General features: G+C 47.7%; 4 protein-coding genes and 4 pseudogenes across 4 annotated transcripts; 5 read left to right on the top strand and 3 right to left on the bottom strand.

Moving 5' to 3' along the window:
- The first annotated feature begins 4,486 nt into the window (after window positions 1-4,486).
- LOC141998325 (olfactory receptor 5J3-like) lies at window positions 4,487-5,431 on the top strand. The gene has a single exon (XM_074971066.1). It carries the CDS (start codon window positions 4,487-4,489, stop codon window positions 5,429-5,431), a length of 945 nt encoding a protein of 314 aa, XP_074827167.1.
- A 10,378-nt stretch (window positions 5,432-15,809) lies between these two features.
- LOC141998881 (olfactory receptor 6F1-like) lies at window positions 15,810-16,750 on the top strand (annotated as a pseudogene).
- Window positions 16,751-39,799: 23,049 nt separating this feature from the next.
- On the top strand, window positions 39,800-40,816 carry LOC141998227 (olfactory receptor 5B21-like). The gene has a single exon (XM_074970913.1). It carries the CDS (start codon window positions 39,800-39,802, stop codon window positions 40,814-40,816), a length of 1,017 nt encoding a protein of 338 aa, XP_074827014.1.
- Window positions 40,817-45,785: 4,969 nt separating this feature from the next.
- LOC141998141 (olfactory receptor 14A16-like) lies at window positions 45,786-46,739 on the bottom strand. Its single transcript, XM_074970783.1, has one exon. The coding sequence runs from the start codon at window positions 46,737-46,739 to the stop codon at window positions 45,786-45,788; it is 954 nt and encodes a 317-aa protein (XP_074826884.1).
- Window positions 46,740-62,056: 15,317 nt separating this feature from the next.
- Window positions 62,057-76,413, top strand: LOC141998880 (olfactory receptor 6F1-like; annotated as a pseudogene).
- A 3,997-nt stretch (window positions 76,414-80,410) lies between these two features.
- LOC141998238 (von Willebrand factor A domain-containing protein 5A-like) lies at window positions 80,411-98,944 on the top strand (annotated as a pseudogene).
- An 11,135-nt stretch (window positions 98,945-110,079) lies between these two features.
- Window positions 110,080-111,521, bottom strand: LOC141998237 (olfactory receptor 5B21-like). The gene has a single exon (XM_074970927.1). It carries the CDS (start codon window positions 111,519-111,521, stop codon window positions 110,505-110,507), a length of 1,017 nt encoding a protein of 338 aa, XP_074827028.1. The 3' UTR covers window positions 110,080-110,504.
- A 19,559-nt stretch (window positions 111,522-131,080) lies between these two features.
- LOC141998184 (olfactory receptor 10A4-like) lies at window positions 131,081-132,000 on the bottom strand (annotated as a pseudogene).
- Between the last annotated feature and the right edge of the window lie 11,632 nt (window positions 132,001-143,632).

Here is a 143,632-nt window from a genome sequence, read left to right as displayed (position 1 = left end):
CTTTCATGAGCTACAGCTCACTTCATCGATGCATCGATGCATGAAAGTTTATGCTCAAATCAATTTGTTAGTCTCTAAGGTGCCACGAGTACTTCTTTTCTTTTTGCAGATACAGACTAACTTTTCCTTATCTGTTACGTTCCCCTCAGCAGTCGTGCCTCGGGAGACTGCACCTTCCCACAAAAGGATATATAATGAATCAGAGAAGACATTCCCCATTTGGCGCAGGGTGTGATGCACAGGACATGTTACCAGACATAACAGAGCCACGGTAGCTGTTCTGGGATATGATGTTCTGTGTACTGTGCACATGGCAGTATATGAATGTGGTGGAGAGAGAAGATGGACTGAATAACCTGGATCCTGGTCCCAGAAATGCTGCGTGAGGAGGTGACATCAGATTCAAGTTTGTGACTCACCCGCCTTAGAGGTAAATCTACCTTTTCCTGCCCACTCCTTGACTCTTGAGGTTTTTGAAGCAATGTAAGTTTGTTGGATTCCCATGAAATTAGTTACCTAAGGGGAATTTCACAATGATCTCTCTTTAAACTCTCTACCCAAAGCAATATGACTGAATTTGGAAAAAGAAAATATCTCTCGGGTCACTGCTATCCTAGCTCCTTGTATGGCCCCCATCACCATGGTATCTGGGCACCTCACTGTTTTTAATGTATCTATCCTCCCATCACCCTGTGAGGTGCTATTATCCCAGCTTTACAGATGGGGACCTTACACCCAGAGGGACAGATTTATAGAGGTGTTTCAGCACCTAAAGACACAGACACCCCTAGTGGGATTTGTAATCGATGGGCGTTAGGTACCACACCTACTCAGGCATCTGTGTGCATTTTTACATACATATCGGCGTTTGGAAATCTGGCCTGAAAGTCACACAAGGAGTTTGTGAAGAAGCAGGGAATTGAACCAACATCTCTCAAGTCCAAAACGAGCTCTTCAAACACTGGCACATCCTTCATTCCGCTTTGAGCTTCCCTCCATACTACATACAGGACTGTGCCCTTGATGGCAGCTCTCCCCTCACTGGGGTGTTGAGAGCATTAGTGAGATGAGGTGGGTAAAACAGAGCTGATATTTGCTGCTGTGCTCAGAGCTCAGGGTACAGACATTGGCTATAAGTAGGATTGGCAGAATTTGCTTTTCTTTTTCTTTTGCCCTTTTGATGATTAATATTGGGATTTTTACCTTTACGATTATTCCCAATTTTTCACTATTTCAATTATTACAGTTACAGGAAATCCAGTGGTGGTAGGTTGGGGTCAGGGTTAGGGCAGTGGGGATGCGGGGGGCTCCCAGCAGTGACAGCAGGGATACAGTTCACTTTCTGCCAGCTGAGGGGTCCAAGACACCAAAGTGAGAGGGGCAGGGAAGGCGGCTGCTCTGGCTCAGTGGAGCAGAGATCCATGGCCAGGGCTGCGAGCGTGTCACTCATGTGACAGCTGGGTGCAGAGGGCTCTTGCGCAGCTGCGGGGGCAGTGACACCCAATCCTGCAGGTGTAAGGCTCAGCGGGAGGCTGGACTAATGTCGACTGTTACTGATCTTTCTTGTTGTTGATTTCAGTGTCTCAGCTGATATTGACGTTTACCAACATCTATTGACTGAAATCAAATCCTGCTGAGCTATAAGTGACAAAGAAGGCTCAAGGAAATCAATGGGCCCCATCCCTGAAGTCAGTGGAGATTTTATCTTTGACTTCACCGAGAGAAGGCTCAGACTGAACAGAATTATTCCCGATTTGTAAAATTAACTCTGTGCATAGCTGTACGCAGAATCAGGTCCTTACTTAGCAGGTAATAAAGATTAGTAAATTGGTCCAATAAAAGATATTACCTCACCCACCTTGCTTCTCTAAGGATTAGTAATGGCAAGAGAGATTGTGGCTCTCTCATCTGCCATTACTAACAAAAAGATGGGGGAGAGAGAGAATTAATATTTTTAACCACTGTTAAAGAAGAAGAGGATAAGAAAAGAGCAGAATTTTTTTTCAAGTGGAATATTTTTGCATCAGAAAATGTCAGTTCATTGAGATCAAAATGTTCCATGGGTACATATCATGGAGCAGGTCCTCAAAGAATCAATCCTGAAGCACTTACATGAGAGGAAAGTGATCAGGAACAGTCAGCATGGATTCACCAAGGGAAGGTCATGCCTGACTAATCTAATCGCCTTTTATGATGAGATTACTGGTTCTGTGGATGAAGGGAAAGCAGTGGATGTATTGTTTCTTGACTTTAGCAAAGCTTTTGACACGGTCTCCCACAGTATTCTTGTCAGCAAGTTAAGGAAGTATGGGCTGGATGAATGCACTATAAGGTGGGTAGAAAGCTGGCTAGATTGTCGGGCTCAACGGGTAGTGATCAATGGCTCCATGTCTAGTTGGCAGCCGGTGTCAAGTGGAGTGCCCCAGGGGTCGGTCCTGGGGCCGGTTTTGTTCAATATCTTCATAAATGATCTGGAGGATGGTGTGGATTGCACTCTCAGCAAATTTGCAGATGATACTAAACTGGGAGGAGTGGTAGATACGCTGGAGGGGAGGGATAGGATACAGAAGGACCTAGACAAATTGGAGGATTGGGCCAAAAGAAATCTGATGAGGTTCAATAAGGATAAGTGCAGGGTCCTGCACTTAGGATGGAAGAATCCAATGCACCGCTACAGACTAGGGACCGAATGGCTAGGCAGCAGTTCTGCGGAAAAGGACCTAGGGGTGACAGTGGACGAGAAGCTGGATATGAGTCCGCAGTGTGCCCTTGTTGCCAAGAAGGCCAATGGCATTTTGGGATGTATAAGTAGGGGCATAGCGAGCAAATCGAGGGACGTGATCGTTCCCCTCTATTCGACACTGGTGAGACCTCATCTGGAGTACTGTGTCCAGTTTTGGGCCCCACACTACAAGAAGGATGTGGATAAATTGGAGAGAGTCCAGCGAAGGGCAACAAAAATGATTAGGGGTCTAGAGCACATGACTTATGAAGAGAGGCTGAGGGAGCTGGGATTGTTTAGTCTGCAGAAGAGAAGAATGAGGGGGGATTTGATAGCTGCTTTTAACTCCCTGAAAGGTGGATCCAAAGAGGATGGATCTAGACTATTCTCAGTGATACCAGATGACAGGACAAGGAGTAATGGTCTCAAGTTGCAATGGGGGAGGTTTAGATTGGATATTAGGAAAAACTTTTTCACTAAGAGGGTGGTGAAACACTGGAATGCGTTACCTAGGGAGGTGGTAGAATCTCCTTCCTTAGAGGTTTTTAAGGTCAGGCTTGACAAAGCCCTGGCTGGGATGATTTAACTGGGAATTGGTCCTGCTTCAAGCAGGGGGTTGGACTAGATGACCTTCTGGGGTCCCTTCCAACCCTGATATTCTATGATTCTATGATTCTATATCAATTTCTACAAAATTTTGTTTAGGAAAAAAGTTATTGTACATATTTTATAAAATAATAACAAATGAAATAAAATATAAAAATAAACTAATATAAAATAAATTTAAATTATCAAATAGGATTCAAATGAAATACAATAAATATATAAAATAACATAAGTAATATAAGATTAAAATAGTCAAGAAATACAATTAAAAATAGATAAATACATTTAAAAAAAGACAAAGTTGGAATGAAAACCAACATTTGAAATCATGGAATTGTTGATGAAATGGAAATGTAGGTTCCACACCACTATCATAATATGAAAATAGCAAATTGTATAAAATTAGAAATTGGTAAGGAGAGTTTTTTCTTGCAATAGAGGATAAATTTCTACCTAAAATGGTGGTTTCTAGCTGGATTTTTGTTTGTTTGTTTGTTTGTTTGTTTATTTTTAATGAAGATTGGGTCTCCGTGTAGAGCGTCCCACTGCAGGACAATGAAATATTGTCCTAGGGAACGACAGGTATTTGCCTGTTTAGGATAAAAACTTTCAAAGGGCGCTAATAGCGTTAGACTGTCCATTTCCACTGCAATTCACCTGGAGTTGGCCGCCCAGCCACTGCAGTTCCGAGCCTTATTTGCTTGGTTTGTTTCTTTGTTGTGGCTTCCCCTAAAATATAAAATCCTGACCCATTTCAGCAGTGGAACTCCAGCCTGTCAAAGGACACTGTTCTGCTTTGATAGACCAGGAAGTGAAATGTATGACTGTTTGAACCAATATCTATCTGTGTTTCTGTACTGTTGTACATGAGACCCATCACCACAGTACTTAGGTGCTTGGTGTGATCTGTCCAGTTACTACACAGGTTTCAAGAGAGATTCACGTTTTGTTTAACCTGCAGTCTGATCAGATGTGAAATCTATCCCAGGGGTCAAGTGAGATGGTTTTTTCCCCATTTCCCATCCCCTAGCCTCCACTCTCTACTTAGCTATTGTTCAATAGCCAGCTGGGGGACAATGAAAACAATGGTAACGTTTTATTGAGTGAATGTTCTTCATTTATATCCCAGAGTGAATTTCTTTCCCGTAGACACAACCTATGATGAATCCAGAACAGGGAAATCAAACGTCCATTGCAGAATTCATCCTCCTGGGTTTCGGCACTCTCCCTGAACTGCAAATCCTTCTTTTCCTGCTGTTTCTAGTGATCTACATTGCAACCATGGCTGGGAACATCCTCATTGTGGTGCTTATTGTGGTTTATCGCCACCTTCACAACCCCATGTACTTCTTCCTTGGGAACTTGTCCTGCCTGGAGACCTGCTACACTTCAACCATTCTGCCCAGCATGCTGGACGGTCTCTTGAGTGGGACCAAAACTATTTCATATAGTGGGTGTCTCACACAGTATTATTTCTTTTCTTCTCTGGTTGCTACAGAATGCCTTCTCTTATCAGTAATGTCATATGATCGGTATTTAGCAATATGCAATCCAATGCACTATGCAGTCCATATGAGTGGCAGGTCTTGCCTCCAGTTTATAGGTGGCTCTTGGACAGGTGGCTTCCTATGTACTAGCATAATAATATTGCCAATATCCCAGTTATCTTTCTGTGGCCCCAATGGTATTGACCATTTCTTTTGTGATCCTATCCCCCTGATAAATCTCTCCTGTAATGATCCTCACCTGATGGAAATGTTGGCTTTCACACTCAGCTTGATTTTCTTACTGGTCCCATTCCTAATTACCTTGATGTCCTACATCTGCATCATTGTGACCATCCTGAGAATCCCTTCCACCAATGGGAGGCAAAAGGCATTTTCCACCTGCTCCTCCCACCTCATTGTGGTGACCATGTATTATGGGACTCTACTGTTTGCCTATATGTTCCCAACAACCAACACACTGAGAGACTTCAAGAAAGTTGTCTCTGTCATCTACACTATCCTGACTCCCCTGGTCAATCCCCTCATCTACAGCCTGAGAAACAAAGAGGTCAAGGAGGCCTTGAGGAAAGCTAGCAGTAAATTCATGTTTGGATGATGCTAACCCATCAATTTCCATAGGTTAAAATAAAATAAACATACCATAGGCTGGTTTACGGCCTGAACTGAAGCCTGGTATAGTTCAAGTTCGTGTTTCCATTAGCTCATTAGGCTTCCCCCTGTCATACTCTTACAGAGTCACAGCCATAGGAGAAAGTGGAGACAGATAGGTCCTAAAAAAATGGGGTCACAGGTTTTAAGAGGTCTATGTAAGATACCACAGGTGAGTACTACTGAGCTGGTGGGAGGTTGGAACTTGTGGCTGCTCTAAGTTCAGACAATGAGGGGCGATTGTGCTCAGTGAGAGGGTGCAGGGATAATGGCCTCACTTGGAATGCTGAGCATCCATTCCTTGTACGGTGAGAGATTTATATAAACACACACACACATAAAAATACATGATTCCTTCATTATAAAAATATGGAGTTGAAACATCACCATGGAATGCTAATGTTAGGAAATTGTATAATTAAATTGTGTTTCTTATAGTGTATTTCATCCCCAGGATTCCTTCAAAAAGAGTAGAAAAGCAAAAGGAAACCCTCTAACCTGTGCCACAGAACACAGGATGCCCATATAGTGCCCATCTATAAAAAGGGAAGTAAGGACAACTGGGGAATTGCAGACCAGTCAGCTTAACTTCAGTACCTGGAAACATAATGGAGCAAATAATTAAGCAACCAATTTGCAAACACCTAGAAGATAATGAGGTGATAAGTAACAGTCAGCATGGATTTGTCAAGTACAAATCATGTCAAACCAAACCTGATAGCTTTTGTTAACAGGGTAACAAGCCTTGTGGATGGGGGGAAGTGGTAGATGTGGTATATTTTAACTTTAGTAAGGCTTTTGGTATCATCTCACATGACCTTTTCACAAACAAACTAGGGAAATACAACCTAGATGGAAGTGAGCTGTAGCTCACGAAAGCTTATGCTCAAATAAATTTGTTAGTCTCTAAGGTGCCACAAGTACTCCTTTTCTTTTTGCGAATACAGACTAACACGGCTGCTACTCTGAAACCTAGATGGAGATACTATAAGGTGGGTGCATAACTGGTTGGAAAACCATTCTCCAAGAGTAGTTATCAGTGGTCCACAGTCATGCTGGAAAGGGGATAACGGGTGGGGTCCCACAAGGATCGGTTCTGGGTCCCGTTCTGTTCAATATCTTCATCAGTGATTTAGATAATGGCATAGAGAGTACACTTATAAAGTTTGTGGACAATACCAAGCTGGGAGGGGTTGCAAGTGCTTTGGAGGATAGGATTAAAATGATCTGGACAAACTGGAGAAATGGTCTGAAGTAAATAGGATGAAATTCAATAAAGACAAATGCAAAGTACTCCACTTAGGAAGGAACAATCATTTGCACACATGCAAAATGGGAAATGACTGCCTAGGAAGAAGTACTGTGGAAAGAGATCTGGGGGTACGACCTTGATGATTACTCCCTGGGAAAGGTTTTCCAACCAGTTATGCACCCACCTTACAGTACCTCCATCTAGCCTATATTTCCCTAGTTTGTTTCTGCATTACAATGGAATGCTGATAATCTGTTCTAATCTACCAAGTTAAAAGCAGCCGACTGACGGAAAGAGAGGCCAGAGTGACTAATTCACAGTTTAGACACTTGCGGTGCATCTACACTGCAGCCGGGGGTGGGGGGGTGAATGGCAACTTCTGTAGACGTAGCCACTCTAGCTGTACTCTAGCTAGCTCGCTAAAAATGGAAGCGAGAAAATGGTGGTATCGGCTTCAGTGCCAGCTGCACAAGCAGAATATACCCTGGGCAAAGGGGCACTGCGGGCAGCAGAGACTGAGGGATGGGAAAGGGGCAGCTCTGCTGTATCATGGATACTAGGGATAGCAGAGGGTGAAGGCTGGGAAAGGGGTGGCTATACTAGAAAATGGGCATTAGGGAAAGTCAAGGTTAATGTGACACATGTTTTATGCATCCTTTCTAATGATCTCTAGATGGCAGCTGTTCATATGGAATGGCAAATAGTCAGTAATTGTTAAATCCATGACTTCAGTTAAGAAATATTGCTTAAGTCATTAAGAGTCAATAATCTGGGAATTAAAAATTTAAGCCACAGTGTGTGAAGATTCTGGTCCATCCCTGTGTTAGAGCCAATTTTCCGTTTAGACATGTATCCTTCAAAGTGTTAGGCAATGGGATTTCCTCGCTGTCTGCAAGTTTTGCCGGAGATTATTTAAAAAACAAAACAAAAAAAGAAACCTCTTTTTCCAAAATACAATGATGTGAGCCACAAATGTTCCACATTTGGGCATTATGAACAACAAAGCTTTGTGGACGCACAATTATTCACACTGGTGATACATTGGACTGAGACCTTAGGACATGGTTAGGGAGCAAATTATGCTAGGAGAGGACTGGGAATAACAATCTGCTAGTTTGTTTTGCTTTCAGAAATAAGTGCATATTTGTATTCTTCTGTAAAGGCTGGAACAAACCTTTCCTTCAGGACAAGAAGCACAGTTTTGTAGTCAAGTTGCAGTATATATTGCAATACACATAACTGAAATGATTATATTGACTGTACTCAGATCGGACCATGAATTGGCTAGTGTCATAAATATAAAGGGAAGGGTAATCACCTTTAAAATCTCTCCTGGCCAGAGGAAAAATCCTTTCACCTGGAAAGGGTTAAGAAGCTAAAGGTAACGTCGCTGGCACCTGACCAAAATGACCAATGAGGAGACAAGATACTTTCAAAAGCTGGGAGGAGGGAGAAAAACAAAGGGTCTGGGTCTGTCTGTGTGATGCTTTTGCCGGGGACAGGACAGGAATGGAGTCTTAGAATTTAGTAAGTAATCTAGCTAGCTTTGTGATAGTTTATGATTTCTTTAAATGGCTGAGAAAATAGCTGTGCTGAATTGAATGGATATTCCTGTCTGTGTGTCTTTTTTGTCACTTAAGGTTTTGCCTAGAGGGATTCTCTATGTTTTGAATCAAATTACCCTGTAAGGTATTTACCATCCTGATTTTACAGAGGTGATTCTTTTTACTGTTTCTTCTATTAAAATGCTTCTTTTCAAGAACTGAATGCTTTTTTCATTGTTCTAAGATCCAAGGGTTTGGGTCTGTGGTCACCTATGCAAATTGGTGAGGATTTTTACCAAATCTTCCCCAGGAAGTGGGGTGCAAGGGTTGGGAGGATTTTGGGGGGAAAGACGTTTGCAAACGATGTTTTCCTAATAAAAATAAACCCAGATAAATGTTTGGTGGAGGCAGTGGAAGTCCAAGGGCAAGGGGTAAAATAGTTTGTACCTTGGGGAAGTTTTAACCTAAGCTGGTAAAAGTAAGCTTAGGAGGTTTTCGAACACATGAGTTATGAGGAGAGGCTGAGGGAACTGGGATTGTTTAGTCTACGGAAGAGAAGAATGAGGGGGGATTTGATAGCTGCTTTTAACTACCTGAAAGGTGGATCCAAAGAGGATGGATCTAGACTATTCTCAGTGATTCCAGATGACAGGACAAGGAGTAATGGTCTCAAGTTGCAGTGGGGGAGGTTTAGGTTGGATATTAGGAAAAACTTTTTCACTAGGAGGGTGGTGAAACACTGGAATGCGTTACCTAGGGAGGTGGTGGAATCCCCTTCCTTAGAAGTTTTTAAGGTCAGGCTTGACAAAGCCCTGGCTGGGATGATTTAGTAGGGATTGGTCCTGCTCTAGGCAGGGGGTTGGACTAGATGGCCTCCAGAGGTTCCTTCCAACTCTGTTATTCTATGATTCTATGATCTGTACCCTAGAGTTCAGAGTGGGGAAGGAACCTTGACAGCTAGTGTCAACATATAACACTGTCCTCTACAGGACAGAATCTGTACTGTTCAGTTGCTTATCAAACATTCCAACAGACCAATTAGAGGCCTACAGTTCTGGTACAAGATTATCTAATTTGTACAACTGCTGTGGCACTGAAGATCAACATAACCCTGAAATTTGTCAGGGTTTTGGGAACAAACTATTTGCATTTTATAATCCTGGGTCTCTAACCTCCATGCTTCCATGGTCTGGGCTTTTTGAAGAAGCCTAATGTAGTTAGGTGCCAAACTCTCATAGCAATTCCGTGGGAGATGGGTGTTTATTGTATACGTTACCAGCCTTTGAAAATCTCAACCTAAATGTATAAAACACCTTGTTGCAGCTGCATTTTATTTGAGCAGCAGCCAGCACGTCTCGTTTTAGAAATGCCATTGAGATAAGGGTAACATTTTCAAAAAATCTTCAGCAAACTTCAAAAGTGACATAAGAGCCTAAATCCCATTGCCTTTCAGTGAGATTTAGGCTGGTAAGCCTTCATAACTAAACACTTTGGAAAATGGGGTGTAGGCTCCTAAATCACTTAGACTCTTTTTAAAGTGTTACCCAAACAGATTGAATGAGCTTATTGGATGGGGACTGGGTACACGTGTGCTTGCAATGAAGGGCAACAGGAGGTTTTATTGCAGAAAATGAAAGATCAGCTAATGTTCTGCTGAGATTTTAAAAACTTTCTAAGGGAACTGGATGGGAACTCAGTGTCTAAATCACTTAAGTGGCTCTGAAAATCTCAGGTGTAAATTTTATTTCTAGGGTTAATGCGTTATTTCTTGACAGTCAGCGTAGCATTTGCCCAATAAAGAGAGAGATTTGTTTTAGCATTAGAAGTTTCTTCCCTCTCCAGGACTTTCCCTTTGAGATTAGAAGTTTGATTCTACTGACACAGTGTTTGGTTTATTTTTAGACAAACTTTTCCTTGCTTGTTACGTTCCCCAGAACAGAGGTGCCTTGGGAGACTGCACCTTCCCACAGAAGGATGTATAATGAATCAGAAAAGACTTTCCCCACTTGGCGGAGGGTATGAGGCACAGGGCACGTTACTTGACATGACAATGGCACCTCAGTAGCTGTTCTGGGATATGACATTCTATTTACTGGGAACATGGAAGTACGTCAATGAGGTGGGGAGAGAAGATGGACTGAATAACCTGGATCCTGGTCCCTGATATGCTAAGTGAGGAGGTGACAACAGAGACTCCAGCTGCTAATAGACTCGCCTTAGAGGTAAATCAACCTTTTCCTTCCTACTCCTTTCAGCTCAAGGTTTTGGAAGAAACATAAGTTTGTTAGATAACTGATTCCATGGGAATCCAAGGGGAACTGGGCAATGATCTCTCTTAAAGTCCCAACCCAAAGCAAAATGACTGAATTTGGACAAAGAAACGACCTGCCAGGTCACTGCTATCCTAGCTCCCTATCTGGCCCCCATCACCATGGTATCTGGTCACCTCACTGTACTGAATGTATCTATCCTCCCACCACCCCTGTGAGATGCTATTATCCCTGCTTTCCAGATGGGGACCTGATGCACAGAGGGACAGTTTTAAAGAGGGGGTTGGGCACCTAAAGATACAGAGAAAGTCTTAGTGGGCGTTAGGTACCACACCTGCTCAGGCATCAATCCACATTTTTAGGTACCTACCGGCCTTTGGAAATTTGGCCTGACAGTCACAGAAGTTGTTTGACAAAGGAGGGAATTGAAGCAACATCTGCCAAGTCCACGGTGAGCTCTTCAAACACTGGAGCATCCTTCATTCCTCTTGAGGCTTTCCTCCATGCTACACACAAGATTGTACTTTTCTTTCTGGCACAGACCTCGCTGGAGCATTGGGAGGGTTAGTGAGATGATGTGGGTACAACAGAGCTGATATTTGCTGCTGTGCTCAGTGCTAAGAGAGCAGACACTGGCTGTATACAGGCTTGGCAGAATTTGATTTTATTTGTACAATTTCAACAAATATTGTTTTGTATTTTTAAGTTTCTTTGTATTTTTAACTATTTTAATTGCAGGAAATTCAGTGGTCGGGGAGGGTTGGGGTCAGGGTTAGAGCAATGGAGTTGCAGGGGACTCCCAGCAGTGACAACAGAGGTACAGGTGGCTCCCTACATGGCCGAGGGGTCCAAGACACTGTGGTGTAAGGTGCAGGGAAGGTGACTGCTCTGACCCAGCAGAGCAGAGATCTGTGGCCAGGGCTGCGAGGAGGAGGAGAACTATGAGCCCTGGGCCATAGCAGAGGTAACCCCCGAGTTGAAAGGCTCCATGTATGGGTAGAAGCCATCCAGCAGCAGGGTGGCCTTCCCCACTGCCAGGGACTCATCCTCCTCCTCGCAGACCAGGCTGTGTCTCTGGGTTCTTTCCCTCCAGGACCACAGCCTGTCCTGCACCTTGCACCTGCAGGGATGGGTGTCACCGTGCTGTGAGAGCTGGGGGCACAAGGCTCCCTGCATGTCTGCGGGGCCGGTGACACCCATCCCTGCTGGAGCATGGCATAGGGGAGGCTGTGCTAATGCTGCCTGTGACCGATATATTCTGTTCTTGGTTTCAGTGTCTCAGCTGACAGAGACGTTTACCCACATCTATCAATTGAAACCGAATCCTGCCGAGTCGAGCTATAAATTTCAAAGAAGGCTCAGAGCATTAGCTGTCCAAATCCCATTGAAATTAAAGTATCCCATCCTTGAAGTCAGTGGAAATTTTATATTTGATGTCCGTGACAGAAGCTCAGACTGAACAGAATTATTCCTGAGGTGTAAAATTAACTCTGTGCATAACTCTGTGCAGGGATCAGGTCCTTTCTTAGCAGTTAATAAGGATTAACTAAATGTGTCTAATAAAAGATATGACCTCAACCACCTTGTCCTTATGAGGATCAGTAATGGCAAGAGAGACAGTCATCATAGAATCATAGGTCTGGAAGGGACCTCAAGAGGTCTTCTCGTCCACTCCCCTGCATTGAAGGTAGGACTTAGTATTATCTAGACGATCCCCGAAAGGTGTTTGTCTAACCTGTTCTTAAAAATCTCCAATGATGGAATTTTCTCCCTAGCAATTTATTCCAATGCTTAACTACCCTGACAGTTAGGAAGTTTTTCCTGATGTCCAACCTAAACCGCCCTTGCTGCATTTTAAATCTATTGCTGCTTGTCCTATCCTCAGAGGTTAAGAAGAACAATTTTTCTCCCTCCTCCTTGTAACAACCTTTTATGTACTTGAAACCTGTGATCATGTCCCCTCTCAGTCTTCTCTTCTCCAGACTAAACAAACCCATTTTTTTCAGTCTTCCCTCATAGGTCATGTTTTCTTGACCTTTCATCATATTTGTTGCTCTTCCCTGGACTTTCTCCAATTTGTCCACATCTTTTCTGATATGTGGCGCCCAGAACTGGACACAATACTCCAGCTGAGGCCTAATCAACCTGGAGTAGAGAGGAAGAATTACTTCTCCTGTCTTGCTTACAACACTCCTGCTAATATATCACAGAATGATGTTTGCTTTTTTTGCAACAGTCTTACACTGTTGACTCATATTTAGCTTGTGATCCACTATGACCCCAGATCCCTTTCCGCAGTACTCCTTCCTAGGCAGTCCTTTCCCATTGTGTATGTGTGCAACTGATTGTTCCTTCCTAAGTGGAATACTTTGCATTTGTCCTTCTTGAATTTCATCCTATTTACTTCAGACCATTTCTCCAGATTGTCCAGATCATTTTGAATTTAAATTCTATCCTCCAAAGCACTTGCAACCCCTCCCAGCTTGGTATCATCAGCAAACTTTATAAGTGTACTCTCTATGCCATTATCTAAATCACTGATGAAGATATTGAACAAAATCAGACCCTGAACCAATCTCTGCAAGATCCCACTTGTGATGCCCTTCCAGCTGGACTGTGAACCACTCATAACTACTCTCTGGGAACTGTTTTCCAACCAGTTATGCATCCACCTTATAGTAGCTCCATCTAGCTTGTATTTTCCTAGTTATGAGATGCCTTTTTAAAAGTTAACATATACCAAAAGCCTTATTAAAGTTAACATATACCAAATCTACCCCTTCCCTCCATCCACAAGGCTTGTTATCCTGTCAACAAAAGCTATCAGGTTGGTTTGACATGATTTGTTCTTGACAAATACATGCTGACTGTTACTTATCACATCATTATCTTCTAGGTGTTTGCAAATTGATTGCTTAATTAGTTGCTCCATTATGTTTCCGGGTACTGAAGTTAAGCCGACTGGTCTGTAGTTCCCCAGTTTGTACTTATTGCCCTTTTTAGAGGTTGGCACTATATTTTCCCTTTTCCAGTCCTCCGGAATCTCTCCCATCTTCCTTGACTTTTCAAATCTCATTGCTAAGGGCCCAGATATCTCTTCAGTCAGCTACTTGAGTATTCTAGGAAGTATTTCATCGGGCCCTGGTGACTTGAAGCATCTAACTTGTCTAAGTAATTTTTTAACTTGTTCTTTCCTATTTTAGCCTCAGATCCTACCCCATTTTCACTAGTGTTCACTATGTTAGATGTCCAGTTGCTCCTAAACTTTTTTGTGAAAACAAACAAAAATGTCATTTAGCACTTCTGCCATTTCCGCATTTTCTGTTATTGTTCCCCCGCCACACACAGTGAGTAACGGGCCTACCCTGTCCTTGGTCTTCCTCTCACTTCTAGTGTATTTGAAGAATGTTTTCCTGTTACCTTTTATGTCTCCAGACAGTTTAATCTCATTTTGTTCTTTGGCCTTTCTCATTTTGTCCCTACATACTTGTGTTATTTGTTTATATTCATCCTTTGTCATTTGACCTAGTTTCCACTTTTGGTAGGACTCTTTTTTGAGTTTCAGATCATTCAAGCTCTCGTGGTTAAGCCAGGGTGGTCTCTTGCCAGACTTCCTATCTTTTCTACACAGTAGGATAGTTTGCTCTTGTGCCATTAATAATGTCTCTTTGAAAAATTGCCAACTGTCTTGAACTGTTTTTCCCCTTAAACTTGCTTCCCATGGGATCTTACCTACCCACTCCCTGAGTTCGCTAACATCTCCTTTCTTGAGATCTATTATCTTTATTGTATTGTTTCCCTCCTACCTTTACTTAGAATCATGAACTCTGTCATTTCATGATCACTTTCACCCCAGCTGCCTTCCACTTTCAAATTCTCAACCAGTTCCTCTGTATTTGTCAAAATCAAATCTACAGCAGTCTCACCCCTAGTAGCTTTCTCCACCTTCTGAAATAAATAATTGTCTCAAATTTGGCAGATTTGAAAAAATGGCAGATACGACAGCCACAAAAAGAGAGAGAGAATTAATATTTTTAACCAAATGTAAAGAAAAGAAGAATAAAATGTAGAGCTAATAAAAATGTCTCTTGGAATATTTTCCATCAGAAAATACCAATTCATCAAGATCAAAATGTTACATGGAAACCAATTTATTTCTACAAAATTTTGTTTGGGAAAAAAAAGTTGTTAGATTTTTTTTATAAATGAAATAAAATAAAATTTCAATAATTTTAAAACTTACAAATAAAATGCAATAACAATAAAAAACCAAGTAATCTAAAATAAAAATAATCTAGAAATAAAATTAACGATAAATGCATTTTTAAAAAGTCAAAATTGGCATGAAAACCATCATCTGAAATCATGGAATTACCCATGAAATGGAAATTTGGGTTCCTCACTGCTTTACTAATATGACAATATAACATTTCTTAAAAATTTCCAATAGAAATCATTTATACAAGAGAGGGTAATTTTTTTTTAGCAAAATAGATGGATTCTTGCTTTAAAAGGAGATTGGGTAACTGTATGAGCAGCAGTAACATTTCCAACACTGGGGGCTAACTGCAGGGTTTTTCAAATTTCATTCTTCCTTGCATAAGATGGTCACCTGGCTGAGTCTCTGTGTGTGGAGCGTCCTACTGCAGGACTCTGAACTATTGTCCTAGCGAAGGACAGGCGTTTCTGTCTGTTCAGCAGAACCTTTTCAAAGGGCGCTAATAGAGTTAGGCTGCCAATTTCCCCTGCAATTAACTTGCAGTTGGCTGCCCACCCATTGCAACTCCCAGCCCTATTTGCTTGGTTTCTTTCTGTGTTGCGGCTTCCCCTCAAATATAAAATTCTGACCCATTTCAGCCGTGGAACTCCAGCCTACTTTTTCTGCTTTTAGACACCAGGCAGTGATATCTGTTACTATTTGGACCGATACCTACCTAATCTGTTTCCTCTATCTGTGTTTCTGTGAGGTGGTGTCTGAGCCCCAACACTATAGTACCTGAGTGCTTGGTGCCATCTGTCAAGGTACTACACAGGTTTCCAGAGAGATTCACATTTTGTTTAACCGGCAGTCTGCTCAGATCTGAAATCTGTCCCAGGGATCAAGAGAGATGGCATTTCCCCACCCCTGTCTTCTATTCTCAGCTCAGCTATTTTTTCGGTAGCCAGAAGACGGAGACAAAGAAAACAATGCTGACATTTACTGAGTGAATGTTGTTCATTTATATCACAGAGTTAATTTCTTCCCCATAGGCATGCGTCATGGTGAGCCCGGAACAGGGAAATCAAACGTCCATCACAGAATTCATCCTCTTGGGATTTGGGACTCTCCCTGAACTGCAAATCCTTCTTTTCCTGCTATTTCTTGTGATCTACATTGCAACCATGGCCGGGAACATCCTCATCGTGACCTTAGTTGTGACTCATCAGCATCTTCACACCCCCATGTACTTCTTCCTGGGAAACTTGTCCTGCTTGGAGACCTTCTACACCTCGACCCTCCTGTCCAGGATGCTGGCCAGTCTCCTGACTGAGGACAGGACTGTTCATTTAGTGGGTGTCTCACACAATATTATTTCTTTGGTTCTCTGGCAGGTACAGAATGCCTTCTCTTATCGGTGATGTCTTAGGATCGGTGTTTAGCGATATGCAATCCAATGCACTATGCAGCCCGTATGAGTGGCAGGGCCTGGATCCAGCTTGCAGGTGCTTCTTGGATAGGTGGCTTCCTAGGTAATGGCATAACAACATTCTCAATATCACAGTTAACTTTCTGTGGCCTCAATGATATTAACCATTTCTTTTGCGATCTTATCCCCCTGATAAATCTCTCCTGTAATGATCCTCACCTGATGGAAATGTTGGCTTTCACACTCATCTTGATTTTCTCACTGCTCCCATTCCTATTTACCTTGATGTCCTACATCTGTATCATTGCGACCATCCTGAGAATCCCTTCCACCACCGGGAGGCAAAAGGCCTTTTCCACCTGCTCTTCCCACCTCATTGTGGTGACCATTTTATATGGAACTCTGCTAACTGTCTATATGTTCCCAACGACCAACACACTGAGTGACTTCAAGAAAGTTATCTCTGTCTTCTACACTCTCCTGACTCCCCTGGTCAATCCCATCATCTACAGCCTGAGAAATAAAGAGGTCAAGGAGGCCCTGATGAAAACTTGGAGAAAATGCAGCTTTTGACAATGTTAGCTGATCTGTTTCCTTAGGTTACAATGAAATAGATATAACATGGGGTGATTTGGGGTCAGTATCAAAGCCTACTAAAGTACAAGGTCACGTTTCCATTCGTTTCCATTGGTTTCTTGTCATGCTTTTGCAGAGTCACAGCCCTGGGAGAAATGGAGGTGCATAGACCTTTTAAAAACCCATGACCCCGTTCTTTTTTGGACCAATATCAGATGCCATTGGTGGGAACTACTGGGCTGGTGGGAAACTTGAACTGGTGACTGATCGAAGTTCAGACAATGTGGGGAGATTGTGCTCAGGGAGAGGGTGCAGGGTAAATGGATGCAGTTGGGATGCTGAGCATCCATCCCTTGTAGGGTGAAAGATACACCCAGACACATACAACACCTACATTATAAAAACACACACAACACCTACATTCCCATCTTTAAAAAAGGGAAGAAGGAGGATCCGGCGAACTACAGGCCAGTCAGCCTCACCTCAGTCCCTGGAAAAATCATGGAGCAGGTCCTCAAGGAATCAATTCTGAAGCACTTCGAGGAGAGGAAAGTGATCAGGAACAGTCAGCATGGATTCACCGAGGGCAAGTCATGCCTGACTAATCTAATTGCCTTCTATGATGAGATAACTGGCTCTGTGGATGAGGGGAAAACAGTGGAAGAGTTATTCCTTGACTTTAGCAAAGCTTTTGACATGGTCTCCCACAGTATTCTTTCCAGCAAGTTAAAGAAGTATGGGCTGGATGAATGGACTATGAGGTGGATAGAAAGCTGGCTAGATCCTTGGGCTCAAGGGGTAGTGATCAATGGCTCCATGTCTAGTTGGCAGCTGGTATCAAGCGGAGTGCCCCAAGGGTCGGTCCTTGGGCCGGTTTTGTGCAATATCTTCATTAATGATCTGGAGGTTGGTGTGGACTGCACCCTCGGAAAGTTTGCAGATGACACTAAACTGGGAAGAGTGGTAGATATGCTGGAGGGAAGGGATAGGATACAGAGGGCCCTAGAGAAATTAGAGGATTGGGCCAAAAGAAATCTGATGAGGTTCAACAAGGACAAGTGCAGAGTCCTGCACTAAGGACGGAAGAATCCCATGCAGCGCTACAGACTAGGGACCGAATGGCTAGGCAGCAGTTCTGCAGAAAAGGACTTAGGGGGTACAGTGGACGAGAAGCTGGATATGAGTCAACGGTGTGCCCTTGTTGCCAAGAAGGCCAATGGCATTTTGGGATGTACAAGTAGGGGCATTGCCAGCAGATCGAGGGACGTGATCGTTCCCCTCTATTTGAGATTGGTGAGTCCTCTTCTGGAGTACTGTGTCGAGTTTTGGGCTCCACACTACAAGAATGATGTGAAAAAATACTCCAAGGTCCTTCTCCTCCTCCGTTACTTCTAATTGATGCGTCCCCAGCTTATAACTAAAATTCTTGTTATTAATCCCTAAATGCATGACCTTACACTTCTCACTATTAAATTTCATCCTAAATTTCATGCTCTAGGGCCAGTTCCTGAGCTGGTGTAAATTGATGTGCTCTATGGTGACCGACACCAGCTGGGAGTCTGGCTCCTAGCGGCCACTGAGGACTAGGGCTTTTGACTGGCTTGAAAAAAAATTATATTGGCTTTATGTGAGTTCACGGAAGTCTCTGTTTTTTCTTCCAGGGGGCGCCGAGTGCGAACTCTGCCCCAAGGACTGGTGGGCGCACCAGGAAAAGTGCGACTGGGATTCTAAAAGGAGTCAGATCTGGACCGAGAACCGGAAAGACTGTGAGTCGAGGAATTCACAAATGCTCAAGATCCAGGACCAAGAGGAGATGGTAAAGTGAAATGCACAAGGCCAGTTCCCCAGCTGGTGTGAATCAACGTAGTGCCACTAATTTTTTACTCCTTCACCACTCAGCAACTCTCAGGGAACTGGTCTATTCTTCAGTACCACTGAAGCTCTCCAGTGAGAGGGTATCATGCAGTGTGCTGGCCCCGTTGGGTCAGAATCCATTTTAGTTGCATGTTTTGGGTCTCTGATAGATCTCCTGGGGAGATGGGGGAGCGGGGGGTCTCTGTATATGCAGGGGGCATAAGACCCAGATGCTTGCTTTACACGTCTGGATCAGCCTGAACAACACGTCCCACACCAGGAACTGGAGCTGGGTGGATGGCTCCCCTTTAAATCAAACACTGTCAGTGTTGCCTGAGAATTCACTGTGACAAAGATACATTTTTCTGAGAGACACAGAACTTAGAAGTCAGAATGGAGTTCTCCGCACTCCTCCTTGCTCTGACTCAGGGGTACAGTCCTTGCTGGGTGCATTCGCCCCCTGCACTGATTTGGGGTGCCGTCCCTGCCAGGTGCATTCCACTGCCCCTCACTTGCACCATAGCTCATTGCAAAATCCATTCCTTCCCTCCCTCTCTATCTTCACAGATTGGGGTTTGCCGTCACGGTCAGGTCAATTGCTCACTAGTGCCTTGCCTAGAGAGTGGGGCACTGTCACTGCAGGATGCACTTACTTCATGCATCTGGGAAGCCGGGAATATTGTTGCCAGGTGAACCTCCCGGAGGTGGGCAGATGTTGTAGTGCACGAGGTAGCAAGGGTGGAGTGTTGTTGTTTGGTTCCTTCAGTCAGCTGCGGGCATTGTGAGGGAAGCATGCTGCCCTTGTGGGATATTTCCCAGCATCTTGGTCCAGGAGGCTGCTAACAGAGGCTGCCTCTTGTGTGCGAGCCTTTAGCCAGAGCCGGGGCAGATGCCTCCTGAGGTGGTAGATGGTTGAGCAGAGCAGCCGGCACCAGGGGAGAGGGAAGTCTGAACGCTCCATACAGAGGGAGGGGAGGGGTATTTGTTAAGATTCAGCCTTAACCGATGTCAGGTGGGGGTTACCCAGGGTTGGGGAAGGGCAGGGCCGTCCCTAGCTATTCTGGGGCCCTACACAGCCTCCCCCCCGCGCGGGGGTGTGTGGGGGGGGCCCAGGCTTCCAGGGGGGGAGGCTGGCTTGGGGGGCAGGGGAGAACTGCCCCCAAGTACTCACCGGCGGCATGGCTGGGGCCAGGTCTCTGCATTTCCCGCTGCCGGGGAGTGTAGGCCCGGCCCTGCTGCAGTCCTCAGGGGAGTGAGGGTGGGGCTGGGGCAGAGCAGATGTGGGAAGATGTGGGGCTGGGGCGGAGCAGGGGTGGGGGCTTTGGGGAGGGGGTGGAGTGGGAGCAGGGCTGGGGCGGAGCAGCAAGCAGCTGCTCAGGGCACCAGGAAATTTGGTGCCCCAAATTTCCTGGTGCCCTACGCAGCTGCTTACTTTGCATATCAGTAGTGACGGCCTTGGGGAAGGGGTCCCAGCTCCCATCCATGCCCCTCGGCACAAACAACAGCCCTGACTCTACGGGGGTCAGAGTAACCTAGAAAAGCACCACTCTTAACAATCCCACAATGCTTTTATTTAACCCAGGCAAGCCGGGAGCAGACCCACTTTAGGATCTCTAGCAGGGGGCACACACATTCCCTCCCCCCGGCACAGCATACAGAAAAACAGCTCTCCCCACAACCGTCCTGGCTAGACACACATAGACTCTCTACACCGTGCCAATGCAATTCCCTCCCCTGCCTGGGTCAGTCCAGCCTCTCCGAGCTCTGCTCTGGTGCTGGCGCCTGGTTAACACCCCACTAAGGTGCATGGGGCAGCACACAATTCCCACAGCTGCCTAATGGGACTGTATCCCACTGCAGCCATGGCTCACAATCTATGCAAGACACTAGTGCAGAGTTAACCTGGGGTAAATGAAAGGTTCAGTCTGTGAAAGCTGAAAATTAACTTCAGAATCACTTTGTTGCATTTTCAGTATTTTAGCAAAATGTTTCTATAAAAACCGACAAAGGAAAGCAAGAAGTAGGGTTCAAGGGGCATTTAAAGGATGCACAGGTCTTGTAGGGAGAAGCAGTTGCGTGGAGACAGACTGTAGGATGGAAATATAGAAAATAAAGAGGAGAAGAGGGGACTGAGGCTGGAGAATCAGAACAAAGGACGATAGCAACGTCTAGTTCTCATGGAGTATTTCTCGTCCATCGATCTCTTTATAGGTGGGGAAGAAGAGTCACAAGGAAGCCAAGTGACACCCAAAAGTCACACCGCAGCCCAAGGCTTAGAACCCCCATATCCCAAATGCCAGTCCAGCACTCTATGGCACGATACTACACCACACTGTCCCCCACAGCCTCTGGAGACTGTTTCTGTGTGGAGTGTCCGGCGCGATGGGGCCCTGATCTCAACGGGGGCCTCTAGGCGCTACAGGAACATGCACAAACACCAGCCTGGCTTTCACACAAACGACCCGACTGATATATCAGAAGCGAGCACCTGCACTATGCACCATGTGACCCACTAGACCCCATTCCCCTCCAAGAGCTGGGATAGAACCCACGAGTCCTGGCAGGGTCTCTCTCGCTAAAGAGTTAGTAACAAAGGAACAGCAGAGATGTGGTATCTGCTAGTTTTCCATAAGTCTCTCAGGGTTACCCAGGATAACTTTGGGGATCTCTGTCTCGCATCTGGAATGTTCCCTGAAAATGTTCAAACAGCTCAGAGAGACAGAACCATTCCCTGGATCCATTCTTATAGCTGTCTTCCCCGGAAAGCAGTCTGGCAAGTGTTCCTGTCAGCTCTTTGCTAAGTTATTGGCCAAAACATGAGAGTTTTCAGGTGCCTAAGTAGCCCCTGGAATCATGATGAAATTATCCTCCCCGCCACCACCAAAATTGGAAATGGTGCCCCTGAATGCACAGAACCCTACAGTGTTCCCCCAAGGGAGCTGCATTAACAGGCAACTCTGCAAGTGACCCCCATGCCTCTCTATTTCCTTGGCCACATGTATCCTGTCCCTATTCTGGCAGCTAATCCAGAAAAGGAGGGAAAATGCTCACCACTGCTTTCACCTGAGGGAGGTGTTGGGTTGAGATCAGCTGGTCAAAGCAGGTAATAGGGACAGAATCTGAGACTTGAAGCTCCTCGAGTGACCTCTGCCCTTTCTAGACCTGCCCTTCAATCATACACAGCGATTTGTAAAGTTGAATGTGATTGTAACTAGACCCATTTTAACCCCTTCACCACACAAGACGAAGCCTGTAGGATTCATCATGAACTGTTTATTGCTCCACCCCTGGCTCCCTACAGCCACCAGCCACTTTCAAGCTTTCCCTCTTCTCTCCCAGGCTGTGCTCACTTGATTGCAGGAGCTCAGTGGATTCTCCAGCTTTGCTCTTTCGCTTCCATTCTTCACTTCTTTGGATGGCTGCATTGGCAACTGAGCAGCCTGATGGAAATACTGAGTCCTCTGTCTCGGCAGGCAGGCCCAGCAGCTAAAGCCAAAGACTCATTGAGAACAGGGGGAGGTTCACCTGAACTCTCAGGAGTGGAGGCTTGGCCCATAGGGTAGGGTTACCATATTTGAACTTTCAAAAAAGAGGACATTCCATGGGGGGGGGAGTGGTAGCCCTGCCCCCTATCCACTCCTTCACACTTCTCGCCCCCTGACTGCCCCTCACAGAACCGCCAACCCATCCGACCCCCCCTGCTCCTTGTCCACTGGTTGCCCCTCCCAGGACCCCTGCCCCTAACCGCCCCCCGGGACCACACCCCCTATCTAAACCTTCCTTCTCCTTGTCTCCAACTGCCCCCTCCTTAGACCCCCCCCCAACTAACTGCCCCCCTAGAACTCCACCCCCTACCTCTCCCCTGATGGCCCTGTCTCCTGACTGACCCATCCCCTGTCCACAGCCCTGCCCCCTGACAAACCCCCGGGTCTCCCACACCTATCCAACCTCTCCCTGTCCCCTGACTGCCCCCACCCAGAACCCCTGACACATCTAACCCCTCTGCTCCCTGCCCCTGACTGCCCCCCCAAACCTCCACCCCATCCAACCCCCCCTGCTCCCTGTTCCTTGACTGCCCCGATCCCTCTCCACACCCCCGTCCCCTGACAGCCCCCTCCAAAACCCCTGACCCATCCAACCCCTCCTGCTCCTGTCCCCTGACTGTCTCTTGGGACCCCATGCCCCTTCTCCAACCCCCCAACCCCCTTACCATGCTGCTCAGAGCAGTGTGTCTGGTGTGCAGAGCATGGACAGGACTAGTTGATTAAGCACCAGTGCTCTCCCTCGGAGGGAGAGACATCGGAGTAGCCTCGTCCATTTCCAGAGCCGCTCTATCACCCCGCCTTCTAAATTTTGCCAGTTCTCCGGCGGAGAAGGGTGCGTGGCAGAAAGGTAAACGCCTAGGTAGAGCAGCGGACCCGCGTTCCACCGGATAGTCTGAAGCGCGGGTGGGAGGGAGCTCACCTGTCGCCAGTCTCCCACCACCAAGCCAGAGCTCTTGACCCAGTTCACTCGGGCAGAGGAGGCTGCCAAATAGATGTCCTGGCAAGCCTCCACCTGCGCCAAGTCGCCCGGGTCCTGGACCACGAGGAGCACGTCATCGGCGTACGGCGACAGGACCAGCCGCAGCTCCGGCTCCAGCAGCACCAACCCTGTCAACCTCCTTCGGAGGAGGCAGAGGAAGGGCTCGATCGCCAGAGCGTACAGCTGGCCCGAGATGGGGCACCCCTGCCGCACTCCTCGCCCAAAGCTGACCGGTTCGGTGAGGGTCCAGTTGAGCCTAACCAAACACTCCGCAGAAGCGTACAGCACCCGGAGAAAACTCACAAACTGAGGTCCGAATCCAAACGCCTGCAGAGTGCCCAGGAGGTACCCATGGTCCACACTATCGAACGCCTTCTCCTGATCGAGAGACAGGAGGGCGAACGACAGATCATCTCTACGCCCGAGTTCAAAAATGTCTCGGACAGAAATAGTTCAAAAATGCTGCGACCCGGGACAGTGTAGGTCTGGTCTGGGTGGATCATGTCCGCCAGCACAGACCCTAGCCACAGCGAGACTGCTTTTGCTATGATTTTGTAGCCCGTGCTAAGGAGCGAGACGGGACGCCAATTTCGTAAATCGCGGAGGTCCCCCTTCGCCTGCATGAAAGAGGGAGGACCCCGCCCTGCAAAGACTCGGCCCAGACAGTGGCTAGGTCTGGGCCAAGGATGTCACAGAACGCACGGTAGAACTCCACGGTCAGCCCGTCCATGCCCGGAGATTTATTGGTGAGCATGCGACGGAGGGCTTCCGAGAACTTGGCCAGGGTGAGAGGCAGTTCTAGTTGGTCTCGGTCGCCCGTGCTGACCACAGGGAGTTCCTCCCAGAGCACCCTGCAAGCGCCAGGATCGGTCAGATCCGGGGAGAAAAGGCTTGTGTAGAAGTCATGGGTCCTCCCACACATCTCCACCGGATCCGTGAAGGGGGTGTGGTCTTCTGCTAGAATGCAGGTGATATGTTTCTTGGCCCCCCTCATTTTCTCCAGGGCGTAGAAGAAGCGGGAGCCGTGATCCATCTCCCGAAGGAGACGGATGCAGGATCGAACAAAGGCACCTCGGGCCCAATGGTCCTCGAGGGCCCGGAGAGCAGAGCTGGAGAGCAGAAAAGGGCACTGGAAGAATTGGAGAAAAGTCAGTGTGACGGCTGGGTCATGGGCAGCCAGACCTAGTGGTCAGAGGCAGAGTCCACACTCACAAGACAGGAGTCGAGAGTCAGCTGGGTCAGGACACTGAAAGAGCAGAAGCAAAAGACCAAATTGTGTTCAGAACCTCAAATCAGATGAGTCACCCTGAGTCAGGATGCCAGAAAATCAAGACTGGGGAGTGGGAGCAGGAACAGTTAACACACAGTCCAGAGGGGGCAGGGGGGAGCTCGGGTGTTCAGACAGCTTCTTGTTCCTGCTGCTGGTTTAAGGAGGTCCTGGGGGCCGATTAGATGCTCTGGGACTCTGCCAATAGGCCTCAGGGATGGAGCCTCAAACTGGGTCTGGACTTCCTTAGTCCTAGGTAAGCAGTTTTTCGTAGGCTTCCAGGTGGCGTGCTGGAGTTGGCTGCTCCCAGGAACCCTGCAGACCCGGGTTAATGACCCATGGGTCATGACAGTGAGTGATCTCTCCCCACTCAAACCTTCTGCAGGAAACCGTCTCCAGGATCCCGGACTCATCCTCTGAAAATAAAAACCACAGTCATGATGACAAATAGGCTATGTAACAGGTACCCCCTCTTTGTTGCAACAGCCCCAAGCACCCAGAAAAGTGCACGGTTCTTACCTCCAGGAGATGCCTCGGCTCTTCTATGTAAGCCTCAATGGGACCCCTGTTGCTTGGTTTGACAGGATGAGATCATCTGTGCCCACTGCTCCCTTCTCTGGGCTGGCTGCAGCACACATCTGTGTAAGAGGCTGGGCCAGAGACTGGAAGAGAGATGTTACAATCAGGGTCCAGGCACCCCAGAAGGAGAACTGAGGGTCTGAAACCAAAAGACGAGGCAATCAAATCAGCGGATCGACAGAGAAGTTTTGGACTATACAGGGACATCAAAGAAGTTCTGTTAGGAAAGCTGAGATGTTAGTCTGGAAACTGCTAAGGCAAAGATTGTGACTTGTTAAGATTCAGTTTTAGTCACTGCAAAGTGTGTTGTGTTTTGTTTGTCTGTTTGAAATTTGTCTCTTTCTCTTGCTTAGTATCACTTAAATCTCTTCTTTGTTACTGTGCTTCCCAAACCAGCTCAGTGTTGTGTGTTCGAGTGAAGTGTGAGTCTCCAGCCTACCTAACAGGCTGAGCTGTGCCCTGTCTCTTTGAAGGTAGTGAATAATTTCTGAGTGGTGCTGGGCCCAGTGTCCAAGGGCAGTTCACCAGACACTGACCCATGGGCACTTCCCAGAGAAGAGGCTACACAGGGCTCCAGACACAGCCAGCAGGATCCCTCCCACAAGCTGGGCCATGTCCTTCTCCTCCCAGCCCCACAGCTTCCTCCCCATCCCAGACTCAGGAACCCCTCCCATCTCCCTGCTCTCCCCACCCACTCTCCAATACCAGGCTCTTTCCAGAATGGAAGCAGGTTTGTACCAGAGTTCACTCACCGCTACATCCTGGCCAGGCCTCATGTCACAGCTTTCTAGCTGGGCTAGCAACCCCGCTGAGACTCACTCTTGCAGTTTGTTGGCTGGGAACTCAGCCCTCCAACCAGGTGACTGTCCTTTAGTCCACTCCTTCCTGGGTCATGCTCCTTCCAAACAAAGTCCCAAAATGTCTTGAACAGCAACAAGGCCTTCCACCCTCGTGGGGAGCTCTTCCTCAGCCTGATTTTGGCTCGGCCTCCCCTTCTTGGGTTTCTGTGGTCTTCTATGTCCCCTTCCTTAGGGACGGTGAGAGAACCCAGTCCTACCCTGGACTCCAGGTTTTGGCCCAACGCCGTCTACTGAACAGCTCGCTCTGCTTCTGTACTTTTGCTGCTGTTTTCCCTTGTTTCCTCTCAGGTGGGGCTCACTTGGTCATCAATTTGGCCTAGCTCCACGCTTGGCAGCCACAGGCCAAGCCACCCTGTTAGATACCCTCCTCCTTCAAATCCGGTCCAACCCGGCTGACAGGTTTGTTGAGGGGATGGTGAAACCCCATTGCTGATCAGAAGGAGGTCAGAGTCCGTTCTCTAGGATCTGAAGGTTCATTTATCCTGCTGCGGGAAGTGGAGCTGGAGAGCGGAGATGTTATGTGAATGAGACTGCATGATGCAGTTGCAGACTGAGGGACAGGAGCCTCCTCCCAGAAACGCTCCCAGCCAGGCTAAGCTGCAGGGATCCCATTTCTCCCGCAAGAGACCCATATGCCCAAAGAAATCAATGGCTCTTACCTCCATGAGGGAGCGGGGTCTTCCCTCTCAGCCTTTTTGAGAACTAGCACTGCTTGGTTTCCTAGGACAAGGTGACCTGTCCCCACTGTTCCCTGAGGTGGCTCAGCTTCTGACTGCACCCATCTGGAAGGCTGTTACACCACCCCAGGGCCTAGAAGACACAGGGGGAGGAGGCTCCTATTCATCTCAGACTCTGAGAGCCCATAGAAGGGCCAAAGAAAGAATAAAGGGCAGGAGATGAAGCTAGCCCTGAGCCTCTGTCCCATCCTCACCTCCTCAAATGTGGAGCTTCCTGAGCTTCAGTTGGGCAGACAGTCTGTAGCCCTGACCCAAAGGTCCTTCTGCACCATATGGGGCAGGAAGATCTCTGCCTGGGAGCAAGGGGAATGGGATGGGGGTCAGATCAAGGAAAGAGGGGAGGGGTATGGGTGTGAAGGAAAGAGCTCCTGCCCCACATGAAGGAATTTGGGGGACCGAGAGAAGGACCCAGCTCCACAGAGAGGGGAGAGAGTTTTTGTGAGTGCCAGGGGCCTCCATTTCCGCTTCCACTAGCCCCCCATTTATAGTGAGACAGAGCAGTACCTGCAGCAGGGAGGAGGAGTTGCTGAACATGGGAGGGGAACCTTTAAGAGCACCAGATGAGCCACAGCCCTTGCAGCGCCTCGGGCATCTGGCGCAAGTGCCGGATGATGTGGAGCTGGCACATCACCTTGGCTGTGACATCCTCGTGCTGCAGGGGAACGAGAACATGTCAGAGACTGAGACACTCCCCAGGAATCAGGGAGGATTAAGGGCACCTGGAACCAGCACCATCATTTCCACCCAGCAGCTGCTCATATCTGAGTGGTGGATTCACCCTCCTGACCCCCAGGATGGAGGCTTGCTGTCCTCTCTAGTGACCTCCAGTGCCAACCCCCTTCCTTGTCGGGTGAGCTCCTGCCACCTCCCCATCAGTGCCCCTGACAGCTGTTCCACCTTCAACCCACCTGGGGACACCGCTCAAGTTCATAGAACCCTCTGCTCCACCCCTACCTCCATCCCCTCCCAGGTAGAGCAGGGAGGGGGCTCTAGCAGGGCGGCGGGGGGCAGGAGGGATTCTGGCAGCAGTGAAGTGGGATGGGGAGAGGTTGAGACCTTTCCCCAAGTCACCCCAGTGACAAAAACTGAAGCCACAGGATGGCAGCCCTGGTGAACGGGGCAGGTCAGCAGCCCCTGCTGACTGAATCCTCCCAATCTCTCGAGAGCGGGTCCAGCCCTACCAGCAGCAAGACCAGCTTCCCACACCCATGTGCCTCAGCCCTGCCTGGTCAGTCGCCATCACCAGTCAGTCCTTGGCCTCCCAGGCTGCCAGGAATGGGAGCCACTCCAGATGGTGGCTCGGGTGACATGGACACTAGGCCATGGGGAAATGGATGCGGCTCTATGGGGCAGGAAAGGTTCACAGAGGGCACGTAGGGGACTCTCCTGCCATTCCCAGGAGTGATAGCAGAGCACCATATCCTAAGAACAGAAGTCCATGAAGCCCAGAAGTCCCCACTAGGCTCCTTACTCTCAGGCCTGCAAATGGCGATAGGATGGGAATGAGGCCCTGGGCCCCACCCCAAGCTCCTGAGTTGATTGAAGCTGCTTACCGTGTCCCCCATCAGCTGCTGGGCTTCCCCCAGGAGGGAGTAGACTAGCACCAGCCCAGCCTGGCTGACATGCAGCAGGGGGTCGTGGATAGCCAGCACTGCTGTCTGCAGGAAGGATCTTTTCTGCCCAACAGAGAAGAATTTTCCAAAGACCTAAAACCAAGAGGACACGTGGCTCGAGCAGATTGCCCAGAGCCAGCCTCCAAGTCCTGGCCGTACAATGGCATCACCGCCCAGTGCCCCAAAGGGTGGGTAAGAGAGCTACTGCAGCAAAGGCAGTTCATTCCCCAGGAGGCTTTCAGGGTCCCAGGGAAGCCCCTTTATTAAAAGGTCACAGATGCTTAGGGACCAAAGCCTCCAGCGGCTCTTTCTGGAGGGCAATTTATCGCAGGGGCCACTCTAATGTGTGTGAGCAGGCCCACTCTACTCTGCAGTGCACAGAGATGACAGAGGACTTTGTGTTGCATCCAGCAGAGAGATCTCCTGCACCTCAGTGGCTAGAAGAGTGTGCTTTTGTTTGGACAAGTGGTGCGGGGTTGGCGCTGACAGACCAAAGGTCTCTTCCCCCCAGCTTAGTGATTTCTGTAGTCGCTGGGTATGGCCTCTGCAGCTCCTTGGTTTCTTTCAAGGGGAATCCAATCTGCAACATAACAAAGATAAGGAGACTCATGTCCCAGTCCCCATCACAGACACTCCTTGGAGACTTTTCTTCTGCTGCAGCAATTCAGCTTGTGGGAGGCGGGACAAGCTCACACAGTCTCTCTCACAGGGCATCTGTAGAGCAGCATTCTGTAGATGCCCTTGTCGATCCAGGAGCCACCTCTTCCCGCCCCTGCTCAGACCCCTCTCCCTTTCCTTCCCTCCTTGGTGCCCTGAGACACACGCTACCCCAGCTGCACTCTGCAGCCCAGCTGAAGAGTGAGAGTGTCTGGGCCTGGATTTTGTGCAGCACCCCTGGTGCAACAGAACAGCTGGAACTCAATGCTCCCAGCCACGCTCTGCAGTGTCGCAGCTCGGCCCTGTTAGGGGCAGGGCTGGGGCATCTCAAGGGCAGAGTAGGAAGTGAGAGGGAGCAGGATATGCACAGCTGCGGTGTGTGCCTGAGAGCACCCCGGCTGTGCTCCTTCCCACTATGGCACCGTTTCCTCCCTACATGAGATCCCCAGGATCTGACTAAGGGTTTGTCTAAATGGAGAGTCAGATCGTAGCAAGCTGGGGGGTGAATCTACAGCGCACTAGCCTGCCACGTACTAACACGCTGTGTGGACCCTGCTCCAGTGCACTAAACATTCCCTAGTGCGCATTGACCTACCCCCATTTCAAACAGCGCTCGGGCAAAGGCCACTAGGGGACTTTTGGTGCTTGATAGCGGGATCCGCGTGGCCCCCTTCTGCACAGCAACCTACAGCACGGTAGATTTCCACTCCAGCTTGCCACGCACTAACTCCCGGTGTGGACTTAATACGCCACCTTAATAACCCCACCTCCACAAGCAGCGTAGAGTCAAGGTCGATGTAGTTAGTGTCAATGTAAACACTGCATTGCTTATGTCGATTGTAACTGGCTTTCAGGAGCCTTCCCGCAATGCCCCACACTGACGGTGCAATCCGTGCACATGCTGCTGGTGAGATCATGCACCGCCGACACAAGGAGCAAAGTGCAGACACGCACAAGTGATGTAATTACTGCGGCGGCTGTATGCCGATGTCAGTTAGGTCGACTTAATTTTGTAGTGTAGACATGTCCTGAGTTAGAGAAAAATGAGTTCCTTAGGATTTGGCCTGTAGAAGTTATTCTTTGCTGACTGTCTGGGCTAGATTGCCTATTCCGGGATGAATTAACAGGAGTGTTGTATGTAAGACCTGGGAGGTAATTTTTCTGCTCTACTCGGCACTGGTGAGGCCTCAGCTGGAGTAGTGTGTCCAGTTCTGGGTGCTGCACTTTAAGAGGGATGTGGAAAAATTAGACACAGTCCAGAGGAGAGCAACAAAAATGATAAAGAGCTTTAGAAAACCTGACCTGTGAGGAAAGGTAGAAAAAATCGGGCCTGTTTAGTTTAAAGAGAAGAGAAGGGTAGGGGGGCTGTGATAACAGGCTTCAGAGCTGTACCAGGTTGTTAGAAAGAGGGTGATGATCCATTGTTCTCCATGAGCACCAAGGGTAGGACAAGAAGGAAACTACAACAAAACATGCCGAGGAGTGGGGAGGAGCACTGTGGAATCACAGAGCAACTGTGTGGCCCAGTGGAGAAACCACTGGATTGAGACTATTCCCAGCTCTGTGACTGGCCTCTTGGATGGACGTGGGCAACTCACCTCACCTCTCTGTGCCTCAGTTTCCCATCTGTAAAATGGGGATAATGATGTCAAGCTCTTGGTGATCTGCTGATGAAAAGCACAATATAAAAACTAGGTCTTTTGATTATTACCGAGCCACAGTAGCACATCAATTGCAAATCTAGGTGAGAACGACAGCTGTCTAAACAGCCAGTAACTCCCACCAACAAACATTGCTCCTTCTGTTTAAAAAACTAGGAAATAAAATGTCACAAAAAAACATTGTTAATGCAGAGTTAAGGTCCCCGGTGATAGCTAGGGCCCTTCCCAAAGGCTGAGTTCAGCAGAAGTCTGACTTCTGAGAACCAGGAAATACAGAGAGAAGATAAATGCCCACACAACCTTAACACTGCCCTATTTGTGCGAAACTCCCAAATACCCATACCACACACTCCCACTCTACCGTGTCACTGCAGTGGGCAGGCGCTCCCTGCCCTGGCCCTATGTTCAAACACTGATCCCACTCCCCCAACAGAATACCACACTTGTAAAGTGTAACGGCCACTTCACACCCTTTTCCAGCCCCTGAGTTGCTGAAGACACGGGAGAGTATTGTCACACTTTTCAAGACCACCTGGCTCACTCATGCCATCCCTGATGACGGGGGAAGAAGAGCTGTCAGGCTGTCTGGAGTGGCTGAAGAGCACGGGTACCAACCTCAGGGCAGACTGTTCAGAAGCAGGGCACAACCCCCACACTGGTTGTGAGTTCTAGATGTAGATTTCACCAACCAAGTATCAAGTGGATCAATCCTTAAGAACTACAACCTTAACAAGGAGTCACAGACAGTCCCCTTGGGCACTCCAGTCTGTCTTGCCACCCAGGTGAGCCTGCCTTTGCAATAGATGGCCCCTTACACCAAAAATCACAATATTCAGGTTATTCCCATTCCCAAAGGACCAGTCACTTACCCCAGGTCAATTGCACTTTAGATATTACTCCAAAGATGATGCTTGTAGCCGATCCTACAGTAAACTACCTAAGGATTTATTAGCTAAGAAAAACAAACATATCTATTCAGGGGACACCATCATAGGGCCTAATCACATCAGCCACACTATCAGAGGCTCGTTCACCTTCACATCTACCAATGTGATATATTCCATCATGTGCCAGCAATGCCCCTCTGCCATGTACATTGGCCAAACTGGACAGTCTCTACGTAAAAGAATAAATGGACACAAATCAGATGTCAAGCATGATAACATTCAAAAACCAGTAGGAGAAAACTTCAATCTCTTTGGTCACTAAAAGTGGCAATTCTTCAACAAAAAAACTTCAAAAACAGACTCCAATGAGAGACTGCTGAATTGGAATTAATATGCAAATTGGATACAATTAACTTAGGCTTGAATAAAGACTGGGAGTGGATGGGTCATTACACAAAGTAAAGCTATTTCCCCATGTTTATTCCCCCCCACACACACACTGTTCCTCACACATTCTTGTCAACTGCTGGAAATGGCCCACCTTGATTATCACTACAAAACGTTTCCCTCCCCCGCCTCCCCCCCCGCCTCCCCCCCCACCCCGTTCTCCTGCTGCTAATAGCTCACCTTACCTGATCACTCTTGTTACAGTGTGTGTGGTAACACCCATTGTTTCATGTTCTCTCTGTATATAAAATCTCCCCACTGTATTTTCCACTGAATGCATCCAATGAAGTGAGCTGTAGCTCACGAAAGCTTATTCTCAAACAAATTTGTTAGTCTCTAAGGTGCCACAAGTACTCCTGTTCTTTCTACAAGGGAAGAGGCAATTCTTGATTTAGTCCCAAGTGGAGCACAAGATCTGGTCCAGGAGGGTGAATATATATGAACTGCTCAGTAACAGTGACCATAATGTAATTAAATATAAACATCCTTGTAGGGGAAAACCCCCACAGTAGCATTTAACCTCAAAAAAAGAGAACTACACAAAAATGAGGAGGCTAGTTAAATGAAATTAAAAGGAACAGTCACAAGGGTGAAATGCCTGCAAACTGCATGGAGAGTATTTAAAAACACCATAATAGAGGCTCAAACTAAATTTACCCCCTGCCCCTCAAAGAAAAAGTAAAGAACACCAGAAAAATGGCTAACAGCAAAGTAAAAAAGGCAGTTAGAGACAAAAAGATATCTTTTTACAAATTGGAAGTCAAATACTACTGAGGAAAATAGAAAGGAGCATAAACTCTGGCAAGTCACGCATAGAAGTATAAGTAAGTGAGGCTAAGAAAGAATCTGAAGAACAACTAGCTAAGGACACAAAAACTAAAAGCAATTTTTTTTAAGTACATCAGAAGCAGGAAGCCTGACAAACAGTCAGTGGGGCCACTGGACAATCAAGGTGAGAAAGGAGCACTCAAGGAAAACAAGGCCATTGCGGAGAAGCTAAACAAATTCTTTGCATCAGTCTTTACCGCAGAGGGTGTGAGGGAGCTTCCCACACCTATGCTATTCTTTTTAGGTGACAAATCTGAGGAACTCTCCCAGATTGAGATGTCAATAGAGGAGGTTTTGGAACAAATTGATAAATTAAACAGTAATAAGTCATCAGCACCAGATGGTATTCACCCAGGAATTCTGAAGGAACTTTTATGAAATTGCAGAACTACTAACTGTGGTATGTAACCTAGCACTTAAATCAATCTCTGTACCAGATGAATGGAGGGTAACTAATGTAACACCGATTTTTTAAAAAAGGCTTCAGAGGCAATCCTGGCAATTACAGTCTGGGAAGCCTAACTTTACTAACAGGCAAATTGGTTGAAACTATAGTCAAGAACAGAATGATCAGACACACAGATGAACACAACGTGTTGGGGGAAGAACCAACACAGCTTTTGTAAAGGGATATCATGCTCCCCCCAATCTATTCGAATTCTTCGTGGGTGTCAACAAACATGTGGAAAAGGGTGATCCAGTGGATATAGTGTACTTGGACTGTCAGAAAGGCTTTGACAAGGTCCTTCACCAAAGGCTCTCAAACAAAGCAAGCAGAGAGGGGATAAGAGGGAAGGTCCTCCCATGGATCAGTAACTGGTTAAAAAGATAGGAAACAACGGGTAGGAATAAAAGTCAATTTTCACAATGGGGAGATGTAAATTATGGTGTCTCCCAAAGATCTGTACTGGGACCAGTGTTGCTCAACATATTCATAAATGATCCGGGAAAAGGGGTAAATAGTGAAGTGGCAACATTTGCAGATGAGAGAAAATTACTCAAGAAAGTTAAGTCCAAAGTTAAGAAGGTGCATAGGAATCTGCCCCCAGAAAAGTCTGGAGAAGCAGCTGATAAGTAATTGAGAAACTGAAGGGCAAGGTCCCTGAAAAAACAATGAGTTCTCAGAGAGAGAGAGAAAGAGAGAGAAAGACAGGAAGCGAGAAGGTGAGGGACAGACAGAGAGAGGATGAGTAACAAAGGAGATCTCACAAAACTGGGTGACTGGACAACAAAATGGCAGATGAAATTAATATTGATAATATTGAAAACATAATCCCAATGATGCATACAAAGTGATGGGGTCTAAATTAGCTGGTTCCGCTGAAGAAAGATCTTGGAGTCATTGTGGATAGTTCCCTGAAAACATCTGCTCCACGTGCAGCGGCAGTCAAAAAAGCGAACGACGTTAGGAACCTTTAGGAAAATGGTCGATAATAAGCCAGTAAATATCTTACTGCCTCTCTATAAATCCATGGTATGCCCACACCTTGAATACTGCATGCAGATGTGGTCGCCCACTCTCAAAAAAGAGATATTGGAATTGGAAAAGGTGCAGAGAAGGGCAACAAAAATGATGAGGGGCATGGAACAGCTTCCGTATGAGGAGAGATTAAAAAGACTGGGACTGTTCAGCTTGGAAAAGAGACGACTAGGGGGGGATAGGAGAGAGGTCTATAAAACTATGACTGGTGTGGAGGAAGTGAGTAAGGAAGTGTTATTTATCCCTTCACATAAAACAAGAACGAGGGGCCACCCAATGAAATTAATAGGCAGAAGGTTTAACACACACATATGGAAGTTCTTCTTCACACAACGCACAGTCAAGCTGTAGAACTCATTGCCAGGGGATGTTGTGAAGGCCAAAAGTATAACTGGGTATAACTGGGTACACTGTTTTAACAAGTAACACAGCATCAATTCTCCTATGTAGGGAACCCAGAGGATCACCGGCAGCAGTCCCAAGGGAGATCCCAACAGCAGCAGCAAGGGCCAGGGGCTGGCTGCTTTCCCTGATAAATACTGCAAGAAACCAGAGCAGGAGACATTAAGGGTTTGTGTGATGCCAACAATCAACCCAGGCAGCGAAAGATGCCGATCCCAGCAGCCACAGGCTGCCCACAAACTGGGACGAGAAGGCTGACTAACACCAGACCCAGTCACTGGCAATGGGGAGCTCGCTGCTTCATGCGAAGGTTTGAAGGTAAGTGTCACTAGCCTCGGGACAAATCCTCAGGTCCTTGTTCATATGCAGCCCTTGCTCTGAGACACCCCCCTTGGACAGTGTCCTCACGCGCTGGGAGCTCTGCCAGAGTAAGGACTTCAGAGTCGGTTTCTTTGTGGTTCACAGCTAGAAAAACTGATGAATCAGAACAGAGACCCAGCTGTCATCTCTGCCCTTACACATCCCTCTGTCTGTCCTCCCCTCACCCTCTTGCTCGCTGGCTGGCTGTGCCAATCTCTCTTTCCCTGACAAATCATTGTTTTCTCAGGGACCTTGGCCTTCAGTTTCTCAGCTACTTATCAGCTGCCTCTCCAGACTTTTCTGGGAGGCAGATACCTATGCACCATCCCAGCCCAATCCTCAGATGCTTTATGTCTCATGCTGAGTATTTCCTCCTTGCATTTCTGTGGGATTTGAGGGCCCTCAGCATTTCTTGGGCAGTATTGAGCACCCCACCGAAAAAGGGTGTACGTTAGAAATGAACTGAATGGAGACTGGATTCCTTACAGATTAGGAAACTTTGCCCAAGCATTTACTGCTCTACCTTAATTTTTTTCCAGAGGATAAGGTACTACAGCGGTTAGGGCACCAGCCTGTGACTTAGAAGACCTGGGGTCTCTTCTCTGATCAGCCGCAGCCTCTTTGTATGACCTTGGATAGTCACTCAGTCAATAATTAATATTTAACAATAATCAGTAATAGCTGGCAATTCATTATAAGCAGTTTCAGTGTTTCTGGACTGGTCACTAATGGGATATGAATGAGAGGAATCTGAGTATGCATCTACTCCAAGGGGTGGTTTCATCTGTGCCTTGGGCACGGCCATTGGCAGAGTCACTTTCCCATCTGTGCTGTTGGTCATTGTCACTCCCTCATTGCAGGCACTGACCTGGTGCAATCTCATTCCTGCCCTTCTCTGGGGAAGCTCATGTGTCTGACCCTCACCCCCATCACATTGTTAAGCTGGAGCTCAGATTACAGTGGACAAGTAACTCATCTTCAGCTCCCAGCATGATGCTGCGGGGCAAGGGCTGATGCGATCCACCATTTACACTAGTTTAATCTGGCAAGTGACCTGTGCCCCGTGATGCAGAGGAAGGCGAACCCCCCCCCCCACCCCAGGGTCTCTGCCAATCTGACCTGAGGAAAAATTCCTTCCCAACCCCAAATATAGCAATCAGTTAGATCCTAAGCATGTGGGCTAAACCCACCAAGCAGATACCTGTGAAAGAATTCTCTGTAGTAACTCAGAGCCCTCCCCATCTCGTGCCCCATCACCAGCCACTGGAGATATTTGGTGCTATCAGTTGCAGATCGGCTACATGCTATTGTAGTCAATCTCATCAATCCATTCCCTCCATAAACTTGTCAAGCTCAGTCTTGAAGCCAGTTAGGATTTTTGCCACCACTGCTCCCCTTGGAAGGCTGTTCCAGAACTTCACTCTTGTGATAGTTAGAAACCTTAATCTAATTTCAAGCATAATCTTGTTGATGGCCAGTTTGTATCCATTTGTTCTTGTGTCCACATTGGCACTTAATTTAAACAACTCCTCTCCCTCCTTGGTGTTTATCCCTCTAATGTATTTGTAGAGAGCAATCATATCTCCCCTCAGCGTTTTTTGGTTAGGCTAAACAAGCTAAGCTCTTTGAGTCTCCTCTCATAAGACAGGTTTTCTATTCCTTGGATCATCCTAGTAGCCCATCTCTGCACCTGTTCCAGTTTGAATTCATCTTTCTTAAACATGGGAGACCAGAACTGCACACAGTATTCCTGATGAGATCTCACCAGTGCCTTGTATGATGGTACTACCACTTCCCTCTCTCTACTGGAAATACCTCACCTGATGTATCCTAGGACTGCATTAGTCTTTTTCATGGCCGCATCACATTAGCAGCTCATGGTCATCCTGTGATCAACCAATGCATCCAGGTCTTTCTCCTCCTCTGTCGCTTCCAACTGATATGTCCCCAGTTTATAGCAAAAATTCTTTTTGTTAGTTCCTAAATGCATGACCCTGCAATTTGCACTATTAAATTTCATCCCATTTTGAGTACTCCAGTTTTCAAGGTCATCCAGATCTTCTTATTTGATATTCTGGTCTTCCTCCGCATTGGCAATACCTCCCAACTTTGTGTCATCCGCAAATTTTATTAGCACACTCCCACTTTTTGTGCCAAGGTCAGGAATAAAAATGTTAAATAAGATTGGTCCCAAGACCGATCCTGGATGAACTCCACTAGTAACCTCCCTCCACCCGGACAGTTCACCTTTCAGTATGCCCCACTGTAGTCTCCCCTTTAACCAGTTCCTTCTTCACCTTTCAATTCTTATATTAATCACGATCTTCTCCAATTTAACTAATAATTTCCCATGTAGAACTATATCAAATGCTTTACTGAAATCCAGGTAGGTTAAATCTACTGCTATTCCTTTGTCTAGAAAATCAGTTATCTTCTCAAAGAAAGAGATCAGGTTGGTCTGGCACAATTTACCTTTTGTAAAACCACGCTTATTTTATCCCAATTACTGTTTACCTCTATGTCCTTAAGTACTTTCTCTTTCAAAATTTGTTCTAAGATCTTGCATACAATTGAGGCCAAATTAACAAATCTGAAGTTTCCTGGCTCACTTTCCCCTTTTAAATATAGGCAGTATATTTGCAATTCTCCAATCCTAGGATATGATCCCCAAGTTTACAGATTAATTAAATCCTTGCTATTGGGCTTGCAATTTAGTCCCATTAAACTGTTTAAGTTTAGCTTCCACCTTGGACGTGGTAATTTCGACTTCCATATCCTCGTTCCCATTAGCCACCTTGCTACTACCCCTAAGCTCTTCATTAGCCTCATTAAAAACTGAGGCAAAGTATTTGTTTAGGTGTTAGGCCATGCCTAGATTATCTTTTATCTCCACCCTCAGTGCTTAGTGGTCCCACTTCTTTCCTTCTTTTCTTCTTATTTATATGGCTATAGAACCTTTTACTATTGGTTTTAATTTCCTTTGCAAGGTCCAACTCTGCTTGCCTTTTGGCATGTTCAGTTTATCCCAACACTTTCTGACCTCCATGAGGTAGCTTTCTTTGCTGAACCATCCCATCTTCCATTCCTTGCAGGCTTTCTGCTTTCTCTTAACCACCTGTTTGAGAAGCTTGCTCGTCTGGGCTGGTCTGCAACCCTTCCTTATGAATTTTTTCCCCTTGCTTCGGATGCCGGCTTCAGATAGCTTCTGCAACTTCTACCAAGTAATTCCAAGCCTCCTCCACATTAAGATCCTGAAGTTCTTCGCGCCAGTCCACTTCCCAAATAATTCCCTTAATTTTTTTAAGTTAGCCCTTTTGAAATCAAACACCCTAGTTGCAGATCGAGTTTTGTTTATCCTTCCATTTAGTTGAAACTCAGTTAGCTCATGATCACTCGAACCAAGGTTGTGCCCTACAACCAGTTCTTCTATGAGGTCCTCATTGCTCACCCATACCAAATCTCAAATGGCATCACCTCTTCTTGGTTCAGCAACTATTTGGCGAAGAAATCTGTCAGCAATCACATCCAGGAAAACCTGGGCCCTACTATTATTAGTTTCAGAGTGGTAGCTGTGTTACTCTGTATCAACAAAAACAATGAGGAGTCCCTGTGGCACCTCAGAGACTAACACATTTATTTGGGCATAAGCTTTCATGGGCTAAAACCCACTTCATCAGATGCATGGAGTGAAAAATACAGTAAGCAGAATATATAGTCTAGCACATGAAAAGATAGGAGTTGCCTTACCAAGTGGGGGGGTCAGTGCTAACAAGCCAATTCAATTAAGGTGGAAGTGGCCTATTCTCAATAGTTGACAAGAAGGGGTGAATACCAAGGGAAGGAAAATTACTGTCGTCATGCCAACAAGGCCAATGCAATCAAGGTGGCCCATTTCCAACAGTTGACAAGAAGGTGTGAGTATCAGCAGAGGGAAAATTACTTTTTGTAGCACTTGTCCTCCAATCTATATGTGGGAAATCAAAGTATCCCTTAATCACACAATTCCCAGTAGTATTTGTTTCATTACAAACATTAACAAGATGTCTCTATCCATATCGGATCCTGGTGGTCTGTAGCAGACTCCAAGATTATCCTGGGAGAACCTCCAGAAGCTTTCTTCCCCACAGTGATTTTAGCCGAAACAGGCTCTGTCTTATCGATTCCATCACTTCTAATTTCTTTACAGTCTACCTCATCATTAATATACAGTGCTGCTCCACCACCTTTGCCTTTATTTCTGTCTTTCCTGAACAGCACATACCCATCAATACCTGTACTCCAGTCATGATTATTATTCTACCATGTTTCTGTTATCCCTATAATATCTGGTTTCACTTCCAGCACCAGTAGTTCTAGTTAATCCCTTTTGTCACCCAGGCTCCTTGCATTGGTGTACAAACATCTTATCTGTTGCTGCTTGGCTTCGCCCACATTCCTTGCCTGATCGGGTACAGTTATTCTTCTTCCAGTGTCACCTATCCTTCCAGTGTCCCTATCTTTCCTCTTAATGTCCATTCTATGACCCACTGTGGCTCCTTTCTCTATTGCTGTATCCTTTCTGACTTGATTTTCCACCCTCTCAATCTTAGAATCAGGCGAGGAGATTACATGAACATCTCCCCCAAGTTTCTAGTTTAAAGCTCTTTTAATCAGTTGTGCCAACCTCCATCCCCATATGGTCCCTTTTGGTCTTAAATCTAAGAATCAATTAATGAAAAAAGTTGGGGTATGGGGCAGAAGAGGGGCAAGTTAACTGGGTGACAGCTCTTTGGGGTGTGGGGAATCTCTCTGAAGTGAAGAAGTTTCTCTGTTGTGAGAGAATATAAACCCAGCTCTCAGTTTGCAGTGGGAACTCTTATGGGATCAAAAGATGGACATCTATCTAATTTCATGGTCCAGCCAAATATTTCGATGTTCATTACTTTTCACGATCACAGGATGCAGCTCATGGAGAAAGGAGATGCGGAAAATCAAACAGATGTGACAGAATTCATCCTCCTGGGGCTTGGGGATCTCCCTGAACTGCAGATCCCTCTCTTTCTGGTTTTCCTAGTGATCTATATTGTGACCATGGCAGGGAACTTCCTCATCATTGCTCTAGTTGTGACTGATCAGCACCTTCACACCCCCATGTACTTCTTCCTGGGGAACTTGTCCTGCCTGGAGACCTGCTACACGTCTGCCTTTCTGCCGAGGATGCTGGCCAGTCTCCTGACTGGGGACAGAACAATTTCTGTGGGGGGCTGCAAGACACAGTTTTTTTTCTTTTGTTTTCTAGCAACCACAGAGTGTTATCTCCTGGCAGCGATGTCTTATGATCGATATTTAGCCATATGCAAACCACTGCACTATGAAACCTGTATGAATGGCAAGTTGTGCCTCCAGCTAGCAGCTGGGTGTTGGATAAGTGGATTTCTACTTTGTACAATCATGATCTGTTTTATGTCACAATTAATTTTCTGTGGTTCCAATGTAATGGATCATTTCTTTTGTGATCTCATCCCAATGCTAAAGCTCTCCTGCAGTGACACCAGCCAGATTATGCTGGTTCTTTACATATTTACTTTCCCAGATGCAGTTTCCCCATTTCTATTAACCTTGACATCCTATGTTTGTATTGTTAGCACCATCCTGAGAATCCCTTCCACCACCGGGAGGCAAAAGGCCTTTTCCACTTGCTTCTCTCACCTCATCGTGGTAACACTTTTCTATGGGACCATAATGATTGTCTACATGCTACCGAAATCCAGCAACCTGAGAGCCCTGAACAAAGTGTTCTCTGTCTGCTACACAGTCCTGACTCCCCTGGCCAATCCCCTCATCTACAGCCTGAGAAACAGAGAGGTCAAGGAGGCCCTGAGAAAAGCTGTCAGGAAATGTCTGGCCCTCACACAGAAGTCAGACTAGTTGAATGAAATGAGGATCAATCAATCTGGTTTCTATTGTGAAAGAAGCAGGGTCTAAGTGGGCCTGATACAGAAATGCAGTATACAAGAGATGTGTGTGCTTGCACACACACACACACACACACACACATATATAAATTTAAGAGTGATACAGATGGTTGAAATTTTGCAGGGGGAGGAGGGGAGAGAAGATTTTGACTTTTCATCAAAATAACTGAAACCTGAAAAATGATTTTTTTTTTTTTTGCTTTTTGGCAACTGACATCTGAAAACCTTCAGATGGAAACTGTAAAATAAAAAATTTTAAAAAAGTCATGCACTGTTGTGGCTGTGTTGGTCCCAGAATATTACAAAGACAAGCTGTGACCCTCTGTACCTCAAAATAGCACCCTGGACCCCCCTATTCACCACTGGGATAGGAGGATGCTGTGTTTGGTACAAAGTGTGCCTTGGGAGGGATCATTTGAGAAGTCTGGATCTGCTGAACATTAGTATCCTGTTGAATTGTGGGTACTATCATTGTATGTGATGTTATGAAGAATTGCTAAATGTGTTACTGAAATATAGTGAGGTTGGGAGATGGGCATAGCTGGCCTTTCATAACAACAAAGAGGCACCCATCGCTGGCCAGACAGGCGTTGATGGCCCATCAAGAAGAATCCACTCTCCCAGAAACTCCTCAGAGGGCAGGTACACAATGGGTACTGCCGGACCCCACCTCACAGCAAGGATCTTTCTAGCACCTGGAGAGAAAGTATAAGGAGGGTCAATGACATCACCACTTGGCCTCTCTCCTCCACCATCTCAACACCTGGAAGATCGTCTGGAAGACAAAGACTTTGTACTGGGGAAGATTGGTCCCAGGCTGGGAAAGGATTCCAGCCTGTGTATAGAGAACTGTGAGCTGCCTGTAACATCTATTAGGGTGAGAAACTGTTTGATTCAAATGTTGCTTCATTTGTAGAATTTAGACTGCAAATTTATTTGTATTTCTTATGTAACCAACTCTGATCTCTATGTCTGCTTCTTATAATCACTTAAAATCTATCTTTCTGTAGTTAATAAATCGGTTTTATATTTTACCTAAAACAGTGTGGTTTTGGTTGAAATGCTTGGGGAATCTCAGCTCAGCTTCACAAGGGCTGTTGCACGTCTACTTTCATTTGTTGGCGTGGCCAACTAAGTAATGTGCTTGCACTGTCCAAGGGAGTCTTGAGCAGTGTAAGATGGTATGTTTCTAGGGTGCAAGGCTGGAGTGATTGACTGGTGCCTCTCTCTGTATAATTCATGACTGGCTTGGAGAACATTCATGCAATTTAAGTGGGTGTGGGTCTCCACAAGCTGATGGCTGAGTGATCACAGCACCTGGAGGGGTTTGCTGCTTATCACTGGCATAGTATTGTGAGAGACAGCCCAGGCTGGAGAGTTAAGGGGACACAGCGGTCCCACAGCTCCAGGTTGTACCCCAGGGATCCCATCACACAAGGCGGGTGAGGTAATATCTTTTATTGGACCATCTTCTGCTGGTGAGAGACTCAAGCTTAGACAGAAGAGCTCTTCTTCAGGACTTGGAAATGTACTCAGTGTGTCAGCTAAATACAAGGTGGAACAGATTGTTTAACATAAGTAGTTAACATATTTCAAGGGACTGCTATAGAGTGATCTCTTGTTGAAAAGTGTTCACCCAAAGGTGATACAGTGTTTGTCTTCTATCATTTTTCTGTGTCAGTTCATTTGAGAGCATAGTGATTGTCTGGTTTCACCCACATAGCTATTGTCTGGGCATTTGATTCGCTGGATGAGGTACACCACATGTCATGATAGGCACAGATAGGACCCATGGATCTTGAAAGGTGTGTTGGGGGAAGTATTGCTCATTGTAGCAGAGGAGATATGTCTGCTGCTTTTGCATCTGTTGTTCTGGCAGGGTCTGATGCGGCTTTGAGTTGGTGTGTCCTGATCTGTGGGGAACTTGCTTCTGATGGTGAGGTTGGAAAGGATGGGGGGTTGTTTGAAAGCCAGAAGTGGGGGTTCAGGAAAGATTTCTTTCAGAATGTGATCCCCATCGAGCGTGGATTGTAATTGTTTAATGATACTTTTCACAAAGCAATCACTCTACATCTGACCTCTCAGTCCTCATTCTCAAAAGAAATCTGCACAACCCTGTCAAAAGATGAGCCTGGGAACTTAAATTCATAACTTTGCAAGACACTAAAAATCATTAACTGAGTAGAGACACTAGATTTATGGCTTATTACAACAAACTGTAACCAACTAACCCCCCCCCACACACACACACAGCTGCATTTCCCACCCTCCCTCCCATGACTGGGTGGGGGGGGGTGTCATAACCCTAAGGGTAGCCTAAAATTCCTCCTTACCTGTAAGGAGGAACCTGGTTGGCACCTGACCAAAGGAACCAATGGGGACAAAAGATACTTTCAAATCTGGGGCGGGAGGCTTTGTTTTCGGTTCTTTGTTTCTGTGTTCCTTTGCTCTTAGGACTAAGAGGGACCGGACATCAATCCATGTCCTCCAAACCATTCTGAACCAGTCTCTCAGCTTGTGAATTTTCCCTTTGCTGGAGGGAGGTTTATCCCTGTTTTGTTGTAACTTTGACACTAAGGCTCGAGGGGGTTCCTCTGTGTTTTGTGCATCTTTTGTTACCCTGTAAAGTTATCTTCCAACCTGATTTTACAGAGGGGATTTTTACCTCTTTTAAAAAAAAAATTCTTCTTTTAAGAACTGATTGATTTTTTTTCAGTGTCCAAAGATCCAGGGATTTGGGTCTGTGTTTACTTTGTACCAATTGGTTAGGATATTATTCTCAAGCCTCCTCAGAAAAGGAGGTGTAAGGGCTTGGGGGGGGATATTTTGGGGGAACAGGAACTCCAAGTGGTCCTTTCCCTGATTCTTTGTCTAAATCACTTGGTGGTGGCAGCATACTGTTCAAGGACAAGGTGGAATTTGTGCCTTGGGAAAGTTTTTAACCTAAGCTGGTAAAAATAAGCTTAGGGGATCTTGCATGTGGGTCCCCACATCTGTACCCCAGAGTTCAGAGTGGGGAAGGAACCCTGACAGGTGTTAATCATAGGATCATAGAATCTCAGGGTTGGAAGGGACCTCAGGAGGTCATCTAGTCCAACCCCCTGCTGAAAGCAGGACCAATCCCCGACTAAATGGGACATTTCAACTTGAATGGTCCCCTGAAATGTGTGTTAATTACTTATGATAAACTATCTGTTCCACCTTGTACTTAACTGTGAGACCGAGTACATTTCCTAGACTGAAGAGCTCTGTGTAAGCATGAAAGCTTGTCTCTCTCACCAAGAGAAGCTGGACCAATCAAAGGTAACACCTCACCCACCTTTTTTTTCCCTCTCTCTCTCTCTTTCTCTCTCAAAAAAATGTTCTGTTGTTTTCAGTTTTCTGTCAAAATCTTTGGAGGTGGTTTGCACTGTGCTCCTTTCTACTCAGCTGAGGAAAGAGAGAGGAGCCCAGACTCACAATCCCCGCCCCGCCCATGTGCACACACCTACTCTCCACCCTGCAAGACTCGCACTTCCCCGTTAACCCACTTTTCCTGGGGGGTGAGGAGCTCCTAGATACATAGATTTTAAGGTGAAAAAAATCCATTCTGATCATTTTAGTCACATCTCCCGCAGAGCAGAGGCTGGAGCTTTCCAGCCAGTGATTCCCCCTTCAGGCCCATTGCCCTAGGGGGCTGGTGAAGATACCCTTTGGGGGAGCTCAGTGAAATGCTCAGGCCCCACTCTCCGGTGTCAGGGTCGCTGTCTCTATCCCAGCCTGGTGCGGAGATGAGGCCCCAGCAAGGAGGGGAGGGAGGTTGGAGAGCCAGCCTGCCCCACGCTCACCCCACAGCAGCGTCCTGTGGGGCTGGGCCCGGCGCCCTGCTCTGGCCTGTTGGCTCTCCCCACTCTCAGATTTGCTGGGTGGCTCATTCCAATGAGTGGGGGCTCAGACCACCGACCACCCCAAGGGGACAAGGAAGGGGAGGGCTAAGGAGGAAGAAAAAGGTCCCCAGCCCGACATATGGTGAAGGTAGGATGCTGGTGCCAGGGTAAAGGGGTGAGAGGCCCTGGGGAGGGTTCCGGGGTGAGCCCCAGGGGACCAGAGCGACTGAAGAAGGGAGAGGGGGGTTGGTGTAGCCAGGAACTGGGGGCATTCAGGCTGATGGGTAGGGTAGATGGACCTGGGTGTTGGGGGCCACAAAAGGGCCCTGGGGGGAGTCGGGGTGCTGGAGCAGTGGCAGAAGGGGCTGGGGTGAAGACAGAGGGAGGTGTGAGGATGGAAGTGGTTTGAGGATGGTGAGGGATGGGGGTGTAGGGATGGTTTTCAGAGGTGGGTTTATTAGGGAATGGGACTGGGGGGATGATGAGCAGCGGCAGGGGGAGGTCTGGGTGGGGGTGAGGGGGTGCTGTCAGGGTGATGTTTTCTGGGGGTGTTTAGTTGGAGGGGTGTGCCGTGAGGTGGATATATGTGGGGAGAAGGGGGTTGGTGTAGTGTGGTGGGTGGGGGATGTGACAGAAGGAGTTTTTGTGGGGTTTGGTTTTCTCTGGGTGTGTGTGGATGTGTTTATTTGGGGATGGGGTAAAAAGGGGTTGGATGGATTTAAACAGGAGCTGTGGGGAGGTTTGGGGGTTATATGGGGGTCTATGGTGGGGCTGTTGGCTGGGGACTGCAGGAGGGTTGGGGGGTCTATGGCAGAGGGTCGGTTGGGGGGCTATGGGAGAGGGTTGAGGAGCAACTCTGTGGATAGATAGATTTTCATCTTACTTATACTGGTGTAAACCGAGAAGAACTCCACTGACTTAGTGGAGTTGGTGTGGATTTACCACTATACATACAGCATATTGCATAAAAAAAATCACACACCATATTCTTATGGGGACACTAATGTCATCAGTTGATTGTATTTGTAAAAAAAAACACAGATAAAACCATGTTCATCAGAGAAACGCAGACATTTTATTCTTGTTGAATAATCTCCACCCAGTCAGTTTCCTCAGGGAAGCTTTGATTTCCTTGTTCCTTATGCTGTAGATGATTGGATTCATCACTGGCGGCAGCACGGAATAGAGAACAGCCACCACGAGATCCAGAGCTGACGGAGAGCTGGAGATGGGTTTCATGTAGGCAAAGACAACAGTGGAAAAAAACATGGAAATTACAATGAGGTGAGGAAGGCATGTGGAGAAGGTTTTATGTCGGCCCTGCTCAGAGGGGATTCTCAATACTGTGGTCAAGATCTGAGCATATGTCACAATTATAAAAACAAAGCAACTTATGGTTAAACACACACCAAATCCAATAACCCCAAATTCATTGAAGTACGAGTTAGAGCAGGCGAGCTTGAGTAGCTGGGGGATTTCACAGAAGAACTGATCCACCATGTTGCCTCGACAGAAGGTGATCGAAAACGTGTTCCCAGTATGCAATGAAGCATAGAGAATTACACTGATCCAGGCACTGGCTGCCATTTGGACACAAGCTCTCCTGTTCATTATAGTCTCATAGTGCAGTGGTTTGCAGATGGCGATGTATCGATCGTACGCCATGATGGTGAGTAAGGCAAAGTCGGCTACAGCAAAGAAGATGAGGAAAAAGACTTGGGCAACACATCCAGAATAGGAAATGGACCTGGTGTTCATAATGGAATTGGCCATAGATTTGGGGATGGTGACAGAGATGGAGCCGAGGTCTAGGATGGACAAACTCATCAGGAAGAAGTACATGGGGGTGTGAAGGTGGTGGTCAAGAGCTATGGCTATGATGATGAGAAGATTCCCTGTCAGGGCTGCCAGGTAAAGCACTAGAAACACCATGAAGTGCAAAATCTGCAGCTCTCGAACATCAGAGAATCCCAGGAGAAGGAACTCGGTCACGGTGGTTTGGTTGGACATTTTCTTTCTTAGTTCATCGTGTTATGGCTGTGGAGGGAAGGACAAGAGCAATGGTCAGGGTTATAGTGAGAGAGGGAATGACTCTGATTCCCCTCTCCATGATGTCTCATGATGTGAATGTCAAAGGTGCACGGCACTTGTCACTTCCATTGACTGGAGTAGTGAGGGCTCCTCACCGCTCACAAGCAGAGCACTACTCTGTTTCTGTATCACAGGAGTGTAAATTGGCATCCCTCTCTTAAAGTCACTGGAGCTGGGTCAGTTTACACCATCTGAGGATCTGGCCCAAGATGTGGCTTGATCAAATGCAGGATGAAAGATGGAACAAAGTACAACCCAAATCCAACAATTTGAGCCAAAATTATGCCCCTGTTGCAGGCTCAAAACTTGGCCAACTCAACTAAAATACTGAAATGCCAGCACAGTCTGATTCCCACTTAACTGAGAAATACAGCACAGAATCACCCAGCTTCCTGCATAGCAGCTTTTCTGTGATGATTCCACCCCAGCATCCCACATAGTGCCTGATGCCTACTTACACGATGATTTATGGCACCAGATCCATAGGCACTGCTGGGTGATGGTGGGCTAGTAGCATCGCTCAGTTACTGCTAGGTTGTGTGGTTCCCCTCTGTGACTTTATTTCTGTGCTGTGAGTCAGGAGACTTCGGTTTCAGTATTGCCTCTGTCACTTTGTGACCATGGAGCAGTCACTGCTGCCTCTCTTTCCTCCCCTTCCCTTTGTTTGTCTTGTGTACTTTGAATGTGAACTCTTTTGGGGATGGATTGTGTCTTCCTATGTGCATGTTCTGTGCACATGTTGACAGTATTTTTGTTTAGCAGGCAACAGTGAGGAACAGAGGCTATGATGGTAGAAGTGGAGATCTGGGTTCTAGTTCCATCAACCTCCTGCCTGTCCTTGGGTAGGATCAAAATAGACAGGCTTTGTCTGGGAGCTTCGACTCTCAGGGCTTTAGTTTAGAGAGGTTAGTATGTTTAAAACACATTCTCTGCGCTACCAACTTTGCGACTTACTCATTTTTACCATTCTGCAGCTACCCCTTTGAAACAGACAAACACGGTTGCAATAGGGGGAATGGGGTTGGAAATTATGGTGTTACGGGACAATATTTATGTTCCCCACCCTGGCTTAAAGCTAAGTTTCCAGTTAGGAGTAGTCAGCCAATTTCTACTTTATTTCAAAGGAAAATTCAGTTTTCAGCTGAATATATTTTCATGGAAATCTCTGATATCCATGAAAATGAAAACTTTTTTTGATTATGCCTAAAAATTTTCAGGTTCCAACAGTTTTTGGCTGAAACTGTTTGGTTCTCACAATCTCAATGAAAAGTCAATTTTTTCTGGTGGAAAAAAAAATCTGATCATCTCTAGATGTCTGCATAATTTGACAGTAAAAGTCTTAAAGAGTTCTAATTGCAATTCATATTTCTGATATTAAATTTGCCCCATATATTAATACTCTAACATATTTAATTGAAATAGAAAACTTACTTTGTTGGTCTTTATTCCAGTTTGCGATGCATTTGATCCGACTGTGTTAGGAATCATTGGTCATTATCTAATCTAATCTACCTATTCACCCACTGCCAGGATTGTTTCGTTCTCTCTTTCCCTCTCATGCCCCCATCACTGTATTATCCACCAGCTGTTGTCGCATCCCTTCGCTGGATGTCCTGAGTTGCGGGGGTCTCTCTGCAGTTCCTAGCACAGATGGGCGCTCCCTGCTTCCCTCCTAGGTTAGGCTTGAGTGAAAGGTGATGGACTAAATGGGATCAGGGACTGAAAGACACTCCCATCTCTAGAGCTGATTCTGGTTTGTGACGGCTTCAGACAAGGTCACAGCCCAAGATATCCCTGCTCTAGGGCTAAATAGCTGAATCTGGTCTCCAGGGCTGTGAGCCCAGCTCTACTCTCACCTCAGGAGCAAACCATCCTGACAACCTGCCCTAGTTGACCCTAACCCCCCAGAGGGGGAACAGCCCCTGCCCTGCATCTCACATGATGACAGCATCCCTTGAAGGACCTGTAGCTAAAAAAAAGGCAGGGTTGGATCACAAAGGGGGTCCCCACAGGATGGCAAAATAAAACATATATTTGTAGCACAGACATGGGCTCTACAATAGCCAAGAGCCTCTTGGCACCAGAGTCTCAGTTGGCCTGGAATAGCCTGTTCCTTCATTAACTCCACATAGTCACCTCTAGGGGAGCAGAGATGTTTTTCTCCTGCATTGCACCAGCAGCTCTTGGGATGCAGCCACCAGAGGAACCCACAGCTCAGGCTGCCCTGGCTGCTTGAAGTTCCTCACTAAGAGACAAACACTAAAAACTAAGGACCAGGTCCTGGGCTGGTGTAAATTGATACACTTCTATTGACTTCAGAGTAGCGTGGGCTATTTACACCACTTGGGGATCTGACTCATTGACTTCCAGGGAGCTACATCCGTTTACACCAGCTGGGGATCTGGCCCATGATGCAGTTTCCAACCCATATCCTTTGCCTGTGAAACCGAACCAAAGAAGAGTCAAACATTCGTAACCAGTCTCCTCTTTCCTAGCTCTTTGTCCACTGGGATTAATTACAGGTATAACTTGTAAGGGTGACAGAGCGATTCATTCCCATTTGGGACAGAACTGGGGACAGTGTTGTGGAGATTTTCTACATCTGATCTTCAGCTTTTATTGGGATGAATAGCCCAGGTCTTTTCTTTCTTTCTTTCTTTCTTTCTTTCTTTCTTTCTTTCTTTCTTTTAAACAGAAAACTTTGTAAAAAACATTATTGACTTGTTTCCATTTACCAACATGTAGGACCCCCAAACTTAGAACCCTTAAAAGGGGAAATAAGTTTGATTTTTTTGAAATTCTTCACTAACTAAAAAAAAAAATCCGCCAATGTTGTTCAGTTGTAGCTCACGAAAGCTTATGCTCAGACAAATTTGTTCGTCTTTAAGGTGCCACAAGTACTCCTTTTCTTTGTGCGAATACAGACTAACACGGCTGCTATTCTGAAACCTATTTCCTGCATGTTGTTCTTTAATCTGCTGTTTAATAATTTTTCAGCTCGTTTGAGTTGGCCAGCCAGTCATACATCACAGATAATGAAAACTCTGGAGTTGCTACAAATTTAAACTTAGGACAAACTTCTGAGTGCAGATCCAGTGTCACTAAGGTCTTGATCCTGCACACGCTTTATGCACAAGCTTTCTTTCCTAGTGTGAGTAGTCCCATTAGAGTCAAGTGGACGACTCAAAATAATATAATTTAGCACTTGAGTAAGGATCTCAGGATGGGGGCCAAAATGTGAATTGCTAAAAGTAATGTCCACATAGGGCCTGATCTAAAGGCCATTTAATTCAGTTGAAAGATGTTCATTGATGCCAATGGGCTGTTGATGAGACCTCTCAAGAGATTTTAAGGGACAGATTTTCAAAAGTATTTGTAGCTACCACTGAAATCAATGGGATTTTGGTGCCTCATCTGCTGAAGTGCTTTGGAAAAGTCCACTAAACAACTATCTGCATCTTTAGACATCTAAATATCTTACAAAATATGGCCCTTAGGAGCTCACGTCCGGTATATTTTCAATAAAAATTAGGCTCCTAGAAGCCACATCTTTAATGGTATTTAGGGGCCTATCAGAATCTTTAGGTGTCTAAATTCCTTTGCAAATCTGGCCCTCAGGCACTTCTGAAAATTTTACCCAAATACAAAAGTTGTAAATGTAAAATTGGAACCAGGATTAAAAGAACAACCACAAGGACAGTTACTACCAAAGGGAACATGAGCACAGGCTGAGAATCAGACCCAGTAACATCTAAGCCATTCAAAAACAACTTCATGTCCCACTGAATACCTTCCGTAAAGCCACCTTCACCTCTTTGTTTCTCAGACTGTCAATGAAGAGGTTTAACAGCGGAGTTACAATAGAATTCAAAGTGTTGACAGTCTTGTTCATGTCCAAGGCATTCTGTTTGGAAGGCCTGACATACAGGAAGATGGTGGAGCTGTACCATATAATCACAAGAGTGAGATGGGCAGAGCAAGTGGAAAAGGCCTTTTGCCGGCCTTGGGCTGACGGGATGCTCAGTATGGTGGAGAGGGTGTAAATGTAGGAGACCAGAGTTATTGAACATAATCCTAGGATGACGATGATCAAGATGATAAAAGCTGCCATCTCAATCACATAGGTGTCTGTGCAGGAGAGAATGATTAAGGAATCTATGCTGCAGAAGAAACAAGTAATGACATTAGTGCCACAGAAGGATACAAGAGACCATAATTCAGGAGAAGCTTTGTTACATGGATTGTTAGACATCACAGGTACAGTTTTCAAGGGTGCCTGTCAAGGTTCCTTCCCCACTCTGAACTCTAGGGTACAGATGTGGGGACCTGCATGAAAGACCCCCTAAGCTTATTCTTACCAGCTTAGGTTAAAAACGTCCCCAAGGTACAAACTTTGCCTTGTCCTTGAACCCTATGCTGCCACCACCAAGCGTGTTACACAAAGAACAGAGAAAGAGCCCACTTGGAGACGTCTTCCCCCAAAATATCCCCCCAAGCCCTACACCCCCTTTCCTGGGGAAGGCTTGATAAAAATCCTCACCAATTTGTACAGGTGAACACAGACCCAAACCCTTGGATCTTAAGAACAATGAAAAGGCAATCAGGTTCTTAAAAGAAGAATTTTAATGAAAGAAAAGGTAAAAGAATCACCTCTGTAAAATCAGGATGGTAAATACCTTACAGGGTAATCAGATTCAAAACACAGAGAATCCCTCAAGGCAAAACCTTAAGTTACAAAAAGACACAAAAACAGGAATATACATTCCATTCAGCACAGACTATTTTACCCGCCATTAAACAAAAGGAAATCTAATGCATTTCTAGCTAGATTACTGACTAACTTTTTACAGGAGTTCTGAGCTGCATTCCTGATCTGTTCCCGGCAAAAGCATCACACAGACAGACAGACCCTTTGTTCCTCCCCCTCCAGCTTTGAAAGTATCTTGTCTCCTCATTGGTCATTTTGGTCAGGTGCCAGCGAGGTTATCCTAGCTTCTTAGCCCTTTACAGGTGAAAGGGTTTTGCCTCTGGCCAGGAGGGATTTTATAGCACTGTATACAGAAAGGTGGTTACCCTTCCCTTTATATTTATGACAGTGCCTAAATGATATAGAAGCCTAAATCCCATTCCAAAATCATGCAAGTTGCTTAGGAGCCTAAGAGCTGGAGTTTCAAAAGTGTTTAGATGTCAACGGTGCAGACTGACAAAAATGCTTAAGCAGGTTAGGCACCTAATCTGGTTAGGTGTTTTTGAAAATCCCACTGAGCATCTATCTGAAACTTTAAACATCTTCATACTTTTGAAAATCTGGCTCTGAAAGATTAAAGGTCTTTTGAAAATTGGATTTAGGCTCTCAAGTCACCCAGGGCCAGATTTTAAATGTGATTTAGGCATGTAGTGGGATTTTCAAAAACACCAAGGCACCTAAACTCATTGATGCATAGATTCCAAAGTCAGAAGGGACCATTGTGATCATCTGACCTTCTGTATAACACAGGACATAGACCTTCTCCAAAATAATTTGTAGAGCAGATCTTTTAGAAAAAAACATCCAATCTTGATTGAAAAATTCTCAGTGATGGAGAATCCACCATGACCGTTAGTAAATTGCTCCAAAAGTTAATTACTCTCACTGTACGCCATATTTCCAGTCTGATTTTGCCTAGCTTAAAGTTCCAGCCATTGTATGCTGTTATCCCTTTCTATGCTAGACTGAAGAGACCATGAAGGAATTTATTAACCTTCTTTTTGCTAAGCTAAATAGATTGAGCTCCTTGAGTCTATCACTATAAGGCGTGCTTCCTAACCTTTTAATCATTCTCATGGCTCTTCTCTGAACCCTCTCCAATTGATCAACTTCCTTTTTGAATTGTTGACACGAGAACTGGACATAGACTTTTTCCTGTTTATGCATCCAAGAATTGCATTAGTCCTTTTGGCACAGCATCACACTGGGAGCTCATGTTCAGCTGATTATCCACCATGACCTCCAAATCTTTTTCAGAATCACTGTTTCCCACAGTAGAGTTCCCCATCCGGCAAGTATGTCCTACATGCTTTGTTCCTAGATGTATACATTCACATTTAGCCATAGTAAAATCATATTGTTTGCTTGAGCCCGGCTTACCAAGCGATCCAGATCGCTCTGTAACCCTGTCCTCTTCATTATTAACTATTTCCTCATTTTTGCGTCATTTGCAAACTTTATCAGTGATGAGTTTATGTCATCTTCCATATCATTAAAAATGTTAAATAGAGTTAGGATATGAAGAGAACCCTCTTGGACCCCACTGGAAACATACCTGTTCCGAGACAATTCCCTTTAACAATTACATTTTGAGACCTAACCGTGAGCCAGCTTTTAGTCCATGTATTGTGTGCCATGTTATTTTTGTATCCTTCTAGTTGTTTAGTCAAAACGTCAGGCAGTACCAAGTCAAATGCCATAGAGAAGTCTATTATATCAACACTATTGCCTTTACCAATCACAATTGTAATATCATCAAAAATGATACCAAGTTAGTTTGACAGGATCTATTTACCATAAACCCATGTTAAATGACATTAATTATACTACTTTATTTCTTTATTAATTGAGTCCCTTATCAGTGTAACGATGCTGGTTCTGGCGGGACCCAATGGAGAGTGCCCATTCAGGACAAATTGCTTCAAGCAGGGCAGTTACAGCCCAAGGCTGGGGTTTCTGTGCACACCAAGGCAAACCAAACCAGCCAGACAGAGAAGACTTTGCTTTTACCCCACTGGCTAACCACAAGTCACACAAGCAATTCCCTTAGACACCCCAGTTTCCCAGTATCACCACCAGTGCCACACGTTATGAGGACAAATGGTGATGAAAACCAATACCCCAGTAAAAGAAAAAAGGACCCAGAGGTCCCAAATGATCCCAAAGGACCAAGCCCCAGACCCAGGTCAATATCCAAATCTGATCTGACCCACAAATCACACTGTTGCCAATCCTTTAGAATCTAAAATCTAAAGGTTTATTCATAAAAAGAAAAGATATAGATGAGAGCTAGAATTGATTAAATGGAATCAATGACATACAATGATGGCAAAGTTCTTGGTTCAGGCTTGCAGCAGTGAGAGAATAAACTGCAGGTTCAAATCAAGTCTCTGGAGGACATCCACAGCTGGGATGGGTCTTTCAGTCCTTGGTTCAAAGCTTCAGTGTAGCAAAGTCCCTCCAGAGGGATGAAGCAGGACTGAAGACAAGATGGAGGAGCTGCAGCAGCTTTTTATATCCTCTTGCCGTTCGGTCTGTCTTTCTTTGTGCCAAAAACAAGCTGCCCAACACGTGGCCTGGAAAAACCTCAGAGTTTTGTCCATAGGCAGGTCCCTGCATACCTTGCTGAGTCCTAATGCGTGTCTGTCTTCTCTCAATGGGTCAACTGTATATCTGGTGGTCCTTAATGGGCCATCAAGCAGGCTAGGCAGAGCTGACACCAACTTGTCTGGGGTGTCACCCAGAAGCACAGTATAAGTTTGCAATACAGACAGTATAGAGCCAATATTCATAATTTTAACTACAAAAATAATACACACAAATAGCATAATCAGAACCAGCAAACCATAACCTTGTCTTTGACACCTTATTTGACTCCCTTTATACAAGATTTGGTGCCACTACAGGACTTTGGTTGCAACAATGGTCTATATGGTCCCAGCTTATGTCAATAACCTCACAATCAGCCACTCCATTATCTTACCTGATAGGCCTATCAGGCTGACAGGCCTATAATTACCTTGGTCCTCCCATTTACCCTTTTTCAATATTGGCACAGCGTTAGCTTTCTTCCAGTGTTTCAACGGTAAAGGCCCAGTGAGCTCCTCAGCTAGCATTTTTAAAACTCCTGGATGCGGGTTATCTGGATCTGCTGATTTAAAAATGTCTAACTTTAGTAGCTTCTGTTTAACATCCTCCTGAGGAACTAGTGGATTTGAGTGGGTTTTAGCCACCTAGATGCTTTTGAAAATCCCACTAGGTGCCTAAATACCTTTAAAAATCTGGCCCTTAGCTGCTCTTGAAAATTTTACCCCACCCCACTCAGTGACCAAATTCATTTGGTCCACAGATTTTCTAACATCTGGAGAAACAAACGATACTTTGTACTGAATTCTGTTCTGAATTCCTCCTGATGAGAAATAATCTCATCATCCATGGGAGTGGACGCTTCCTTCTGTATGCAAATAGCAGCAACATGGAAATCCAGGACTCAGAGGGTGAAAACCAACACACTGAATCAGTTTTCCATCTCTATCCCAGTCTTGAATTCTGTAGGTCACAAGAGATGCTCATGGAGTTAAACAATTAAAATGCATTATTGGATGTTCCTTGAATGTTCAAGTCAGAATCCTAGTGCCTGAATAATTATTACCACCTCCCCTATCTCCCTAAGCCTCAATCAGCTACGACTTACAACTAGAGTTTGTCAAGAAACAGGGCAAGGGAAGGGAAGGGGATCATGATCATTTCATCATTTTTCCCATTGACATTTGAAATGTTGATGGCACTTTTGATCTACTAATTGTTCATTCAATCTTCAGCTAGTGCTATTCCTTGTCAAAAGTCCCTCCATGCTGTTAGCTGGGATTTTCAAAGGGGGCTAAGAGAGTTTGGTACCCAATACCCATTGAACTCCATTAGGTTATGGACATATGGCGTGTAGAATTTCCTTTGATTTTGGATGTCCATTTTTAAGGGATGATCTTGACTCGCACTCTGGAGAATCACTGATATGCAAATCCCATTTTAACAATTCTACGGAATTTAGCATGAAGAAGAATAGGAAGAAAAATATCCCAGTTTCCCTGAAAATTTCCTTTCTTCTAGTATTAAGGTAAATGGATCAGTCTTGTCCTCTGCTATTTTCTCCTTCATGAATCTCTGCTGTGCTCTGCTGCAGGTAGGACTTGTCTTTGTTCCTCAAAGGCTCTACGATGAACATTTTACATTGGTATATTCCAAGGCAGAGAATCCTAATCTCTAGTTCCAGCACAACATTGCCAAACATGAACTCCTAATCTTTTCTCCTAGATCCTCCCTCACTTTCCATTCTCCAACTCATTTAAAAACTCAGCTACCCTTCCCAACATCTTTGGAACACTGGGGTTATTTATGTGTCTTCTTCTGAGCCTAGGACCATGATTTTTGTCTTTGGTGAAGATTTTCAGAGACAAAGAGGGAAATTCTGTGGCCCAACTCCTACTGAAAACCCTTTGACAATCTCCCCCTTTGTATCGGACATTAAAACTGATTTTACATTTTGCCCAGGATCAAACTCTAACAACCAAGGAACAGATGTCATGACTAGGCTTGGAAGGATTAGATTTGTGTTGGTGAATGTTGGTAAAAGTCGATTTCACCACATACACACACAAACTGATGAAAATGTATTTCCATCGATAATACTCAAAATTTACAGATATGCAAAGTAAGAAAAATACTGCCGGAGAACTTATTAGAGTCAAAATCCAGTGATTTAGACTTTTGAATTCGGCTTACAAATGGATTTGTGAATGAATAGTGAAAACAGGTATGATCTGTTGAATTAAAGATATTTACTTTCTATAGTTTAACACGTGATGTTGACAATTTGTGTTGTAATGGTTTATAGAGCTTTCACTTTTTGAATCTCCGTGTCAACTATTATTTGTCTGACAGTCTCCCACTCCCCACCCCCATAATTTTGCACAACTGTAAACATTGAAATAAATAAAAAGTGGAGAAAATGCTTAAAAATAAACATTGATAGTACCCATCAAAATTATAAATAATAAAAATAAAATGCTGCCAAGCCTATCCATGACATATTAACGTATAAGTGAGAACAGAACAAGAATTTCATACAGAATTATGTACCAGACAGTGCTTAATTGTCAATGCTCATTAAGTATAATCCCTAGCTTTTGTGCAATGCTTTTCATCAGTAGATCTCAAAGCATTTTACAAATGGAGTCAGGATCATTATCCCCATTTTACAAAAGAAGAAATTATAAACCAAAATAAGTGTACCTGATTTTGTAGTGCCAGCCTTAGCCCTGGTCTACACTAGAAGTTGAGGTCAAATTTAGCAGCGTTAAATCGATTTAACCCTGCACCCGTCCACACGACGACGCCCTTTTTTTCTACTTAAAGGGCTCTTAAAATCGATTTCCTTACTCCACCCCCGGCAAGGGGATTAGCGCTGAAATCAGTCTTCCTGGGTCGAATTTGGGTACTGTGGATGCAATTAGGCTCCATTGTGACCACTCTGGACAGTGCTCTCAACTCAGATGACAGGAAAAGGCCCGCAAACTTTTGAATCTCATTTCCTGTCTGGCCAGCGTGGAAAGCTGCAGGTGACCATGCAGAGCTCATCAGCAGAGGTGACCACGATGGAGTCCCAGAGTCGCAAAAGAGCTCCAGCATGGACCGAACAGGAGGTACGGGATCTGATCGCTGTATGGGGAGAGGAATCCGTGCTATCAGAACTCTGTTCCAGTTTTCAAAATGCCAGAACATTTGTCAAAATCTCCCAGGGCATGAAGGACAGAGGCCATAACAGGGACCCGAAGCAGTGCCATGTGAAACTTAAGGAGCTGAGACAAGTCTACCAGAAAACCAGAGAGGCAAACGGCCGCTCTGGGTCAGAGCCCAAAACATGCCACTTCTATGATGAGCTGCATGCCATTTTAGAGGGTTCAGCCACTACTACCCCAGCCGTGTTGTTTGACTCCTTCAATGGAGATGGAGGAAACACGGAAGCAGGTTTTGGGGACGAGGAAGATGATGATGATGATGAGGTTGTAGATAGCTCACAGCAAGCAAGTGGAAAAACCTGTTTTCCCAATAGCCAGGAACTGTTTCTCACCCTGGACCTGGAGCCAGTACCCCCCGAACACACCCAAGGTTGCCTCCCGGACTCGCCAGGCAGAGAAGGGACCTCTGGTGAGTGTAGCTTTTAAAATACTATACATGGTTTAAAAGCAAGCATGTTTAATGATTAATTTGCCCTGGCATTCGCAGCTTTCCTGGATGTACTCCCAAAGCCTTTGCAAAAGGTTTCTGGGGAGGGCACCCTTATTCCGTCCACCATGGTAGGACACTTTACCACTCCAGACCAGTAGCACATAGTCGGGAATCATTGTAGAACAAAGCATTGCAGTGTATGTTTGCTGGCGTTCAAACAACATCCGTTCTTTATCTCTCTGTGTTATCCTCAGGAGAGTGATATCATTCATGGTTACCTGGTTGAAATAGGGTGCTTTTCTTAAGGGGACATTCAGAGGCGCCCGTTCCTGCTGGGCTGTTTGCCTGTGGCTGAATAGAAATGTTCCCCACTGTTAGCCACGGGGAGCGGGGAGGGGCTAGCCACGTGGTGTGGGGAGGCAAAATGTGACCTTGGAACGAAAGCACATGTGCTATGTATGTAATGTTAACAGCAAGGTTTACCGTGAAAGAGTGTAGCCATTGTTCTATAAAATGTGTCTTTTTAAATACCACTGTCCCTTTTTTTTTCACCACCAGCTGCATGTGTTTCAAGGATCACAGGTTCTTCTCCTTCCCAGAGGCGAGTGAAGATTAGAAGGCGAAAAAAACGCACTCATGATGAAATGTTCTCTGAGCTCATGCTGTCCTCCCACACTGACAGAGCACAGACAAATGCGTGGAGGCAGACAATGTCAGAGTACAGGAAAGCACAAAATGATTGGGAGGGGAAGTGGTGGGCTGAAGAGAGTAAGTGGCGGGCTGAAGAGAGGGCTGAAGCTGAAAGGTGGCAGCAGCATGATGAGAGGAGGCAGGATTCAATGCTGAGGCTGCTGGAGGATCAAACTAATATGCTCCAGCATATGGTTGAGCTGCAGAAAAGGCAGCTGGAACACAGACTGCCACTACAGCCCCTGTATAACCAACCGCCCTCTTCCCCAAGTTCCATAGCCTCCTCACCCAGATGCCCAAGAACGCGGTGGGGGGACCTCCAGCCACCCAGGCACTCCACCCCAGAGAATTGCCCAAGCAACAGAAGGCTGGCATTCAATAAGTTTTAAAGTTTTAAACTTTTAAAGTGCTGTGTGGCCTTGTCCTTCCCTCCTCCACCACCCCTCCCGGTGCTTCTCTCCTCCCCGACCCCTCCTGGGCTACCTTGGCAGTTATCCCCCTATTTGTGTGATGAATTAATAAAGAATGCATGAATGTGAAGCAACAATGACTTTATTGCCTCTGCAAGTGGTGATCGAAGGGAGGAGGGGAGAGTGGTTAGCTTACAGGGAAGTAGAGTGAACCAAGGGGCGGGGGGGGGGGGGGTTCATCAAGGAGAAACAAACAGAATTGTCACACCGTAGCCTGGCCAGTCATGAAACTGGTTTTCAAAGCTTCTCTGATGCGCACTGCGCCTTCCTGTGCTCTTCTAACTGCCCTGGTGTCTGGCTGCACGTAACCAGCGGCCAGGCGATTTGCCTCAATCTCCCACCCCACCATAAACGTCTCCCCCTTACTCTCACAGATATTGTGGAGCACACAGCAAGCAGTAATAACAGTGGGAATATTGGTTTCCCTGCCGTCTAACTGAGTCAGTAAACTGCGCCAGCATGCTTTAAAACGTCCAAATGCACATTCTACCACCATTCTGCACTTCCTCAGCCTGTAGTTGAACAGCTCCTGACTACTGTCCAGGCTGCCTGTAGGGAGCCAGTGTGGCTCCCCTCCGAACCAGAGGGTAAGGAGCCACCCTCTGGGTCTGAGTGGGCGGGGCCAGGCCAAGCTTCCGCCAATCCCCGAAAGGAGAAGGGTGGGACAGGAAGTACAAAGGGCGGGGCCCTCTGCCCAGTGAGGAGAGCACCAGGGAGGGAGAGAGACACAGGCTGCTCCCTTGCAAGCCTGCTGCTTACCCAGGCGAACCCCTGGGCAAGGAGAGGCCTTACCGGGGGGAAGGCCTGTGGCAACCAGGGCTGCCGGCCGCTGAATATCTGGAGGAACCGGGGCTGCCCGCAGCAGATTATCCGGAGGAACCGGGGCTGCCCGCAGCGGATTACCCGGAGGAGATGGAGATTCAAGAGCTGCCCGCAGCGGAATACCCGGAGGAGATGGAGGGACCGGAGCGACCCGCCTGAGAGAGACCGGGTAGGAAGTAGCCCAGGGGCCCAACTACACCGTGGGGTGGGTGTGTTTTGTCAGTGGGTGCGGATTGCCCGCTGACCCAGCAGCGGGACCTTCGCCTCCCGCCACTGTCAGGGCCCTGGGCTGGAACGCAGTGGAGTTGGGTGGGCCTGCGTTCCCCTACCCCGGCGCTCCCCTGCCCGAGGGGCGCGCTACTGACTCCGGCCGGCGCTCCCCTGCCCGAGGGGCGCGCTACTGACTCCGGCCGGCGCACCTCCCCGCTAATTCCCCAACGCCCGGGAGGTGGGGCCGAGGCCTGCTACAAAGACCACTGCTCTCCATCGCCCCTAGGGGCTCGGAGGACTGACACCCATCACACTGCCTGTGTATGGCTTCATGAGCCATGGCATTAAGGGGTAGGCTGGGTCCCCAAGGATAACTATAGGCATTTCAACATTCCCAACAGTTATTTTCTGGTCTGGGAAGAAAGTCCCTTCCTGCAGCTTTTGAAACAGACCAGAGTTCCTGAAGATGCGAGCGTCATGTACCTTTCCCGGCCATCCCACGTTGATGTTGGTGAAATGTCCCTTATGATCCTCCAGTGCTTGCAGCACTACTGAAAAGTACCCCTTGCGGTTTATGTACTCGCCGGCTTGGTGCTCCCGTGCCAAGATAGGGACATGGGTTCCGTCTGTGGCCCCACCACAGTTAGGGAATCCCATTGCAGCAAAGCCATCCACTATGACCTGCACATTTCCCAAGGTCACTACCCTTGATATCAGCAGAGCTTTGATTGCGTGGGCTACTTGCATCACAGCAGCCCCCACAGTAGATTTGCCCACTCCAAATTGATTCCCGACTCACCGGTAGCTGTCTGGCGTTGCAAGCTTCCACAGGGCTATTGCCACTCGCTTCTCAACTGTGAGGGCTGCTCTCATCTTGGTATTCATGCACGTCAGGGCAGGGAAAGCAAAGTCACAAAGTTCCATGAAAGTGCCCCTACACATGTGAAAGTTTTGCAGCCGCTGGGAATCGTCCCATAACCGCAACACTATGCGGTCCCACTAGTCTGTGCTTGTTTCCCGGGCCCAGAATTGGCGTTCCACAGCATGAACCTGCCCCATTAGCACCATGATGCCCACATTGCCAGGGCCCATGCTTTGAGAGAAGTCTGTGTCCATGTCCTCATCACTCTCGTCACCACGCTGACGTCTCCTACTCGCCCGGTTTCGCTTTGCCAGGTTCTGGTGCTGCATATACTGCTGGATAATGCGTGTGGTGTTTAATGTGCTCCTAATTGCCAAAGTGATCTGAGCAGGCTCCATGCTCGCCATGATATGGCGTCCGCACAGAAAAAAGGCGCGGAACGATTGTCTGCCATTGCTCTGACGAAGGGAGGGGAGACTGACGACAGGGTTGGCTTACAGGGAATTAAAATCAACAAGGGGTGGCTTTACATCAAGGAGAAACAAAAACAACTGTCACACAGAATGGCCCCCTCAAGGATTGAATTCAAAACCCTGGGTTTAGCAGGCCAATGCTCAACCCACTAAGCTATCCCTCCCTCTGGTATTTCAGGCAGGACTGAATATGCATTAAAGTTGTCAAGGTGCCCCTGACAGACCTCACCAAAATGATTGTCGGCCGTTGATTTCACAGAGGGAGGGAGGAGCAAATGCATACAAAACAAATCTGGTCTATTTCTTGTTTTGATCCACTCCATCTATCTTTTACATCTTTGGCTGGCAGCAGATGGTGCAGTAGGACTGCAAGCCATCCACATCTCCTGGCTGCTCGGCAGAAGATGATACAATAGGACTGCTAGCCATCCTAATCTCCTGCCTGCTCACCATAAGATGGTACAATAGGACTGCCTGCAGGACTAAAGAGAATGACCTGGTCAAGAAACTCCTAATTTAGTCCCTGCACCCATATCTGCCTAGGCGCTCCTGACCAACCTTACCGAGGCGGCCAGGAGCACCTCGGACATGATGAGGATGGTTTTCAGGCCTATTGCACCATCTGCTGCCACAAGGCAATGGGTTGCTGCTGCTGTGTAGCAATGCAGTACTGCATCTGCCAGCACCCAGGAGACATACGGTGACAGTGAGCTGAGCAGTCTCCATGCTTGCCTGGTATGGTGTCTGCACAGGTAACTCAGGAAAAAAGGTGCGAAACGATTGTCTGCCATTGCTTTCACGGAGGGAGGAAGAGAGGGAGGGAGGCCCTGATGACATGTACCCAAAACCACCAGCGACAATGTTTTTTGCCCCATCAGGCAATGCGATCTCAACCCAGAATTCCAATGGGTGGCGGAGGCTGCGGGAACTGTGGGATAGCTACCCACAGTGCAACACTCTAGAAGTTGATGCTAGCCTCGGTACTGTGGAAGCACTCCGCCGAGTTAATGCACTTAGAGCGTTTTGTGTGGGGACACACACAATCTACGGTATCAAAACAATTTCTAAAAAACTGACTTCTATAAATTCGACCTAATTTCGTAGGGTAGACATACCCCTAAGAGGCACATTCCATGCTCAGCTGAGACGGAAATAAGACTTTGCCCTCAAGGATAAACGATTGATTGTCACTGTGCAATGGAATTTTCAAAGGAGTTCAAAGCAATTAAAAATGCAAATCTCATTGTGATAGAGTGGAATGTAAATGCCTGATTCCCACAGACTCTTTTGAAAATCGCACCCATAATGATTATCCTCCTTATGCTAATCTGAAACTAGTCTGGCAAAGATAATAATACCTTGTACTTTTATACCTCTTTACATCTTCAAACCTCTGTCCAGTCATAAGCTATTTTATTCTACTACAGGTTGAAAAGAACTCCCTTTGTAGCCATGACTTCAATGTTGTTTGGAATGGGCCCAATGCCCCTCTGTAGTAAATAATTAACCATTATCAATCCTCTGCTATATGAGGAGAAATTAGGTCAGAGGAGTAAAGGATCTTGCTTAGGGATGCATCAGAAGTCAGGGGCAAAACTCAGAACTGAGACCAGGATCTCCTGCCTTCTAATACCCTAAGCTCCATAATGACAGGTTTCAGAGTAGCAGCCGTGTTAGTCTGTATCCGCAAAAAGAAAAGGAGTACTTGTGGCACCTTAGAGACTAAGAAATTTATTTGAGCATAAGCTTTCATGAGCTACAGCTCAGTTCATCGGATTCATCTGATGAAGTGAGCTGTCGCTCACGAAGCTTATGCTCAAATAAATTTGTTCGTCTCTTAGGTGCCACAAGTAATCCTTTCCTAAGCTCCATAGTTACAGAGGGCCTGATCCAATGAGAGAGGAAGTCGAAGGTATTCTTTCCATTCACTCTAGTAGACTTGGGAAGAAATTCATGGTGCTTTTTCACCTGTAGATTTCAAACCATTTTACTAAGGTGGGTGAGTAGTATTATTTCATTTATTGACAGATGGGGAAACTGAGGCACAGACAGTTAATCTGACTTTCACACAGTAAATCAGTGACAGAGCTGGGACAAACTCCAACTCCTTATTTCCCATCTACCAGACCAGGCTACAGCTGAGATTTCAAAAGCTGCCAAAGGGATTATGGGGCAAATTCTTAAAGGCTTGTAGGTGTGTAGTGGGATTTTTCAAAGCAAGTAGGTGTCTAATATCCATTGCAATCAAGGATTTTTAGGTGCCCAGATGCTTCTAAAAATCTCATTAGGCGCCTAAATACTTTTAAAAATCTGGTGCTTAAACAAACAAATGCCCATGAAAATGAATGAAGAATCCATGTGGCATTTGTGGCTATGAAAACCTAAGTTACCTCTAAGAGAAATATCCAATCCATTTTTACATTCTTATCTATGCGAGTGAATAAATTACAGCAGCAGCGAGTTCCACAGATCTATCATATAGCTACTTTCTCTTATGCATTCAAGAGTTGAAAAAGATGAGTGAAATGTAGAAAGTGAGAAAGTAAGTGAGAGAGAAGGAAGTATGTTACAGATGTACCAATTCCTCACTGGGAAACCTATTCCTTCCAACCACATAAGGCCCAGTAGGTCACATTACCAAGTATACAAAAAAATATGTCTTAATACAAGTAGTTTAAAATATATTTCTGGGATGGTCTCGGTCTCTCTCTCTCTCTCTAGTGGACCTAGCTTATTAGCTTTTGCTGACAGAACTAGTCACAACAGACCCCCTTCACACATTATCTTCTCTCCTTAGAATGAGGCTGTCAAGGTTCCTCCCCCACTCTGAACTCTAGGGTACAGATGTGGGGACCTGCATGAAAAACCTCCTAAGCTTATCTTTACCAGCTTAGGTCTAAACTTCCCCAAGGTACAAAATATTCCACCCTTTTGTCCTTGGATTGGCCGCTACCACCACCAAACAAATACTGGTTACTGGGGAAGAGCTGTTTGGACACGTCTTTCCCCCCAAAATACTTCCCAAAAACCTTGCACCCTACTTCCTGGACAAGGTTTGGTAAAAAGCCTCACCAATCTGCCTAGGTGACTACAGACCCAGACCCTTGGATCTTAAGAACAATGAACAATCCTCCCAACACTTGCACCCTCCCTTTCCTGGGAAATGTTGGATAAAAAGCCTCACCAATTTGCATAGGTGACCACAGACCCAAACCCCTGGATCTGAGAACAATGAAAAAGCATTCAGTTTTCTTACAAGAAGACTTTTAATAAAAATAGAATTAGAAATAAGAAATCCCCCTGTAAAATCAGGATGGTAAATACCTTACAGGGTAATTAGATTCAAAACATAGAGAACCCCTCTAGGCAAAAACCTTAAGTTACAAAAAAGATACACAGACAGAAATAGTTATTCTATTCAGCACAATTCTTTTCTCAGCCATTTAAAGAAATCATAATCTAACACATACCTAGCTAGATTACTTACTAAAAGTTCTAAGGCTTCATTCCTGGTCTATCCCCGGCAAAGACAAAATATAGACAGACACACAAACCCTTTGTTTCTCTCCCTCCTCCCAGCTTTTGAAAGTATCTTGTCTCCTCATTGGTCATTTTGGTCAGGTGCCAGCGAGGTTACCTTTAGCTTCTTAACCCTTTACAGGTGAGAGGAGATTTCCTCTGGCCAGGAGGGATTTTAAAGGGGTTTACCCTTCCCTTTATATTTATGACAGAGGCGTTCTTGGATTCTGAGGGAAAACATGCATTGCGAGCTGGGGTGCCATATTTTTTCCTCCAGCTATAAATCAAACATTTAAAGGTTTCATACACAAAATCTTCCTACTTATTGCATAAATTTCTATATTGATTAAAATCTCATTGCATTACCATTTTATCATCATCCTGCTGTCTTTGCCCCTTACCTGCTTCCTTTATGTATGGCAACTCAACAGGTCCTAGAAATAAGACTAATTTATGTTCCTCAGAAGTGCTCTTGGGATTTGGTCTCAACAGAATTTCACTGTCTTCTCAAGAATGTGCCAACCCCCTGGCTTAGTGAGGACGGTGTCCTTGTTTAAAGAAGAGCACTGGAAGTTAGGAGACCTTGGTTCTGTGTCTTCATTGACTTGCTGATGGACCACTGTGAAATTGTTTAAGTTCTTTGTTCCTCAGTTTCTCCATTTGTAAAAGACAAAAGGCCAGATTTCTCAAGGTATTTAGATGGCTATTGAAATTTTCAGAAGCACCTAGGAACCTAAAACTTATTGATTTTAGGTGGGTGTTAAGTGCCTATGTACTTTTAATAATCCCACTAGCTGGCTAAATACTTTTAAAAATCTGTCCCTAAGTGGCTGCCCAAAGTTAGGCAACTACGTCCACATTTAGGCAACCTAATAGGTGGTCTAAGATACAGCAGTATAAAGCACCAGAGGCTAAAGACATTCAGACGTCTAAAGATAGGCAGATAGGCAGCTAGTGGGAATTTCAGAAGTACCTACGCAGGTTAAGCACATAACTCCAATTGAATTCAATGGGGTTTAGGGGCCTAGGCCTTTGAAAATCCCACTAGACACCTAATAACCTTTGAAAATCTGGTTCTAAGACATTTTGGTGCTTTTGAAAAACGTACCTCTAGTCTACACAAAAAGTTGTACTGACATAATGAAAGGTGTGATTTTATACCAATTTAGCTAAAACAGTGCAACTTTGTGTGTGGATACTATATTGGTTTAAACCTCATGTATATCAATTTTCAGGTGCAAACTGAACTGATATAACCAGTTTTCAACCTAAGAGTCCACAAAGGCACAAAAGTTGCAGTGGACTAAAAAAACATATTGAAGTTAAGTTGCTGTGTCTTCTCTGTATAGACAAGCCCTAGGGCCAGATTTTTAAAAGTATTTAGGCACCTAGTGGAATTTTCAAACCTTCTAGTTGCCTAACATCCTTTGAAATCAATGTTTTAGGTACCTAGGTGCTTTTCAAAATCCCACTAGGTGCCTAAACACCTCAACTAATCTGGCCCTAAATCACTTTTGAAAATAGGACTGACAGTTAAATTTTCAAGTGCAGCTAATTGACTAAAGAGCCATTGAGACTTAAGCTCCTAAGTCACCTAGGTGCTTTAGGAAATTTTACCCTAAGGCTCCCTAGTGTGCTTGAATGTAGTATAGTTTGAATTCTAGGGACTTCAATGGAAGTTAGACACCAAGGTGCTTTTGAAAATCCTGCTAGGCACCTGTTTGTCTCTTTAGCACCTTTATACCTTGGAGGATTTCAGCCCTACTGCTTAGCTATCCAGTTCCACAGGGTTGTCATTGTGCACATGAAATCCTGAACTGCTCAGAGCATTTGCCATCCACATGGGTATGAAAATTACTGAGCAATATCAGGCATCATCCCGGTAAATACAATGGGAATTTGCTGGGCTAAGGACTGAATAAAATTTAAGTCAGGGGTAAAATAATTGCTGAAATTATGCACCTGATCTCCCTTCCCCTTACAGAGATTTAGGCTGGGATTTTCAAAGGCAACTAAGGGAGTTAGGTTTCCAACTCCAATTTAAATTAATGAGATCTGGGCACCTAAATTCCTTTAGGCACATTTGAAAATACCCATCCACTTTGGCATGGATTTAATTGAGGCAGGACTGGCCCCTAAAGCAGAAGCTACTCCCCATAATAGTGTAATACATGTGAGAAGAGAATCAGGATCTGTGACTTTATGGCCCTCAGCTCCATGAGAGATTCATGATGACATCGCTAGGCTTGGCAGCATGGACACCCCATTTTAAATGATAGGTTAGATCTCCTAAATGTAAATGAGCTGCAAAGATGAGAGCATGTGTGTTTGTGGCTAGAATACAGAAATTGTGATTTGTTCCAGTTCAGAGCCAGTGGGCAGATTCCGTACGCCTGAAGGTGAAAATCATCCTGTGCAGAGAAGTACTTACCTTACACCTAACCCTCACAGTATCACTTGAGGAGGTCTTCAGTAGTGCACCGGCTGAATTCGATTCCTCATCTCAGCATGGGACACAGGACCAAAGACATAGGGTGATAGAAATCTACAGCTGATATAGTGAGTTGATGACCTGTATGATATGAATTAGTAAGTCTTTGCCCACATTGTGGTGGAAAAATATCAACATTGCATTTGTCACCAGTTTGCACCCTGTTGTTGGAGTCTAAGGAAAGCATCTGTAATAGTGACCAGTGCCTGGTGTTGGAAGAGTCCTACACATCGGTCTAGTCTGTGAATAAATGTGGACAGGCCAAGGTAATACTTATGCTAAGCTAACTGGCTTCAGCCAAGCCTTTGCCTGACATGAGTGTTGCTTGCGAACTTCGTCCGTGTGTAGAGACTTGTTTAAAGAATGCTTACAGCGGCTGGGTAAGACAAAGGTGTTTTGTACTGTGTTGAAGGACATAGATAAAAGGAAGTTAATCAGTACAATACATAAAAGGTATTGCTAAAAAGTCCCTGTATTGTGAAAAACAGAAAAGTCCCTATATTGAGTGGTACGATCCAAGTAAATAAACCAATTGGAATAGAGACACTATGACATAAAAGTAGCCTGGACAGAAAAAGTTTTGTAAACTGAAGCCTGCACTTGTATATACTATGGGTTAGGTAAGACACAATGCTTAATGTTGATTGGACGCTCAGATAATGTGTAAAGGTATACATATGCTAGAGTGTAAGGGAATAGTCAGACCCTCGTAGGAAAAATCGACAGTGACTACGTCCCCAAGAGAAGGTAATTGGGCAATATCTTTTTCTGTATATCTGTCATTCATTGCTTTTACGGTAATTGTAACATGCAGGGCCTTGCATTTGGTTCAAAGAAAGGTTTGAATGAATAAACCTGACTGTCTCAGTCTCGGGTGTATGGTAATCCTCACCAAATGCTCGTCCTTCAGAAAGAGCTGTAAGAGGCCACATGCAGAAGCAGTTATGGGAACAGCCTGCCCATGCTGGAAGTTTCTTCTGTTAGTACAAGCAAATGTGAACAGGAACAAATGTAATGCATGATAGCAACTGTGAGCTGAACAGAATGTTCAGCCACCCACGGGATCATAAACTGTTCCTCAGAAAGTAGCTCATGTGTGACTTTTTCACATGACCTCAGAAAGGATGTAAACATTCTGTGGAGAACTAATCATCAGGGAATTTGCATATCTACAAAATAACTCTTCCTCTCCCAAAGACCTTGTATTTTCCATCAATATCTGAAGCAACCACCTAACTTGTTCTGAGGTTAGAAAATTATTTTAACTTTGTTAAAAGGGTATTATGTAGACCATCCCTGACAGTGTTTGTCTAACCTGCTCTTAAAAATCCCCAAAGATAGGGATTCCACAACTTCCCTAGACAATTTGTTCCAGTGCTTAACTACCCTGACAATTCGGAAGTTTTTCCTAATGTCCAACCTAAACTGCCCCTGTTGCAATTTAAACCCATTACTACTTGTTCTACCTTCACAGGTTAATGAGAACAATTTACCTCCCTCCTCCTTGTAACAACCTTTCATGTACTTGAAAACTGTTATCATGTCCCCCCTCAGTCTTCTGCTCTCCAGACTAAACAAGCCCTTTCCCTCCCCCCCAATCTTCCCTCATAGGTCATGTTTTCTAGACCTTTAATCATTTTTGTTGTTCTTCTCTGGACTTTCTCCAATTTGTCCACATCTTTCCTGAAATGAAAAAAGAAAAGGAGTACTTGTGGCACCTTAGAGACTAACCAGTTTATTTGAGCATGAGCTTTCGTGAGCTACAGCTCACTTCATCGGATGCATAGCATATCGTGGAAACTGCAGAAGACATTATATACACACAGAGACCATGAAACAAAACTTCCTCCCACCCCACTGTCCTGCTGCTAACAGCTTATCTAAAGTGATCATCAAGGAAGGCCATTTCCAGCACAAATCCAGGTTTTCTCACCCTCCCCCCCCCCCCCCACAGACACACATACAAACTCACTCTCCTGCTGGTAATAGCCCATCCCTCTTTGAAACCTCTCTTTATAATGCGCATGATAATCAAGGTGGGTCATTTCCAGCACTAATCCAGGTTTTCTCACCACCACCCCCCCACACACACCCCTCCAAAAACCACACACACAAACTCACTCTCCTGCTGGCAATAGCTCATCTTACAATGTGCACAGCAATAATCCAAGTTTAACCAGAACGTCTTGGGGGGGGGGGGGGCGGGTTGTAGGAAAAAAACAAGGGGACATAGGCTACCTTGCATAATGACTTAGCCACTCCCAGTCTCTATTCAAGCCCAAATTAATAGTATCCAATTTGCAAATGAATTCCAATTCAGCAGTTTCTCGCTGGAGTCTGGATTTGAAGTTTTTTTGCTTTAAGATAGCGACCCTCATGTCTGTGATTGCGTGACCAGAGAGATTGAAGTGTTCTCCGACTGGTTTATGAATGTTATAATTCTTAAAATCTGATTTGTGTCCATTTATTCTTTTACGTAGAGACTGTCCAGTTTGACCAATGTACATGGCAGAGGGGCATTGCTGGCACATGATGGCATATATCACATTGGTGGATGTGCAGGTGAACGAGCCTCTGATAGTGTGGCTGATGTTGTTAGGCCCTGTGATGGTGTTCCCTGAATAGATATGTGGGCACAGTTGGCAACGGGCTTTGTTGCAAGGATAGGTTCCTGGGTTAGTGGTTCTGTTGTGTGGTATGTGGTTGTTGGTGAGTATTCGCTTCAGGTTGGGGGGCTGTCTGTAGGCAAGGACTGGCCTGTCTCCCAAGATTTGTGAGAGTGTTGGGTCATCCTTCAGGATAGGTTGTAGATCCTTAATAATGCGTTGGAGGGGTTTTAGTTGGGGGCTGAAGGTGACGGCTAGTGGCGTTCTGTTATTTTCTTTGTTAGGCCTGTCCTGTAGTAGGTGACTTCTGGGAACTCTTCTGGCTCTATCAATGTGTTTCTTCATTTCCGCAGGTGGGTATTGTAGTTGTAAGAATGCTTGATAGAGATCTTGTAGGTGTTTGTCTCTGTCTGAGGGGTTGGAGCAAATGCGGTTGTATCGCAGAGCTTGGCTGTAGACGATGGATCGTGTGGTGTGGTCAGGGTGAAAGCTGGAGGCATGTAGGTAGGAATAGCGGTCAGTAGGTTTCCGGTATAGGGTGGTGTTGATGTGACCATCGTTTATTAGCACTGTAGTGTCCAGGAAGTGGATCTCTTGTGTGGACTGGACCAGGCTGAGGTTGATGGTGGGATGGAAATTGTTGAAATCATGGTGGAATTCCTCAAGGGCTTCTTTTCCATGGGTCCAGATGATGAAGATGTCATCAATATAGCGCAAGTAAAGTAGGGGCGTTAGGGGACGAGAGCTGAGGAAGCGTTGTTCTAAATCAGCCATAAAAATGTTGGCATACTGTGGGGCCATGCGGGTACCCATAGCAGTGCCGCTGATCTGAAGGTATACATTGTCCCCAAATGTAAAATAGTTATGGGTAAGGACAAAGTCACAAAGTTCAGCCACCAGGTTAGCCGTGACATTATCGGGGATAGTGTTCTTGATGGCTTGTAGTCCATCTTTGTGTGGAATGTTGGTGTAGAGGGCTTCTACATCCATAGTGGCCAGGATGGTGTTATCAGGAAGATCACCAATGGATTGTAGTTTCCTCAGGAAGTCAGTGGTGTCTCGAAGGTAGCTGGGAGTGCTGGTAGCGTAGGGCCTGAGGAGTGAGTCTACATAGCCGGACAATCCTGCTGTCAGGGTGCCAATGCCTGAGATGATGGGGCGCCCAGGATTTCCAGGTTTATGGATCTTGGGTAGTAGATAGAATATCCCAGGTCGGGGTTCCAGGGGTGTGTCTGTGCGGATTTGATCTTGTGCTTTTTCAGGAAGTTTCTTGAGCAAATGCTGTAGATGCTTTTGGTAACTCTCAGTGGGATCAGAGGGTAATGGCTTGTAGAAAGTGGTGTTGGAGAGCTGCCGAGCAGCCTCTTGTTCATATTCCGACCTATTCATGATGACAACAGCACCTCCTTTGTCAGCCTTTTTGATTATGATGTCAGAGTTGTTTCTGAGGCTGTGGATGGCATTGTGTTCTGCACGGCTGAGGTTATGGGGCAAGTGATGCTGCTTTTCCACAATTTCAGCCCGTGCACGTCGGCGGAAGCACTCTATGTAGAAGTCCAGTCTTCTGTTTCGACCTTCAGGAGGAGTCCACCTAGAATCCTTCTTTTTGTAATGTTGGTAGGCAGGCCTCTGTGGATCATTATGTTGTTCAGAGGTATTTTGGAAATATTCCTTGAGTCGGAGACGTCGAAAATAGGATTCTAGGTCACCACAGAACTGTATCATGTTCGAGGGGGTGGAGGGGCAGAAGGAGAGACCCCGAGATAGGACAGCTGCTTCTGCTGGGCTGAGAGTATAGTTGGATAGGTTAACAATATTGCTGGGTGGGTTGAGGGAACCATTGCTGTGGCCCCTTGTAGCCTGTAGTAGTTTAGAAAGTTTAGTGTCCTTTTTCTTTTGTAGAGAAGTAAAGTGTGTGTTGTAAATGGCTTGTCTAGTTTTAGTAAAATCCAGCCACGAGGAAGTTTGTGTGGAAGGTTGGTTTTTTATGAGAGTATCCATTTTTGAGAGCTCATTCTTAATCTTTCCCTGTTTGCTGTAGAGGATGTTGATCAGGTGATTCCGCAGTTTCTTTGAGAGTGTGTGGCACAAGCTGTCAGCATAGTCTGTGTGGTATGTAGATTGTAATGGATTTTTTACCTTCAGTCCTTTTGGTACGATGTCCATCTGTTTGCATTTGGAAAGGAAGATGATGTCTGTCTGTATCTGTACAAGTTTTTTCATGCAGTTGATAGATTTCCACTCCATGCGGCTAAATGCAGTGCCTTGCATAATGACAGGTTTCAGAGTAACCTGAAATGTGGTGCCCAGAGCTGGACACAATATGCCAGTTGAGGCCCAATCAGCGCGGAATAGAGCTGAAGAATTATTTCTTGTGTCTTGCTTACAACACTCCTGTTAATACATCCCAGAATGATGTTTGCTTTTTGTTTTGAAACAGTGTTACACTATTGACTCATGTTTAGCTTGTGACCCACTATGGCCCCAAGATCCCTTTCCACAGTACTCCTCCCTGGGCAGTCATTTCCCATTGTGTGTATGTGCAACTGATTGTTCCTTCCTAAGTGGAGCACTTTGCATTTGTCTTCACAGAATTTCATCCTATTTACTTCAGACCATTTCTCCAGTTTGTCCAGATCATTTTGAACTTTAATCCTATCCTAGCTATCTAATCAGTCTTCTTCTTAGTGTCCAACTTGGTTCTGAGTGCTTACAGTTCACTACCTTACAAACGAGGTATTTTTTTAAAGGGATTCAATATTTTTAACATAATTTACTGTGAAAGGCATGCAGTTCCCTGCAAGCCAATAATGTCTCGTTGGTACAAGGAAAGGACATTATGAGCTAAAAGAGGAGGAAAGTCTTGAAAAGATTAAGTCTACCATTCAGCTGAGATGAGTCCTTTTTTTTTATGGAGAAAATAGAATATCACAGCTGTTTTCATCATGATAAAGGGCAGGCAAGTAGATTTTGTCAATCAGGTGTTTCAACTGTTCTGGAAATTTTGCTAGGTTCAGCTCTTTCCATCAGTGGAGACTGAATACAAAGAGCCAGATCCTCAGTTGGTCTAAATATTCGTAGCTCCATTGACAGGTCTGCTGAGAGAAATTTGGAGGCCCGGTAAATTATGTTTTCCCCCTCCCATTTCACCCTAAATAGATAGTTTTGTGGGGGCACTTAGCTCAGGACCTCAGTACAATTGTTCCACCTTCCCTCTCTCATCAGCCCTGTCTATTCATAATTCACGCCAGCTGAAGATTTGCCCAGTGAGAAGATTTGCTGAATGATGAGTTGCAGTAAGTTCCATTTCTTAAAAACGTTTACAAATTTTACTTATTTTCCTCACTTTACTCATGTGAGTGGAACCCTTGACTTCAAAGGAATCATTCATGTGAGTAAATTTATGCATTTTTATTTTATATATGTCTACATATGCAAGTTTATTTATGTATTAACTGTTTGCAGAATCAGGGCATTAGATGTTATTCACAGGATATTATTCATAACAAAATAAATGGTTTATATTGAAGAGGGAGAAAATATAATTGTTGATTGCCCATGTTGATTAGACTTTGATACAAAATATTTAAGGCTGGGATTTTCAAAGGTGTCTGAGGGAGTTAGGCACCCAACTCCATTACATTTCATAACTCCCTTCGGATCCTTTGCAAATTCAAATAGGGAGGGGGACTAAATTTAGGTTATAAATTAATCTGACATTGTAACTTTAATGAAAACTCAGAACACCCAAAACAAGCAATCAAACAAAAATTCAGAACATTCACTGTAAAAGTCATTGATAGATTTCAAGTTAGGGACAACTTTTTCAAAAGTGGCTTCTAATTCTGAATGACTCAGATTTGACACCTCAGGATTAATCCATCTGTGAAGGAAACTTTTGGCCAGCACTGGGAACCTGATATTTTTTTCTGAAGGTGTTTTCGAAACTCGGCATATCACAGTTTTGCTGTATTTGTGGGGCTTGTGGTCTGTTGCTTAGCACAGGTGTCTAGGAGTGAGGGTACCTGGATTCTGTGCCTAGCTCTTTTAGGGATGCATAGGATAGCTGTTGTATCAAAGGAACAGGAATCAGTACACTTGGGTTCTATTCCCATTCTTTGAGGGGAGTTAGGATCGTGGTTGGAGCAGAGCGGGGGCTGAGAATCAAGGCTCCTGGGTTCTATTAACGGTTCTGGTTGAGAAGTATGCTCTATTGACTAAACGGGGAGAAGAATTGCAGACTCCTGGCACAGCTGGTCAAAAATGTTTGAAATTCACAGTTTTGATGAAATTCTTCATCAGAATTTAAAATTCTGATAAAAAAGGGATGCATTTTTTGTGATTTTTTTTTTTTTAGGAAAATTGCTTCCTTTGTTCTTTGGTCCTCTCTGGCCCTGAGCTTTGCTGTAATTGGCTCATTGCATGACCTTGCACACCTCAGTCTCAACTGGTCAAAGGAGGTTGCAACTGACTCATTTTCAACCACCAAAAATGAATGCTGGTTTATAGATGTAAATGGTTATTTATGCTCCAAAATTGAGTAGCTGTCCTCTGAACTGCAACTTTGTATAACATCCCCACTTCAACTTGGGACTTCAGCAGGCTTAGAACCTGAGACTTTCTGCACAAAAAGAATTAAATGTCCTCTTGCATTGTAGGAAGGAAATTGACAGGTACAAATCTCATGTGTTCTGTATTGACCTAAGTCTGCTCCCACTGACTCAATGACAAAAATCCTATTGACTTCCTTGGGAGCAGAAATAGGCCTATACTGAGAACTTTTGAAAAGCTCACCCTATTTAGCAGGGATTTTCAAAAGAGACGAGGGGGTTTTGTTCACTTCTAAAGGAATCTCAGATTGTGCTGAATGCCTAACACCCATAGGTCTCATTTGAAAATGATTTGGCTCCTGAATCCTGAATAATTTACAGGAAAAGTGTTGTTTCTTCTGAGGAAATTTTCCAGGGTTTTATCAAAAGGACAACCCCCCACCCCCACCCCCAGAAAATAACTTTTTATTTGAAAATTTTCAATTTAAAACAACAAAAATATCAATTAAAATAAAATCAGTCTTGGGCTTTGGATGCTGACCGTGGAAAAAACATGTTTCATTGACCAAAAACTAAAAATTGTGTTTTTCAAGGAACACCTGAAAATGGAATTTCTATCCTGAAAGTTTCTTTTTGGTCCAAAAGCCACTTTCCACTGGAAAAAAAGTTTCCACAGGAAAATTTAGGACAAGCTTAAATTCACCCTGTGAGCAGGAAGGCTCCAGAAATGTACTAGCAATAGGATATTTTCAGTCTTAAACCATTATTTCCTGCCTCTTTTGATTATCTGCTCTTTCTGTGCATCAAAATCATCTGCATCCCACAAAGCCACAGTTGTGTTTAATCAGTTTAATTTCATGTCTTCCTTTGTTTTGGCAGGTAAAACAGCTGACCGCACTGGAAAAGGGCTATCACACCATTGTGAAGGAATTTATTCTCCTGGGATTCCCTGGGACCCAATATTTGCAGATCTCACTCTTTGTGCTTTTCCTTGTCATGTACATCCTATCAGTCACAGGAAAGGTGGCGATCATAGTCCTAGTGGCAACCAGCCGTCACCTTCACACCCCAATGTACTTCCTTCTCTGCAATTTCTCCTTCCCGGAGGTATGGTAGACCACAGCTTGTATCCCAAAGACGCTTGCCAACCTTGTGTCCCAAAGCAAATCCATCTTCTTTGTCAGCTGTGTCCTACGGATGTATTTTGTTTTCTCCCTCGGATGCACAGATATTTTCTCTTGGCTGTCATGGCCTACGACTGCTATTTGGCTATATGCTATCCTTTGCTCTATAGCTCCATCATGAACAGCACCTTGACTGCTCAGCTGGCTGTTGGCTGTTGGTTGTGTGGTTTCCTGGCTATTTCTGTCCCAGCATTTCTGATCACCAGGTTGTCCTTCTGTGGCCCTAGTGTCATCCATCACTTTTTTGGGGACATAGCACCGTGGATAGTTCTTTCCTGCACAGATACCTACGTTATTGATCCGGTGGCCTTTATCATCTCCTTCATCGTCATCCTGGGCTCCTGTGTCATAACCCTGCTCTCCTACATTTACATCATCTCCACTCTACTGACAATCCCATCAGATAAGGAATGGAGAAGGGCCTTTTTAACTTGCTCTTCCCATCTCATAGTTGTCATTATCTGGTACGGTTCGACCATTTTCTCACATGTCAACCCTTCCATGCAGAACTCACTGGAATTGACCAAAATAGTCACCATCTTGAATACTATTGTCACACCCCTGTTGAACCCTTTCATCTACACACTGAGGAACCCAGAGGTAAAAGAAGCCCTGAGACATGTATTCAGGGAAGTGATGTTTTTCAAAATGTCCTGGAGGTCATTGGCTGTCATTGGCAGAAAATGTGGTGAAAGAAAAATGAGTCTGAAGATGGAAGATATACCAAAGTTGATAGGGTACTGAAAAAACAACAACAATCCCTGAGGACCAGAAGTCTAAAGGTAATTAGATGCCTAACTCCAATGGAAATCAATGTGAGTTAGGTGACTAAATACCTTTAACAATCTGGTCCTTAGTGTCTCACATCCTTGAACATTTACAGTCAGATTGTTAAATGTATTTAGGTGCCTAATGGGATTTTCTATGAGTTTTAAGGGCCTAGATGCTTTTTAAAAGCACACTAAGCACCTAAATACCTTTCAAAATCCAGCCCTTATGCATTATTATCCTCTTACTTTGTATTTAATTTAAAATGAAACAAATTGCACATGTGCCAATTATTTATTTATACTAAAGCCTGGCCTGTGGAGAGGATAGAGATATCGATAGGCTTGGCAGAATTCAATTTTTATTTTTTATAATTTTGACAGAGAATGTCAAGGTTTATTTGTGAGCATTTTCTTAAAAAAAAATTGTCTATTTGTATTTTCACACTTGTGGGAAATTACTGTGGCGTGTCAGACAACAAGGTGGGTCAGAGAATAATAATTTAAAGACAACTGGTTTTTCGAAAAGTTAGAACTTTATAATGATTAAAACTCAAATTGTCAACGTCACAAGACAAAATATACACAATATATTCCTAAATCAAACTCCAAGAAGTTCTGAAGCAGCATGTTTCTTACTTTGCTTCTCTGTATATTTCTGTTTGTATTGATGGAAACTTTTTATTTGGTCGGTTGACGGTCTGTATGGCGAAACTGGCATTTACCGACGTTTACTGATAAAAATTTAACTCTTCCAAACCGAGGTAAGATAAACCCACAGGAACCTCAAATCAAGACCCCAGTGGATTTTGAAGGGGATTCAGAATAAAGTTCCAGTTCCAGTTCCAGACTGGGTTAAAACCCAGATGGGTATTTTTGTAGGCTTCTTTTTTAATTTGTTTTTAGTACACGGGCATTCCAAAATTTTGGAAAGATTGATTTCACAAGGATTCTGCCGGTTTGGACTGAAAATATGTGAGAATAGCTTGCAAAATTTTGATGATGTCAAAACTGAATCCGGAATCTTAGTCCTGATTTACCTTTAAAATCAGATGCAAGTCATAATGTAATACCCTGGCTTAATACAAGAGATGTACTTCCCGTAGTGGTTACTACAATAGCCTTCCACTTTGTCACATCTAGAGAAGTTAATTTTTTTCCCTCCAGTGCTAGAGGCCTGTGTTTTCTGTGCTGAAATTTCCCAGGTCATGGGATGAATCCCCAATTTACAATAAGCCTAGATCTAATCAGGATTTGAATTCACCTGTTGCCTGCTCTATCCACTTTTACTAAGAGTTCCTCATTGTCTTGTGTTATCTCCTCCTTCTATGGTGACGTATATCTAGTGGTGCTTGTGGAAGTGGCTGAGAGACAATAAGACACCTAACTTCTTTCCAAAACTTAAGGTTTGAGAAATTTCACAGAACATCTCCTTTAATTTTCCAAATGCCTTTGCACTTTCTTAGTTCATTCATTGCAAATACAAATATCAAAAAGGGAAGAACCAGAGGTGTCCTCATTGTACCTTCAACCTGACTGGGGCCATGACGCACTGGGATCCTCAAAAGAAATGAAATATTGGAAGACCACAGAGGTTGGGAGAATTTTTTGGGGGAAAAACATTATTGCTAAATCCAGGCATTGAAAAATCATGAATCAGGGCCCCCCAAATCATGAGATTGGCTTTAAATAGTAAATGTTGGGTTCTTTTGATTTGCTCTCTGGTTTTTGAGTCTGTAGGGCGCACTTCATGTTCTTATGGTTTTCTCTGTAACCATGAGTGTGCCCTGGTGGCAAGAGGACGGGACTGTAACTAGGAGAATGAAGTGAGCTGTAGCTCAGGAAAGCTTATGCTCAAATAAATTTGTTAGTCTCTAAGGTGCCACAAGTACTCCTTTTCCTTCATTTTCCTTCATTTCCCCTGATACTTGAATAGAATTTTACTGGTAGCTTTGGTTTCTCTTGGCAAATATGGATGTTTCAAATGGAATTTCTAGATTGTGCTTCACTGCACCATCGGAGCACCTGAAACAATTCAGGAAATATCATTTGATGGTTCACAAGGATAAAAGAATAATTCAAGTTACAGATTTCACAATGTACTCAACTCAGTGTACAGTGAAAGCAAGACATAGAAACACAGCAATTAATGTGAATGAGGGACCTGATCACCTCATACGATATGATTTTTATTGTGCGCTTTTTGTCTAATATGCAATATAAATCCCAGGCTCATGGTTTGAGGACCTGAGTATTTAAATTAAAGACTTATTTATCCTTCCTATGGAGTGATTATCAAGTTGGGATACAAGCTTGGGTACTGATGTTACATAGGGGCATTGGACCAAATTCACATCTGGTGTAACTCACTTGACTTCAGAGAATTTGCCCTAGTGTCTCACAGGAACAGAGTGGGTGGACAAAAATCTCCTTCAACATGAGCCCTATGTAAATACAAAAGAGGGATATACATTACACTTTAAAGTAAGAGGACTGCAGTTACAGTGTAGTTACAGTGCAATGGCCCTCTGAGCTGAGCGGTGACTGCGCCTAAGGCTGTGACTTCCTCTGCCTCTGCCTCCATCAGAGGGGAAGGGCCCGATCCCCTCCCTGCACCCAGACAGGGCCGGTGGCTGAGCTGAGAACCCAGCTCCCACCCCAGAGCAGCCAGCTCAGGATGGCACTAACTCTCCTTCTGCTTGTGCTGGGTAAGTGACCTCCCTCCTCCCGCATCCTTCTGTCTGTCTGTCTGGAGATCCCCCTGCCCAGCATCCCTCCATCCCTCTGCACCCCCATCCCCTCCCTGGAGCTCTCACCCCTTCTCTTCTCTTCTCTTCCAGCCTCTCTCCAGATTCTCCCCAGGCCGGTGTCCGGTGTCCCCTGCAGGTAAGGACGTCTGCTCTCCTTGCTGAAATGCTCACAGCGAGGGTGAGGTGGTATCAGGGAGTGGGGGGTGGGGATCCTCCTCCTCTCACACTGTGATGTTTGGAATTGCAAGGAAGGGGGGAACCCTGGGTGCTCCCTGTGTCATCCCCTGGGTGGGTCAGGCTGCCCCGTTCACAGGCACCTCCTATGAACCTGCCCCAGCAGCAGCAGCTACGGTCCAGAGCCACTTCCATGGGGGTGGAAGAGCGACCCCAGCTGACGCCTGCTTGTGGGGTCCATTTGGTGGGTCCCAGCTCAGGCTGTAGGGGAGAAGATGCCCATATCCCCCTGGGCGCTACCTCATTGGCAGCCTCAGCAGCGAGAGAGAGGTTTGGAGGGGCCATGGAGACTGACCTTCCACCTCCCCATTACAATGAGCCCCCCCAGGCCAGAGGCCCATGGGTGTGGGGCTGTGTGTGGAGGGGGGCCTCCAGCTCTGCCCCAGCTCTGGGCTCCCACCCACAGAGGACTCAGGGCCGGGGGGGCAGATCCAGCACCATCCAGCGGGACATTAAGAGCAAGTTCTGCAGAGACCCCAGAGGAAACGCGGTGGGTGGAAAAACTCCCCCCTGCCTTCCCCACATCCGGCCGAGCTTCCTCATGTCTCTTGGATGCCTTCTCGCTACTGAGAGGCAGGTGTGAGGGTCGACTGACGGGTTCTCGCCCCTCTTCCACCACTGTCCCCTGGATGGAGAGTGTGGGCTGAATACCCTGATGGGAATGGGGTATCTTGGAGTTGAAACATTTGCATCCACAATCCTCCCCGCTTTTTGCACCATAAAGGGGCAGGAAGGAGCAAGGGGCAGTTTGGAGACCCCCCCTCCCCAGCTCCACTTCAATGGGGGGACATGGCAGGATGTGTGGAGCGAAGAGTTTGCAGACAGTCCCTGGCTCCCGGGTCGGGGGCAGCCAACTGTGCAGACGGTCCCTGGTTTATAGAAGCTGGGGACGGGGAGCTGGCAGACGCTCCCTGGCTGGGGGGTGAGGCGTTTGCAGACGCTCCCTGGCTGGGTTGGGTGTGGGGTGAGGCGTTTGCAGACGCTCCCTGGCGGGGGGCGGGGCTCACGGGGACACTGTCCCTTCCAGCCTGGCTCAGGGCTTCGCTGCTCAGAGACCGAGCGAGAAGGTACCGGGGGTGCGGATCGGGCCCCAGGAGAGCCCCCTCCCCTGGGGGGCCTGGCCCCCCGGGCCCCAGCCCCCCCTTCCCCTCCGTGTCCAGGGCCCCCCATCCCCTGGTCTGGGCCCATCCCCCGACTCAGGGCTTCGCCCCTGCAGAGTCTCCCCGCCCTGGCTGTGGGGCCCTGCGTGCCGGGGCGGGTTTGGGGGTGTTTGGAGGGAGGTGACCCCGAAACGTTTCTGCTCCCCCCCCCCGCGCGATCCACCCTCCCTTCCCGCGCTTCTCCCTGCGTGGGTTTCCCAGGGGCCATCCCCGTGGCGCCAGGCCGGTGTGACGACACAAATCTCAGCCCTCCCCTTTTGCCACGAGGGGCACCGGCCCTGACCTTGGGTCCCATGAGGGGTCGGAGCTCCGCATCCCCACCCCCGCACTGCGGCTCCTTCCCACCCCAAGAAGCAGCTGCTGCAGCAGGAGCCACCGCCTGTGAATTGGCCGAAGTTTCACGCCGACTCCCTTCCTCCGGGCGGGGAATTAGGCATCAGAGTTCAATGCTGGGAACAAACAACCCGCCCCTGCTCCCCGCTGGAGCCCTGCCCTGGCCTCAGCCCTTTCCCAGCCTACCGAGCTCAGCCCAGAGAAGGTGAAGAGGCCTCGCCCCACTGCTGTAAATACCTGCGGGGGCGGGGGGCAACGTGGCCTGTCCTGTGGCTGGGAGTTGCAGGCAGATGAATTCAGGGGAGGAGGGAGGCTCACCTGTTTGGCCGGGTGGGCGGGGGGGAATTAGCTGCTGGCACAACTCCCGGAGGGCTGGGGTGGATTCTCCATCCTGGGCCATGTGTGAAGCCGGACGGGAGGCTTGTCTACAAATCTGCCTACGTTCCCCCCACAGTTCATTCCGGGCCCTCCCCGGCGTGCGGATTAGCCCAGGTGATCCCAGTCTCCCCTTCCCACCTTCCAGCTGGGAATTCTCCAGGCGGCTGGAGTGGTGGCGAGCAGAAACATGGCTCGGAGAGTGGGGTTGGGAGCCCCTCTCAGTCACAGCAGCTCTGGTGTTCCTCGCCCCCATCCCACCCTCAGCTCCCCGCTCCTCCGCGGAGGCTCCCTGCGCGCCTCAGAGCCAGATTTCTGCTGCGGTACAAATCAACCGGCTGCCGTCCTCTTACCCCGTCGTAAGGCAGCAAATCCAAGGCTCAGGCCAAACGGCTCGGGGGCATGGAGAAAGAACGCTGGGAGCCCCTGGGTGCGGCCAAGGGCTGGATTTCACCCCCGTTGGGGCGGGGGATCTATGGCGGCTGCTCCAGCCTGGGGTGAAAGCTGAGTAAATAGCAGGGCCGTGTCCCTGCCAAGAACAGCCAGGAGCTGGAGCCTGCTCCACAAACGTCTGCTTCTCTGCAGGGCGACAGCGGGGAGAAGGGCCTAGCTGGGTTAACAACCCCCCGGTGACCGACCCGGGTCCCCTGCAACCCCTGTCACTGCTCCAGGGGCCCCCCAGGGGCTGGAGATAGAACCCAGCAGTCCTGGCTCCCAGCCCCCTCGTTCTAACGCACGAGCCCCCCATCTCCCTTCATTCTGTCTGTCCGTCTGACCCCTGCACCTCTCTTTCCTTCCATCTGTCCATCCATCCCCATATACCTCCCTATGTTTCTCTCTCCATCCCCCAACTCCCAGCTGTACCCCAGTGCCTGCCTGCCCCTCCCTGCCGGGGGCTGGCGCAGTTGCGGCAGAGCGACTCTGATCTCAGGAGCTTGGGCCTGTGGGACTCCCTGCCACAGGACCTGGCTGAGCAGGGGGGTGGGGCTGGGGTCTCAGAGCCATCGCCGAGTGTGTGTGTGCGGGGGGGTCAGGGCACCCTGTGCCCATCAGTTTCCATGGGAACCCCGTATCTCCCCCCCCCAACTTCCCCTCACACAGATCCCCGACCCTGGAGCTGAGATGATGAGCTGCGGCCTCCTGACCAGCTCCAAGGAGCCGGGTGAGTCAGGGCTGCAGGGGACGGTGCTGTGAGGGGGAGGGTGGCCCCATGGCTGTCATGGCTCCTTCCGCCAGTGCCCATGGGGGGTCTGTGGCTGACGTCCCCCTTCCCCCAGTGACCCTGCACCACAGCTCGGTGTTGGTGTTGATCTGAGGCTTTGTGGCGGACGTGGGCTGCCAGCTGCTGTACAGGAACGAGGAGCTGGGGCACGTAGAGGCGGTGTTCAAGTTCCCCGTGGACGCTGAGGCGGCTGTCGACGCCTTCCAGGCCTGGCTGCGGGGGGCCTGCATCCAGGCCCAGCTCCAGGAGAAGAGACAGGTGCTGGGGGGCAGAGGTCCCGGGGAGGGAGAGAGGAGGGGGCTGGGCTGGGGGGATCTCGGGGTGACCCGATCTCTCCCGGCAGGTGCATGAGCTGTACAGGGATGTACTGGTCGGGGGGGCAGGGGATCTTGGGGGAGAGGGGGATCTCGGGGTGACCCCGTCTCTCCAGCAGGCACAGGAGCTGTATGGGAACGCGCTGGCAGCGGGATGTCAGGGTGACCTCGTCTCTCCCGGCAGGCACAGGAGCTGTACGGGGACGCACTGGCCGGGGGGCAGAGCTCATTCCTGCTGCAGCAGGAGGGGGCCGGGGGCGCCGTGTTCAGCTGCTCCCTGGGGAATTTGCCCCCGGGGAGGAGGCGATGCTGACCCTGAGCTACGCCTGCAAGCTGCCACTGGAGCATGACGGGGCCGACCGCTACGTGCTGCCGACCGTGCTGCACCCCCACTACACACCCCACGGTGAGACCCACAGCTCCCCCTGTCCCCACTCCGCACCCTGCGGTGAGACCCACAGATCCCCTACCCGCATCACTGTGAGACCCACAGCACCCCCCCACGTGCCCCATGGTGAGACCCACAGATCTCCCCATACTCCCTTGCAACCTGTACCCCCAGCTGTGTGCTTCCAGCCATGCTGCACCCCTTTTACAAGCCTCATGTTGAGACCAGACCTATAGGTGCCCTCAGTCCCGCATACCACATAGCCCCCAGAACCCCAGCTACACACCCCATGGTGAGTGACCCCGCAGCCTTTAACCCCCTGAAACCTCCATAGCCCCTTCTACGTACCCCACAGTGAAAGAACCACATAGCCCCCATAATGCCCAATAGGCCACTACTGTGTTCCCTGCGGTAAGTGCCCCCCCCAGGGTCTGCAGTCCCCGGCCCAGGTATGTGACCCACCCCAGCCATCCCAAAATCCCCTGATCTCCCAGCCCCCTGGCCCTCACCCCTGTGTCTCTCTCTGCAGGGTGGGATGGGGAGAACATCACCCAGGAGGTCCTCCACGGGGAGCTGCCCTACACCCTGAGCCTGAGCGCCATGCTGCAGTCGCCCCACGGCATCGACTGCTATCCAACTGCCCCCTCACCCCCCTGAGCTATACAGCCGGGAACCTAACCACTGCCCAGGTAAGGGCTCACCCGGACACCTGGGTCCCAGCCATCCCCACTGGGAGGAGGGTGCTGGTGGTGGGGCAGGGGGGAGGGTTCCTGGGTGAGGGGTGGGTTCCAGGGAATGGGGCTGTGGGCAGGGGGAAAGGTCCCAGGGGGTGAGAGATGTGGTATAGGGCAGGGGGTGGGTCCCGAAAGGGGGAGCATGGGCCAGACTTTTTAGGTGATTGCGGGGGTGGGGGATCGAGCAACACCAATGGTTCTCGGGAATTTCCCAATTTCTCTGGGGAAAATCTGGACAGGCTGAAATCTGGCAGTTTGGGGATGAAATCCCTGGCAGTCGCTGGGCTCTGTAAGTCTTTAGTTTCTGGGATCTTCCCTCGCCTTGTTTCTCAGTGGAAGTAAATGGAGGTGGGGGGACCAGGAAAATGTCACCCCCAAATTGGAAAGATTTAGCCCCCCCCAAAATGTCAGATTTTTGCAATTTTTCACCAGGAAAAGCCAAGTACCTGCGTTGGCCTTTGGGGTTGTTTTTCCTTCTCTTCTCTCCACCTAACCCGGGGGCGCCCAGCCAGCGTTCCCAGGGTCTGCCCCTCACCCCATCTCCATGGGGGGGCGCCGAGCCGGGCGCGAGAGCCAGCGGGACCCTGCCCCCCCAGGAACTGTGTGGAGGTGACTGTGTGTCTGTCACCCCCCAGGTGTCCCTGGCCCAGGCCCCCCCTGTGGGACCGGGACTTGGAGCTGCTGGTGTATTACACGGAGCCACACAAACCCAGCGCGGTGTTGGAGGCCGGGCTGCCCGGAGCCGAGCCAGGTGCGGGAGGGGATCCTGAACCCTACTACCCCTGGGCGGGGGCGCAGAGGGGGATCCATGGGGTGGGAATCTGGGGAGGGTGAGGTAGGTGCTGAGCGGTGACATGGGATCGGGGGGGGGCACAGGGCAATGAGGGGGATGATGGGGGGAAAGGGGGGTCCTAGGACTGTTGTAGGTGGGCGCTGGGGGAATCTGGGGGCAGGCGAGGGTGGGGGGACAGAAGCGGGGGGTCTTGGCGGAGCTGGCGTTGGCAGGGCGGGGTGTCTGGGAGCAGGCAGGCACTGGGGAGCACTGCAGGTTTGCGGGGCATGGGGGAGAACTGGGGATGGGAGAGCAGGCACTGGGGAGCTGGGTATTGGGGGTGGGGGGGATCTAAGGGGAGAGGGGGTGGGGGGAGGGACAGAGCAGTGGGGGTGGATCTCTGGGGTCTCTGGGGGGCGGCTCTGAGTCATGGGGCTCTGAGGGGGCAGCTCATGGGGGCTTGACCCCATTCCCACCCCATTTGGGGGCTGGCCCCCATCTCCCTGCAGGCTCCCTGATGGGCGACCCGGCCGTGGTGATGACCCTGCTGCCCAGAGTGCCCGAGGCGGTGCCGGCCCAGAGCCAGCCGGGGAGTTCATCCTCCTGCTGGGCCGCTCCGGCAGCACGGCCTGCCCCATGGACGGCAGAGACCTGTCCCGCCAGCGCATCAAGAACACGAAGGTACAGCCAGACGGGAGGCTACGCTCGATGGGCCCATGGGGCCGTGCCGGGGGAGCAGCCCAGGCTGGCTGGGCCCGTGGGGCTGACTCTCCATCCGTCTGTCTGTCCCCAGGAGACCCTGGTTCTACTGTTGAAGAGTTTGCCCCTGGGCTGTTATTTCAACATCTATGGCTTTGGGTCTGAGTTTGAGTCCTTCTACCCGTGAGTCCGAAGGGCAGGGAGGGGGCTGGCTGGGTTAGGGGGTAAGGCTGGTTAGCGGACAGAGGGTGTCTCTTGGTTAGGGGGCAGGGCTGGTTATGGGGCAGGGTGTGTCTGTGGGTTGGGGGCAGGGCTGGTTAGGGTGCAGGGAGTGTTGGTGGGTTGGGGGCAGGGCATGTTTGTTTGTTGGGGGCAGGGCTGGATAGGGGACAGGCGTGTCGGTGGGTGAGGGGGCAGGGCTGGTTAGGGGACAGGGGTGTCGGTGGGTGAGGGGGCAGGGCTGGCTGGGGGCCGGGTGTCCCTGGCTCGGGCTGTCCCAGCCCCAGACCTGTCGGCGCCCCCCACAGGCAGAGCGTGGAGAATACCCAGCAGACCAAGGCCGAGTCCCTGCAGCGCCTCCAGCTGCTCCAGGCTAACCTGGGGGGCACCGAGATCTTGGAGCTGCTACGAGCCATTTACCGCAGCCCCTGCCGGGACGGGCACCCACGCCAGGTACCGGGGCGCCAGGGCCAGCCAGAGGGGCATCCTGGGGAGGGCCTGGAGAGTGATTGTGGGGCCAAGGGGTGATGTGGGGGGTCACAGAGAGGGATGTGGGCCTGCGGGGACAGACTCACAGACTTTCAGGACAGAAGGGACCATCTCCTCGCCCGCCACCCCCCCGTGACAGCCCCTTGCTCCCCCTCCCCCCTGTGACACTGCTCAGCCCCTCGCTCCCCCCAGGGACAGCCCCGCCCTTCAGGCTGAGTCACCAGCACCCCCAAACCCTGAGTTACAGGCGTCAGGTCACGGTGACTCCCCCCAGTTGCACCGGTTCAAACCAGTGAGTGCCCCAGGCTTCTGAGGGAGACCAACCCCTCGGGTCTCTGCCAGTTTGAGCTGGGGGAAAATCCCTTCCCCACCCCACACGTGGGGGTCAGCTTGCCCGGAGGATGGGGGCGAGACCCCCCCAGCCAGCCCCCTGGGAAGGATTCTCTGCAGTAACTCTGAGCGCCCCCCCACTCCCAGTGCCCCGCTGCCACCCATGGGGTGTTTGCTCCCAGCTGTCGCTGTGGGCCATACGCCATTACAGGCCCCTCCTTGCCAGCCCTCCCTTCCCCCCGCCCCACTCCCCTCGGAGGCTGTTCAAGGGGGAGACCCTGGGAGAGGGGATCGGAGAGGGGCTGGGGGCCCTGTGGGGCAGCCGAGCGGGGCCAAGGGGTTGCTCGGAGTGGGCCTGGGGCTCTGGGCCAGATGTGGGGCCGGTGCCCCTGGGGGTGTGAGCAGGGCGTGGCAGGTAGCAACCGGGGGGGGGGGGTACCTCTGTATAGAGCTGGGAGGGGCAGCGCTTTGTGCTGTGCCCAGCTCTGGGGGGTGCCCTGCAGCCCGGAGGGGCAGGGAGGTCACTCATGGGGGGTGGGTCAGGAGGGAGCTCCTGGAAAAGTGGCCACAGCAGTTGGTGGGTTCTTGTCTCCAGGGGCTGGTGAACAGATGATGGGTGGGGGTTGGGGTCATGCCAAGGGGTTGGGGGTCACAGAGATAGGGGAGGTCAGCAGTCCCTGTCTGTCAGCCCCTCAGGGAAGATCTCTGGGAGGGTCAGTGGGGCAAACTCTCCAGGGGGCTGCTCCCCTTCCCAACAGGGAGGGGGTGTCTCCGGGGGGGTTGGAGTCCCTGGCTCTGACAGCGTCTCTCCCCCCCTCAGCTGTTCGTGTTTACGGACGGGGAGGTAGAGAACACCCAGGACATCGTCGCAGAGGTGCAGCGTCACCGGGGGACCCACAGGTAACTGGGGGTGCCTAACCCCATTAGCATTGTCATCATGTGGATCCCCACCACCATAGTGCCCAGCATCTGCCCAACCCTTTGCCTCACCCTGCCTCCCAGCCCCGCCAGCATGGGGAGCCCCGCCAGTCCAGCCAGCCCTACTGGCCCCTCTCCAACTGCCCTACCCCCCCAGAGCACTGGATGGGCCCCACCAGCTCTGCCCCTCCCCCTCCGGTCTCTGCCCCCCTCCCCTTCTCTTTAGGCATTGGGGACGGGGCCTCCACAGCTCTGATCAAAGGCATCGCCCGGGCAGTGGGGGGCAGCGCCGAGTTCATCACCGGCCAGGACCGCACGCAGCCCAAGGTGAGAACCCAGCAATCCTGGCTCCCAGCTCCCCACCTCTAGCCTACTAGAACCCCTCCCCTCCAGAGCTGGGGATAGGACCCAGGAGTCCTGGCCCACCGTGTGTGTGCCGGTCCCCCGCCAGGTGCTGCAGTCTCTGAAGTGGGCCATGCAGCCGGCGGTGACCGGGATCTCACTGAGCTGGGATCTGCCCCCTGGGATGCAGGCCGAGCTGCTGCACTGGGACCCCGAGGTGATCTTTGCTGGGCAGCGGTGCCTCGTCTATGCCCAGCTCCACAGGCAGCCCCAGGTGAGAGAGCGGGGTCCCTGCACTGGGATGCCCCCAGGGCTCGGAGTCAGTGACTGAGCCAGGAGCCCCACAGTCCCCTCCTGGGCAATAACTCTGACCCCTAACGATGGCCATTGGCTGGAGCTCCCTGTGCTACCCCAGCCCCATTGTTCTGAATGGGAATTGATAAATCTGACCCCTAATGATGGCCATTGGGCTGAAGGTCTCTGTACTAGCCTGGCTGTGTTGATCTCAGGGCAGGTCTACACTACAAATTTTCGTTGGTGCAGCTGCACTGCTGTAGCATGTCTGGTGAAGACGCTCTCAGCCGACGGGAGAAGATCTCCTGCCGATGTAGCACTGTCTGCATGGGGGGCTAAGGTCGGTGTAACTACGCCGCTCATGGGTGTGGATTTTTCATGCCCCTGAGCGATGTGGTTCTACCAAAGTATGTAGTGTAGACGAGACCTCAGTGGGGATCGATAACTGTGACCTCTAATGATGGCCACTGGGCTGGAAGTCTCTGTGCTACCCCAGCCCCATTGAGCTCAATGGGGATTGTTATCTCTGGACCCTAATGACGGCCATTGGGCTTACTAAGCCAGCCCCCCAGCTGGTGTTAATTGCGTGTATTTGCCCCCTTTATTCAGTAAGCTGGGTCTGAGGGGTCCCAGGGCATCTTCTCCGCCCTTGCATTCCACCTCTGACCACCTTTCTTTCCCCGCAGCCCCCAGACATTCCCATGGGGGGCATCACCCTGCAGTACCGCATCCAGGACCAGACCTACAAGGAGACGCTGCAGTTCTCCCTGCAGCCACAGGATGGAGACAGGTGACAGAAATGCTCCCCTGGCTCCCATCCCCCACCCCAGGCAGCTGGGTCCGTCGTGCCCCCCCCCTCACCCCCACGTCCTCACCCCAGCAGAACAGAGACAGGATGGGACCAGCCCCCTTTCTGTGACCACTACACCCCACTCCTTTCCCGGGGCCGGGATAGGACCCAGGAGTCCTGGCACCCACCCACCCCCATCCCACTAGACCCTGCTCCCCTCCCCCAGCGGCTGGAACCCAGGTGTCCAGGGCTGACCCCGTGAATCTCTCTCCCTGGCACAGGCTGCCCGTTCACCAACTGGCAGCCAAGTCGCTGCTGCTGGAGCTGGAGGGGGCCGTGGGCGCAGGGTCGGAGGGGGACTGGCGCCGGGCACTGGAGGCCAGCCTGAGCTCGGGGGTCGTCTGCTCCCTCACGGCCTACGTGGGGGTGGACATGGAGTGGGGGCAGCTGGTGCAGGGGCCGCTGGTGAGACGGGATGTCCCGCTGGCAGGTAACCCCTGAAGGGGCTGGGGCTCCTGGCGCCACGGGGGGACCCAGCATGTGGGGGGAACTGGGGTGGGAGGGGGAACATGGCACTGAGGACGGTATGGGGAGGTGGGGGGAACCTGGCGCCAGGGAGGGGGGGAATTCAGGGAGGGATCCCAGCACGGGGGGATCCCAGTGTAAGAGGAGGGGACCCAGAAGCATGCGGGGGGCGTCATGCTTATGGGGTAATGTCCTTTTGCCCCTCTCCCTGCCCCCGTGACTCCCGGGGGCTGTGCTGCCCCCTCCCTGCTCCAGGACGACGGCGACTCCAATCCCCATACCTCCAGGGCATGAAGACAGCAGGGGCGCTGGCAGGGTGAGATGGGGAGTGGCCCATGGGGGTTCCCCCTCCCCCCAAGCCGGAAGAGTGCAACCTGTGCCAGACAGATGGACAGAGGCAGACAGGCATGTGGAGACCCATAGTCAGACAGGGACAGAGACCGAGAATCAGCCGACAGACCCAGACGGGGACAGGACAGAGAGACGCAGAGAGAGAAACAGACCCAGTCAGACAGACAGACCAACCCAGACAGAGGCAGGGACAGGAGGGGCGGGCACATTGCTGTCATGAGCAGACCTGGCTAGTAGGGGCCTCTCGCCCCCCGGCATCCTTCCCTCATCCATGGAGCGCAGCACCCACCCTTGCATCCCCTGGGGCTGGAGGAGGGGTCCTGGCTGGGGGGAGAAGAATGGGGCTGTGGGGACAGGATCTGGGGGTCGCAGCCAGGGGGGAAGGGGCAGGAGCTGGGAGATCCTGCCTGTGATGGAGCTACGGGGAGAGGAGGATGGGGCTGGGTGTGGGGGGGTCCCAGCTCGGGGAAAGGGGCTGGGGGGGTATGGAGGAGGGGTCCCAGCGGTGCGTTGGCTCTAAGTGCTTGGGGGGGACGGAATTCTCTTCCCTCCCTTTGCTTCTCTGTGTCTGTTTGCGTGTCCGTCTGTTTCTCTCTCTCTCTCTCTGTCCATCTGCTCCCTAAATTTGTCCTATGACTTGGCTGCGGCACGTGAGTACCACTGCCACGCCTGCCTGCAGCTCCCGAAGTCCAGCACCGGCCATCTCCTCCCTCGGAAGCGCCTGTCCTGGCTCCGTGGCCTCCCAAAGCTCAACCTGGGGGTGTGGGGGGGCCCAATACAAGGGCAGACAGTCCTGCAATCAGGGGGCCCCGCCGGAGACGGCACCCCAGAAAGGTGAAGGGGCAGGGGCTGGGAGTCAGGACTTCCGGGGTGGGCAAACGCCAGGGTGACACTTCATCAGGTTAGAGACCCATGTGCCCTGACGGTCACGGAGCTGTGCAAGTCTTTAAAAACTACATAGAAAACGAAGGAAATTCCTGGGTAAAAAACCTTTGTGTCGCTTAAGGAGGGGGAATTCTTGGGTGTTTTTTTTTTAAGTGTCATGAAGCAAATTATCTCGAAAGAAAATGAAAAAAAAATAAGGAAACCCCCAGGCAAACAACTCTGTGAAGGTGGAATTTGGGGTGTGAGTTTGGAGTGTGTGGGGCGGGGTGGGGATCAGTAGTTTTTTGTCACAGGAATATCTCTGAGCAGTTTTCTCTGAAATAAACCCAGAGGGAAATTCCCAGGCAAAAAAACCTTGTGAAGCTGGGTCTGAGCTTGGAGGTTTGTACAGGCGAGTTCAAGGGCAAAAGTCTTTCTTGGCAGCTTCTGGTTTATAAACGAAGAAACCCACAAAAGGCAGAAATTTTAAAGTGAAGGTAACCTTAAAACCTGCTTTTGGAGAGTCTGGAAATACAAAGTGACTGTAGCCCAGAAAACGTTAACTCTGCCCCGTAACCCTGGCCCATGCATGGCTATAATATCATATAGACTCTGTAACATCCCATCCCCTGCTACCCCTTTAGACTCTTGTGTCTCTCTCCGGCCGTAGGTCTGTATCGCAGGTTGTAGTGGGGGATGGTCCCGGGGACAGACTGTGTTTGAGAAACACCGTGGGGTTGTGGAATTAATGGCTGGGCTGGAACATTCACAGGAAGTTAATTGTCATCCCATGGGTGCAAGAAGGGGCAGAGTTAAGGATGTCTGTGGTGGGGTTAAGGGTGCAGAGGAGCAGGTTAAGGACACCCATGGAGGGACAGAGTTAAGGACACACAGAGGGTGACAGTTAAGGTTGTTGGCTGTCCCCCAGCCTGGACAGGCCATGTCGCTGTTCTGTACCCACAACCCTGTGCCAGTCCCATCTCCCTGTGTCTCTCCCCAGAGCGGGCACCGGAGAAGTCGCCCTTGCTGAGGCTGGTGTCTCTGCAAAATGCCGACGTCTGGTGGAACCTGGACCCCCGTCTGGCTGCTGTGCTGGGGGTGAGCGAGACCGATGCCAGGGGGAGGATACCCAGTGAGGTGAGAGGGGAGAGATCGGGGGCAGGTGCCATGGGTTGGGCCTGTTCTCTGCTCCCAGATGAGATTGGGGGTGACCCAGTTGGGGCGGGGGGGAGTCTGAGGGTGACTGGATTAAAGGACCCCTGAACCTGGAGCCCAGTGGGTGAGACAGGCCCAGATCGGGGGGCTGGGAACCCCCTAATGGGGTCAGAGCATTGGATCAAGGGGGCCCAGGGCCAGGTGGAGGCTCCCAGGTTGGGCCCTGTCTCAGGCCATCTCTCTACTCCCCGGGCATGGCACTGGGCATCTGGGTGGAGGGTCCACGGTGCTGGAGCGGGAGAGATAGAAACCCTCCAAATCAGGGTGGGGGGATGGAGTGGGGGGTCCCTAGGGAAGGGGGAAGACTGGGTGAGGGATGGAGGTTGGGGGAGGGGGCCAGGCTGGGCGCTGACTCCGGCTGTCTCTATCCTGCCCCCCACAGGACGTGACCCCCAGCATCTGAGCCACAGTGCTGGCCGTGGTCTGGCTGCACAGCCGGGCCATGGGGCAGCGCGACGGGTTGAGACAAGTCGAGCTGCTGGAAGCCAAGGCTGTGGGCTGGGTGCGGTGGGTGAGCAGGTGAGAGGAGGCCTGGGGGGTGGGGGGCAGGGACAGTGCCCAGGGTCTCGACCCTGAGAGCCCCTGCCCCATGGGGCCCCTGAGCCTGGGCCCCTGGCACCTCCATCCTTACGCCCCTGTCCCCACGGCCCAGAGCCATGAGCCTGCCCCCCATGTCCCATAGCCCAGCCCCCTTCAGGGCCCTGAGAGCCTGTGCTCCATGGGTCCCAGGGACCCCATTCCTGAGATTCCTGCCCCCCCAGGGCCCCACAGCCCAGCCCTTGAGAGCCTCCATCCCCAGCCTCTCCCCATCCCAACCCCAGCACCCTTCCGGGGTTTCCATGCCCCACCCCCAAGCACCTTTACTTCCCAGCTTCCCAACCCCCACGCCAGTCCCCCACGCGCTGTGAGCTCTCTTCCCTTTGCCCCCAGGCTCTCCCCTCGTTCCCCGGGCTGGTGTCCCTCTACTGCCCCCCCTCTCATTTCAGGGGCCCAACTGAGCGAGTGCCTGGAAGCCACCAATGCCCTGCTGGGCTGCAGCATTGGCCCTGCCATCTTCAGGCTCTGAGCCCCCCCCCCGGGATTCCCGCACCCGCTCCCCGAACTACCCTGGGCGTCCAACTGGGAGCCCGAGGGCCAGCAGGGGACACTGGGTGCAGACCCACCTGGCCGGCCTGTGCCCAGCCCGGAGGAAACCCCCAGCTGGGATCCCACCTCTGCCGCCAGTTCGGATGCATCTGCCTCCCGCTGGCTGAAGAGGAGCGATGGCTGCCCCCCGGCTCCACCCCACTCTGACCCACTGTTGAGTAACCCCCACGCTGCTCACAGCCGCCGCCTCCTCTCCGCATTGTGGGGGAGTCCTCGGGATCGCCTGCATCAATGTCGCACATTTCTTCGCTTTTTACAAATGACTGAGGGGTCCCTCTGTAAACATCCCCCGGCCCCCACCCCAGAGGTGGCTGCGCTGACCTCGCCCTGCATGAGCCATCCAGTGTCAACCTAGTCCCATCTGCACGGAGTTCAGCTACTGGACAGCCAGGCAGACCAACCGGATCTTTGCTTGTCCAAACACGACCTCCTTCTGTCGTAATGGCAGTTTTCTCTTCGCTAGACAAGCCTGAACGCAAACACGAGCACAGTGATTGGCTTAATTCTTCATTTCCTCTCTGCCTAGGTCCAGACTAGAGCTGGTCAAACATTTTCCAGCTGAACAGTGCTGTGTTGGCAAGTGCAATTCCGTGGTGAAGGCTGAAAGGTGGAATCAGGCAGCAGATGGAGGAAGCTTGCCCCGTGCTGCGTGTTGTGAATCCCTCCCCATTCACCAGCTGCTGAATTCTCTACCACAGGAAGAAATGCTTCAAAACCTGACCGTCCATCTTGATGGTTAATGCTCACGCTGTGTCCATCCTGGGCAGCACCGGGCCCTTCTCAGGACATCCTGGGACTCAAGCAAACGATGAAAGACCTCAGCTGGTTAATTCCCTGGAAAGAAAGTGCTATTTTTGTCAAGAAACTGCAGGAACATAAGGAAGAAGCAAACAGTTTTCCCACTTCATGTTAACCAGCACTGACCCCCTTTGAACAGCTTTCAGCGTATGACTCTGTGCTGGGTGGTGTCCCTATTTCAGCCTTTCCGTGTCTGAGAAGGCAACTCAACAAATTCAGTTTACAGCCACATTGTGCAGCGATTCCAGGGAAGGATTAAGGTACCAGGTAATGGATTAATTGCCTTAAGGCCTGAAGGAATGCTGCCCTGGGACTGAGATTTCCCCAAAGGCCAGACGGAATTCAGAGATCTTAGTTCTCACTTCCCGCTATGAATAGTGGAACTTCAATACCAGCGGTGACACCCTGGCCCATTGAAATCAGAGGCTGTTTTGTCTTTGACTTCAACGGGCACAGTATTTCAGCCCATGTTACGAGGCTTTTGCAAATTAAACCCTGTGGCTGGGATTTTGGAAGAAGTGGTTGAGGCAGCCAGTTTCAGGGGATTTGTCCTCTTCGAAAATGCCAACCTCCTATCCTGGTCCAAACCCCCTGAAGTCAGAGGAAAGGCTCTTTCAGAGAGAGCTGGGGAACCAGCTCCCATTGAAAAGTCCAGCCGGAGTGAGTCTTTCCAGTGGTCTTTAGATAAACTCCGTTGGTAGAAGCTGATTGCCTAGCTCCCTTCGGCGCCTTTGGATATCCCAGCTTCCAGCTGACTCTAGTGGACTTTGAAGCAGAGCCAGTCTGTCTATCTGAGCCTTTAGATAGATAGATAGAAAATCCACACACAGAATAACAAAATTAAATTATACGACCGTCTGTACTCACACGTATGTGACCAAAGACAGCCTCACGTACTGTAGCACACCCATTAATGTATGAACCCTCCAGCCTGTAATGCCTCATCCGTTCCCGTCTGGTCCTGGGTCCTAGGTCCTCTCCTTGGCTCTGGCTGGGCTTGGCATGCTAGCGACTAGAGCAGGGGACTGGCCCATGGTGTTCCCGGGCTCTGTTTTGGTTCCTGGAGGCAAATGTGGCCTAGTGGGTTGAGTAGGGGGGACTGGGACTCAGGACTTCTGGCTTCTACTGTGGTAAAAGCATCACAGAAAAACCATAATAAAGACAAGAAACCGATGTAAACACACTGAGCATAGCAGGAGTCACCTGTCCGTCTTATGGGGCCCCAGCAGGTCCGAGTCTTTCCAACTCTTCCGCCAGCCCAGAAGGTCCTGTCCATCGACGGGTCCGAGTCAGTTCAATCTCATCCTTTCAGAGCAAAAGTCCTTTCTTTGTTTCCTCGTTTCTGGAAAAGCCAGCTTGACCCAATGTGTGCAAACCCCCCAGAGGGCGTGGAACTTCTGTGGAGCGGATCAGTCTCCGGTGGGGTGTCTACACTGCATTGTAAACCCAGGCTTGTGGACTCGGTGTTTCCAAGCCCGTGCTTGAGTGTCCACACTGCATTGGAAGCCTGGGTTTACAGTGCTGGACCTGGGTCTCACAGCTGTGCTAACGTGTCCATGCTGCACCGTGCAGACCTTCTGACTCGGGTCTGCGGCTTGACCTGTGTCCACACTGCACGATGACAGGGTTTGGACCCGAGTCTCAGTGGGAGTCGGGCTCTGACCCATCCCCCTAGCAGCATCCTAGGACCCTGGCCCTCAGTGCTCCCTGCTCTGAGTCAGACTGACCTGTGTGCACGCAGAAGGGGGCCTTGGGCTCAGACATGAGTCAGAGCCCGGGCATAGGGTGCAGTGTAGACATAGATGGTGAGTTGCTTTGCTTTACTCACCCCTCCCCTGGTATTTTTGGTTCCTGGAGGAGCTGGCATAGCCCTCCCCCATGGAGTTATGTACAGTTCCTGGCCCACAGTGATACATAAACTTAATACAGTGTGGTCCCCAAAATATTGATGGGGTGCAATATCTAAGACTGGCCTGCAGAGAGCATCCCAGTGATGCCCTGGATTGGGGAACATGGGTGCTGAGTTCAATTCTCAGCTCTATCACCGAATCATAGCGTGACCTAGGGTAAGTCACTTCATTGCTTTGTGCCTCAGTTTCCCCTTTGAAAAACAGGGATGAGGATGATGATGATATTCCCACTTCCAGTTGTGCTATGAGGATAACTCGAAAAATACTTGGGAGTTGGATACGACAGTGCTGGGTACGGTATAATACCTAGGATAGATATATGAAGGGTAACATCTTGGTCAGTTACTGAAGCAGAAATAGTTATGAGCAAGAAACTTTACTTATCAAATGTATATTTCACACCTCCTCTTGGAATAAATCCTTTAATCTTTGAGTCAGCGAGAGTAAACCTAGACCATCCCTGACAGGTGTTTGTCCAACCTGGTTTTAAAAACCTCCAGTGACGGGGATTCCACAACCTCCCTTGGAAGCCTGTTCCAGAGCGCGATTACCCTGAGAGAGAGAGAGAGTTTTTCCTAATATCCAACCTGAATCTCCCTTGCTGCAGATTAAGCCCATTGCTTCTTCTCTTCCCTTCAGTGGCAATGGAGAAAAATGGATCACCGTCCTCTTCAGAACAGCCCTTCGCTTATTGGAAGCCTGTTGGCAGGTCCCCCTCAGTTTTCTGGTCTCAAGGCTAAACACGCCCAGTATTTTAACCTTTTCTCCCAGATCAGGTTTTCTAACTCTTTGGTCATTTTTGTTGCTCTCCTCTGGACTCTCTCCAATGTGTCCACATCTTTCCTTAAATGTGGTGCCAAGAACCGGACACAGTACCCCAGCTGCGGCCTCGCCAGGGCCGAGTAGAGCAGGACAGTTACCTCCTGCGTCTTACATACGACACTCCTGTTAATACAGCCCAGAATGCGACCAGTGCTAGGGCCTGTGTTATACACGAGGGAAGATGAGATGGTCCCATAGTTTCCAAGGCCAGAAGAGACCAGTGAGTCATCCCCTCCCGTCCAGTCCCTATAATGCTGCTTCCTTCTCATTCCTTATCCTTTGCTGCCCTCTGGCGACTGCATGAAGCAACCAGAATTTCATGGACATCTGCTGTATTCTCCATCTTTTCTCTTTACCAGTTCGCTTCCAAATGCTTCCCATTTGTCAGTCAAAACTCCTAAGCAGCAAGGGCTGGTTGGGGCGCTTGGACTGTGGATGGGATCGCAGCGCCCCAGGCACCCGCCAAGATTTGCCTTTGTATTAAGTCACCAGCAGGGAACACACATAGGCCCCCATCCTGGTGAGACAGGGCCAATGGGAGGATGGCCTTTGATCTCAGTGGGGACAGGTTTTGCCCCCATTGTCTATCTTCTGAGCACTGTCGTGTCTGAGCACACGCAGGGATGAGATGAGTCCAGTGGAGCTACGGCCGGGTCACACCAACTGGGGATCTGCCCAGTGACGCCAGTGGAGCGACAGCTGATTGGCTCCAGCTGAGGATCTGGCCCACAGAGTTTAAGGCTGATATTTTCCAGTCCTAACTAGGTGATTTGGACACACAATTCCCATCACATTTAGTTTGAAAACATCAACCTAAGCGACGCGCTCAATGGCACACAGGGCGTCTGGGGCAAACCCAGGAACTGAGCTGGGAGTTCTGAAGGCCAGTCCAGTGCCTCCAACACACGATCAGCCGTCACCGCCACGTTGGGGTCCGTGGGTGAGGGTCTCTGGCCTGTGCTATGCCCAGAACAGACTATATCACAGTGGTCCCTTCCGGCCTTGGAACAGCTGGGAATCTGAGTGTCCTGGCGAAACTGTGATCCGTGGCTGTTCAAAACAATCGTTTAGCATTAAGCGTCCTGCTCCTCAATGAAAATTGCAACCTCTCCTTTTCCCAAATGAACAGCTTTAGGAAGATTGATTTGTGGCCAACATTTTCAAATTTGGGGACCTAAAATTAATAATAATTAGGCTGGAATTAGGCACCTAAATCCGACTGAATTTCAATGGGATTTGGACATCTAGCTTCTATAAAGCTGCTTTCAGAGTGCCAGACTTAGCTCTCACCTGGCACAATTGTAGACCTCAGCCCCAGCCCCATTTGGCGAAACTGAGGCACAGAGAGGAGATGGGTCACACTGTCAAAAGCATCTAATCCTAGTATCCAGAGGGACAAGTTTTTAAAGATATTTAGGTGCTTTGTGGAATTTTCACAAGTGCTTAAAGAAGTTAGATGCCTAACTCCCCTAGAAATGAAGAGAAATTGGGCATCCAAATCCCTTCGGCAGTTTGAAAATCTTAGCCTTAACGTCTCTGTTTTAATCTGGGTGTGTTTTTCAGGATTGCTGGGCAGCCCTGGCTCCCAGACAGGAGAAATGCAGGTGCCCAACACACCTACAAGTCTGGCCACTTTGATTAGTAGGGATTTTTGCTGGCTAACTTTAGGCACCTGAGTTTGAAAACTTTTGCCTAAGTGATTTGGCTGAGGTTGCAAAGAAAGTCCGGGCCAGCTCCAATATTAAAGCTAAGGTCTCTGGATCCCCATCACGTGCTCCAAACTATTCTTATGAATTCTTCTTCTTCTCCAAACTTACACCAATGAGACCAAGGTTAGAAACTGACCTCTGGAGACAAATCAGGGTCTCAGATGCCCCAATGCATTAGCCCCACTTAAGTCACGGAAGGTGAATTCTGATTCACACTATGAAGACCCAGATCTGTCACAGAAGTTTAACATTTTTGGTGATATATTGCTTGGTGTGCATGTGTATATGTGAGGAAGGGGGAATTTTTGGTAATATTTTTACGACCTCACTATGTGCCTCAGTTTCCCCTCTATGGCACGTGGTTACCCAGTGCGGGGAAAAGGACTCCGTGTGTTTTCAGGAAAGGCTAAAAGACAGAGGAGTGTGCATGTCAGCTCCCTGTCTGGGTGGCATGAAGAGTCGTTAAGAAACTGGTTGAAACTGACCCAGATGAACAAGGGGGCCAGAGAGACAATGCCAGCGGTGCCTGGATTTCCCCCCTTCTCGCAGGGAAGCTGAGCAAAGACACACACCTGCCAGCTGCAGAACGAAGGACTGGGAAGGGGTGAGCTGGGGGGTCAGAGGTGACTTCTGGACGCTCTCTCTCCTGGGAACTGACTACAGAGGTTCGACAGACACAGCCTGGACATGGGGTTCACTGCGGCTGGGCCGGGCCCCGGGCTGACCAGAACGGACGACGTTTTCACCTTCATTTCTCTGTGCTAACCTAAGAGCTTCCTAGGCTGTGTCCACGTGACTAATAAACCCGGCTGTTTTGCACACGCTGCCCGAGTGTCACTGCGAACCCTGGGGGAGGCGCCCGGGTCCCTGCACAGTGGACACGTTTCTCTCAGGAGTCTGGCTCCGCTGGACAGAGCTCATGGGATGAAGCAGGGGGGCTGGAGCCCCAGAGGGTCAGTCCAGGAGGTGGTGAGGCCACGTGGCCTCCCCTGAAGGGAGAGTGAGACCCTTTGGGGGTCTGGCCCATCGAAGGGGATCCTCCAAGGGACTGTTCCAAAGCTGGGGGCGCAGCACGGATCCTGTGGATCTGGGACAGTATGTCCAGTATGTCCAGACAGTATGTCTGCCGGAGGCTGTGGGATCTCCTGTGTATTTGTGTGTGTGTGTTTTGTTGTTGTCCCCTGCTGGAGGGAATGAGACCTGCTCAGTGTGTGGGTGCAGGTGTATGCATCCCTGCTGTCCTCTTCTCTCGCTTGGGTGTGGGGGTGTGTGCGTATTTCCCTTCTGCGCCCTCTTGGAAGGAAGGACACTTGTTCTCTGAGAGTGGGTGGGTGAAGGGGGAGAAGTGCAAGCTGCTTTGTGATGCATGGAGACAGCTCAGTTCTGGCCTGGGCCTGGCCTGGCAGGGGCTGCCGGAGCTCAGAACTCCACAGAAATACCAGAGCTCTGAGGACGCAGGGCCTGGGCCAGGCTCCTTCGCCTGCGTGCTGCAGACAGGGCAGGAGCGCTGCAGGAGGAGAGCTGCCGGTCACAACTGTGGTGCATTGACAGAGCTCTGGTGGGGGGTGAACTTGGATCGCAGAGGGTCAGGACGGATGGGAACTGTCAGCGCTGTGTGTTCGGGGCAGGGCAGCAATGACAGCTCCTTGCTGTGATGTATGGGCAGCGTTAGGACGGGCACAACAGGGGTATTGTCAGTCAGGGCTGAGATCCGTCAGCAGAGCTGTCAGGGAGTCAGGGCTGGGACCGCAGGGGGCTGCGGGTCGGGATGGAGGGGCAGCAGCACAGCTGTGTGTGTGTGAGCCCAGAGATGGAACGGGGTGGGGGAGAAGGGGGCTGTGGGTTAGGATCGAGGACTTCGGCAGAGGTAGGGGTTGCGGGCAGGACAGCAATGCCCGTCAGTCACTGAGGCCTAGAAACCCGGAATTGCCATTTGCTCACTGCCCCTGGGCCGTGACACCTTTGCTAACCTCGTGGGATACTGAGGTTTGTTTACATGTCTGTTTCACTGCAGCCCCCCCCCCCCCCAACCCCCTCACATTCCCTCACTACCTGAGGGTCTGATGGAATTTACGAAGGGGGGGATCACCTGTCATGGGCGCTGAGTATGAACGGCTTGACTCCTTTGGCTTTACCCATCGGGGCTATCTGCCATAGGAACAGACCTGTTCCTTCCTTTGTCTAACTTTAATCAATGGTTCTGACTTTCTGTTCTAATCAGCCCCCACGAGACTGCCACCGAGACTGGCATTTCCCGGCAGGGTTGCCATTCTAATAGCCCGCGGCGGGACCCATTAAAGGAACGAATAACTTTGTTTCTGCTGCTGGCCCGTAATTCCTCGAGAGGGTTGTCAGCTCTCCAGGCCGGGCCCCGCCCTGTGCTGGGCTGAGCCCTTCTCGGAGTGCTCATTAAGACATGCGAAGTTCTAATGACCAGTGTGTCATCCTGTCGGTCTCCATACACTCACAGACGCTGCAAGGCAAAGAGGAGAGAGTTCTTTTTAGAAGGAGCTTTGCTAACAGGAATGGTTTTAATGAGCACAGAATGAAGCAGTCTTGTGGGTTAGGTTTTTTTTTTTGTTTGTTTTTTTAAATATTTTTTGTCCTAAGCAGAGCGTCAGTGAAATTAATGTGTTTCTAATTAAATGGATCCAGGCTGTACAGAAGGTCACCATCGCCTCCTGCAGCACCCCTTGCAGCTGAGCGGGGCTCTGCTGGGTGCTGCCTCTGTCTTCCCCCAGGAGATCACTTTGACTTTAAGGCTAGTAGGGACCATCATGATCATCTGCTCTGCCCTCCTGCACATCGCAGGCCACAGAACCTCACCCACCCACTCCTGGAATAGACCCCCAACCTCTGGCTGAGTTACTGAAGTCCTCAAATCTTGATTTAAAGACCTCAAGTGACAGACAATCCACCATTTACACTAGTTCAAGCCAGCAAGTGACCCTGCCCCGTACTGCAGAGGAAGGCGAAAACCCCCCAGGCTCTCTGCCAGTCTGACCTTGGGGAAACTCCCCCCAAAACCTGCATGTTCCCATGTCAACTTTTGAATTAATCACACATGTATCTCTATGAGTTAACGCTCCATTCACCTTAGTTCATAGCACTGTCAGGGTGCTCACGGCAAGAGAATCTCTCCTGTCTCATGCCAAGGAGAATAAACACATGCAAAAAAAAAAAAAACCCAAACATTGACATAATATCCCCTCAATTAGGGTTGGATTTTCAAAGGGCTTTGAGAGGGATTTAGAGGCCCAGCTCCCCTGGAATTTCAGCTGGCCCCCGTGAGCCTCTTTGACAATCCTGGGCTCTACCATTTTCTTCACTAAATTGGTGTTTATATCATGGGAGGCAGTGGCTGGGGAGCTGGGAGCTTGCTGTCTATTTGCATGCCTACCATTGACCAGTTGGGTGACCCTGAGCAAATCACATGACTCCTCCGTGCCTCTGTTTCCCCATCTGCAAAAGGGGGTTAGCTTCACTTTCTTACAAGGACTTTGAGCTCAAGAAAATTGCACTGGGTATGTGGGTGTGATGGGGTGTCCACCCCACACAAGCCCTGAGTGGGTTAATGTGGGCTGCGAGGGGCCAATTAACCTTTGATGCTGCACCTGGAGGGAAACCAGGGCTTGATAGGGCCTAATGGCAGGTGAAGCCCAGCTGTGGGAGGAGCTGGGCTAGCATTATCAAGCCAGGAAGCCCATGCAGGAATGAGCTACTGGGAGGCAGGATGTCTGCAGTTGTTCCTTGGAGAGAAAGGGAGTTGGCCTGGGACAAGGAGGAGATCCAGGGGGATAAAGGAGCCCTGGAGTTGTGTCCTGAGCCAGGGAGTCTGACGAGAGCTGTAGAGGAGTGAAGTAGTGAAGGGGCGTGGAGGAAGCTCCAGGGGTGAACCCAGAGGAAGGCAAGGAGATAGAGCGCTGGGCTGCAGCAACCGGGTCTGAGACTGAGCAGGCCTCGTGTGCTAGTCAGAGGGTACTTGAGTCCCCCTACCGGCAAAGTGGCCCAGGACCTGGTGTTGGGACCCGAAACTGCCTGAGAAGGCAAATGGACAGCTTGTCGGCTGGGACTGCGTTACCCTGGGATGCCACATGGTGACCTGGCTGGAGGGCTGAGTCACAAGAAGGGAGCACCCTGAGTTATAGGGAGGGGTAACAATGTGAGCAACTAATGGAAGAGGACACCAGATGGGATGAGAACAGATTCCCAGACCCAGCTAGGAGGAGGTGTCCCTGTGTTGAGTCACTCCCTTCCCAGGGAGATGAGGCTGAGATTTCAAAAGTGCCGAGGGGATTTGGATGTCCCCAACCAGCTGAAAGGCAGTGAAAGTCTGTGTGTGTCTGTCCTAAGGTCAGGGCTAGCTCATGCGCATTTACAGAGATGTCCTGCTCACTCCAATTTATGGTCCCCACACAGCTCTGCAGTATTTTGGGGGGAAGGGCCTTGCCTGCCTATGGGGGTCTGACCCCTTCTTCTAGTCTCCTCCTACGTGAATCAGGTTCAGGTGGAGCTTGCCTTTCTGTGGGCCAGGATCTGGGGAGCCCTTGCCCTCTGGATGGGGGAGCTGAGAACAGGCAGGCTTGGGGCATGCACCAAGAACACACTGCTGAGAAGGTGGGTGCTTGACACACCAGAAACCCTCCAGCCCTGGGGAGGAGAACCCCCACTAAAGTGAACAGGGGCAGTTCAGGTGCCTCAGAGCTGTGCTTTCAGGCTGTACTGAGCCCTCCTGGGTGTTCTCTTTCAGCTGAGAACCTCTCAGGGAGCTGAGTGGGCCACTTCCCACCTCTCTGAGCCCAATCTGCTGCAGATAGTTGGGTGGATCCTCTCCCCTTCATTCTCCCCCTGCTTCATACAGTAATGGAGTGCCAGAGCAGCTCTGCCCTAGCCAAGGTTGGGAAGCCCTTCTTGTTAAGTGGATGACTCCAAGTGCTCTAAAATTCACATGCTTATGCAGACTGTCTTAAAACTTGCCATAGCAGTCCTGGTAGCAACTGCAAACATTGCGAGGCACTGCTATTGCACTAAACCAGTGGTTTTCAGCCTGTGGCCCACAGAACCCTTTGGGGTCCGTAGCCTGCATAAGATTTCCAGAGGGGTGCATACCTTCCATGGAAATTTTTTAGGGGTCTGCAATGAATAAAGGTTGAAAGCCACTTCACTATAACCAAAGTATGGGGAGGAACAGTGCAGAATCACAGAGCAACCATGTGGCTGAGGGGAAAGCTCGTGCCCTTCCATACCATTGCGTTCAGCAAAACTCAAACTTTGGGTAAGGTAAAAGCCTGCGTCACCTTAACTCTGCCCTCAGTGCGTGCTTCCCTGTCCCCAAGACCCTAATACACACTGCTGCCTCTGCTTTGTCACGGCAATGAAGGGGTATATCTACAGCTGCCTGGCCCTCAGTGCTGAGCCAGGTCCTGTAAAATGTAACCAGACTTTTACAACTATGATGCTTCTCGGGGTGCCCAGGGCTAGGAGTCACCTTGTTACCCCCTGCCTCCAGCACGAGGGAGTCCTGCCTGTGCTGGCTGAGTGAGAGCTCCGGACACAACTGGCCGCTCAGATGCTCTCCTTTGGTCTCCACCAGCCCTGCAGGCTCACAATCGATGCGCCCCAGCTCCTGAGTCCCTTCAAAGTGTCCCCTTCTGGCATCCACCCCAATCGCTGGATTCCTTAGTTTCACCTTTCCGCCCCCGGTCCTCTGTCACACAGCACTTGAGTTCAGTCACAGTAAAACAAAAGGGAATTTATTTAAGAAAGAACAGAGATTCACACAGAAACAAGAGTGAGTGACAGAAGCAAATGGCCAAATACAAAACAAAATCATAAAGCACAAACTAGGGCCTAAGCTTACTAATGGTCACCTTTCCTATCTAATAAAGTAGATTCTCACTCCAAAGTTCAGTCTGTCACAGGGATTGCTGGCCCCACGGAGCTAGGACCTGGTCTTTCATAAAGCACCCCTGCTCGGCCAGGTACTTCCTCAGTGAACGAGTGCAGGCTCTTTCTCCTGTCATGTACCGAATCAGTCTTTTGTCTTTATTCCCAGACAGGGCCGTCCCCTCGCTGCCATTTTGTCTTTTTTGCTTCCACGGGGTTTTGATGTTTATAGTGTCTTTGGCTTTGATTGTTCTGGATTGGTAGACAATTGAGGGATACATTACCTAAAAGATGAGCCAGGGAGGGATGACAACTCCCTCCCTGTTAAATGGGCCATCACCGAGACACGATTCCCTGCTGACTAACTCTTACTCCAAGACCATAAGGGCAAAACGTTTAGTATAACTACATTATTCCCTATATGTGCACCTCGCAATAACTGAGTATCGGTACGTTACAAGCTTTCAGTAGACACCTTGGATGCTACCCTTTATGGATAAACACCATGAAGTGATGTATTAGTTGTAGTGAGTTTGTCAGGTCTGAGACAGGAGTTGCTTGTAAACAGCAAACTCTTTGCCAGTTGGCACCAAGGGGCTCCTGTGTCACAACAACCCCTTCGCTGTTGCATGCATGATACCAACTAACCCTATACTTTCCCTACCCATCATTAAAGCCGCAGACCACTCTCTCATCCTATCTCACTGCTGTCAATACCCGTTCCAATACAGAATCATTTAGGTCAGTGGGTTTCAAGCTTTTTTTCATTTGCAGACCTCTAAAACTTTTGAATAGAGGTGCAAACCCCTTTGGAAACCTTAGACATAGTGTGCGGATCCCAGGTTGAAAACCACTGATTTAGGTTGTGTGAATAGCAGGGCACTGGGGTCATCTTGCCCCGGGCACACATCCCTTGGTAAATGCTTCAGAGTTGCTCCAAGACAGGGGTAGGCAACGTGTCCGTACACGGAGACAAGTGTCTGTAGTAAAAATTGTGGTGTCCAGGGCAATTGGAATCTGGGCTGAATGACTGAAAGACATAACCCTTTCTGCAATGTCTCTCACTAAGTCCAGTAATTTTGTCAAGTGTCCGTCGCACTACATGGTGGTGCTGACCTGTGCTCCAAGAACGATTTGGAGATCTGGAAAACCAACCTTACAGTGAAAGACTCAAGAACCTCAAACTATGTAACTTATCAGGGAGACGGTGAGCAAAGCTTCCACAAAGAGTTGACTAGAAGTACCTACAGGGAGGGTGTTGATGGTTGCCAGGGACTCTTCAGTCTCCTAGACAAAGGCGAAATGAGAGCCAATGGCTGGCAGCAGAAGGGAGACAAATTTGGGCGAGAAAGAAGGGGCACATTTTTAACAGTCAGGGCAATTGGCCATTAGAACAGTTTGTCCAGGGCTGTGGTGGATTCTGGGTCATTTGCAGTCTTTAAATCAGGGCTGGATGCCTCTTTCTAAAAGATCCTCTCTAGCTCTGGGACAAGCCATGGGTGTTGCCAGGGGTGGGCTCGGGCTAGAGAGGGTTTACCCCCTGCCAGATCTGAGAGAGGCTCCCGCTTGGTGAGAGCCCGCTGGCTGCCCAGCAGGAGGACGAGCAGGGAGAGTCCCCGTGGCCCGGTGTGGTGCTGTGGGCAGAGTCCATCCTGAGCATGCCCAGCGTGCCAGGCCTGTCTCCGGTGTGGGGAGTAAGATGGAGGGAGGGGAGGGGAGGAGAGGGGGAAGGGGCTGCAGAGGAGGGAGGGAGACAGACACAGCCAGCTGCTGCCATGGGCACTGCCACATGGCTCCCTGTGCTCCCAGCCCCCCACCGCCCTTCCCTTTCCCCCTCCAAACCCCCATCATAGACCCCCCCCAATTAATCCCTTCCCACAGTGCCCCCCATATAACCCCCAACCCTCCCCACAGCTCCTGTTTAAATCCATCCAACCCCCTTTTACCCCATCCCCAAATAAACAAATCCACACCCCCCCCAGACCTCCCCACATATACCCACCTCATGGCACACTCCTCCAACTAAACACCCCCAGAAAACATCACCCTGACAGCACCCCCTCACCCCCACCCAGACCTCCCCCCACCACTGCTCATCATCCCCCAGCCCCATTCCCTAATAAACCCACCTCTGAAAACTATCCCTGTGCCCATCCCTCACCATCCTCAAACCACTTCCCTCCCCACACCTCCCTCTGTCTTCACCCCAGCCCCTCCTGCCACTGCTCCAGCACCCCGACTCCCCCCAGGGCCCTTTTGTGGCCCCCAACACCCAGGTCCATCTACCCTACCCATCAGCCCGAATGCCCCCAGCTCCTGGCTACACCAACCCCCCCTCCCTTCTTCAGTCGCTCCGGTCCCCTGGGGCTCACCCTGGAACCCCCCACAGGGCCCCTCACCCCTTTACCCTGGCACCAGCATCCTACCTTCACCATATGTCGGGCTGGGGACCTTTTTCCCCCTCCTTAGCCCTCCCCTTCCTGGTCCCCTTGGGGTGGTCGGAGGTCTGAGCCCCACTCATTGGAATGAGCCAGAGATCTCAGGATTCCCAGCAAATCTGAGAGTGGGGAGAGCCAACAGGCCAGAGCAGGGAGCCAGGCCCAGCCCCACAGGAGGCTGCTGTGGGGTGAGCGTGGGGCAGGCTGGCTCTCCAACCTCCCTCCCCTCCTTGCTGGGGCCTCATCTCCGCACCAGGCTGGGATAGAGACAGTGACCCCGACACCGGAGAGTGGGGCCTGACCATTTCACTGAGCTCCCCCAAAGGGTATCTTCACCAGCCCCCTAGGGCAATGGGCCTGAGGGGGGAATCACTGGCTGGAAAGCTCCAGCCTCTGCTATGCGGGAGATGTGACTAAAATGATCAGAATGGATTTTTTTCACCTTAAAATCTATGTATCTAGGAGCTCCTCTCCCCCCAGGAACAGTGGGTTAACGGGGAAGTGTGAGTCTTGCAGGGTGGAGAGGAGGTGTGTGCGCATGGGCGGGGCGGGGATTGTGAGTCTGGGCCCCTCTCTCTTTCCTCAGCTGAGTAGAAAGGAGCACAGTGCAAACCACCTCCAGAGGTTTTAACAGAAAACTGAAAACAACGGAACATTTTTTTGAGAGAGAGAGAAAGAGAGAGAGAGAGAGAGAGGGAAAAAAAGGTGGGTGAGGTGTTACCTTTGATTGGTCCAACTTCTGTTGGTGGGAGAGACAAGCTTTCATGCTTACACAGAACTCTTCTTCAGTCTGGGAAATGTACTCAGTGTCACAGCTAAGTACAAGGTGGAACAGATAGTATATCATAAATAGTTCAAACACATTTCAGGGGACCATTCAAGTTGAAATGTCCCATTTAGTCGGGGATTGGTCCTGCTTTCAGCAGGGGGTTGGACTAGATGACCTCCTGAGGTCCCTTCCAACCCTGAGATTCTATGATTCTATGATTAACTCCTGTCAGGGTTTCTTCCCCACTCTGAACTCTGGGGTACAGATGTGGGGACCCACATGCAAGACCCCCTAAACTTATTTTTACCAGCTTAGGTTAAAAACTTTCCCCAGACACAAATTCCACCTTGTTCTTGAACAGTATGCTGCCACCACCAAGTGATTTAGACACAGAATCAGGGAAAGGACCACTTGGAGTTCCTGTTCCCCCAAAATATCCCCCCCAAGCCCTTACACCTCCTTTCCTGAGGAGGCTTGAGAACAATATCCTAACCAATTGGTACAAAGTGAACACAGACCCGAATCCCTGGATCTTTGGACACTGAAAAAAAATCAATCAGTTCTTAAAAGAAGAATTTTATTTTTTTTTTAAAAGGTAAAAATCCCCTCTGTAAAATCAGGTTGGAAGATAACTTTACAGGGTAACAAAAGATGAACAAAACACAGAGGAACCCCCTTGAGCCTTAGTTTCAAAGTTACAACAAAACAGGGATAAACCTCCCTCCAGCAAAGGGAAAATTCACAAGTTGAGAGACTGGTTCAGAATCGTTTGGAGGACATGGATTGAAGTCTGGTCCCTCTTAGTCCTAAGAGCAAAGGAACACAGAAACAAAGAACCAAAAAGAAAGCCTCTCCCCCCCCCGCCCCCAGATTTGAAAGTATCTTTTGTCCCCATTGGTTCCTTTGGTCAGGTGCCAACCAGGTTCCTCTTTACAGGTAAGGAGGAATTTTAGGCTACCCTTAGGGTTATGACACACACACCCCCAGTCATGAGAGGGAGGGTGGGAAATGCAGCTGTGTGTGTGGGGGCGGGGGTTAGTTGGTTACAGTTTGTTGTAATAAGCCATAAATCTAGTGTCTCTATTCAGTTAATGATTTTTAGTGTCTTGCAAAGTTATGAATTTAAGTTCCCAGACTCATCTTTTGACAGGGTTGTGCAGATTTCTTTTGAGAATGGGGACTGAGAGATCAGATGTAGAGTGATCGCTTTGTGAAAAGTATCATTAAACAATTACAATCCACACTCGATGGGGATCACATTCTGTAAGAAATCTTTCCCGAACCCCCACTTCTGGCTTTCAAACAACCCCCCATCCTTTCCAACCTCACCATCAGAAGCAAGTTCCCCACAGATCAGGACACACCAACTCAAAGCCGCATCAGACCCTGCCAGAACAACAGATGCAAAAGCAGCAGACATATCTCCTCTTCTACAATGAGCAATACTTCCCCCAACACACCTTTCAAGATCTATGGGTCCTATCTGTGCCTATCATGACATGTGGTGTACCTCATCCAGTGAATCAAATGCCCAGACAACAGCTATGTGGGTGAAACCAGACAATCACTATGCTCTCAAACGAACTGACACAGAAAAATGATAAAAGACAAACACTGTATCACCTTTGTATAGAGATCACTCTATAGCAGTCCCTTGAAATATGTTAACTACTTATGTTAAACAATCTGTTCCACCTTGTATTTAGTTGACACACTGAGTACATTTCCAAGTCCTGAAGAAGAGCTCTTCTGTCTAAGCTTGAGTCTCTCACCAGCAGAAGATGGTCCAATAAAAGATACTACTCACCCGCCTTGTGTGATGGGATCCCCGGGTACAACCTGGAGCTGTGGGACCGCTGTGTCCCCTTAACTCTCCAGCCTGGGCTGTCTCTCACAATACTATGCCCATGATAAGCAGCAAACCCCTCCAGGTGCTGTGATCACTCAGCCATCAGCTTGTGGAGACCCACACCCAGTTAATTGCATGAATGTTTTCCAAGCCAGTCATGAATTATACAGAGAGAGGCACCAGTCAATCACCCCAGCCTTGCACCCTAGAAACATACCGTCTTACACTTCTCAAGACTCCCTTGGACAGTGCAAGCACATTAATTAGTTGGCCATGCCAACAAATGAAAGTAGATGTGCAACAGCCCTTGTGAAGCTGAGCTGAGATTCCCCAAGCATTTCAACCAAAAACACACTGTTTTAGGTAAACTATAAAACTGATTTATTAACCACAAAAAGACAGATTTTAAGTGATTATAAGAAGCAGGCATAGAGATCAGAGTTGGTTACATAAGAAATACAAATAAATTTGCAGTCTAAATTCTACAAATGAAGCAACATTTGAATCAAACAGTTTCTCACCCTAATAGATGTTACAGGCAGCTCACAGTTCTCTATACACAGGCTGGAATCCTTTCCCAGCCTGGGACCAATCTTCCCCAGTTCAAAGTCTTTGTCTTCCAGACGATCTTCCAGGTGTTGAGATGGTGGAGGAGAGAGGCCAAGTGGTGATGTCATTGACCCTCCTTATACGTTCTCTCCAGGTGCTAGAAAGATCCTTGCTGTGAGGTGGGGGTCGGGCAGTACACATTGTGTACCTGCCCTCTGAGGAGTTTCTGGGAGAGTGGATTCTTCTTGATGGGCCATCAACGCCTGTCTGGCCAGCAATGGGTGCCCCTTTGTTGTTACTGAAAGGCCAGCTGTGGCCATCTCCCAACCTCACTATATTTCAGTAACACATTTAGCAATACTTCATAACATCACATACAACGATAGTACCCACAGTTCAACAGGATGCTAATGTTCAGCAGATCCAGACCTCTCAAATGATCCCTCCCAAGGCACACTTTGTACCAAACACAGCATCCCCCTATCCCAGTGGTGAATAGGGGGGTCCAGGGTGCTATTTTGAGGTACAGAGGGTCACAGCTTGTAATATTCTGGGCCACAGCCACAACAGTGCATGACTTTTTTTTTATTTTTATTTTTTACAGTTTCCGTCTGAAGGTTTTCAGATGTCAGTTGCCAAAAAGCTATTTTTTTTTCATTTTTCAGGTTTCAGTTATTTTGATGAAAAGTCAAAATCTTCTCTCCCCTCCTCCCCCTGCAAAATTCCAACCATCTGTATCACTCTTAAATTTATATATATGTGTGTGTGTGCAAGCACACACACCTCTTGTATACTGCATTTCTGTATCAGGGCCCACTTAGACCCTCCTTCTTTCACAATAGAAACCAGATTGATTGATCCTCATTTCATTCAACTAGTCTGACTTCTTTGTGAGGGCCAGACATTTCCTGACAGCTTTTCTCAGGGCCTCCTTGACCTCTCTGTTTCTCAGGCTGTAGATGAGGGGATTGGCCAGGGGAGTCAGGACTGTGTAGCAGACAGAGAACACTTTGTTCAGGGCTCTCAGGTTGCTGGATTTCGGTAGCGTGTAGACAATCATTATGGTCCCATAGAAAAGTGTTACCACGATGAGGTGAGAGAAGCAAGTGGAAAAGGCCTTTTGCCTCCCGGTGGTGGAAGGGATTCTCAGGATGGTGCTAACGATACAAACATAGGATGTCAAGGTTAATAGAAATGGGGAAACTGCATCTGGGAAGGAAAATATGTAAAGAACCAGCATAATCTGGCTCGTGTCACTGCAGGAGAGCTTTAGCATTGGGGTGAGATCACAAAAGAAATGCTCCATTACACTGGGGCCACAGAAAATTAATTGTGACATAAAACACATCACTATTGTACAAGGTAGAAATCCACTTATCCAACAACCAGCTGCTAGCTGGAGGCACAACTTGCCATTCATACAGGTTCCATAGTGCAGTGGTTTGCATATGGCTAAATATCGATCATAAGACATCACTGCCAGGAGATAACACTCTGTAGTTGCTAGAAAACAAAAGAAAAAAAACTGTGTCTTGCAGCCCCCCACAGAAATGGTTCTGTCCCCAGTCAGGAGACTGGCCAGCATCCTGGGCAGGAAGGCAGAAGTGTAGCAGGTCTCCAAGCAGGACAAGTTCCCCAGGAAGAAGTACATGGGGGTGTGAAGGTGCTGATCAGTCACAACTAGAGCAATGATGAGGAAGTTCCCTGCCATGGTCACAATATAGATCACTAGGAAAACCAGAAAGAGAGGGATCTGCAGTTCAGGGAGATCCCCAAGCCCCAGGAGGATGAATTCTGTCACATCTGTTTGATTTTCCACATCTCCTTTCTCCATGAGCTGCATCCTGTGATCGTGAAAAGTAATGAACATTGAAAGATTTGGCTGGACCATGAAATTAGATAGATGTCCATCTTTTGATTCCATAAGACTTCCCACTGCAAACTGAGAGCTGGGTTTATATTCTCTCACAACAGAGAAACTTCTTTCACTTCAGAGAGATTCCCCACAAACCCCAAAGAGCTGTCACCCAGTTAACTTGCCCCTCTTCTGCCCCATACCCCAACTTTTTTCATTAATTGATTCTTAGATTTAAGACCAAAAGGGACCATTTGGGGATGGAGGCTGGCACAACTGATTAAAAGAGCTTTAAACTAGAAACTTGGGGGAGATGCTCATGTAATCTCCTCGCCTGATTCTAAGATTGAGAGGGTGGAAAATCAAGTCAGAAAGGATACAGCAATGGAGAAAGGAGCCACAGTGGGTCATAGAATGGACATTAAGAGGAAAGATAGGGACACTGGAAGGATAGGTGACACTGGAAGAAGAATAACTGTACCCGATCAGGCAAGGAATGTGGGCGAAGCCAAGCAGCAACAGATAAGATGTTTGTACACCAATGCAAGGAGCCTGGGTGACAAAAGGGATTAATTAGAACTACTGGTGCTGGAAGTGAAACCAGATATTATAGGGATAACAGAAACATGGTAGAATAATAATCATGACTGGAGTACAGGTATTGATGGGTATGTGCTGTTCAGGAAAGACAGAAATAAAGGCAAAGGTGGTGGAGCAGCACTGTATATTAATGATGAGATAGACTGTAAAGAAATTAGAAGTGATGGAATCGATAAGACAGAGTCTGTTTTGGCTAAAATCACTTTGGGGAAGAAAGCTTCTGGAGGTTCTCCCAGGGTAATCTTGGAGTCTGCTACAGACCACCAGGATCCGATATGGATAGAGACATCTTGTTAATGTTTGTAATGAAGCAAATACTGCTGGGAATTGTGTGATTAAGGGATACTTTGATTTCCCACATATAGATTGGGGGACAAGTGCTACAAAAAGTAATTTTCCCTCTGCTGATACTCACACCTTCTTGTCAGCTGTTGGAAATGGGCCACCTTGATTGCATTGGCCTTGTTGGCATGACGACAGTAATTTTCCTTCCCTTGGTATTCACCCCTTCTTGTCAACTGTTGAGAATAGGCCACTTCCACCTTAATTGAATTGGCTTGTTTGCACTGACCCCCGACTTAGTAAGGCAACTCCTATCTTTTCATGTGCTAGACTATATATTCTGCTTACTGTATTTTTCACTCCATGCGTCTGATGAAGTGGGTTTTAGCCCATGAAAGCTTATGCCCAAATAACTGTGGTAGTCTCTGAGGTGCCACAGGGACTCCTCATTGTTTTTGTTGATACAGAGCAACACGGCTACCACTCTGAAACTAATAATAGTAGGGCCCAGGTTTTCCTGGATGTGATTGCTGACAGATTTCTTCGCCAAATAGTTGCTGAACCAAGAAGAGGTGATGCCATTTGAGATTTGGTATGGGTGAGCAATGAGGACCTCATAGAAGAACTGGTTGTAGGGGACAACCTTGGTTCGAGTGATCATGAGCTAACTGAGTTTCAACTAAATGGAAGGATAAACAAAACTCGATCTGCAACTAGGGTGTTTGATTTCAAAAGGGCTAACTTAAAAAAATTAAGGGAATTATTTGGGAAGTGGACTGGCGCGAAGAACTTCAGGATCTTAATGTGGAGGAGGCTTGGAATTACTTGGTAGAAGTTGCAGAAGCTATCTGAAGCCGGCATCCGAAGCAAGAGGAAAAAATTCATAAGGAAGGGTTGCAGACCAGCCCAGACGAGCAAGCTTCTCAAACAGGTGATTAAGAGAAAGCAGAAAGCCTGCAAGGAATGGAAGATGGGATGGTTCAGCAAGGAAAGCTACCTCATGGAGGTCAGAAAGTGTTGGGATAAACTGAACATGCCAAAAGGCAAGGGGAGTTGGACCTTGCAAAGGAAATTAAAATGAACAGTAAAAGGTTCTATAGCCATATAAATAAGAAGAAAAGAAGGAAAGAAGTGGGACCACTAAGCACTGAGGGTGGAGATAAAAGATAATCTAGGCATGGCCTAACACCTAAACAAATACTTTGCCTCAGTTTTTAATGAGGCTAATGAAGAGCTTGGGGTAGTGGCAGGGTGGCTAATGGGAACGAGGATATGGAAGTCGAAATTACCACGTCCGAGGTGGAAGCTAAACTCAAACAGTTTAATGGGACTAAATCGGGGTCCCTGGATAATCTCCATCCAAGAATATTAAAGGAATTGGCACATAAAATTGCAAGCCCAATAGCAAGCATTTAATGAATCTGTAAACTTGGGGATCATATCCTAGGATTGGAGAATTGCAAATATACTGCCTATATTTAAAAAAGGGGAAAATAGTGAGCCAGGAAACTACAGATTTGTTAATTTGACCTCAATTGTATGCAAGGTCTTAGAACAAATTTTGAAAGAGAAAGTACTTAAGGACATAGAGGTAAACAGTAATTGGGATAAAATAATCGTGGTTTTACAAAAGGTAAATTGTGCCAGACCAACCTGATCTCTTTCTTTGAGAAGATAACTGATTTTCTAGACAAAGGAATTGCGATAGATTTAACCTACCTGGATTTCAGTAGAGCATTTGATACAGTTCCACATGGGAAACTATTAGTTAAATTGGAGAAGATCGGGATTAATATGAGAATTGAAAGGTGAAGAAGGAACTGGTTAAAGGGGAGACTACAGTTGGTCATACTGAAAGGTGAACTGTCAGGCTGAAGGGAGGTTACTAGTGGAGTTCATCCAGGATCAGTCTTGGGACCAATCTTATTTAAATTTTTTATTCCTGACCTTGGCACAAAAAGTGGGAATGTGCTAATAAAATTTGCGGATGACACAAAGTTGGGAGGTATTGCCAATGCTGAGGAAGACCAGAATATCAAATAAGAAGATCTGGATGACCTTGAAAACTGGAGTACTAGAAATGGGATGAAATTTAATAGTGCAAAGGGCAAGGTCATGCATTTAGGAACTAACAACAAGAATTTTTGCTATAAACTGGGGACGTATCAGTTGGAAGCGACAGAGGAGGAGAAAGACCTGGGTGTATTGGTTGATCACAGGATGACCATGAGCTGCTAATGTGATGCGGCCGTGAAAAAGACTAATGCAGTCTAGGATGCATCAGGTGAGGTATTTCCAGTAGAGAGAGGGAAGTGGTAGTACCACCATATAAGGCACTGGTGAGACCTCATCAGGAATACTGTGTGCAGTTCCCATAATCAAGGTGGGCCATTTCCTGCACAAATCCAGGTTTTTTTCCTTGGCCCACCTTGATTATCATACACATTGTGAAGAGAGTGGTCACTTTGGATGGGCTATTACCAGCAGGAGAGTGAGTTTGTGTGTGGGGGGGCGGAGGGTGAGAAAACCTGGATTTGTGCTGGAAATGGCCCAACTTGATGATCACTTTAGATAAGCTATTACCAGCAGGAGAGTGGGGTGGGAGGAGGTATTGTTTCATGGTCTCTGTGTGTATATAATGTCTTCTGCTGTTTCCACAGTATGCATCCGATGAAGTGAGCTGTAGCTCACGAAAGCTCATGCTCAAATAAATTGGTTAGTCTCTGAGGTGCCACAAGTCCTCCTTTTCTTTTTGCGAATACAGACTAACACGGCTGTTACTCTGAAACCTGTCATCACAAGAGTGAAGTTCTGGAACAGCCTTCCAAGGGGAGCAGTGGTGGCAAAAAACCTAACTGGCTTCAAGACTGAGCTTGACAAGTTTATGGAGGGAATGGTATGATGAGATTGACTACAATAGCATGTAGCCGATCTGCAACTGATAGCAACAAATATCTCCAGTGGCTGGTAATGGGGCATGAGATGGGGAGGGCTCTGAGTTACTACAGAGAATTTTTCACAGGTATCTGCTTGGTGGGTTTAGCCCACATGCTCAGGGTCTAACTGATTGCTATATTTCGGGTTGGGAAGGAATTTTTCCTCAGGTCAGATTGGCAGAGACCCTGGGGGTTTTTCGCCTTCCTCTGCAGCATGGGGCACAGGTCACTTGCCAGTTTAAACTAGTGTAAATGGTGGATTCTCTGTCACTTGAAGTCTTTAAACTATGGTTTGAGGACTTCAGTAACTCAGCCAGAGGTTAGGGGTCTATTACAGGAGTGGGTGGATGAGTGGCCTGTGGCCTGTGATGTGCAGGAGGTCAGACTAGATGATCATGATGGGCCCTTCTGGCCTTAAAGTGTATGAGTCATTAGATTATCCAGTCTGAGCTCCTGCTTAACAATAACCACAGAATTTCCCCTGTTACCCCTGCACTGAGCTCAATAACTTGTTTGGTTAAGACGTACCTTCCAGCAAGGCAGCCAGTCTTGATTTGAACATATCAGGAGATGAGAATCCATCATTTCCCTTGGTAGTTTGTTCCAATGGATAATCACACACATTGCCAACAAACTGTGCCTTATTTCTCATTGAAATGTGTCTGGCTTTAGTTTCCAGCCACTGGTTCTAGCTGGGCCTTTCCCTGTTCGATGAAAGAGCCCTTTGATAACCAGTGTTTTCTCCCCAGGAAGGTGCTGATACACTGTGATCAAATCACCTCTGTCTCCTCGTTGATAAACTGAACACATCGAGCTCTATAAGTCTCTCTCTCACTGGAAGATATTTGAGAGCTGGAGAAAATCGTTTTTATGGCTCTTTTCGGCTCCCTCACCAATCTTTCAACATCCATTTTAAAATGTGCACCCCAGCGCTGCCCATGGTATTCCAGAATCGGTGTCACCAGTGCTCTTTACAGAGGTGAAATGCCCTCCCTGCTTCCCTGTTCATACAGCCATGGATCGCATCAGCTCTTGCCCCGCAGCATCATGCTGGGAGCTGAAGATGAGTTACTTGTCCACTGTAGTCTGAGCCCCAGCTTAACAATGTGATGGGGGCGAGGGTCAGACACATGAGCTTCCCCAGAGAAGGGCAGGAATGAGATTGCACCAGGTCAGTGCCTGCGATGAGGGAGTGACAATGACCAACAGCACAGATGGGAAAGTGACTCTGCCAATGGCCGTGCCCAAGGCACAGATGAAACCACCCCTTGGAGTAGATGCATACTCAGATTCCTCTCATTCATATCCCATTAATGACTAGTCCAGAAACACTGAAACTGCTTATAATGAATTGCCAGCTATTATTGATTAATGTTAAATATTAATTATTGACTGAGTGACTATCCAAGGTCATACAAAGAGGCTGTGCCTGATCAGAGAAGAGACCCCAGGTCTTCTAAGTCACAGGCTGGTGCCCTAACCGCTGTAGTACCCATCCTCTGGAAAAAAAATTAAGGTAGAGCAGTAAATGCTTGGGCAAAGTTTCCTAATCTGTAAGGAATCCAGTCTCCATTCAGTTCATTTCTAATGTACACCCTTTTTCGGTGGGGTGCTCAATACTGCCCAAGAAATGCTGAGGGCCCTCAAGTCTCAGCATGAGACATAAAGCATCTGAGGATTGGGCTGGGATGGTGCACAGGTATCTGCCTCCCAGAAAAGTCTGGAGAGTCAGCTGATAAGTAGCTGAGAATCTGAAGGCCAAGGTCCCTGAGAAAACAATGATTTGTCAGGGAGAGAGAGATGGGGACAGCCAGCCAGCAAGCAAGAGGATGAGGGAAGGACAGACAGAGGGATATGTAAGGGCAGAGATGATAGCTGGGTCTCTGTTCTGATTCATCAGTTTTTCTAGTTGTGAACCACAAAGAAACCGACTCTGAAGTCCTTACTCTGGCAGAGCTCCTAGCGTGTGAGGACACTGTCCAAGGGGGGTGTCTCAGAGCAAGGGCTGCATATGAACAAGGACCTGAGGATTTGCCCCAAGGCTAGTGACACTTACCTTCAAACCTTCGCATGAAGCAGCGAGCTCCCCATCGCCAGTGACTGGGTCTGGTGTTAGTCAGCCTTCTTGTCCCAGTGTGTGGGCAGACACCTGCCTGTGGCTGCTGGGATCGGCATCTCTCGCTGCCTGGGTTGATTGTTGGCATCACACAAACCCTTAACGTCTCCTGCTCTGGATTCTTGCAGTATTTATCAGGGAAAGCAGCCAGCCCCTGGCCCTTGCCGCTGCTGTTGGGATCTCCCTTGGGACTGCTGCCGGTGATCCTCTGGGTTCCCTCCATAGGAGAATTGATGCTGCGTTACTTGTTAAAACAGTGTAACCTCACAAGAATGGCCACTCTGGGTCAGACTAATGGTCCATCTAGCCCACTGTCCTGTCTCTGGCAGTGGCCGGTGTCAGATGCTTCAGAGGGAATGAACAGAACAGGGAAATTATTGACTGATCCATCCCCTGTCATCCAGTCCCAGCTTCTGACAGTCAGAGGTTTAGGAACACCAAGAGCATGGGGGTTGTGTCCCTGACCATCTTGGCTAACAGCTATGGATAGACCTGTCCTCCATAAACTGATCTAATTCTTTTTTGAACCCAGTTATACTTTTGGCCTTCACAGCATCCCCTTGCAATGAGTTCTACAGCTTGACTGTGCGTTGTGTGAAGAAGAACTTCCGTATGTGTGTGTTAAACCTGCTGCCTATTAATTTCATTGGGTGGCCCCTGGTTCTTGTTTTATGTGAAGGGATAAATAACACTTCCTTACTCACTTCCTCCACACCAGTCATAATTTTATAGACCTCTCTCCTATCCCCCCTTAGTCGTCTCTTTTCCAAGCTGAACAGTCCCAGTCTTTTTAATCTCTCCTCATACGGAAGCTGTTCCATGCCCCTCATCATTTTTGTTGCCCTTCTCTGCACCTTTTCCAATTCCAATATCTCTTTTTTGAGAGTGGGCGACCACATCTGCACGCAGTATTCAAGGTGTGGGCATACCATGGATTTATAGAGAGGCAGTAAGATATTTACTGGCTTATTATCGACCATTTTCCTAAAGGTTCCTAACGTCGTTCGCTTTTTTGACTGCCGCTGCACGTGGAGCAGATGTTTTCAGGGAACTACCCACAATGACTCCAAGATCTTTCTTCAGTGGTACCAGCTAATTTAGACCCCATCACTTTGTATGCATCATTGGGATTATGTCTTCCATTTTGTTGTCCAGTCACCCCGTTTTATGAGATCTCCTTTGTTACTCATCCTCTCTCTGTCTGTCCCTCACCTTCTCGCTTCCTGTCTTTCTCTCTCTCTCTGAGAACTCATTGTTTTTTCAGGGACCTTGCCCTTCAGTTTCTCAATTACTTATCAGCTGCTTCTCCAGACTTTTCTGGGGGCAGATTCCTATGCACCTTCTTAACTTTGGACTTAACTTTCTTGAGTAATTTTCTCTCATCTGCAAATGTTGCCGCTTCACTATTTACCCCTTTTCCCGGATCATTTATGAATATGTTGAGCAACACTGGTCCCAGTACAGATCTTTGGGAGACGCCATAATTTACATCTCCCCATTGTGAAAATTGACTTTTATTCCTACCCGTTGTTTCCTATCTTTTTAACCAGTTACTGATCCATGGGAGGACCTTCCCTCTTATCCCCTCTCTGCTTGCTTTGTTTGAGAGCCTTTGGTGAGGGACCTTGTCAAAGCCTTTCTGACAGTCCAAGTACACTATATCCACTGGATCACCCTTTTCCACATGTTTGTTGACACCCGTGAAGAATTCTAATAGATTGGGGGGGCATGATTTCCCTTTACAAAAGCTGTGTTGGTTCTTCCCCCAACACGTTGTGTTCATCTATGGGTCTGATCATTCTGTTCTTGACTATAGTTTCAACCAATTTGCCTGGTACTGAAGTTAGGCTTCCCAGCCTGTAATTGCCAGGATTGCCTCTGAAGCCTTTTTTAAAAATCGGTGTTACATTAGTTATCCTCCATTCATCTGGTACAGCGATTGATTTAAGTGCTAGGTTACATACCACAGTTAGTAGTTCTGCAATTTCATATAAGTTCCTTCAGAATTCCTGGGTGAATACCATCTGGTGCTGATGACTTATTACTGTTTAATTTATCAATTTGGTCCAAAACCTCCACTACTGACATCTCAATCTGGGAGAGTTCCTCAGATTTGTCACCTAAAAAGAATAGCATAGGTGTGGGAAGCTTCCACACACCTTCTGCAGTAAAGACTGATGCAAAGAATTTGTTTAGCTTCTCCGCAATGGCCTTGTTTTCCTTGAGTGCTCCTTTCTCACCTTGATTGTCCAGTGGCCCCACTGACTGTTTGTCAGGCTTCCTGCTTCTGATGTACTTAAAAAAAAATTGCTTTTAGTTTTTGTGTCCTTAGCTAGTTGTTCTTCAGATTCTTTCTTAGCCTCACTTACTTATACTTCTATGCTTGCCTTGCCAGAGTTTATGCTCTTTTCTATTTTCCTCAGTAGTATTTGACTTCCAATTTGTAAAAAGGTATCTTTTTTGTCTTTAACTGCCTTTTTTACTTTGCTGTTAGCCATTTTTCTGGTGTTCTTTACTTTTTTTTTGAGGGGGCGTAAATTTAGTTTGAGCCTCTATTATGGTGTTTTTAAATAATCTCCATGCAGTTTGCAGGCATTTCACCCTTGTGACTGTTCCTTTTAATTTCATTTAACTAGCCTCCTCATTTTTGTGTAGTTCTCCTTTTTTGAGGTTAAATGCTACTGTGGGGGTTTTCCCCTACAAGGATGTTTATATTTAATTACATTATGGTCACTGTTACTGAGCAGTTCATATATATTCACCCTCCTGGACCAGATCTTGTGCTCCACTTGGGACTAAATCAAGAATTGCCTCTTCCCTTGTAGAAAGAAAAGGAGTACTTGTGGCACCTTAGAGACTAACAAATTTATTTGAGCATAAGCTTTTGTGAGCTACAGCTCACTTCACTGGATACATGCAGTGGAATATACAGTGGGGAGATTTTATATACAGAGAGAACATGAAACAAGGGGTGTTACCATACACACTGTAACAAGAGTGATCAGGTAAGGTGAGCTATTACCAGCAGGAGAGCGGGGAGGGAGGGGGAACCTTTTGTAGTGATAATCAAGGTGGGCCATTTCCAGCAGTTGACAAGAACATGTGAGGAACAGTGCTGGGGGGAATGGGGGGAATAAACATGGGGAAATAGTTTTACTTTGTGTAATGACCCATCCACTCCCAGTCTCTATTCAAGCCTAAGTTAATTTTATCCTGTTTGCAAATTAATTCCAATTCAGCACTGTCTCGTTGGAGTCTGTTTTTGAAGTTTTTTTGCTGAAGAATTGCCACTTTTAGGTCTGTAATCGAGTGACCAGAGAGATTGAAGTGTTCTCCGACTGGTTTTTGAATGTTATAATTCTTGACATCTGATTCATGTCCATTTATTCTTTTACGTAGAGACTGTCCAGTTTGGCCAATGTACATGGCAGAGGGGCATTGCTGGCACATGATGGCATATATCACGTTGGTAGATGTGCAGGTGAACGAGCCTCTGATAGTGTGGCTGATGTGATTAGGCCCTGTGATGGTGTCCCCTGAATAGATATGTTTGTTTGTCTTAGCTAATAAATCCTTAGGTAGTTTACTATAGGATTGGCTACAAGAATATCTTTGGAGTAATATCTAAAGTGCAGTTGACCTGGGGTAAGTGACTGGTCCTTTGGGACTGGGAATAACCTGAATATTGTGATTTTTGGTGTAAGGGGCCATCTATTGCAAAGGCAGGCTCACCTGGGTGGCAAGACAGACTGGAGTGCCCAAGGGGACTGTCTGTGACTCCTTGTTAAGGTTGTAGTTCTTAAGGAGTTCCCAGTTGATACTTGGTTGGTGAAATCTACGTCTAGAACTCACAGCCAATGTGGGGGTTGTGCCCTGCTTCTGAACTGTCTGCCCTGAGGATGGTACCCGTGCTCTTCAGCCACTCCAGACAGCCTGACAGCTTGTGATAAATATAAAGGGAAGGGTAAACCCCTTTAAAATCCCTCCTGGCTAGAGGAAAAATCCTCTCACCTGTAAAGGGTTAAGAAGCTAAAGGTAACCTCGCTGGCACCTGACCAAAATGACCAATGAGGAGACAAGATACTTTCAAAAGCTGGGAGGAGGGAGAGAAACAAAGCGTCTCTGTCTGTCCGTACGCTGCTTTTGCCGGGGATAGACCAGGAATGGAGTCTTAGAACTTTTAGTAAGTAATCTAGCTAGGTATGTGTTAGATTATGATTTCTTTAAATGGCTGAGAAAAGAGTTGTGCTGAATAGAATGACTATTCCTGTCTGTGTGTCTTTTTTGTCACTTAAGGTTTTGCCTAGAGGGATTCTCTATGTTTTGAATCTAATTACCCTGTAAGGTATCTACCATCCTGATTTTACAGAGAGGATTTCTTTACTTTTATTTACTTCTATTTCTATTAAAAGTCTTCTTGTAAGAAAACTGAATGCTTTTTCATTGCTCTCAGATCCAAGGGTTTGGGTCTGTGGTCACCTATGGATTTTTACCAAACCTTTCCCAGGAAGTGGGGTGCAAGGGTTGGGAGGATTTGGGGAGGAGAGATGTGTCCAAACTATGTTTCCCAGTAAACCCAGTTAAAGTTTGGGGGTGGCAGTGAAAAAGTCCAAGGACAAAGGATACAATTAATTTGTACCTTGGGGAAGTTTTAACCTAAGCTGGTAAAAGTAAGCTTAGGAGGTTTTCATGCAGGTCCCCACATCTGTACCCTAGAGTTCAGAATCGGGGAGGAACCTTGACACAGCTCTTCTTCCCCTGTCATCAGGGATGGCATGAGTGAGCCAGGTGGTCTTGAAAAGTGTGACAATACTCTCCCCTGTCTTCAGCAACTCAGGGGCTGGAAAAAGGTGTGAAGTGGCCGTTACACTTTACAAGTGTGGTATTCTGTTGAGGGAGTGGGATCAGTGTTTGAACATAAGGCCAGGGCAGAGAGTGCTTGCCCACTGCAGTGACATGGTAGAGTGGGAGTGTGTGGTGTGGGTATTTTGGGGTTTCGCACAAATAGGGCAGTGTTAAGGTTGTGTGGGCATTTATCTTCTCTCTGTATTTCCTGGTTCTCAGAAGTCAGACTTCTGCTGAACTCAGCCTTTGGGAAGGGCCCTAGCTATCACCGGGCACCTTAACTCTGCATTAACAAAGGTTTTTTGTGACTTTTTATTTCCTAGTTTTTTAAACAGAAGGAGCAATGTTTGTTGGCGGGAATTACTGGCTGTTTAGACAGCTGTCGTTCTCACCTAGGTTTGCAGTTGATGTGCTACTGTGGCTCGGTAATAATCAAAAGACCTAGTTTTTATATTGTGCTTTTCATCAGCAGATCGCCAAGAGCTTGACATCATTATCCCCATTTTACAGATGGGAAACTGAGGCACGGTGAGGTGAGGTGAGTTGCCCATTTCCATCCAACAGGCCAGTCGCAGAGCTGGGAATAGTCTCAACCCAGTGGTTTCTCCACTGGGCCACACAGTTGCTCTGTGATTCCACAGTGCTCCTCCCCACTCCTCGGCATGTTTTGTTATAGTTTCCTTCTTGTCCTACCCTTGGTGCACATGGAGAACAATGGATCATCACCCTCTTTCTAACAACCTGGTACAGCTCTGAAGCCTGTTATCACAGCCCCCCTACCCTTCTCTTCTCTAGACTAAATAGGCCTGATTTTTTCTACCTTTCCTCACAGGTCAGGTTTTCTAAACCTCTTTATCATTTTTGTTGCTCTCCTCTGGACTGTGTCTAATTTTTCCACATCCCTCTTAAAGTGCAGCACCCAGAACTGGACACACTACTCCAGCTGAGGCCTCACCAGTGCCGAGTAGAGCAGAAAAATTACCTCCCAGGTCTTACATACAACACTCCTGTTAATTCATCCCGGAATAGGCAATCTAGCCCAGACAGTCAGCAAAGAATAACTTCTACAGGCCAAATCCTAAGGAACTCATTTTTCTCTAACTCAGGACATGTCTACACTACAAAATTAAGTCGACCTAACTGACATCGGCATACAGCCGCCGCAGTAATTACATCACTTGTGCGTGTCTGCACTTTGCTCCTTGTGTCGGCGGTGCATGATCTCACCAGCAGCATGTGCATGGATTGCACCGTCAGTGTGGGGCATTGCGGGAAGGCTCCTGAAAGCCAGTTACAGTCGACATAAGCAATGCAGTGTTTACATTGACACTAACTACATCAACCTTGACTCTACGCCGCTTGTGGAGGTGGGGTTATTAAGTCGGCGTAGCGGGGCAGTTACATTGGCGGGAATGAAATTTAAGTGTAAACGCCTCAATAGTTAGGTCAACGTAAAATGCCTTGCATTCACCGAACTCTGTAGTGTAGACCAGGCCTCAGTCGTCAATGGCCTTGGTGTTTACACTGTGTTAACAAGCACCATAGCACTGAATTCCCTCCTGAGGGCACTTTCAAAGGGATCATTAGCAGCAGCCTCAGCGGAGATCCCAACAGCTGCCTGAGCCAGCGTGAGGCTGCTTTCCCCTATAAACCCCGGAAGGCTCCAGAGCAGGAGGCATGCAGGTCCCTTGTAATATACACAGGTGTGTGCATCAAGAAAGAAATCAAGAGCCAGCCCAGCGCAGCAGTAGAAGGTAGATGTCTTTGCAGAGCAAATGAGGGCTTGTCCATATGGGGCGCTTGTGCACAACAGCGGGGTGTTAATTCTAAAGTGTCCCAATGTGTCGTGCACAAAGGACCTTTCAGTGGGCGCCAGCAAGAGTCTACACGAGCCCGTTCACAAGCCACACGTTGGTGCCCTTTAGAAATCCCATTGCTCTTGAGTGCACTACCCCACCCTGTAGACAAGCTCTGAGAGGAAGAGACACGGAGGGGAGCAGCATGGAAGTGGAAACCAGATCCTGATCCCCACACCCACTCGGCGTCGACAGAGAGCTCACCACTTCTTGCTGAGGATTAAAGGTAAATCTGAACTTCCTGGGGTTTGTCCACACAGGAAATTAGTGTGTGGCAAGCTGGGGTGGAAATCTACCATGCTGTAGGTTGCTGTGCAGAAAGGGGCCCCACGGACCCCGCTGTCAAGCACCAAAAGTCCCCTAGTGGCCTTTGCCCGAGCGCTGTTTGAAATGGGGGTAGGTCAATGCGCACTAGGGAACGTTTCGTGCACTGGAGCAGGGTCCACACAGCCTGTTAGTACGTGGCAGGCTAGTGCGCTGTAGATTCACCCCCCAGCTTGCCACGATCTGACTCTCCATTTAGACAAGCCCTTAGTCAGATCCTGGGGATCTCACATAGGGAGGAAACGGTGCCGTAGTGGGAAGGAGCGCAGCCAGGGTGCTCTCAGGCGCACACCGCAGCTGTGCATATCCTGCTCCCTCTCACTTCCTACTCTGCCCCTGATATGCCTCAGCCCTGCCCCCAACAGGGCTGAGCTGCGACACTGCAGAGCGTGGCTGGGAGCATTGAGTTCCAGCTGTTCTGTTGCACCAGGGGTGCTGCACGAAATCCAGGCCCAGACACTCTCACGCTTCAGCTGGGCTGCAGAGTGCAGCGGGGTTCGTGTGTGTCTCAGGGCGCCGAGGAGGGAAGGAAAGGGAGAGGGGTCTGTGTGTGGCTGTTGGGGGCGTTCCCTTTGTGCACGGGGCAGGGTGCTGGGCAGAGGCAGTTTCCCAGCTGCGCTGCTGGTCAGTGTCGCGCTCTCAGTGTCTCAGGCACTCGCATGAGGAGCGCGCGCTCACGCCCCGCTCTGCTGGCTCTGGCATGCAGGCTCCTGAGCTGCACCTGCTGTCTCAGAGCTGGGGGAGGAGAGCGGCTCTTCTTTTCCCATTTGCTGCATGGGGCTGGGAACGGAGCAGAGGGTGAGAAGAGAAGCAGATGCATGGATGGGCAGAGTTTAATGGGACTGGGAATTTCAAGGGAGTCAGGTGACCAAATCCCCTTGATTTTCTACTGTGCCTAATTTCTTTAGGTCCCTTTGAATATCCCAGCCTCAGAAAAGGCTCGGAGAGTTTAATTTAAAGAGGAGATGAACAAGGTGGGACATGCGGGACGTTAAGGACTAATGAATGGGACAGAGAAACTCCATTAGGTGCACCTCCAAATCAAGAGTCACCCAATCAACTTAACAGGCAACACCTTTAACACTCAGACACGAAACCATTTTCTTTTTACACAATGTGTATTTGTCTCCTGGAACTCACTGTCATAAGAGATCTTTTTGTAATTCAGGAAATTGAGTAATGTGGTGAGCTATAGCTATGGATAGATTTGGATAGGGGGCTAACCTGGGATGTTGGACACCTGGGGTCAATTCTCTGCACTCCTGCAGGCTCCCTGGGGGGCCTTTGGGGGAATTGCTTAGGGCCAGATTTTTAAAGGTGTTGAGGCACCAAACGATGTAGATGGGCACCAGGTGGAATGCTGAAAAGCATCTAAGCAGGTTAGGCATCTAACTCCCTTTGGCTTCAATGGGAGTTAGGCACTGAGCCTGATTAAGAACTTTGTAAAATCTCACTGGGCACTGAGTGCCTAAAAACGCAGATAAGTACTTTATCAAACCTGGCCCTCTGGGCCTCAGTTCTCCATCTGTACAATGGGCACAAAAACCTTTTCCAATCTCACTGTGGCGTTGTGAGGATAAATATATTAAGGACTGTGAGGTGCTCAGATACGACGGTTTTGCTCAGTCTGTAACCAACACACTTCCATTGTTCTCGGTGCATGGGAATTTTCACTGAGTGAAGGCTGGTTAAGGACTGTAGACCATGCAGTGTACTATTAGGAAAACACTTGAAATACAAAGGATCTATCTCTTTGTCTGTCTCTCTCTCTTTCTTTTGGTTTCTGAGCATTTCCCATTCTATCCTGTTCCAGACAGGGTGTTTCAGTGTTTCTTTGATTGCCTGCCTTTAAGTCCTCTCTATGAAATTTTGCTCTTGCTTTTCAGCCCACTGTTGTTTTCCAAGCCCCTTTTTATGCTGTGGATGAGATATAGTGACTGGGTGAGTATTCAGAGTAACAGCCGTGTTAGTCTGTATTCGCAAAAAGAAAAGGAGGACTTGTGGTACTTGTGGGTGAGTATTGTTTCCCATGTAGTAAGCAAAATCAGCTGCTCCGTAATTCCATATGGAAAATCAATCCTTGTGCTCAGGTGGCTCATGGCCAGGCTGTGGCTTGATACACCTTCTCTAATTGCCTCGGTACTGTGGACACACTCCGCCGACTACATGCAGTTAGAGCATTTGTGTGGGGACACACACAGTCGCCTGTATAAAAACACCTTCTACAAAACCGACTTTGAGAAATTTCACCTAATTTCGTAGTGTAGACAAGGCCTTGGTTAACTGATAACTTGGACACATTTCAGCTGACTTGGTGTTTCAGTGATCGTTTGAGTGAAATTGGTTACAGTGATACATTACTGATCTAGTGTATTACTAATTTGTCTCTTTATTTCTCTAACATTGGAATGCAGAGGGTTTTTTTATATTGTCTTTTCGGATGTGTTACATTTCTTACGATAAATAGAGCTTCTGGAAAATTTCTTCTCAAAACTGTTTTTTTGTTTGTTTGTTTTTTTATGGAAAATTAGGTTTTCAAATTAAATGAGAATTTTTCATGAAAAGTGTCTGCTTTCCCTGAAAAATGGCATGTTTTCATTAAAAAAAAAATTGGCCAAAACCCAAAAACTTTTCAGCCAAAAACTGAAAAATATTGGGTCAAAAATCAAAAGCTTTCAGCTTCTGGTGGAAAATTTTGAGTTTTCAGCCACAACATTTTGATTGTCAGTTTTTTTCACAAAAAGTCAAACATTTCTGTGAAGGAAAAAAAATCCGTCAGCTCTAATGTTAAATAGGGGTGTTTCACACATCTCCCTCTATCTGTCTGATGTCTCTCTGTGCCTGTCTGTCTCTCTCTCTCTCTCTTTGCCTGTATCTTTCCCTCTCTTTCTATGGCATCGGTGGTGTATTGAAAACTGCATTAAAATTATATGCTCTCACTTTAAATTCTCGAGGGTTCTCCTGGTCCTGCTTGCAGACCAGGGGCTCTGTAGGGAAGCATGAGATCAGTGTCTTTCAGCAGTCAGTCTGGAAAGAGCCAGCCTAGAGCAATGTTGGGTGAGTTGGGTCTCTCTGCCCTAGGGAGCAGCCTGCTTTTTCTCTCTCAGGTTTTGGTTCTTGTGCATTAGGGTTTTGGATTTTATGCAATAAAGTCATGTTCCGTTGCAACCTTCCAGAGAGAGTATTTGATGTTTTAATCTAACTTCCCTGTTTGTATGCTGTGAGCATAACAGTACCCAGGGCAATTCCCATAGCTTTTATCTCCCATCTCCCAGCCCTTTAAACAGGGATTGCATGCCTTTCTGTCTCCCTGACAACTCGCCTGTTTCACATGGATGCTCACTCCTTTCCGCAGTTGTTTTCAAAATGTCCTTCTGTATTTTCCCATAAAGTGGAAGTTCTGTGCATGTTCCTGACCCTGTAGCTGCTAGTTGTCTTCAGCAGAGCCTTTCCTCCACTGACCGGAGTGTCAGCTGAGAGCTCTCAGCAGCTGTCGGGAGGCATTGAGCACTGCATCATCTCTTTGCAGTGTTCTTCCAGATTACAAGGTAGATCAACCACACCTATTCCTCTGTCTAACCCACTTAAGGAATTTGGACCCCCAATTCCCATTAAAATAATAATAATATATATTCAGTGCAGCAAGTCAGTTATTTAAAAATAAAATACATAGCATGTAGGATGTACATGTCCTCAGAATTTACAGCTCCTGGTTCTGACCTCACCTGGGCAGCTGTAAAATGGGAGGATCTCTGGCAAAAGTTAATATTGCAAAAAACAGTTTGTGAGATCAGAATTAGACCTCGTGGATTTATTCATGTGAAGAAAGGCTGCAAGATTGTTGTTGTTAAAGCAATTCCTTTACTCTCTCTTAGCTCTGCTGACCTTTTTAGTGTGGTCTATAACTTCCCAGTGGCTAGCATCCTTTGAGGAACAGCAGATCCTTTGAGGCTCTGCATAGCTTGAATTAAGGTCCTGATTCAGCAAAGCCCTCAGGCCCAGATTTTTGAAGCTATTTGGGGTTGCTGAGCTCACTGTTGCAACAATGCCTAACTGATTGAGGAGCCTAAATTCCATTTTCAAAAGGGATATAGGCATGGAAGAGTCTAAATCCCATTGGCTGTCAATAGAAGGTAAAGTCCTCGGTGCCTAAATCTGGGAAAAAGTGAGTTAGGCTTGGGCATTGCGATGCTGAGTGCCGCAGCACCTAAATAGCTTTAAAAATCTGGCCTTAAGGCACCTATGTTGCCTAAATACTGTTGAAAATCCCACGAGGCATCTATCTGCAACTTTGGGTGCCTAAATGCCTCTGGATATCTGTCCTTCTGCCCTTTCTTAAGGTGATGGGATGTTTGTGCCTTTGAAAGTCCCACCTCTGAGTTTTAGTATTTTTATTTGTACCTAGATGCACCTCATAGAGAAAAAGAAAAGGAGTACTTGTGGCACCTTAGAGACTAACCAATTTATTTGAGCATGAGCTTTCGTGAGCTACAGATCACTTCATCGGATGCATACTGTGGAAACTGCAGAAGACATTATATACACAGAGACCATGAAACAATACCTCCTCCCACCCCACTCTCCTGCTGGCAATAGCTTATCTAAAGTGATCATCAAGTTGGGCCATTTCCAGCACAAATCCAGGTTTTCTCACCCTCCGCCCCCCCACACACAAACTCACTCTCCTGCTGGTAATAGCCCATCCAAAGTGAGCACTCTCTTCACAATGAGTCCTCCAGGCTCAGGCTAGAACACAGGCTCTAGGACCCGGCAAGATTGGAGGGTCCCAGAGCTTGAACTCCAGCCCAAGCCCAGAAGTCTACACTGCAATGAAACAGACCCACAACCCGAGCCCTGAGAGCCTGAGTCAGCTGGCATGGGCCAGCCGTGGGTTTTTCTTTGCAGTGGACAAACGCTTTGAGTCTCTTCAGCACAATTTCTCTGTGAGCCTTATGCCCTGCCCATGAATTTCTGAAGATTGAAATATCATCAACGGAGGCCAAGTAAACGTGGTTTACAACAGAACAGGGACTTGATTCATTTTAGGCTAGTTACAAAATGTTCCGAGCCTTGTGGCTTTTGGAACTGATGCACTTCCTCACGAACCTGCACATGAAACTGAGCTGGAAACTTTAGCAAATATTTGAGCCCTCGCTGCTTGGCAGGTTCCCTTGCTCTTCTGAAAGCTGATCTCTGTTCAGCCACATCTTTCTCAGAACTTTGAAAAATCATTATCTCATTTTGTGGCATCCCCCAAGAGCTGGCTGCATTATTATTTTTCTTTTACAGTAAATCTGAGAAATTTGATAATCAGTGTGTGAGGTCTGGCAAGCCAGGGTCTGCTGAGCTCTTTCTAAACCAAATTTAAAATCATCCAGCATTACTCAGCAGGACTGACTGGACTCGGTGCAAGTGTGTGTCCACTTGGGGACCCGTGACCTGCGGTGATAACAGTGACCCAAAACAGCCTTCTTAAAACAGTGTTGTTTAATCTTAACAGTAGGAACACAACACAGCAAGAGACAAGGCAGGCTATGCTTCCTCGAAGAACCCCCCCAGCCTCTGGAGGTCAAGAGGCAATTGCACCCTCTAAACCATCTCAGCAAACCAGGCTCTCCTCTATTCAGGAGGGATGCAGTCCTGGGAAAGCTGGGCTAGCAGGCCCACCATGGGTGGGCAGAGGTAGCATGTCACAGTTAATTGTCCTTGGTGTTTGCAGAGGAGCTCTTCTCTGAGCTATTGTTTGTCTTCCTGGGTCATTTCCTGAACACCCAGCTGTTGAATTAACCCAATAGGTGTATACAAAAACATCTTTACAATATTCAGACAAACATCATACAGTATTCACAGATTGCTACAGGGTAGCCCATAGAGCTCACTTTAGCATTTATTTTATTCAGCAGTAATGCAAGAAACCTACAGGCCTGTACCCTGTAAGACTGGAGTTGTTAATTATTTTTTGTCAAGGTCCAAATTTCTTAGTCAAGGTATAGTCAAGGTCCAGACTTCAGAGAAACATTTTTCACACCACAGTAACAATAATAACAACAAGTAATTTCAAAGATTTTGAAGTCCATTCAAAAACATCTGGCGGTCTGGATTTGGCCTGCAGTCCACCTATTAATTACCCCTGACATAACATATTATAAAAGTTGTATCCCAGCCTGTGTGCAGGGGGAGAGAGTGATGTAGCCCTTGGGAGGTGCCAGGATGATGGCCACTGGTGATAATGAGGAAGGTGATGGTGATGAGGATGATAATGGCTAACATTTCTGGTTGTTCTGCAAGGGATGGTGGGAGCATATGGATGTTCAGATGTACAGTATGTATTATTTCAGTCTACCTTGCTGGGTTCGAGTGTTTGTGACTTTGCTGAATGTATTAATAAACGATTACAAAGACAGAAGGGTTCCTAAAGTGTGAGTGTTGCAACCGTGGACATCGGGGTTCCCAGCTGAACAGTAACTTTAATAATACTGGGCCTGATACTGGGACAAGAACCTTCAATACCTCAAAGTGATAACTGGGAATTCTTAAGTAATCAATATAATTCATATACGATTCATAGATCAGGCTACAACAGGCAACTCCAAATCCATCACAAGACTATTAAAATAATATTTTTCCCCCCACTTTTCAAATAAATATTTTTCTGGCCATCACCCTTCTCAGGGCTTCCTTTACCTCCTTGTTCCTCAGGCTGTAGATCAAAGGGTTCAGCATTGGAGACACCACTGAGCAGAACAGGGAAAGCAGTTTGTCACTGCTGAGTGAGACGCTGGATTTGGGCCTAAGATACGTCACGATGCCAGACCCGAAAAACAAGGTCACCACGATGAGGTGGGAGGAGCAGGTGGAGAAAGTTTTGCTCCTGCCCGCAGCTGACGGAATACTGAGGATACGGATGTAGGATACAAGGATGAGCAGGAAGGGGACCATGATGAAGGTGACAGCGATGGTGTAAACAGCTATTTCATTCCTGTAGGTATCCGTGCAGGCCAGCTTCAGCAGTGGGGGCAGGTCTCAGAAGAAGTGGTTGATGCTATTAGGCCCACAGTAGGGCAGAGGGAATATGAAAGTTTCTGCTCAACTCCCACCAGCACCCTGATGAGCCAGGACACACTTGAGAGCTGGAGACACACACCTCTGATCATCATGGTCGTGCGCAGTGGGTGACATATGGCCATGTAACAGTCATATGCCATGGCAGACAGCAGGCAACACTCAGTGATCCCCAGGAAGGAGAAAAAATACATCTGTGTGGCACAGCCCAGGAAGGAAATACTCTTGTCCTCAGAGAATAAGTTCACCAGCATCTTGGGGATAGTGGACGAGGTATAACCGATTTCCAGAAAGGACAAATTCCGAAGGAAGAAATACATGGGGGACTGAAGGGCAGGGTCCACCACCGTGATCGTGATGATGAGGATGTTGCCCACCACAGTGATGAGGTACAACAGCAGCACCAGAAAAAAAAGTGAAACTCAGAGCTCCAGGATGTTGAAGAAAGCCACAAAGAAGAACTGTGTCACAACTCTGTGGTTCCTGCTAGCCATGTCCTACAGTTGTTTTCTATCTGTGGAGATAATAAAATCATAGAAGCATAGGACTGGAAGGGACCTCGAGAGGTCATCTAGTCCAGTCCCCTGCACTCATGGCAGGACTATGTATTATCTAGACCATCCCTGGCAGGTGTTTGTCGAACCTGCTCTTAAAAATCTCCAGTGATGGAGATTCCACAGCTCCCTAGGCAATTTATTCCAGTGCTTAACTACCCTGACAGTTACAAAGTTTTTCCTAATGTCCAACCTAAACTACCCTTGCTGCAATTTAAGCTCATTGCTTCTTGTCCTATCTTCAGAGGTTAAGGAGAACAGTTTTTCTCCCTCCTCCTTGTAACAATCTTTTATGTACTTGAAAACTGTTATCATGTCCCCGCTCAGTCTTCTCTTCTCCAGACTAAACAAACCCAATTTTTTCAATCTTCCCTCATATGTCATGTTTTCTAGACCGTTGATCATTTTTCTTGCTCCTCTCTGGACTTTCTCCAATTTGTCCACATCTTTCCTGAAATGTAGAGCCCAGAACTGAACAGAATACTCCAGTTGAGGCCTAATCAGCCAGGAGTAGAGTGGAAGAATTACTTCTCATGTCTTGCTTACAACACTTCTGCTAAGACATCCTAGAATGATGTTAGTTTGTTTTTAAACAGTGTTACACTGTTGACTCATATCTAGTTTGTGATCCACTATGAGCCCCCAGATCCCTTTCCGTAGTGCTCCTTCCTAGGCAGTCATTTCCCATTTTGTATGTGTACAACCGATTGTTCCTTCCTAAGTGGAGTACTTTGCATTTGTCATTATTGAATGTCATCCTATTTACTTCAGACCATTTCTCCAGTTTGTCTAGATCATTTTGAATTTTAATCCTATCCTGCAAAGTGCTTGCAAACACTCTCGGCTTGGTATGGTCCGCAAACTTGATAAGAGTACTCTCTATGCCATTATCTAAATCACAGATCAAGATATTGAACAGAACCCAACCCAGAATTGATCCCTGTGGGACCCCACTCATTATGCACCTCCAGCATGACTGTGAACCACTGATAACTACTCTCTGGGAATGACGGGTTTCAGAGTAACAGCCGTGTTAGTCTGTATTCGCAAAAAGAAAAGGAGTCCTTGTGGCACCTTAGAGACTAACAAATGTATTTGAGCATAAGCTTTCATGAGCTACAGCTCACTTCATCGGATGCATCCGATGAAGTGAGCTGTAGCTCACAAAAGCTTATGCTCAAATACATTTGTTAGCCCCTAAGGTGCCACAAGTACTCCTTTTCTTTTCTGGGAAAGGTTTTCCAACCAGTTATGCACCCACCTTATAGTAGTTCCAAATAGGTTGTATTTCCCTAGTTTGTTTATGAGAAGATCATGAGAGAGAGTATCAAAAGCCTTATTAAAGTCAAGATATACCCCATCTACCACTCCCCCCCCCCCCATCCACAAGGCTTGTTACCCTGTCAAAGAAAGCTATCAGATTGGTTCATTAACTGGTTAAATTGGGTTGTAGCAGGTTGGTCACCTGTTCCGGCCTTAAAGGGCTTAAAACAGCCCAGGACTGTGGCTGGGAGCGAGCAGCTCCCAAGCTGATTGGGGGAAGCAGGCTCAGCTGTGGCCACACCCCAATCAGGGCTTAGCTGGCCCTTATAAGAGGGCAGAGGGCCAGGAGCAGAGAGTCTTCTCTAGCTGTAAAGGGAGATGGGCCTGGCTTCTGGGGAGCGTACCATAGTACCTGAGGTGGAGCAGGGCTGGGGGAAGACCAGAGGAGCTGGGGAGGTGAGGTGGGGATAGAGGGTGGGAGTTCCCTGGGGAGGGAAGGCCCAAATCTGCGGGGTACTGCAGGGGGCACACCCCAGGTAAAGGGGCACTGTGGTCCGGGAGGGACACGGGGGCCAGTGGCAAGGGGGACACTGGCCTGCAGAGGGCGCTCCGGAGGCTGGAAGAGCTAATTCCCAAGGACGACCAGCAGGAAGTGCTGCAGGGGTAAGTCCTGCACCGTGACATATATATAATCTACGATACAACAAATTTTCAGTGGTGTTTTCATTTGTGGATGCCCAGTGTAGGACATCTGGTACTTTATGTGCAGTGGTACTAAGATCCCACAGCTCCCACTGACTTCAATTGGAAAGACAGGCTCAGTGTGTCACAACTTGGACACCCAAAACAGGAGGCATCTAAAGCAAGTGGCCCGTTTTGAGAACGTCAGCCTGAATCTCCCTGCTCTGTAAAACGAGGAGAGGATTGCTCTGTCTCACCAAGTAGACCAGGCTTTATTTCCTATTCCCCAGGTCAGGTTACAGAGGTTGATATCCCTAGCTCCATTACCAGCCAGACCACATTGGGTGTGTCTACACAGCATTTTGGAGCAAGCAGGAGTGAGTCTCCCAGCCCGGGTCAGCAGACTTAGCCCACCCACCTCACTAGATTTCATATCCTGAGCTCCAGCCTCACCTGCTGTCATTTTCCTGTGAGAGTTCATTTGAGAGCATAGTGATCGCTATGGAGCATTTAGTGATTTAATGAACTCAAGACAAAAATGATCAAAGACAAAACCACCCCATCCCCTGTGGGTGAACACTTTTCACAAAGTGATCACTCTGTGTCTAACCTATCAGTCCTCATCCTCAAAGGAAACCTGCACAACACTTTCAAAAGACAATCCTGGGAGCTTAAATTCATAACTTTACTAGACACTAAAAATCATAGACTGAACAGACACACTGGATTTATGGCTTATTACAACAATCTGTGACCCCCACTAACCACCCCCCCCCCAAGCTGCTTTTTTCCACCCCCGTTCCTCCCCTCCCTATGACTGGAGGGGTAGTAACGAGCCACTTCACTTTGAATGGTCCCTTGAAATATGTGTTAACTACTTATGCTAAACAATCTGTTCCACTTTGTATTTATCTGTGACACTCTCTGGCTTTGTCTACATTAGCACTATTGTTGGTAAAACTTTTGTCGGTCGGGGTGTGAAAAGAAATATCCAGGCCTGACCAACAAAAGTTTTACCGGGCGCCCGTGTGAACAGCGCTATGTCGGCGGGAGACGCTCTCCTGCCGACAAAGCTGCCGCCGCTTGCTCGGGTGGTTTTATTTCGCCAGCAGAAGAGCGGCTGCGCGGGAGACCTTGCTGCGGCACAGCTGTAGCAGCACGGGGCTGTGCCGCTGTGAGGTCCGTAGCGCAGACCCAGCCTCCGTACATTTCCCAGCCATCAAGAGCAGCTCCGTGGACGCTCAGAAGCTTGTCTCTCTTGCCACAGAAGTTGGTCCAATAAAAAATATTACCTCACCCACCTTGACTCTCTCATATCCTGGGACTGACATGGCTTCAACAAACACGGCATCCATCCATCCATCCATCTATGATTTGAAGACTTCAATAGCTCAGACATAGGTGAGAGGTTTTTCACAGGAGTGGGTGGGTGAGATTCTGTGGCCTGCGTTGTGCAGGAGGTCGGACTAGATGATCATAATGGCCCCTTCTGACCTTAGGATCTATGAATCTATGAATCATTTTCATAGAGACCCATTAAAACTGTACTTAGCAGCCAAGATTCTGATTACATTTTTTTTCAGGCACAGAACTCTAAGTTCAGGGGAGTTGGGTGTGTAACTCCCTTAGGTTCCGCTGGAAATTCCAGCTATAAATTATAATTCTTTGTATTATTCCTTAGTATAACAAAATGGTAAGGGGAGAGGAATAACACACCAGCGGCTGACTCCCTGCTCCCTTGTACCATGTGTAGTCATTTATACCGATGCAATGTGAGTGCAAAATGACTCCATATCAGAATGACCCACTTGTACTGGCAGGAGTGTTTCCATACCCAGCCAGCACTCACATTGCTCACATGGAAATGACTACACAAAGGTACAAAGCAGTGGAGAAAAAGGACCAAGCTAAAGATATGCACCGATGTGCTTGGTTAAAAAGCAATAACATGTAGAAAAAACATTGACTTTAAAAAATATTCTAATCTAATATAATCACGTGCTTTAAAACTTACATGCAGCTGAGTGAGCAGCGTGTTGAGCAACTCTGAAGAAGCCACACCTTGAGGAGTCTGAATATCTAAGTTCTTTTATGCCTCCATTGAGACAGGTTCCCTGGTGCACTGAATCCTTGCAACATAAGAGACTCATAGATGAGACAAAGACATTTTTTTCTCTCTTTGTGGTGGAGAATATACAGCTTGATAGTCAGGGTCAAAATTTCCAGGGACAGCTGTTTTGAACAAGGGATGATGGAAAATTTTCCATCAAAACTTTTTTCACTAAAAACTGGGTTTCCAATGGAAGATAGAAGTGTCTGCTTTGGAAGACGGGAATCCCCAAAACTTTTTGAAAATGGGACTAAGTCCTTAAATCACTGATTTTGAACTTATTACCCATGAGGAACCTCATTATTTCGCTCTCTCTGAGGTACTTCTATGGCCTACATTGGAGTAAGCGCCTCACACAATTTCTTTAGCCTCACAACTCCCCTGTGATGTAGGCAGCGCCGTGATCCCCATATTGCAAACAGGGAGCAGACACACCCAGAGACAGGGGGCAGCTTTTCAAAGATATTTCAGAGCCTAAAGGTGCAGAGGCCCCATATGGGATTTTCAAAATTGCCGAAACAGGGAAGGGCCAAAATCCAAAAGGCCCAGATTCACAAAGGAACTTGGGTACCTAACTACCACTTTAGGCCCCTGAAGATCCCAGAGTTAGGCCCCCTCTGGGATTCACAAAACTGCTGCTGAGCTGCCGTCAAACGCTGTCGGTGCCTAAACTCCCTGGGCTCCTGCTTTTTTGCAGTAAAATTCCCAAGTTTCCTCTGTTTCTGCCTCTGGGCATGTGCTCCGCAGCCCAACGCCAACCAGACAGACACCTGAGCCCCAGAGCGATGTACGAGCTGGGAGGAGATAACCAGTCCTCCACCTCATTTGTCTGCAGGGCCCAATTTGGTAAACATGGTCAGAGCTCACCTACCAGATTGGGCCCTTTTAGGCCATCTTATGCAAAGCAAGGATGGCTGGAGTTGGGGGAAGAGGAGGACTTCCCTCATAACTTTTAACCCAGTGGTTAGGCTATGTAGTTGGGGTGTGGCATAACCCTGGTTCAAGTCCCCCTTCTGGCTCAGGGGGAGAAAGGATTTGAACAGAGATCTGCCACCTCTCAGGTTTCATAGATTCCAAGGTCAGAAGGGACCATGGTGATCATCTAGTCTGACCTCCTGTATAACACAGGCCGGAGAACTTCCCCCAAAATAATTCCTAGAGCAGAACTTTTAGAAAAATATTGAATCTTGATTTATAAATTGTCAATGAGGGAGAATTCACCATGACCCTTGGTAAATTGTTCCTATGGGTAATCACCCTCACTGTTACAAATTTATGCCTTATTTCCAGTCTGAATTTGTCTAGCTTCAACTTCCAGCCATTGGACCATGTTGTACCTTTCTCTGCAAGATTGAAGAGCCCATTATTAAATATTGGTTCCCCATATAGGTACTCAGACTGTAATGAAGTCACCCCTTTACCTTCTCTTTGTTAAGATAAATCGATTTGAGCTCCTTGAGTCTATCACTATAAGGCACTTTTTCTAATCCTTTAATCATTCTTGTGGCTCTTCTCTGAACCTCTTCAATTTATCAACTACTTGTCCACAAGGCATAACATGTTCCACTGCTCCATGAAGCTACTGTCTGTTGTAAAGAAATATAAAAGACAAAAATAAAATCATAATAATTAAAAACATTTCCCAAAGTTCACCAACCGCAGCAGCAATCCTACCCCTAATTCCCCTGCCTTGACCTGTGATCTTGAAGTTCTGTCTAAGACTTTGACTTCTTTTCTGTTTCCCATACACAAAGAGTAAGCATATACTTTCCAGCTGAGCCTTTTAAAGCTGTCTAGGGGATTTGGACACACAGTTCCCACTGGTTTTATTGTGAATTGGAAGACTGAATCCCTTAGACAGCTTTGAAAATCTCAGCCTCAATGACTTTTTATTTTATATTAAAGGCAAACAGCAACAGAAGGAATAAAAATAAAGTATCCACGACAGAGAGCACAGTGTGTGTATCGCCTCAGTAATTTTGTTTTAGAAGTGAGCACAAAATGGTAGCTGCCCCCAGGAGACTGCTAGCAATTTAGACCCCAATTCCCCACAATACTTGAGCACATGCTTAACTTGCAGGGCAATCTAGGGTGGCGGGGGATGGGGATGGGGATTGGGATTGTAATGTCCCAAATTGTGCATGAAAAGATGGCGGAGAGGAGAGGTTTATACTGGTTTTATTTCATGCCTAGGATTTTAATATTTCTTAGGATTTAGGCTGTAGTGCATGGTTCTGTGATTATGATTTTATCTGAAATAGAATCTAATCCACTTTCCAAAATATCAAACCCAGTCTGAAGCCCTGGTCTGGATTCTCCAACTAGTCCTTACACTGCTGGCCAAAAGGAGGAAGAAGGTTTTAGAACAAGTCTAGAATTAAGTGGTGCCAATGTATTAACATTTAATTCTGTATTCTCCTCATTATACGGCAGAGTTTGTTTGGTTCCACTGGATACAAGCCATGGCAGACGCAGAATAGGGAAATCAAATGTCCGTCAGACAATTCATCCTCCTGGGATCCAGGAATACCCAAAAACTGAAGGTTCTTCTCTTCTTGCAGCTTCTAGCGATCTACATTGTGACCACGGCTGGGAACATCCTCGTTGTTGTGCTACTTGTGGGTGATCAGAACCTTCACACCCCCATGTACTTCTTTCTGCTTCACTTTGCCCATCTTGACCAGAATGCTGGCCAGTCTCCTGACTGGGGACAGACCCGTTTCTGTTAGCAGCTGCATCATGCAATTTTATGCTTTTGATTCTCTGGCAGGTGCTGAATTCTATCTCCTAGCTACAATGTCTTATGATCGGTATTTAGTGATATGTAACCCCTTGCATTATGCAGCCCTTATGAATGGCAGATTCCGCCTCCAGCTAGCAGCTGGTCTCGGGGAGCAGATTTCTGGCTACTTCCATATTAATGGGTATGATGTTACAATTGGTTTTCTGTAGACAAATTAAATTACCCTTGATGATTAAATCCCCATGACAAACCTCTCCTGCAGTGACACCCACACACTGGACCTTATAACTTTCACCATAGCCTTTATATTCACCCTACCCCCATTTCTTCTGACAGTGAGGTCCTACGTCTTCTGGGCATGCCCAATGCTCTGAATTCAGAGTCTCTTTCCATGAAACGCTGTGCAAGTTGCTTCAAGTTCACTGTTTTCCAGACACAGATAGTGGCAAGCCCATTTGCTGGGCCACTCTAAAAAAGAAACACAAATGGAAATGAACTCACAAGAAGGACTTTGTCCTGAACCCTGCATAACGGGCAGTGCAGACACTGTCCCAGGAGCAGACCAGGAGACAGATTTTGTCCCCGAGAGTCCCTGGCTCTTCCCTTGCCCCAAAGAAGAGGTAACATGAACCAGTTCTAGGCCCCACTGCAATTCACAATGCCCTCGCTCAGCTGCCGCCGAACCCTGTAGGTGTCACTTGGAGTTGGCACCTAAATTTTGGAAGTGACCGTTCCCTATGTACCGATGTTTGTGTCTCTGAGGGTGCACCCTGCTGCTCCATTCTAGGTGTCTGGATGCCTAAGCCTGAGCGCAATGCGAGAAGATGTACCACTTTGACTGTGGACTCAGTTATACCGGGATAAATGTGGAGAAGCCAATGACTGAAATTCTTGAAGCTGCCTAAGGAATTTGGAAGCCCAGTTATGAAAACTGATGGGAATTGAGGCATCCAAATTTTCTAGGGACCTCTGAAAAATCTCAGCCTTCTGTGTACAAAGGATCAGATAATAGAAATTTTTTTTGGAATATCATATATGAAACTTTGGAAATACAGAACAACCACCCACTATCAACCTTGCATTCCTCACCATGTCACAACGGGTTTTGACAAACAAATCATCTATCCAGCTGGTCAGAACATGTTTTTGTTTTTTCCCCCAGGGAAAATTTTGACTTTTTTTGGACAAAAAAATAGATACCCCTTCCAAACCCATTATTTTGTTTTCAACAACCAAATTTTGAAAAATTTCAGCTGAAAACTGAACAATTTTTGGCTCCAAACTGCTGAAAACAAACATTTTCAGACAAAACTGCCACCCTCCAAAAGTTTGGGGGGTTTTGGCAGCAGGTTCAGTTTTCTGATGAAAAATCAATAATTTGCAAGGGAAACATATACTTTCCATAAAAAAAGATCATTTAATCACACTCCCAATTCTCTGAAAAAAAGTTGATGAAAATTTTTTGACCAGCCCTAATAATCTGGTTTGTCTGGCTCAGCCATGTCTAGAATGTTCTTCATAGTCACATCTTTGCATTACACTAAGGTGTAACAGAGATGATTGGACAATATTAGTCAAATGAGGTTTGGATTAAAAACAGGGTGGGGTGGAAATCATGAATATTTTAGTGATTTCCCGCCCTCATTTTCTGACCAGATCCATAGAATCATAGAATATTAGGGTTGGAAGAGACCTCAAGAGGTCATCTAGTCCAATCCCCTGCTCAAAGCAGAACCAACACCCACTAAGTCATCCCAGCCAGGGCTTTGTCGAGCCAGGCTTTAAAAACCCCTGAGGATGGAGATTCCACCACCTCCCTAGGTAACCCATTCCAGTGCTTCACCACCCTCCTAGTGAAAAAGTTTTTCCCAATATCCAACCTAAACTTTAGGAGGTTCAACCGTCTAATTTGTCTAGGTCCCGCTGTATCCTATCCCTACTCTCCAGTGTATCTACCGCTCCTCCCAGTTTAGTGTCATCTGAAAATTTGCTGAGGGTGCAATCCACACCATCCTCCAGGCCATCTAGGCCATGACCATCTAGCCCATCACTGCCAAGAAGAAAACCTCCATCCCTGCTAGAGCCACCAGGAAGTAGAGCTGCAACATGCAGCCAGTGAAGGACATCGTGTTGCTCTCTGACAAGAGGTTTTCCAGCATCTTGGGCATTGTAGCAGTGGGGCAGCAGATGTCTAACAAGGAGAGGTTGCTGAGGAAGAAGTACATGGGGTTGTGCAGCTTAGCCTCAGTCCCTATGGCTATGAAGATGAGGCCATTGGCAGCGAGGGTTATCAAGTAGATCAACAGAAAGGCAACAAAAAGGGATAAGCGAATGGCTGGGCAATTGGAAAGTCCCGTAAGGATGAATTCAGTCACCATCATCCCATTGTCCATTTCTCTGCTTGAAGAGGAGCTCTCCTGCATGGGGTTAAATAAAAGCGATTTCATTATGTGAAATTCTATGCATGGGAATGATGGATGGTCTTAGTGTTAAGGCAAAGGAGTGGGAGACAGAAGATCTAGGTCCTCCTCCACAGGCATGTGCCTACCTGTTTTCCCCTAATGATAAACATTCTCAGCTTGATACATTTTGGTTTTTGTTTTTAACCAAACTGAAACATTTCATTTGGGGTAGGTTAGACGTTAAACTCTCTCCCCCTGAGCTGCTTCAGCCATCCATGGGCGTTGCAGTGTGGGTGCTTCATGGTCCTGTTTTCCTCTCTGAGCTGGACTCCCTGGCTGGATTACATCTCATCTGATGGACTGCAATGGAGGCATAAACAGGGGAATATCGACTAGACGTAGAGAGGTTATTTTATCTCTCTATTTGGAACTGGTGCATCCGCTGCTGGAATCCTGTGTCCAGTTCTGGTGACCACAATTCATGAAGCATGTTGATAAATTGGAGAGGGTTCAGAGAATAGACACAAGAATGACCAAAGGATTAGAAAACGCGCCTTAACAGTGGTAGACTCAAAGAGCTCAATCTATTTAGCTTTACAACGAAGGTTAATGAGTGACTTGATTACAGTCTGAGTACCTACATTGGGAACAAATATTTGATAATGGACTCTTCAACCTAGCAGAGAAAGGTATAACAAGATCCAATGGCTGAAAACTGAAGCTGAACAAATTCAGACTGGAAATAATGCATACATTTTTAACAGTGAGGGTAATTAACCATTGGAACAAGTAATCAAGCGTCGTGGTGGATTCTCCATCACTGACATTTTTAAATCAAGATTGGTATTTTTATTAAAAAGATCTGCTCTAATTCAAATAGGAATTATTTCGGGGAAGTTTTATGGCCTGTGTTATACAGGAGGTCAGACTAGAGGATTAGTGGTCCCTTCTGGCCTTCAAATCTAAGAATTTTTGAATGGTTCAACCAGAAGGGAGTCCTCAGTGCATCAAGGGAGATGTAGTCCAGCCCAAGAGCCCAGCCCACAGCTCCCACGAAGTATCATGGCTGCTCAGTTGGGTGCATCCAGCTGCCCTGAAATTGAATGTTTTGACTGGATTTGACAAACTGATATTTTCATTTCAAATCATCCTGATCCAGAACAAAATATTTCATTCCAATTTTCCATCAGGAAAAAAATTGAAAGTGTTTGGCTGAAACTCCTGTGAAAAATTTTGATTCTGACAAAACTGCATTTTCTGTCAAAAAACATTTTGATGGAAAATTCCCAAGCAGCTGTCTCTATTTGCTACTCTCCAGTCATATAGTGCAATATAGACTATATATTTTGTTAGCAGCTCAGCCACTTATCAGCTATCTTCACCCTTTCTAACGTGTCATTGATTGACTTCTCTCTCTGCCAGCTTTCTCTCCATTTCTAATTTAAATAATACCCCTACAGATTTTTTTTTAAAAAAACTACTAAGCTAGCAATCTGATCCACCTCTGTTTATGGTAGGGGATTAACTGGAACAGCTTGTGATCAGAGCTGTCGCTGTGATAGAAGGATAGGTGCAGTCGCACTTTAAGAGATCAAGGACACCTCATTTCGGCACTGAGTCCTGTCGGTGGTGTCAGTGGAAGTGTGCGGACCAGGCTCACGCACGGGGGGCAGAAACACCCGCAGAGGAGCAGGGTCCCCCAGATCCTGACTGAGGCTGGGGCTGCTGACACCCCTTTCCCGCCTTTGTCTGAGGTGTGTCCCTCTCTGTCTCCCAGCCATTGCCCTGAGCAATGGGGCTGTGAATAAGAGGCATCTCTCCTTCCCCGCCACTACCACCCAGGCTAGACAGGAGTAGGGGAGGGGAAGGGAAAGGGGTGGTGGCTTCAAACGAGATAGGGGAATGTGGAGCTGACAATCCCCATCTCCTTAGCCCCCACTCCCGCTTCCATCCATACCCATGATCCCCTTCCAGTGTTTCTCCCCTCCCCCTGGCCTGACACTCCCCACCACCCGGAACACTCTCCCCACCCTCAATCCTCCCCCCTACCACCCATCCCCATTTATCAGCAATTCATAGAGTTTAAGGCCAGAAGGGACCATCAGGTCCTCCAGTCTGACTCCTCTGTAGCACAGGACCTTACATTTCACCCGGTTACCCGTGTTTTGAACCCAATCACTCATGTCTGGCTAATACAGCTTCCAGAATGGCAGCCAGGCTGGGTCTGAAGACATCAAGAGATGGAGAATCCCGCACTGTCCTGGGGGTTTTGTTCTAATGGTAAATTACCCCCCACTGTTAAAAACATGTGGGCCTTATTTCTACTTTGAATCTGTCTGGCTTCAACTTCCAGCCATTGGTTCTTGTTCTGCC

Source organism: Natator depressus, chromosome 14 (assembly GCF_965152275.1).
Source record: "Natator depressus isolate rNatDep1 chromosome 14, rNatDep2.hap1, whole genome shotgun sequence".
Classification (NCBI taxonomy): domain Eukaryota; kingdom Metazoa; phylum Chordata; order Testudines; family Cheloniidae; genus Natator; species Natator depressus.
Note: the sequence above shows the minus strand (reverse complement) of the source record. Positions and strands in the feature narration are given on the sequence as shown.

Coding starts and splice junctions, on each gene's coding strand:
- LOC141998325 (XM_074971066.1), top strand. CDS start 4,487: ATGATGAATCCAGAACAGGGAAATCAAACGTCCATTGCAGAATTCATC.
- LOC141998227 (XM_074970913.1), top strand. CDS start 39,800: ATGGTCCAGCCAAATATTTCGATGTTCATTACTTTTCACGATCACAGG.
- LOC141998141 (XM_074970783.1), bottom strand. CDS start 46,739: ATGTCCAACCAAACCACCGTGACCGAGTTCCTTCTCCTGGGATTCTCT.
- LOC141998237 (XM_074970927.1), bottom strand. CDS start 111,521: ATGGTCCAGCCAAATCTTTCAATGTTCATTACTTTTCACGATCACAGG.